Source organism: Sarcophilus harrisii, chromosome 4 (genome assembly GCF_902635505.1).
Source record: "Sarcophilus harrisii chromosome 4, mSarHar1.11, whole genome shotgun sequence".
NCBI lineage: Eukaryota > Metazoa > Chordata > Mammalia > Dasyuromorphia > Dasyuridae > Sarcophilus > Sarcophilus harrisii.
Window position 1 is genome coordinate 188,335,830 of NC_045429.1, and position 144,179 is coordinate 188,480,008.

The window sequence follows — 144,179 nt, forward strand, 5'->3', positions numbered from 1 at the left end:
GTATGATGTCTCATCATTGTCATTATCTTGAGTGAAATTATTAATTGTTTCTATAATTTGCTGCTTCACCCAATCATTCTTTAAGATGAGATTGTTTTAGTTTCTAATTACTTTTGGTCTATTTCCCATAATTTTTTTGTTGAATGTAGTTTTATTGCATCATGATCTGAAAAGAAAGCATTTACTATTTCTGCTTTCGTGCATTTAATTTTGAGGTCTTTATGTCCTAATATATGGTCAATTTTTGAATAGGTTCCATGAACTGCTGAGAAGAAAGTATATTCCTTTCTATCTCCATTCAATTTTCTCCAAAGATCCAACATACCTAATTTTTCTAATATTCTATTTACTCCTTTAATTTGTTTCTTATTTGTTTTGTGGTTTGATTTGTCTAATTCTGAGAGTGCAAGGTGGAGATCTCCTACTATTACAGTTTTGTTGTCTATTTCTTCTTGCAACTTTCTTAACTTCTCCTTTAGGAAGTTGGATGCCATACCACTTGGTGCATATATGTTTAATATTGATATTGCTTCGTTGTTTATGCTACCCTTTAGCAGGATGTAGTTTCCTTCCTTATCTCTTTTAATTAGATCAATTTTTGCTTTTGCTTGATCTGATATAAGGATGGCTACCCCTGCTTTTTTGACTTCACCTGAAGCATAATAGATTTTGCTCCAGCCTTTTACCTTTACTCTATATGTATCTCCCTGCTTTAAATGTGTTTCTTGTAAACAGCATATTGTAGGGTTCTGACTTTTGATCCAGTCTGCTATCTGCCTCCTCTTTATGGAAATTCATCCCATTCACATTTCACGGTTAGAATTACTAAATCTGTATTTCCTACCATCCTAAAAACCCCAGATTGTGCTTTACTTATTCTTGCCTCCCCAACCCTCTTTCCCCCTTTTAAACTTATGTACCCCTCTTGTAACACGATGCTTACCCTCTTTATAATCCCTCCCTCCCCTCCTTTGAGTCTTTTCCCTTCCTTCCTTATTACTCTATTTCTTTTCCTTTTCCTCTCCCCGTTTTTAATGAGGCGAGGAAATTTTCTCTAAAACAAATGTCAATTATTTTTTCTTTGAGCCAACTCTGATGAGAGTAAGATTCACACAATGTTCCTCCCCCTCTCTAAGTTCCCTCAGATATGATAAGTTTCCTTTGCCTCTTTGTGGGATGTGGTTTCCTTCCTTTTATCTCTCCTTCCCACCCTATTCTACCATCATCCCTTTTCCATATCTACTTCCCATTTTTATGTTATATCAGTACAATCAAATTATACATGTATTCTTTTTGTATATCCACAACAGAAATAACAATTCTCAAGAGTTATTTTTACCTTTTCTGCATCTCTTGAGTTCTATGGTTGGAGATCAAATTTTTTGTTTAGTTCTGGTTTTTTCTTCAGAAACAAATGGAATTCATTTGTTTCATTAAATGTCCATCTTCTTCCCTGGAAGAAAATGCTCAGCTAGCTGGGTAGTTTATTCTTGGCTGCATCCCAAGTTCTTGTGCCTTTCGGAATATCATATTCCAGGCCCTTCTTTCCTTTATTGTAGGGCAGCCAGATCTTGGGTGATCCTTATTGTGGCCCCTCGGTATTTAAATGTTTTTTTTTTTTTTTTTTTTTTTTTTTGCTGCTTGTAAATTTTTTCCTTAATCTGATAGTTCTGAAATTTGGCCACAATATTCCTTGGGTTTTTATTTTAGGGTTTCTTTCAGAAGGTGTTCGATGAATTCTTTCAATGCCTATTTTACCTTCTGATTCTATTACATCTGGGCAGTTCTTCTTTGATGATTTCTTGTAAAATTGTATCTAGGCTCTTTTTTTTCATCATAGTTTTCGGAAAGTCCAATAATCCTCAGATTATCTCTCCTAGATCTATTTTCCAAGTCTGTCGTTTGCAAGTAGATAATTCATGGTTTTTCCAGTTTGTCAATTTTTGGTTTTGCTTGACTGATTCTTGCTGTCTCAATGAATCATTAGTTTCTATTTGTTCAGTTCTAATTTTTAAAGAATTATTTTCTTCATTAGCTTTTTTACTTCTTTCTGTATATGTCCAATTGAGTTTTTAAATGTATTGTTTTGGTCTGTGGAATTTTTTTCCATTTCACTAATTTTTTTTTTTTTTTTTTTTTAGTGAATTATTTTCTTTTCCAATTTCACAGATCCTACTTTCTTGAGTGTTCTTTGTCTTTTCAATTCACAGATCCTACTTTCTAGTGAATTCTTTATTTTCAATTCATAATTCTTACTTTCCTGAGATTTTTTACTTTTCAATTCGTATTTCAGGAAGTTGTTGCTCTCTTGTAAGGCTTCTCTTTCCTTTCCCCATTTATCTTCTAACTCTCTTTTGAGACTTTTAATGGTCTCTTCTAGGAGAGCATCATGTAAAGGAGGACAGTCTGATGCATTTTTGCTGTTTGAGGTCTCTTCAGGTTTGATGACCTGCTTTTTCTGCATAGAAGCTGTTGATCGTTCTTTTCATCTTTTTATTCATGTTTTAAAGCCTTTAGGGTAGGTCTCCTAGGCAAGGGGGTTACCAGCTTCCTCTGCAGAGCAGGGAGAGATGTAAACCGATTTCGCTCTGAGGTATGGGAGTGCTCTGAGTGAGAGTTTTCCCTTCCCCCAACAGGAAGTGGATTCAGCACTGGCCGAGCTATCAAACTGCTTAGTAGGGCTGAGTGGGTTAGCCATTGCCTTCAGCTAGAGAGTAAGGGGTGAAAGTGTCACTGCCCCAGGCCTTAGCCTCTTGTGGGACTGTGAGTATTAGCAGCTGACCGCAGACTGCAGACAGCAGACCGCAGACAGCAGACCGCAGACTGCAGACCGCCCCGAACTCTGCCCCAGTGTCTCTGCCCAATGCAAATCGGCCCTGGAAAAGCTCTATGGCCCCAAGCTGAGCTCCCCACTGCGCAGATTGGAGGCTAACACGGGCTGTGTCCTCCTGCCGTGCAGGATCACAACTGCCCCTAGGAAAAGCCCCGTCCTGTGGGTTGGGGCTGCGTGCTTGTGCTGAGATCTGTGCTTTCACTTTCGGTTTGAGACTCTCCTCAGAACCTAATTTCTCTCCCCATCTGTGCTGATCTCCCCCCTGGCCCCGGAACCAACCTTTTTTGGGGAGACCAGATTTTCTTAGGCCGGTGAGTTGTTCTACTTCTTATCTTTACGAATTGTAGCAGTCAAGACTATTTTTGAGGCTCGATATAATATTGATAAAGAGGGTAAGAGAAGAGCTTAGAAAGTTGCGTGTGTCTTCTCCGCCATCTTGGCTCCGCCCCCTACAATTTATAATATCATTGCTCTCGCTTCTAAATCTGAAACAGCGAGATGGGACTCCACGTGTCCCGTAGAGGTCTCATTAGTAGACCAAAAAAGTGTACTTTTTTTTACCATCAAGGCAGTAAAATTTTGGAATATATATATACATGACAAGACCACAGAAAGTATTACCAAATCATATTGAAATGCTGGGAGAACTTGCCCTTGAGACAGTAAAAAGAACTTTTCATTTAACAGGAAAAGACCCCTATTGTATTTACTCTTTGAACTGGAAGCTAGAGAAGTCATGATGCAAACACTGGCCATGGGTGTATTGTGCTCAATGGGCTACACTAAGCCCCCATTCTACATGCTTACTCCTTCCCTTGCTGTCCCATATGGTACAGCCCCATTGTAAGCAACTGTTGATGAGCCTGTACAAGGCTCTAACGTTTTAGAGTCTCACTAAGAATCACAAGGTCTCAATTTATCATGAGCGCTCAAAAGAGATTCTGGTGTTAGAGACTCCTTCTAATTCCACCCAGAAAAATGAGCTTTCTACTATTCTCCAGGCCTGTAAAAGATACCCAAAGCCCATTAGCATCATATCAGATAACTGTCCAAGTGCTCAGAGGTACTGAGGATGCTGTGCTAACAACCTCAGAACTTGTCGTTTGCTGACCTTCTTGCTGAATTAAAGTTGATTTTACAGATTAGGAAACATCCCATTTACATCCTGCATGTTGATTATCACTAGTGCTGTGCAGGAGGTCTATTTGCTGGCAGACTGGGTGTTACAATGATCCCTTCTCATGGTCACCACACCCCCCTGAACATGCCCATGACTTTCTCCACTTACCACTAATTCTCTACATTGCCTTTATGGCCTCACCTGGGAACAAGTCGGACAGACAGGGAAGCAGTGTGTTCATTGTGTTCAGTTTCTCCCTCCTCCACCTAGCAAAGGAGTCAATGACAGGGGTTTATTCACAAATGAAGTAGACAGAACCCCTGATGGCCCACACAGGTGGATGTGGATAAGGCCTTATATACTTAAAATATTTTTGTGCCTGGATACCAGTCTCTCTCCAGGAATAATACATTTGGCACAATCTTATAGACAAGACAGAAACTAGGCCCCATGAAAATAGCACTTCAAGTGCTGGAGAATATTCAAAAGGTCCTTTGGAAGGACGAGGAAGGACATTGGCATCCTTAGTACTTTGGAGAGGGCCAAAATATTTATGTCTTGTAAGTCCTGATGGGGAAGGCCTTTGGATTCCAGAAAGAAAGAACAAGGAAAGTTGACCTTATTAAAACAGGGGCTGAAAAAGAAGAAAAGGAGATGACTCAAGAAGTCTTAGAAAAAATGCCATAGTGGAAAGATGACCACCCTTGCCTGACCAGCTTAGTGATTGGATCCAACATACGTCCTTTCCCATCTCCTTCTATTGTATCCCATGGGCTCTATGTAGCCATTTTTGTCTTGTTGCTTCTCTTGCTTTTGCCTACTTTGCTAGGATGCTTTATATGTATTCCTAAAAAATTCTATAGAGGTGCCTAAGGAAGAGCTTCTTATTTATCAACATGAGAACACTTGGTCTTATTAATAAAAGAGGGAGAGTTTTAAGTGTTAAAAAGCCTCTGGGAGCAAGGAATGCAGTTCAAGGCATGTGGGAGGACCTGAGGGATGAGAGGTACCGAGTATTAGATAGAGGTGGGTCAAAGCCCCACAGGAGGTGTCTGACCCCAGGTACCATGTCTGCCTACTTAGTGCTCTCAAAGCCTAGCACGCCTCCCTCCCTTTTCTCGGGCCAATCCCGTTATGAGCTGCCAGTACAGGTTCCCAGAGGACCTCCCCTCCCCCCAGATCCTCAGGGGAATATAAATATGTGCTACCTAAGAATAAATTTCTCTTTCACTTCACCCCTAAGACAGGTAAGTCTGGCCTAGCTGTGCCATTGATGGACCGGTATTAAGAGTAGCTTTAATGGGAGCTACAAGGTTAGAGTGACATTGAGGGACACTACAATTTCATCATCTATAGCAAAGCTTCTTATGTTGTGGGATCACATAACTGACTATGAGGCTTCCAAAAAATTGACAATAATAAAAGGTTTTGGAATGCAGGGACCAAAAATTAATTCCAAATCAAACAGTATAATGAATGTGAGGTACTTCTGATAGCACTTGCTCATGTAGCATCATGTGACATAACTATAACCTTCATTCTGAACACACAAATATAAGAGCTTTGTACTGCACATGCATGAATGCCAGAAATACCTCAGCTCAGATTTGAGATGGGCTCATATAAAATTTTCTCCAGTGAGAAGGGACCACAAGTGGAAAAAGTTTAAGAAGTCCTACTCTATGACACCATTTTAAAGCATAATTTAACTTCCTGTTTTATCCATTTAAATTATCCATTTAAATTTTGTTTATCTCTTTGTCAGAGATCACGTTTGCTTAATCTGCTTTTTTGTTATTGTATTAGATTATATATATATATATATATATATATATATATATATATATATATAATATAGATAGATTAAATTCTAACTTGGCCCTATATATTAAATCTGTATGTGTGTGTGTCTTTCTGTTTCAAATATGTCTCTTGTAAACAACATATTGTTGGATTCTGATTTATAATCCATTCTGCTATCTGCTTCTGTTTTATGAGTGAGCTAATTTCATTTACATTTACAGTTATGATTATTAACTGTGTATTTCCCTAAATCCTCTTTTCTTCTATTCATCTTTTTCTCTCTCATTTTTCCTGTCCATCATAAAAGTCCATTTTGTGTTTAATCAGTGCCTTTTTTAATCTACATTCCCTTTTATCACCCCACCACTCCTTTTCTTAACCCCTTTCCTTTCTATTTCCCAATTGGGTAAGTTCCATCTATTTTTGATCACATGTATATAGTGCAATTTAATTTTATCCACACAAGTAAAAAGTTAACAGGATGACAAAAATATCAGAGAACAACCTGAAAAATAAAATTTTAAAAAAGGAAGTATATCTAAAGCATGAAAATTCAACATTCATTACTGTTTTGGCTTGTATTTTGATTGACACTGAATAAAGAAAAATAAAAATTTTAAAACATGTTTTAAAATGATAATGACCCTTCTGAAAAGATGTCAGGATCAGCACTTAGATCTTTATATTCAGTTGGTTAGCAATTGATTGGTTAGTCCTTTGCCAAGTATTTAATATAAATTTGTCATGGATCAGATCACAGTGTTGAGAAAGTAGTGCCTTCCTAAATTAAACAGGATTCCTTAAACTGTATTCAATTTAAGACACTTGATTTACATAAGCATAAAAATTCTGGTTTTAAGGACTTTGGTTTTTCCCCCAAGGCTTTTAGATAAAGTTTTTGATAAACTAGATCTAGTAAGTGGTTAGTGTTTTAAGTAATATTTGAACTCAGTTCTTCCTGAATCCAGGGCAGGTGCTTTACCTACTGCATCATCTAGATGCTCCAAGGACATTAGTTTTGTTCATTTTTTTTTTTTTTTTTTTTTTTTGCTGAGTTAATTGGGGGTTAAGTCACACAGTTAGGAAGTATTAAGTGCCTGAGGACAGATTTGAACTCAGGTCCTCCTGAGCTCAAAACTAGTGCTCTATTCCCTGCACCATCTAGCTATACCAACATACATTAATTTTTGACAAAAGGAAAATAACAGCTTCTATTTCTCATTTTAATTACTGAAATCTCTTACAATGATATAACTGTCAATATGACAGCAAATGTTTACAGTAAACCTTCATTCAATCAAATTTCATTTAAAGAATTAATTCAATAATCTGGGATAACAGAAAATATAGATCAAAAGAAGCATGAATAAAGACCATTGTTTTTTTTTTTTTTCCTTTTTATACACAAACCATGTTATTTTTTTATGAAGACATAAAACATTTAGTGCATAGATCTGTTTCTTTCAGGATGTTCAGCATTTTAGTCTCTTGGACCATTTGTACCCAATATGCTATTCTACCAGGTAATTTAACTTTTTTTAACACAAGTAAGTTACATTTCTATGAGAGAGAGAGAAGTCTCTCTTTGATCAAATTCTGATGAGAGTGAGATTTAAGCATTGCTCATACCCTCCATCCCTATTTTGATCACCATTATAAACTATCTTCTTGCACACCTTTTTTATGGGAGAAAAATCTCACCATTTTGCCTCCTCTTTCTCCCTTGCATCCCTCTTTCTCTCTTCTTCATTTTTTTGAAGATCATTCCAAATAATTCTTCATACTCATGCCTTCTGTCCATGTAAAGTCCTTTTATCTTCCCTAAAAATGATAAAATTTTAATAATTTTATTATCATCTTCCCATATCAAAATGTTAACAGTTTAATTGTATTGAGACCCTTTTTCACGTTTAGTTATGGTTCTCTTGGGTTTTGTGTTTGAATGTCAATTTTTTTATTCAACTCTGGTATCTTCATCAGAAATTGCTTGAAAGTCTTCTAGTTAAATATCTATTTTTCCCTGAAGCATTATGCTCAGTTTTGCTGGGTAGATTCATTCTTGGATATAATTCCAATTCCTTTGCTTTTCAAAACATCATATTTTAACCCCTACTCTTCTTTAACACAAACTATTAAATTTTGTGTGATCCTGACAATAGCTCCATAATACTAGAATTGTTCCTTTCCAGATATTTGAAGTATTTTCTCTTTGACTTGAGAATTCAGGAATTTGCCTGAAATATTCCTGGGAGTCTTTGAGAAAGGGATCAGTGGATTCATTCAAATTCTATTTTACCCTCTGGTTCTAGGATATCAGGGCAGTTCTCCTTGATTGTTCCTTAAAATGGGATATCTGGGCTCTTTATTTCTTTATTTGATCATGTTCAATAATTCTTTTTTTTTTTTTTTTGAGGCAATTGAGCTTCAGTGACTTGCCCAGGGTCACACAGCTAAGAAGTGTTAAGCGTCTGAGATCTGATTTGAACTCAAGTCCTCCTGATTTCATGGCTGATGCTCTATTCCAGGGGTCCTCAAACTTTTTAAATAGGGGGCCAGTTTACTTTCCCTCAGACTGTTGGAGGGCCAGACTATACTAAAAACAAAAACTTTGTTTTGTGGGCCTTTAAATAAAGAAACTTCATGGCCCTGGGTGAGGGGGATAATTATCCTCAGCTGCCGCATCTGGCCTGTAGGCTTGTAATTTGAGGACCCCTGCTCTATTCACTGCACTATCTAGCTGCTTCTAATAAGTCTTAAATTATCTCTCTTCATTTCAATCAATTTTTCAGGTCAGTTGTTGTTCTAATGACATATTTCACATTTTTATATTTTTCATTCCTTTGAATTTGTTTTTTTATTTCTTGATATCTGTTCATTTGTCCAATTCTAATTTTTAAAGCATTATTTTTTTCAGTGGGATTTTCTGTTGCTTTTCCCATTTAGTCAATAGAGATCTGACTGCTACTCTAAGATCACATACTTCTGCTTACATCTTAATTTTTCTCAGGTGGAAAAAAAATGTCTCACCCAAATCTTTTGTTGATCCTGCCACTTCAAAATTTGATTTGAGCATTTTAAAAAATTTGTTCAGAAGGGAATATTGAGAGAATTCAGCTGGGTGGCTGCTCTTAATCTACAACTTGCTCTGTTTCCAAGTTCTTACTGTTTATCACAGGAATTGCTTTTCAACTGGAAAACTTGATGACAGGTTAGAATTTATAGAAAAAGTTTAATCAAAAACCTGGAAACATACCTTCAGATGAATAGATGTTTTTAATTTTACTTTACTTCCTTATTTTCCTGAGTTATCTTCAAACTTCCTTTCCTCTTATTCCCATGAAGACAATAATATATAAGACATATTTCAATAATTCTCAAATATTTTGGTCTCGAGATCTTTTTAATAGTCTAAGAAATTATTGAGGATGCCCCAAAGAGCTTTTATATTGGTCATATCTCTTGATATTTACCGTATCTTAACATTACTATAAAAAAAGTTTTGATTTCCTAAAAGGCTCTTGGATACACCCTAAAGTGTCTTCAGACTGTATTTGGAGCACTAATTTCATTTTTAAAGGAATACATATTCATAATGGAATGGATGTGCATTCTCTAATAATAAGTATTCCAATCTATCCTCTCTTATGCTAGGAAATTCTTGTTCTTTTCTTTCTATGTTGTTTTCAGCTCTCAAAGAGCCAAAGGCTTTCCTCTTTCCTCATCAACATCTTTGCACTATCCAGGATGTCACTATAGTAATCTTTGCTCTTGCTTTCCTTTTTCACTCATCCATTTACCCAGATCATCATCTATGATATGTTCCAACCCACATACAATTATTTTATGTCTATATATTGCTCTTTGGTTCACCTAAAGTTATTCTTTTAAGAATTATAGTCCATGAAGGTCTTTATGACCAAAGCAGAACTAGAGATCATTACTGATCACAAAATAGAAAATTTCGATTATACCAAACTGAAAAGTTTTTGTACAAACAAAACTAATGCAGACAAGATTAGAAGGTAAGCAATAAACTTGGAAAATATTTTTACAGTCAAAGGTTCTGATAAAGGCCTCATTTCCAAAATATATAGAGAATTAACTCTAATTTATAAAAAATCAAGCCATTCTCCAATTGAAAAATGGTCAAAGGATATGAACAGACAATTCTCAGATGAAGAAATTGAAACTATTTCTAGTCATATGAAAAGATGCTCCAAGTCATTATTAATCAGAGAAATGCAAATTAATACAACTCTAAGATACCACTACACACCTGTCAGATTGGCTAAGATGACAGGAAAAAATAATGATGATTGTTGGAGGGGATGCGGGAAAACTGGGACATTGATGCATTGTTGGTGGAGCTGTGAACGAATCCAACCAATTTGGAGAGTAGTTTGGAACTATGCTCAAAAAGTTATCAAACTGTGCATACCCTTTGATCCAGCAGTGTTACTACTGGGATTATATCCCAAAGAGATTATAAAGAAGGGAAAGGGACCTGTATGTGCACGAATTTTTGTGGCAGCCCTTTTTGTAGTGGCTAAAACCTGGAAACTGAATGGATGTCCATCGGTTGGAGAATGGCTGAATAAATTGTGGTATATGAATATTATGGAATATTACTGTTCTGTAAGAAATGACCAACAGGATGATTTCAGAAAGGCCTGGAGAGATTTACATGAACTGATGCTGAGTGAAATGAGCAGGACCAGGAGATCATTATATACTTCAACAACAATACTATATGATGACCAGTTCTGATGGACCAGGCCATCCTCAGCAACGAGATCAACCAAATCATTTCCAATGGAGCAGTAATGAACTGAACCAGCTATGCCCAGAAAAAGAACTCTGGGAGATGACTAAAAACCATTACATTGAATTCCCGATACCTATATTTATGCCCACCTGCATTTTTGATTTCCTTCACAAGCTAATTATACAATATTTCAGAGTCTGATTCTTTTTGTACAGTAAAATAACGTTTTGGCCATGTATACTTATTGTGTATCTAATTTATATTTTAATATATTTAACATCTCCTGGTCATCCTGCCATCTAGGGGGGGGTGGGGGGTAAGAGGTGAAAAATTGGAACAAGAGGTTTGGCAATTGTTAATGCTGTAAAGTTACCCATGCATATATCCTGTAAATAAAAGGCTATTAAATTAAAAAAAAAAAGAATTTTAGTCCATGATTCAAAGTCATAGAATATGATTTATTGAATATTGGTTCTGAAGAGATAACTTTCAATAACATCAAATAGTTTGTTAACTATTACAAATGCTAAGTAAGTCTCCAAATATGAATTACTCTAAAATGCTTATCTGTAAAAGTAGCAATTTGAACTAGTTTGCACTTAAGGTGCCTTGCAAATCTAATTCTCTTATCCTTTGATCCTCCTTTTTAGTTCTGGGTCCAAATGATTGTCCATCAATAGCACCTATATTGATCAAAAAAACCTAAATGGATTGGCCACCAAAATATGTCATAACATGCATTTTCTTAACTTTGTATGTGTATGTATATTTTAAGTGTAAATATTAGGAAATTTGAATGAATCAATTTTGCATTTGTCTTCCTTAGATATAATATGTCTCCTTAATCCAGTGTTAGGAAAGAGAAGGTTCTTGTGTCCCATCTTTTAGAAGACTGCACAGAATTGTCTACCTCAGCTCAGAGGCATTTAATGATAGTTGCATTTAAAACTGTAGTGAAAAAAAACCAAAAATCTCTTATTTTCCCTGTCAGAATTAGTTAAACTTTTTCTCCTCTTTCACTGAATCCTGAAGGATTTTGCCTGAGTTTAGTTCCTTATTCTGATGTCTACTAAGCAAATATTTTAACTTTTCAGGTATTTCCAAGTAATACCTTATAAGTGTGACCCATTAATCAGGTGTTTATCTGCATTGGCAGATAGGATATTCTCATGGTAAACACCGATGAAATGTGGAAAAGAAAGAGACAGAGACACACAGAGAGAGACAAAGAGGGAGAGACAGAGAGAGAAGCAGAAAGATAGACAAAGACAACTTACAATACATCAGCACATTAAAGAGTAGGATAGTTTGTGATAATTCTAGATTTTTATCAAACACTGATTTAACAGGACAATCAAAAAGCAAAAGATTCAAGATTTAAATCTCTCTTGTTAGTTTTCATTGTGAAACATCAGACTTGAATTTCCCATGGAGGTAGCTTTAGCCCGTAATACTATTTGTTTCCAGGCATTGTGTTTAACTTTTAAGTATTCCCTATTCATTTTATCCTTGTCCTGACAGATTCCTGCTGCTAAATGGATAATTACAGTTTGTACCAACCCAGTTTTAATGACAGCTAAGATTTGGGTAATATTTTTTGAAATAATGGAACTCTTTATTTGGCTGCTAAATTAAATCAGATGAGAACTCTTTAAAAGTTCCTATAGTGAGAAATAGTATCTTAAACCTATAGTCCTTAATAACTCAGTTTAACTTTTGTGGTTATAGGGAAATCCTTTTTTAAAAGTAAATAAAGGAGGAAAAAAAAGAATTAGCCATGGTTTCTTAGCTTTCAGAGGGTAGGATAATGGTTATGTGTTTGAGCCAGTGCCTTTGTAAAGAACAGAAATGTTTGATGTTAAAATGTCTTTGATATTAGGATCAAGCCAGATTTGGTCAATAAATAAAAATCATTGTGTCAAGTTTGCATAGATTTCAATAATCAAGAAATATTACAAAGGATAAAAGATACAAACAAATGATATTTAACATTGTAATTATAAACATAAAATAAAGGTAGTGAAAAAGGTAGTATTTTAGATTAAAGTGATGGGATAAGTAATTTTAATTCCCTCCCCCTTTAAACACAGCTATTTCCCTCTTCCTATCTGCCTCATTATTATCCAAGGTATGACTGTCCTCTCCAAACCCAAGTTTACAACCTAGGTGTTCCCCCAATTCCTCACTTTCTCAGCTCACCCCTCAATTCCAATCAGTTTTCAAGTCCTGTTGATTCTATTTTCATATCCTTTCTCATATATATGTGTTTCTTATTTCTTTTTATTGACATCTCCCCAGTGCAAATAAACATTCATCTACTTCATTTATACAGCTTCCCAGTTCAACCACAGATCTTTTCCCAAGCTAGTCTATTTTCTTCTCAGCTTACAAAATTATCTTAAAGTGAAGGTCTGAAAATGAAAATGCCCTTATCCTTAACAAAAAATAAAACCAAAACTAAATAACAAAAAACACCCCAAATTTAATGACTTTCTATTAACTATAGGATGAAAAGTGATACTTTCTTTTTGAGCTTTAAAGCCTTTCACAACTTGATGTTTCCCAATCTTTGTAGTCTTTGTAGTCTCCCCATGTCTTGGTCCCTCATACATATTCTATAATCCAGAATTATATGCCTCTTTGCTGTTACACACACACACACACGCACACACACACACACACACACACACACACACACATCATTCCATCTGATGACTCTGAAACTTGAAAATGTTCATTGACTATTCTCCCAGTCTGAAATTCTTTGTCTCCTCGGATCTACCTCTTCACTTCTTGATTTTCTTCTAGTCTCAGGCAAAATGCCACATTCTACCAGAAACCTTTCCCTTAAATAGTAATAATTTCACTGAGATTACCTTCAATTTTACTGTATATTTCTTGTTTGTACATAGTTGTTTCCATGTGGTCTCTTCCAGATTATCAGCTTTTTGATAGCAGTAACTGTCTTTATCATTCTTTTTATTCTTAGCACTCAGTATATAGTAGGTACTTGATAAATATTTTTTGGCATGAAAGGCATCTTACCATGTTCTCCAATTCAATCTTTCATTTTGCAAAGTGAAGAAACTGAAATCCAGAAAGGTTAGATGGCTTGTCCAAATTCCCATGGGTGCAAACTATTCTAACAAGGATTTGAATAGGTAATCCTGAGTAGGTCATACCTTACTTAGCTTATTAGGTCCTGGTATCTTCAGCGATACAGAGTAAAGATTAGACTCAATGAGGTCACTGAAAGATAGAAAATCATTTCATTTTGTTGTCTTCTTTATAAAAGGGGTTTTCAAATCCTTAAATTTTTATGGGAATAGTTTTTATTTCTTTTAACCCTAATCTGTGATTTCCCTATTATAGGGAACTATAAACTCCCTTTCTCAATGCTGATCAACATCTTCTTGGAAACTTGTCATCTTAGACAATTGTCTGGGACAATGAAAGGTTAAGTAGCATTCCTGGAATCATACAGGCATTGTGTGTCAGAAGAAAGATTTAAACCCCTAATTTTCAATAATCTGAATCTCCAATTTACAATATCTATTTCCCTATGGAATTTGTCTGAGGAATCTGTTGTACCTGGTCAAGCTCCTCATAAATGGACATGGGACCTACTCCCATAACCTTCATTTAAGGATGGCTTCCAGGTCAACCATCTCTTCATTGGGTAACCGGTTGTACTTTTTTTGGACTTCTCCACCATGCCCAACTCAGGTACCTTCCCTTTCTATACCCTTTAAGTTTCCTTATACATGTTGTCTTTCCCCATTAAATTTAAGCTTCTTGAGGGAGAGGACTGTATTTGTTTTACATATCCCATCTCCAAAGGTTAGTACAGTGCAGCCCGCATATAATTGGCACTTAAATGCTTATTGACTGACTGAGTGAATATATTGCCTTCCTATGGATTCAGTTTAAGGTTACACTATCAAGTGCTTCAGAAAAATAAAATAATTGTAATCCAAGGACCTAGGAAACACAATATCTAATGCCCTTCCCACTTCACATTGTGAGCTTCGAGTAACCAAAAATACGTGAAAAATATTTTGAAAAGAAGAAAGTGCTATAAGACTACAAGGTGTTATTATGGTATCAAGCATCACCCATTCATAGCAATTAGGCAATGTAGAAATAGGATCATGGCATCAATGGGATTTATTCTCTCTAGATTCCTTTTCAAATGAAAACGTTTTTCCAATGACAAAGCATTCCAAAATCAGTCTTAGTGTTTCAAGTAGACCAAATGTTTTAGTTTTTCCTCATTCAGTTTCACTTGTAAAGTATAGCCTAAGACTGTTGATGGGTCCTGCTCCCACGATATCACTTCCAGTTGCTAGAGTATTTAATACAGTTTGGCTTAATAAAGAAGAAAATTATTTCAAGTATTAACTGAGACAGAATCTTAATTTTATGTTATAATATTACTACCACCATTATTCCAAAATTTCATCTCTGACTTATGGACCATTTTTAAAAATCAAACTTACAAATATGGGGTAGGGGATAAACTCAAGTAATACTATATTATATAAAGGAAGCTTCCCTTTTTTCTATCAAAGGCATCATTATCATTCCAGTTTTCCAGGTTCCTATCCTTGACATGATCAACTCTTCACTGATTCTCAACCTAAATATCCACTTGCTACATCTTGTTATTTCTGCTTTCATTTCTCATGAATCTGTCTCCCTTTCTCTATTCTCATAGCTTGAGAACCCTCATCATCTCTTGCTCAAGTTATTGTAACACACTAATTTTTTCTCCTTCTCATCTTTTCTAATGCCAGTCTAAATTCTATACAATTGCCAAAGTGATTTTTCCTAAGCACAAATGTAACCATGTAACTTCCCTAATCAACAAAATACAATGAATCTCTGTTACCTCTGAAATAAAATGCAAACTCCTCTGTTATAGTTTTAAGGCCTCCCAATCTGAGTCCAACAACCCAGACTCATAATACATTATTATCCCTCTTCTATTCTGTGATCCTACAGGTATGGATAATAGAAACCAAATTATGAGAAACTGGAAGATAATGTTTATATATACATATGTGTGTGTTGCCATAGAACCAATTATATGCCATTGTTTTCATCTTCTGAACACAGATATAATTGTGTGCCCATAATTACATACGTATCAAAATACATGTGTGTATGTGTGTTAAGAAGTCATTTTGTCTAAACCCTATTTTGTACCAGTGTGATAAGTTTAAAAAAACCTCATTTAAAATAACATATAATTCTTTTTTTGAAATTAATTTCCCTTTCCACCCCTTCTAACTGAATAAGAATAATTAATAAAAATTCTTAAAACAAATAAGTATAGTTTCGCAAAACAAATACCTACACTAATAATATATATGTCACTACATTGATCAGGATTGTTGTCTTTCAACACAATTTTTATATAAATTTTGTGAAAATTGTTCTTCTAGTTCTACTTCACTTTGTATCAGTTCACACTATTCTTACCAGGTTTCTCTGAAAGCTTGTAATTTTTACTCTGAAACAAGCATGTTTCTGTTCTTTGACCCCATATCAATTGTGGAATGTCACAAATTCTTAGAAATTTAAATCTGTTTTCTATATATCTTAGAAATAGGACTTTTACCAGAGAAACTCATTTGACTCGTTTCCCCATGTATTTGAGAAATGAGGTCTTAATTAGAAAGACTTGATATAAAGATTTTGACATTACTCCATTATCTATGGTGACTTTTAGCAAAAGATGTTTTTTTTTTTTTCTGATTTCTTTTAATTAGATTTTTTTTCTTTTGCTTTGACTGAGATCTTGATTGCTGATCTTGCTATTTTTTTATTTCAGCTGAAATGTAACAGATCAGGGGCAGCCATCAAGCTGAACTCTCCCAGCATATTCCTCCAAACAACTTTAAAATAACTCCACAAATCAAATTTTAGAGTGGCAGAACCAACAAGAGGTTGGAATAAGACATTTTTCCAATCAAAGAAAACCTGAGGTCAGCAGGAAAAATCTGTGACATTAGAGTATATGCCTGTCTGGAGACTACACAGAAATTGCAGCAATAGAGGCTTCAGTAATAGTAACAATTTGAGGAGCTCTCAGCCCAAAGACTAAAACAGATTTGGAAAACTGATCAAAAAGAGAGTAAAGGAAACTGTTTGCTGGTACTAGGTAAAGCTGACAATTCTATTGCTACTATGCAATTATGGGAAAGAGAGTAATATTGTGGTCACTAACTAACCTGGGATCTGACCCAATTTCTAAAAAAAATAAAAAAAAATAAAACAAAAGCACCAGCACTTTTAGCTTCTGGAGATAACAGCATGTTCCTGGATAAAACATAGAGAACACACAAGAAAAGCAGCAACCACATTTCTCCCAGGACAATACCATCTTGATAGCACCAAAAAGTTGCAGACCTATAGAACTATCTCTGAAAAGAACAGTACAAAATATTCTTTCCTCAATTTTCAATAATCTTTGACTTATTCATCTGAAAACTGTCTGTTTATATTCTTTGACCATTTATCAATTGAGCAATGGCTTGTATTCATAGAAATGTGATCCACTCCACTATCTGATTGCCTTTTATGAGAGAATTCATCCAATTCACATTTATAGTTTTGATTATTGTGTCTTTCTTTCCATTCTACTTTTTCTCCTATTTGTCCTTTTACATTTTTTTACTTCTCTCCTCATCAGTGTTTCACTTTTGTCCATGATTTGCTCTCCTTACTGTTAAGTTCTATTGTTTATTTAATATCCTTCCCTCTACTTTTCTATAAGGCAAGATAGATTTCTATTTTCAAATGATTGTGCATATTCCATCTTTGAGCCACTACTGATCAGAATAAGGTTCAAGACACATTCACTGTGCATTCCCCCACCTTTTCCTCCATTGTAATAGATCTTTTTGCAGCTCTTCATGTGAAATAATTTACCCTATTCTAATTCATCCTTCTGCACCCAAAAAAAGTTCTCTTTTGCGTCCCTTAATTATTTTTTGTCATGCCCTCAAATTCACTGTATACCTGTATCCTCTATCCATGTCTATTTCTTTTAACTATACTATTAGTGGTATAATTTTTAGCAATTATAAGTATCATTTTCTCTTGTAAATATGTAATGAATTTAGCTCTATCAAATCCCTTATATGTTCTTTTTCCTTTTTATCTCTTTAATGTTCCTCTTGGGTATTGATATTGAAGATCAAATTTTTGTCTAAATTTTATCTTCTTTTAATTTTTCTATTTCATCAAATGACTATTTTCCCATGATATTTTGCTCAGTTTTTCTGGGTAAGTGATTCTTGGTTGTAGTCCTAGCTCCTTTGGCTTCTTGAATACCATGCTCCATGACGCCAATCTTTTAATGTTTTAAAATTAGCTTTCAACTTCTGTATAATGCTAATATTCCCAAAATTTGAAAAATTTCTTTCAAGCCAATGCCAACATTTTTTCTTAACCTGATCACTGTAATTTGACTATACTTTTCCTAAAAGTTTTTATTCTGGAATCTCTTTCCTGAGGTGATTGGTGAGATTTGTCAAAGCTTATTTGCTTTATCTTTCCAAAATAATAGGGCAGCATTCTTTGATAAATTTTTGAAAGATATTGTTCAGTTTCTCCTTTAGATTACGTCTTTCAGGTAATCTAATTATTCTGCTGATATTGTTTCTCTCCTGGATTTATTTGCTAGCAATTTTTTTTTTCTCCATAAGATAGTTTACAATTTTTTTTTTTTTTTTTTTTTTTTTTTTTTTTTTTTTTTTTTTTTTTGCTGAGTCAATTGGGATAAAGTGATTTGCCCAGAGCCACATAGCTAGGAAGTGTTAAGTGCCTTAGGACAGATTTGAACTCAGGTCCTTCTGATTTGAGGGCTGGTGCTCTATTCATTGTACCCCATTTTTTAATTCTTTTAATTTGTTTAATTATCAATGTCTCAGACATTAACTTCCACTTTCCCAATTATCTTTTAATTTGTTTGTATTTTAATACACATTGTTTTATGAATTATTTTGGGAGAGAAAAAATCAGAATAAAAAGGAAAAGCCATGTGAGAGAAAAAAGAAGTGAACATAGCATGTATTCATTTACATTCAATCTGCATAGTTCTTTTTCCGGATATAGATGGCATTTTCTGTCCAAAGTCTATTAGGATTGCTGTGGGTCACTGAACCACTGAGAAGAACCAAGTTTTTCATAGTTGATCATCACATATTCTTGCTGTTGTGTACAATGCATTCCTGGTTCTGCTTCTTACACTCAGCATCAATTCATGTAAATCTTTGCAAAACTTTCTACAAAGTGCTGATTTTAAAGAATTAGAGAAATGCAAATTTCTCTAAACACATGGGAGTTTATACTGAGTTTCTGACATTATTTTCTAATTTTCCCAGCAATTTTTGTCAAATAGTGAATTCTTATTCCAAAAGCTGAAGTTTGGGTGGCTTATCAAATACTAGATTACAATAGTATCAAATACTAGATTACTACTATATAAATATTGATTTTGTGCTATACGTATCTAATCAATTTCATTAATTCACCAGGCTATTTCTTAGCCAGTACCAAATGGTTTTGATAACTGCTGCTTTATAGGTTTGGTCCTAAGCCATCATCCTTTGCATTATTTTCATTAATCTCCTTGATATTCTTGATCTTTTTTTCCAGATGAATTTTGTTATTTCTAGTTCTCTAAAATAATTTTTTGATTTGTATGGCATTGAATAAATAGATCAGTTTAAACAGAATTGTCATTCTTATTATGTGGGCTCAACCTATCCATAAGTAATTGATATTTTTTCCAATTGTTTAGATCTGATGTTAATTGTGTGAAAAGTGTTTTGTAATTGTGTCTATAGAGTTTTTAGGTTTCTCTTGGCAGGTAGACACTCAGATATTTTATTTTGTCTACAGTAATTTTAATTTGTGTGAATTTATTTTAAATCCTACAACTTTTCTAAAGCTGTTATGTGATTCCAATAGGTTTTTAAATAATTTTCTAGGATTCTCTAAGTACATCATCATATCATCTAAAAAGATTAATAGTTTTATTTTCTCATTGCCTATTCTAATTCCTTTTATTTCTTTTTCTTTTCTCGTTGTTATAGCCAAGATTTCTAGTACAATGTTGATAGTGTGATAATGGGCAACCCTGATCTTATTGGGGATGCATCCAGCTTCTCTCCATTACAAATAATATATGCTGTTGGCGTTAAATAAATAGTGCTATTTAATTTAAGGAAAATCCCCTTCATTCCTATGTTATGTAGTGTTTTGAATGTTTTTGAAGTGCTTTTTTGTCAAAAACTTTTTTCTGCATCTTTTGAGATTGTCATGTGATTTCTGTTGGTCTTGTTATTGATAAGGTCGATTATGATAATAGTTTTTTTCAGATATTTAACCAGTCCTATATAATGTCGAGGCTAGCTCTCTGGAGGGTCTCTGGAGGGTCAGATTCAGGATCAAAGTCTTTGGTCTTTAGGTGGAGAAGTGAAGGAGGCAGGCAAGCTGCCACACAGCTTGTCAAAGATGGATCCTGGACTCTGGAGTCTGGAGCCTGAAGTCTGCTGAATGAGCTGTGGCAGACAGACACTGACTCTGTCCCTTAGCCCTCCAATCCTTCCCTACAATTACCTCACCACACCACATTCAGTAGTCTCCAATCATGAGGAGAGCCATCACATCACTATCTCATCTAAATAGAAATATATGAAGCCATGTATAGAGAGTCATATCATTATCTAGGTGATTAGCCTTAAGTACTCTATTCTGTCTTTAGATTCAAGTACACTTTTTCAGAGTTCCAGCCCTCTACATCTTTTGCTTTCTTTTGTTTTAGAACATAGGTGGTCATGCTCTCCCTGACTTCACAAGGAGATGATAACCCCAAAAAGGAAGTGATCACCTCCTCCTGACTTCTCAGGAAGGGAGATGAAAAGCACCAAAGGGAAGTGGGGGTTATTAGTGGGTTTCTGAGATGAAGGGTCTTATTAGAAACAGGTATGCGCAAACCCATCAGCATGGGAGGTACTACACAAGCACATAGAAATACCACACCGGCTATTAGTGATGACTCTCCCCACAGTTAGTGCAGGCTCGATGTGGTATAATAAACATGAATTGTACATGCAAGTTATGATATAACAAACAACGTGAATCAACATGGTGTTGTAAAAGATTTCCAGAAATCCCAGAAGGAAGGTATGTAAACAACAGATACATACTCCTTCTTCAGCAGCCAAGGGATAGTCCAAAACTAATCTATTGTCCATTGCTTCATGTGTCAGAGAATCCAATGATCCCTGCAAGTTTTTGAAGTCCTGCAACAGTCTTTTTATGTGTTAGGGAATCCAATGATTCCTGAGGATTTTGAAGTCCTAAGTCAGTCTCATTAACAATTTTTGATGTCCATGAGTCAATTGCCATAATTGCCATGCTCTTTCAGTGGTGGGCACAGTCAGTGATGGAACCCTCCAATGTTTCTTGGGTCTTCTTTGTTTCAAGGGTTTTCTCCATCTCTCTCTGATGGAAAAGGCAAATACAGCTTGTTGGCATCCATTTGATTCCTTTTCCATCTGTAGAGATACAAGCAAACACTCTCCCGCAAGCAATTAACCTATCCAGTCCCTTCCATTCACCACTTTCTGGATCCAACCCTCTGGTTCCAGCCCTCTACATCCCTGCATTCCTGATATAAATCCCACTTGGTCATAGTTATTATCCTGCTGATAAATTACTGTAATCTCTTAGTTTATATTTTATTTAAAAATTTTGCATCAATATTCATTAGGGAGATTGATCTATAATTTTCTTTCTTTACTTTAGCCTTTCTTGTTTTAGGTATGAGTATTATATTTGTGTCATAGAAGAAATTTGGCAGGCCTCTTTCTTAACCTATTTTTCCAAATAGTTTACATCTTATTGAAATCAATCATTCTTTAATGGTAGAATTCAGTTGTGAATCTATCTGGCTCTGGAGATTTTTTTTCTTAGGAAGTTCATTAATGGTTTGGTCAATTTCTTTTTTCTACAGTGGAACTGTTTAAATAATTTATTCCCTCTTTTGTTAATCTGGACAATGTATACTTTTGTAAATATTCATCTATTTCAGTTAGATTAGCAGACAATGCTATATAGTTGAGCAAAAGCTCCTAATTATTGCTTTAATTTCTTTTTTATTAGTGGAATGTTCATCCTTTTCATTTTTGATGCTCGTTATTTAGTGGTTTTTTTTTTTGTTTCCTTTTTCTAATTAAATTAACCAAGGGCTTAACTATTTTGTTTGTCTCATAAAACCAATTCTAGATTTTATTAATTAGTTCAATTGTTTCCTTAGCTTAAAAATTATTGCTCTCTCCTTTGAGTTTCAAAATTTTTAACTTGGTATTTAATTGGGGGTTTTAAAGATATTCTTTTTCCTAGTTTTTTTTTTTGAGTTCTTTGCCTAATTTATTGATCTCCTCTTTCTCTAGATTATTCATGTAGCTATTTAGAGATATTAAAAGTCCTCTAAGAACTACTTTGGCTGCATCCCAGAGACTTTGGGTTTGTTGTCTTATTATTGTCATTCTCTTGGATGAAATTTTGGATTGTTTCTGTGATTTGTTGTTTGATACACTCAATTTTAGAATTTGATTATTTAATTTCTAATTTGTTTTTTTAGCCTATCTTTCTCTAGCCCTTTATTGAATATATTTTTTATTGCATTGTGGTCTGAAAAGGACCATGTGTGGGTGCCATGCACTACCAAGAAAAGGTGTATCCTTTCTGTCTCTATTCAATTTTCTCCAGAGGTCTATCATATCTAGGTTTTCTAGGATCCTATTAATTTCCTTAGTTTCTTTCTTGTTTGTTTTGTGGTTAGATTTGTCTGATTCTGAGAGGGGAAGGTTGATATGTAATAAGGAATAATAACATATATATTATATATAATATATTTGATTATACAATAATAAAAATATATAATATAATTGATAATTGTTGCTATTTCTTCCTGTAATTGGCTTATTATATTTTCTAGGAATTTGTATGTTCTACCACTTGGTGCATATATATTCAACATTACTACTCCATTGGTTATAGTAACCTTTATCAAGATGTACTTTCTCTCCTTATCTCTTTTAATTAAATCTATTTTAACTTTTGTTTTGTCTGAGATAAGAATTGCTACCCTTGCTTTTTTTGCATAATAAATTCTGTTGCAGTCTTTTATCTTTGCTCTGTATGTATCTTGCTGTGTCAAATGTATTTCTTTGAAGAATATATTGTAGGATTCTGTTGTACACTTTACAAAGTGTAGGATTCCACTTTGGTATTTGCCTGTTTTATGGGAGAATTCATCTCATACACATGCATAGTTATGATTACAAACTCGGTATTTTCCTCCATACTATTTTATCTCCATATATACTTTTGTTCTCTCTTTGCACCCTGTCCTTACTAGTGGTTTTTTGATCCACCCTACCCACTATCATATCCTCCTCTCTTCTATTACCATTTTTTCCCTACTCTTTCTACCCTCCCTTCTATCCATCCCTTCCCTTTTCTTTCTTCCTTTTCCTCCTACTTCTTTATAGGGTTAAATAAATTTCTATACACAAGTGAATGATTAAATTAATCCCTCTTAGAGCCAAACCTGATGAGATCAAGCTTCAGATAATGCTCATCATTCTTCCTTCTTTCAGTCTATTGTAATAGGTATGCTGTGCCTCATCATGTGATCTAATTTTTACCATTATACCTTCTCTTCCCTTTTTCTTCCAGTAGAGACCTTCTTCCACCCATTAATGTCTTTTTCTTTGGTATCATCACATCAAAATCCATTCACAACTACATCCTCTATCCATGTAATTCTTCCTCCCTTCCCCCCCACCCCGTCTAGCCCAGTAACAATTCTCAAAAGTTACAGATATTGCTTTCCCAACTAGGGACGTAAACATTTTAACCTTTAAACATAATTTTCTCCCTCTTGATCATTCCATGCTTCTCTTGAGTCCTGTAGATTAAGTTTTCTGTTTAGTTCTGTTTTTTTTTTTTTTTTTTTTTTATAGAAATGAATAAAAGTCTTTACTTCACTGAAGTTTCATCACCTTCCCTGAAATATGATGCTCAGTCTCACTGGGTAGTTAATTCTTGGATGTAACCCCAGGTCCTTTGTCTTCCAGAAAATGGTATTGCAGGCCAGCTGCTTCTTTATTATAATGTACCTTGTGATTGTCTTTGTGGGATCTTTTTCTAAAGGAGATCAACGGATTCTTTCAATGAGTATTTCGCACCTTGTCTCTAGAATATCAGGGTAGTTTTCCTTGATGATCTCTTGAAGAATGCATTGGTCATGGCCCTCTGGCAGAGCAATAAATTTTAAATTGTTTCTTCTATATCTATTTTCCAAGTCAGCTGGTTTTCCAAGGAAGTATTTCGCACTTTTTTTTCATTTTTTCTTTCCTTTTAGTTTCATGTCTCATAGAGTCATTAGTTTCCACTTGAATCCATTCTAGTTTTTAATGTGTTAGCTTTTGTATCTTTTTTTTCCAATTGGTTAATTTTACTTTTGAAGGTGTTGTTTTCTTTAGTGAACTTTTTTGGACTTGGCCAATTGCATTTTTAAGGTTTTCCTATCTTTTTCCAAGCTGTTGACTCTCTCCTGTATGCCTTTCTTTTTTTTTTTTTTTTTTTCATTTTTTCTTCCACCTCTCTAACTTGCCTTTCAAAATCTTTTATGAGTACTTCCAAGAAGCTTCTTTGGACTTGAGAACAATTCAAATCACTCTTTAAGATTTGTCTCATTGGACATTTTGTCCTTGTCTAAGTTAGTGTTATGATTTTTCTTGTCACTATAATAGCTCTCCATGGTCAAGGTTATTTCTGTTTCTTGCTCCTTTTCTTTTCTTTCTTTTTTTTTTTGGTATTTCCTCTTTTTTTTTTAACTTTTGTGGTCAAGCTCTGCTCCTAGGGCAAAGGATGTACTGTCTCAAATTTCTTGTGCAGCTCTGCATCTTGGCTTTGAGCATAGGGTCCCCTTGTGTTTGCAGGGGGTTACTTGGCTGCTTTTTTCAGGAAAAACCTGGTTTCCCAGAATTTTTCTTCTAAGCATGGACTGGAGGCTGTTCCATTTTCCAGCTCCTCTACTGAGCCATGACTAAGGATCTTAACTGCTGATTTCTGTGATTAAGACCCTCTCACTGGCTTTCCTAGAGTCTGTCTGAGCTGGAATGAACACCATTTTGACTCCATTGAGACTGACATTTCTTAAAGTTTATCAAATTTATCTTGAATTGTAGAGTGCTTTCATTCCATCAGGCTTTGTTCAGAAACTTGGTTTCATGTGGTTGTGGAATGAAACTGGGAGAGCTCAAGAAGCTTCCCGGATTCACTCTGCCATCTTGGCTCCACCCTTCAAATTCTCAATTATAACTTTTAAGGCATTGTTTTACTCAGTGAGCTTTTGAAAGTTTTTTTCTACTTATTCAATTGCATTTTTAAAAATGTTATTATTATTATTATTATTTTGCTGAGGCAATCATACAGGTAGGGGGTATTAAGTGTATGAGGCCAGATTTGAACTCAAGTCTTCCTGACTTCAGGGCTGGTGCTCTATCCACTGTACCACCTAGCTGCCCCAACTGCATTTTTAAGGAGGTGTTTTCCTCAGCAGAATTTTTTATCTTTTTTTCCATTTGGCTAATTCCAAATTTTTAAGCAATTGCTTTCTTTTCCTTAGCTATTGACCCTTTTTTCCATAATTCTCTTACCTTGCTTTCATTTCATTTCCTAATTTTTCTTCTATTTCTCATATGATTTAAGAGCTCCTTTTTGAGCTCCTTCATGAGTCCTTTATGAGCTTACAGATACTTCCTCTTTTTTCTTTGGGATTTTGCCATTTTGCCAATGTTTTGACATCGTATTCTCTTCTGAGTTTGTTCTTGGTCTCTCACCATTATAACTTTTTATGGTCAGATTCTGGTGGTCATCCTTGTCATCATCATTGTGGCTGTTTTTCTCATTTTTATTAGACTTTTTTCTTTCTTTCTTTTAAATTTGAAATATGCTTTCATGGTGGAAGTGATAATGTGTGGATTTTTGTGTCAGGGGCTGCCTGCTTATGTCATTATCTGATGCTGCACTGATGTTGCTTTGAGACCCATGGGAACTCTCATGTCTGGTGATATGCTGAAGAGGTGGGTTGGGGAGTGGCTGATGGCTTATCTGGTGCTTAGATGGGATGGTAGTGCTGCTGTCTGGCATGTGCTAAGCTGACACATGTGGCTATCTGACCACTAGAAATTGCCTATTTGCTCAGGACTAATGAAGCATGGGGCAGATAGCAGATGGAGTCTGCCCATTCCTCTCACTGTGCTGAGCCACACAGGAAACCTTTTGTTTCCTGAAGTGTCATTTGCTTCTAGCTTCCTGGGATGCTTCTTTCCCTGCATTTTACTTCCCCTTTACAAGAGTGAGGCAGAACTCTCCCTCTAATCCTCCAGATCTCTTACAAGATCAAATATTCTTACATCCTATGTTCTTGTTGGTTCCTCAGCTCCAAAAATTTGCTTGAGGTGCTATTCTATGGCTATTTAGAGGTAAATATGGGGGAGTTATAGCAATTCATAACTTGCTCTGCTACCTTGGCTCTCAGAAATTCATTTCACCAATTTTTTGGGGGTTTATGAACAATTTCTTATACAGATCATAGCTATTTAAGGAAGCTATAAATAAGTGATCTTTTACTTTGCCAGTGAATCACAATCAGAAAATTGTTAAGCAACTTTTATAATTATAAAATACAATATTCTTTATTTAAAAACCATGTCCAATCAAAGATATTTAATGGCGCATCCATTTTGCCATTGTCTCCATAGTTAGATCTATAAGAAAAGTACAAAGATGTTCTTAAGTTGGTAAATTTGATGTGTAGTCAAACTGAATACCACAGAACAAGTTTCTAACACTATACTATGGCAGCTATACTTTTCTACTTGGTGTCTTCAAAGTTCATTTTTTCTCTTCATTATCACTTAATGAAGAAATTACTTTCACAAGAAGGACAGGAGGCGAACTATTTCAGTGTCTGAGATATGCCTTGATGTGTTAATATATGCTGAGAGAATTGTGAAATATTCTCCCTTTTCCACAAGAGAGCCCATTATCTCTCTATCAACTCTCTTTTGAGGTTTAATATAAATTATTCTCTTTCTGCACTATGCAAGACAGCTGAACTGGTCTTCTGTATATTTGTCACATATACGGTTGGCTGTCCACTATGCCTAGAAAGCAGGGCTTCCTCACAAATTTGCCTCTTAGATTTTCTGGTTTCTTTTATAACTCAGGTCAAAAATAACCCATTTTCTAGTCATCCTAATTGCTAGTGTATTCCTTCTAAGTTCCTGTTGCATTTAGTTTGTTTAAATTTGGCATGTGCCAATGTGCCAATATATGTGTATAGTGACCAAGAAGTCAGGTGCAGTATTCTCCCAATGCACTCTAACATGGATTTCAAAGAATATATATATATATATATATATATATATATATATATAGTCATTTTTTTCTAGTCTCCTTACCATGAGATGGAGAAATAGACCTCTGATTTGCTGCTGAAGCAGAGCTAGTTATGCAATCAAAGGCATTAACCAGGCAAAGTGATATTTGATCCTTTGCTTTCCTGCCTGACTATATATGTACTCTTTACATTTCCCTCCCCAAAATAATGCAAAGTCCTTAAAGGCAGGAACTATTTCTTTTTATCCCCACAGTTTTGCACAATGCCTGATAGGTTGAAGGCTTAAAAGAAATTCATGGTAATTAAAGTGATTAAAAAGTATTTTTTAACATGATTGCATATATGTAACCTATATCAGATTGCTTACAATGCAAGGAAAGAGGTAAGAGAGGGAGGGAGGAATAAAATTTAGAACTCAAAACATCAAAAATGTATATTAAAATTATTTTACACTGGGGAAAAGAAAATATTTACATAATAATTACTATAAAAATAAATATTATTAAAATAAAATGAATGTATGATAATTGATTGTTAATTGATTATTAATTACTTAGAACTTCCTGCTCTAAAATCTTTCCTATAGGGGAAAAAGCTAAAGTGTTGATTAGCAGTTGGGGAACACATACTTTAGGAAAGCATTTCCAAGAAAGGGTGAACAAAGGTAAAAAAAAAAAAAATAAAATCTAGTTATTCCAAAAAGTATAGTATTCAGGATCATTAGTGTTAAAATAAAAACGTGGAGGAGACCTCATAGAGCATCATGTTCAATGCTGCATCCATAAGAAACCCTTCTAAAATATACCCAATAAGTGACATATAATGAGGGGGAACCCACTATTTCCCAAGGCAACCCATTCCATTTTTAGGTAACAAGTTGTTAGGAAAATTTCCCCTTACATCAATACTAAGTTTACTCTTTCTGAAATCTGCCTCATTATTCTTTATTCTTCCTTTAGGGGACAAGAAGAACAAATCTGTTCCATCATCCAAGTCCTTCAAAGGCTTGAAGAGAATAATCACATTAATTATCCTAGGACAGAAAGCCCTAGGGATACACACAAACCTGAGGAAAACAATCAAATAACCAGATTTTCCAGGGCTCTCTGCCATTTCAGGTGCCCCTGGCTCTCTGTTGTATTCTAAAAGAAAGCTCTTTAGCCACAGCAAAGGAACAAGTTTAAGAACACAAACATAGAGTTCTGGGTTTTCTCTGCCTTTATTGGTGGCATAAAGGCAGCCACAAAGTAGCAAGATACTGGTTAGGGTTCTAAGCTGCCTTCTATGGTCTACACATGTTTTAACTATACAACTATATTGGTTGCCTGATGTTAATAATACTCTCTGGCTTTCCAAGTTCTTTCCAACCTTTTAAGCCCAACTTCAAAGGTTTATTGAGAGCAAAAAACTTGTAATTTGGGATCTATATTTTATTTGGGATTTTTCATATAGTGCTTTTCATTGTTATTTATAATTTTAGAGATCAAATCATTTTATTTCAAATCATTAGTTCTTGAAAAGGCATGCCATCTATGTAGATTCAACATCATTGTCCCTCCCTGGATCAAAACTCTTATTCCTGGCTTTCACACCCCTATATGTGTTGTCATTCCTTAGTAGAATATAAGTTCCTCAAAGGAAAGGGCTAAGTTCCTTTTAAAATTTGTATCTTCAACACTTAGCACTGTAAGAGTGGCTAACACATGATAATTGTTTAAATACATGTAATTCATTCATTTCATTCAGTGATGTCTATATATTTCATTTCCCTATTTATATTGTAAGTTTGTGAAAAGCATGGGCTATGTCCTATATTTATTAGTTTATATATATAGTAGGTGCTTAATAAATGTTACAAAAAACTTGAGTCTCAACAATGACACTATTTAAATCTGTTGTTTCAAATAACACATAGCCTTTACATTAAAAACAACAACAAAATTAAGCCTTGTGCATATCAAGTCAAATGGGGATAACTTTTCAATTAGAAAAAAATTAAAACAAATTCCTTAGTCATTATCTTCTGATTTAGCATATATTTCTGAATAGCATCTTGTATTTTAAATCCCACAATTTTCTCTTTAAGGAAATTCTTTCATTCTATTGATTTTGCTAGAAAATCAACAATTCCATGTCTATTCCTAGTCCCTTTGTTTGGAGTCAGGATGGCCTGGATTCACCACATAATTATTAGCTGAATGAACCTGGACAAATACTTTCAGCTTTATAGTTCTCAAATGTAAAATAGGGATCATAATAGCAATTGTCTCTCAGCATTGCTATAAGGATTATATCTGTAATTTTTTCCAAGCCTTAAAGTGCCATATTAATGCTAGATATTATTACTATTTAGAAGTTATGCCTTTGAAAAGGCATAACTTCTAAATAGTAATAATTTGAGGGGAGCACAGATTTCAGAAAGTGTCTGGATTTAACCATGAATGAAAGTGAAAATGATTTACAAATTTAGGAGAAATCTAGTAGTCGAAGATTGAGAAGATACAGCAGGCATGACAACATGCCTCCTTATAAGGGAATAAGTAAAGCTCTCTCCTGCCCCTATCAGTAGTGCATGGGTGAGCGCACTTACAAAAATGACTTTCTGCCATCTGAAGCAGAGCAATTGCACAGTGGGAATCCACAAACTCAAAGTGAAAAGTGTAAGCCTGGTCTATAAATTCTCCAAAATATCTTCCTTAGAATTTTCTGTGATGGGAATCACACAACAAATTTCAAATGGTAGGACAACCATAACGAGGTTTTGCTATCAGGAATTCAAGGCATGGATGCACCTTGAAGTTCTGGGACTCATTTGTGTCCTCATGTTCTTTAATCTTGAACTTCCATTCAAGCACATACCAGCACCTGGTCTTGGCAGGCAATTGGAAATCATATTCAAAGCAATCTCATCCCATCAGCACTGAGCACAAACAGCTTAGTGATGGATATTTTACTTAGGTTACTTGCAGTTTGAATTGCAAAAAGGATGAACAAATCACCCCAGCAACAAATGCACCAAAATCCTTCAAGATGACGAATTTGCTTTGACTTTTGCTTTGCAACAAAATTATCTTCCTGAAAGTGATGTACTCTGTTGGTGGAAGAAAATTCTCTCTAAGAACTTATCTCTAAAGCAATAACTCCTATTTGTAAGAATTTCAATACTAACACCAAATAAGATTTGAAAGAAAATGCTAAAATTTGGGGAGGAGAATGTATAATGAATAAATTCTCACATAATCCAGTTTTGGTTTTGTCTCAATTAGATTTTTTTTTCCAATAAAGTAATCCCTTTTATTTTTGTTAAAAAAAAAAAAAAACAGCATAGTGTAATGGAAAATACACTGAATAAAGTCACTCTTTCATCGATTACCAACCAAATTAGCATACTATCTGGTTTATAGCAGGCACTTCCAAATTTTCTGTCTCTATCTCCTCCCTTTTCCAATTGATAAGACAATGAATTTGACATAGGTTATACATGTGTAGGCATGCAAAACACATTTGCATGTAAGTCATTCTGTGGGGAAAACAGATTAAAAATTAAAAAGTTTAAAAAAAGAAAGTAAAGAAAATATATTTAATTTGCATTCAGATTCTATCATTTCTTTTCTGGAGATAGATATCATCTTTTGCAAGTCCTACAGATTTTTCTGGATCACTGTATTACTGAGAATAGTAAAGTTACTTATAGTAACTTAAAATTGTTAAAGTGGGTACAATGTCTCTTGTATCTGTTTACTCACCATCATTTCATGTAATTCTTTCCAAGTTTTTCTGAAAGCATTCTGCTCATAATTTCTTAAATTACAATAATATTCCATCACACGTATATACAACTTGTTCAATTATTCTCCAATTGATAGATAGTCCCTTAATTTCAAATTCTTTGCCACCACTAAAAGAGCTGCTATAAATATTTTTATATACAAAGAGTCTTTTCCTTTTAACTATCTCTTTGGGATACAGACCTACTAGTGGTATTGCTAGATCAATGGCATGTGTGGTTTTATAGCCCTTTGGGCATAGTTCCAGATTGCTCCCCAGAATGTTTGAATCAGGACATAACTTCACCGATAGTACATTAGTAATTTAGTTTTCCTACATCTCCTCTAATATTTGTCATTTTTCTCTTCTTTTATATTAGCCAATCTAATGTGAAGCAATAGTTCAGGGTTGTTTTAATTTGCTTTTTTCTCATCAATAGTGATTTAGAGGATTTTTTCCCATATGACTACATAAAGCTTTGATTGCTTTGTCTAAAAAAATGCTTGTTCATATCCTTTGACCATTTATTGAGGAAGGAAAGATTCTTATTTCTATAAATTTGACTCATTTTTACTTTTTGAGAAATGAAGTCTTTATCAGAGAAACGCACTGTATTTTTTACAATGATCATTATTAACTATGTATTCCCCCCTTTTATTCTACTCTCTTTCTCCTTTTACTGAGTCCAATGTCAAAATTGTTTTGCTTCTAATTTTTACCTGCTCTTAACTACTGTCCCTTCTATCAGTTCCCTCTCCTTTTATTCCCTTCCCTTGCTCCTTTCCTATAGAGTAAGATAGATTTTTACACCCAACTGAATGAATATATTAATTCCTTTTTGAGACAATTCTGATGAGAACAAGGTTCATATGCTCCCCTCTCCACTACCCCCAATTTCCATTCCATTATAAAAATATATTTCAGGACTCTTACATAAATAATATATCTCATTTTACCTTTTCCTTTTCCTCTATTCCAGTGCATTCTTCTTTCTTGACACAGTATTGTATTTTTAGATAATCATACTATCATTTTAAAATCAGAGTTGTGCTTTTTATATTATCCTTCTAAATTCCCTAAAAATGAGAAAGGCTTTAGGATTTATAATTATCATTTTCCCATGTAGTAATATAAACAGTTTAACTTTAGTCACTCCTTTATGATTTCTCTTCCCTGTTTAAATTTTTATGTTTCTTTTGCATCTTGTATTTGAAAGCCAATTTTTTTTTAATTCAGTTCTGGTCTTTTCATCATCAGTGCTTAAATGTCCTCTATTTCATTGATTATTCACTAATTTTTCTACTGAAGGATTATACTTATTTTTATTGGGTAGTGATTCGTGCTTGTAAGAATCACTTGACTTTTTTGTCTTCTTGTGAGGCTGAATTTTGATCTTCCTTCTCACCATAATAATTTTCTCTGATCACAATGTTTTTTTACTTATTTTTCTAGTCTGTTTCTTGACTTTTAACTATACTACAGTAGATCTCTGCACCCCAAGTGCACGGGGCATTGTCCCAAGCTTCAATGTTTTTGTACAGCTGTTTTCAGAGATAATTTTGGGGATCTGGAAGTTTTTGTGGTTGAATCTAAAGAGAGGTATTTACGACTCACCTGTATTGTGCATTGGTTTGTGAATAACCACAAGCACTCTTTTCAATCCTGGAACTGTGATCCAGGCTCCTGCTCCCTTGTGGCAGTAAACTTTACTGTGCTAGTGCTCCTCTAAGAACTGGGACCATTACCCAGGATTGTGATCTAGATCCAGAGCAGTGCAACAAATTCTCCCCTTCTTGTGGCTTAGCTGTACCAGATCTAAAATTATATTATAGAGCAGCAGTTGCCAAAACTATTCGGTATTGGCTAAGGAATAGATTAGTTGATCAGTGGAATAGATTAGGTTCAAGGGATAAAACAGTCAACAAATATAGCAACCTCGTCTTTGACAAACCCAAAGATCCCAGCTTTTGGGATAAGAACTTACTGTTTGATAAAAATTGCTGGGAAAATTGGAAACTAATATGGCAGAAACTAGGCATTGATCCATACTTAACGCCGTACACCAAGATAAGGTCAAAATGGGTTCATGACCTAGGCATAAAGAATGAAATTATTAATAAATTAGAGGAACACAGGATAGTTTACCTCTCAGACCTGTGGAAGGGGAAGGTCTTTATGACCAAAGCAGAACTAGAGATCATTACTGATCACAAAATAGAAAATTTCGATTATACCAAACTGAAAAGTTTTTGTACAAACAAAACTAATGCAGACAAGATTAGAAGGGAAGCAATAAACTGGGAAAATATTTTTACAGTCAAAGGTTCTGATAAAGGCCTCATTTCCAAAATATATAGAGAATTAACTCTAATTTATAAAAAATCAAGCCATTCTCCAATTGAAAAATGGTCAAAGGATATGAACAGACAATTCTCAGATGAAGAAATTGAAACTATTTCTAGTCATATGAAAAGATGCTCCAAGTCATTATTAATCAGAGAAATGCAAATTAAGACAACTCTAAGATACCACTACACACCTGTCAGATTGGCTAAGATGACAGGAAAAAATAATGATGATTGTTGGAGGGGATGCGGGAAAACTGGGACATTGATGCATTGTTGGTGGAGTTGTGAACGAATCCAACCATTTTGGAGAGTAGTTTGGAACTATGCTCAAAAAGTTATCAAACTGTGCATACCCTTTGATCCAGCAGTGTTACTACTGGGATTATATCCCAAAGAGATTATAAAGAAGGGAAAGGGACCTGTATGTGCACGAATGTTTGTGGCAGCCCTTTTTGTAGTGGCTAAAAACTGGAAACTGAATGGATGTCCATCGGTTGGAGAATGGCTGAATAAATTGTGGTATATGAAAATTATGGAATATTACTGTTCTGTAAGAAATGACCAACAGGATGATTTCAGAAAGGCCTGGAGAGACTTACACGAACTGATGCTGAGTGAAATGAGCAGGACCAGGAGATCATTATATACTTCAACAACAATACTATATGATGACCAGTTCTGATGGACCAGGCCATCCTCAGCAACGAGATCAACCAAATCATTTCCAATGGAGCAGTAATGAACTGAACCAGCTATGCCCAGAAAAAGAACTCTGGGAGGTGACTAAAAACCATTACATTGAATTCCCAATCCCTATATTTATGCCCACCTGCATTTTTGATTTCCTTCACAAGCTAATTGTACAATATTTCAGAGTCTGATTCTTTTTGTACAGCAAAATAACGTTTTGGTCATGTATACTTATTGTGTATCTAATTTATATTTTAATATATTTAACATCTACTGGTCATCCTGCCATCTAGGGGAGGGGGTGGGGGGGTAAGAGGTGAAAAATTGGAACAAGAGGTTTGGCAATTGTTAATGCTGTAAAGTTACCCATGCATATATCCTGTAAATAAAAGGCTATTAAATTAAAAAAAAATAATCAAATAGAAAAAAAATAAAAAAAAGAACAAAGGACAGACAACAACACTAAAAAACATTATTGACTTATCACCTACTTTTCAAGTTTCTGTGTTAGGCTTTATATAAATGAGGATAAGTATATTTTTCTTAATTATCAGGGGAGTCATGGACAGAGTTCTTTAAAAATCTTATTTTCTTTCTGCATTTAATATATGTATGCTGATTTCATAAATATATTTTAAAAAAAAATTCTCCCCTTCTTGACAGCAAAGGGTCCTTTGAAAACCTCCTGAAGCATTGTTAGATACCCTTACTGTCTGTGGGCTAAGAAGTCTAGTAACTGGCACTATTAACATTGATTCAGTTGCCCTGAAGCCTGATCCTGTTGCTAGTGTGGGCTGAGCTTTTCTCTCACCCTGGTACAAAAGACCTTTATTATCAACCTATTAAGTTGTATGAAGATAGAATGTTGTTTTGCTTTATCTTCTTGTGGGTTCTGCCAAAACAGAATTTGTTTAGAGCATATGACTTTAAAATATTTGGAGGGGCTTAGGAGAGAGCTCAGGTGAGTCTGTACCTCATTATGCATTCTTGGCTCCACCTCTCTTTGAATTTTCTTAGAATCAATGTTTAGTAGATCTCAGATTTAAATAATAAAGCTTCTTGTAAGTTTTATGATTCTCTAATCTACAAAAATGACATGCCTCTTAATCATGGGCTCCACAGAAAGGAGATACATGTAGAGAAATAAATGCTCTGAGGATGGAGTGAAGATGGCAGAATAAAATGAATATTTTTGCCAAGCTCTTGGATTATTTCCCTCTAATTCATTTTTGAAAGTGTGTCAAGTAGAGTTCTAAGCAGGATAACAAATAAAAAGTAACAATGAGCCATTTTTAAGACCAAGATACCTTCAGAGGAAAGAAAAAGGTCTTCAGATACTAGGAATTTGGAATGACTGGGAACATGATATGGCAGAAGTAACACCAAATGTCCTTGGAGGTGGTGGCAGTGGCAATAACAGCAGTGTATTAACAATTGTGTATTAACCCAAGAAAAAGGAGATTACAGAGGATCCCTGTGATTGCACAGGATGTAGGACAGGATTGTATTTGGCAAATCCATTGTTCATTATTCAGTTCTGGAACACAGTTTCAGGGAAGAGAGAAGTCCCTACTTGGTCTCTAGTTGGGAAAGAACCAGAGATGGACAAGGAAATCAGCATGTTGAAAGCAACAAAAACTCACAGGCTCCCTGACATAGCTATGAAAAGACCAGAAGATAAAACCTTGAAGCTCAAAATCGTCATCTTATCAAAACCATTCCCCAGAGGAAAGGAGAACTGAATTATAGTGTAAAATAATTCCAGAAAAATTAAGATTAGGCAAGTGAAAGCTAATAAGTATAATTACATAGGTCAAATAGAAGGTATTGATTCCTTGACATCAAGAAACTATAAAACAAAATTAAAACATAAATTAAAAATGTGAACTATTTCAATGGAAAGATCAAGGAGATAGATTCAGGCAAAATAATTTCAGAATTTTGGATCATCTGAAAGCTACAGCAAGAAAAGAAAGCCCATAAATAAAATTCTTAAAAATTATTTTCAAAAATTGCCTCACTAATTTTAAAGTAGAGGATAAAGTAGAAATTGAAAGAAAAAATGCTGCAATCACCTCCTGAAAAGATCCTCAAATCAATCTCCCAGAAATATTGTAGCCAAATTCTAGTGCTTCCAAGTCAAGGAGATAATACTGCAAATAGACACACACAAAAAATTCAAATTTCATGGAACCACAGTCAGAATAACAGAAGATTTAATAACTACCACTTTAAAGGAGAAAAAAAAAAGGTTTGGAATATGATTTTCCAGAAGGAAAAAGAAGTAGGATGACAACCAAGAAAAAGCCATCCAGCAAAACTAATTTCCCCAAGAATATATTTAATGAAATAGACTTCCAAGCACTCCTGAAGAAAACACCCAAGCTGAATAATAAAAAAAACAAGAGAATTATTAAAAAGGCAAAATTGAGTGAGAAATAAAGATTTCAATAAAGTTAAACCACTTATATTCCCAAATGTGAAGATTATACATGTATCACCCCAAAAATTTTTTCGTCATTACAGCAGTTAAAAGGAATCTACTTAGTTAGAGGGCATGAATGTGAGTCTATCATGTTAGAATTCTCTCAAAAGAAAAATGGAAGCCTGAAAATGAGTGATCTACTAGAAGAAAGAGGAAAGGAAAGTAATAATGGAGGAAACTGTATCACCTAAAAGGAAGAATTTTTACAATGAGAGGAAGGGAATAGGAAATGCTTGAACCTGACTCTAATGTAAATAGTTTCAAAGAGGGAAGAATAAACACAGATGAAGAAATAAACACACACATATACACACACACACTCACACATAATAGGTTCAGAGACAAAGAACTGTGGCTCTTATTAGCATAAAATAAAACTTGATAGAATTTTATCAAATCATTTCCATCAGGGGTCTATACAACAAACTTGTTTGGAATAGCCCCTTTTACCCAGAGATAAGGAATCCACCCATGGTGACTAGTGACTGTATAAACTAACTGTTTCTGGATAAAGCACTTTGGAAAATGATACAATGTCAGAGAGTAATAGCTATATTTTTGTTTTTTAATAAGAGTTCTTCTGGATGCATATGGAGGGAATGCTTGAGTTGATAAGTTGGTATTAGTGTAATAGGCTGTAAGATAGAATAACTTCTTCAGATTCCTGAATTCCACTCAATGAGAGAATCAGCTATAAAAAATGATCTTTTGTTTTATATCTCTCTGGCATTAATTACCATAGTTTCCTTAATTATCTAATACCATATGATAAAACATGTTAAAAACATTCATTTTGGAAATGGATCATTAACTCTAGTCTTTTAAAAAGGTGGAAAAGACATTAAAGGCAGTTCATTTAAAAATTACTTAAGTTTTAGAATAAAGCTAAAAATAGAATGATCTCTTGGACAAGTGCCCATTTTCCAATTATAGGAAATATGTTCAAAATGGTTTAATAAAAAGTAAGATAACAAACTTAGGAGGGAAGTAGTACACTGAAGAAAAAAACATTGCATCAAATATTTCAGAAAATGATCTGATGTATAAGGTATCATCAATAAACACATATCCATCAATCACTGGGAAAACAATGATGTATGAGATAATTACTATCTTCAAGGAACTTACATTCTACTCAGTAAACAAACTTATAGAATATTACTGTTAGAAACCACATCAGCAGATATCTAGTTTAAGTCATGGCTTAAACAAAAGCCTTACAATGTTGTATTAGTTTAATGTTCCTCATGCTACTATTTTAAAAATCCAAAAGGGAGGGTACTACTCCAAAATTAATCTATTCCATTTTTGTTTTGCTATATTTTCTGTGGAAAGATTTTATTTAATTCAATCAATTTTTCTCTGCACTTCCATTCCACTGTCCACTTTCTGCAATAAAAAAGAGCAAATTTAATTCCTGTCCAGCATGAATTGGGCAGGTAAGTGGTAAAGTAGAGTGCTGGATCTAGAGTCAGGAAGCCCTGAATTCAAATCTGCCCTTAGACTTCTACTATTTATGTGACCCTGGGCAAGTTACTTAACCCTATTTGCCTCAGTTTCCCCATATGCAATATGAGCTGAAAAAGGAAATGATAAAGTACTCCAGTATCTTTGCCAAGAAAACCCCAAACAGGGTCATGAAAAGTTGCGCACAGCTGAAACAACTGAACTGAAACAACCAGCATGAAAGCACTCCCACTACTTGCAGAGTGCTTATTTTAACTAAATCTGTACTTCTCTGGTTAGACATAAGTAGTTCTTTCAAATGACCATCATAAAATAAGTAATTAATGGCCCTTCACCATTCTGATTGTCCTATTCTGGCAGTTTCTATTTCATCAATTTATTTTTCTAACTGCAAATCCAGAACTAAATTCCAGATACAATCTAACCAGCATTTCAAGACATAGAGAATAACCACTGAAAATTCATAGTGTCTGGTTTGAGGAAGAACAAAGCTAGTGTCAATGGATCGTGGACTGTGTGAAAAATAAAGGATAAGACAGGAGGAGGCAGATGATAAAAGCCTTTGAAATTCCATTATGAACATTTCCTATTTGCTGTATCAAATTAAGCTTTTTTGACTGTTAGATTACACTATATTGACTTATTTTGAGTTTTCAGTTTACTGCAGCATATTTGTAAAAAAAGAAATTAAAACCTCTTCCATGTTGTAGTTATGAAGTAATTTTAAATGCTAATGTTTTATTATATATTACATATATACATGGATCACATATACACATATAATATATTTGTAAATGTTAAATACTAGTGGTTTGCATCCAACTTCTTAGATTTTCTTTTATTTTCTTAACTGTCAAGAACTTTTTGAAACTTTATTGGATTCGGGGCGGAGCCAAGATGGCGGAGAAGACACACCCGTCTTTCTAAGCTCTTCTCTTACCCTCTTTATCAATAATATATCAAGCCTCAAAAATAGTCTTGACTGCTACAATTCGTAAAGATAAGAAGTAGAACAACTCACCGGCCGAAAAAAATCTGCAGTCTCGCCAAAAAAGGTTGGTTCGAGGCCAGGGGGGAGATCGGCGCAGACTGGGAGCGAAATTAGGGTTCCGAGGAGAGTCTCAAACCGAGGGGGAAGGCACAGATCTCAGCACAAGCGCGCAGCCCCAACCCGCAGTAAGGGGCTTTTCCTTGGGCAGTTGTGATCCTGCACGGCAGGAGGACGAGCCGGTTAGCCTCCAATCTGGCAGGGGGAGCTCGGCTTGGGCCATAGAGCTTTTTCCAGGGCCGATTTGCATCAGGCAGAGACACTGGGCAGAGTTTGTGGCTGTCTGCGTTCTGCGGTCTGCGCTCAGCTGCTAATACTCACAGTCCCACAAGAGGCTCCGGCCTGGGCGGTGACACTTTCACCACTTAGTCTCTAGCGGAGGGCAATCGATAATCCACTCAGCCCTACTAAGCAGTTTGATAGCTCGGCCAGTGCTGAATCCACCTCCTGTTGGGGGAAGGGAAAACTCTCACCCAGAGCACTCCCATACCTCGGAGCCGGAAATCGGTTTACATCTCTACCTATTCTGCAGAGGAAGCTGGTAACCCCCTTGCCTAGGAGACCTACCCTAAAGGCTTTAAAACATGAATAAAAGATGAAAAGAACAATCGACAGCTTCTATGCAGAAAAAGAGCAGGTCACAAACCTGAAGAGACCTCAAACAGCAAAATGCATCAGACTGTCCTCCTTTACATAATGCTCATAGAAGAGGCCATTAAAAGTCTCAAAAGAGTTAGAAGATAAATGGGGAAAGGAAAGAAGCCTTACAAGAGAGCAACAACTTCCTGAAATAATTGAAAAAATAAAGAATTCACTACAAAGTAGGATTTGTGATTTGAAAAGACAAAGAACTCCAAGAAAGTAGGATCCATGAATTGAAAAGACAAAGAACACGTAAGAAAGTAGGATCTGTGAATTGAAAAGAAAATAATTCACTAAAAAAAAATTAGTGAAATGGAAAAATTCCACAGACCAAAACAATACATTCAAAAACTCAATTGACATATACAGAAAGAAGTAAAAAAGCTATTGAAGAAAAAATTTTTTAAAAATTAGAACTGAACAAATTGAAACTAATGATTCATTGAGACAAGCAAGAATCAGTCAAGCAAAAACAAAAAAATGACAAACTGGAAAAAACCACGAATTATCTACTTGCAAAAACGACAGACTTGGAAAATAGATCTAGGAGAATAATCTGAGGATTATTGACTATCTGAAAACTATGATGAAAAAAGAGCCTAGATACTATTTTACAAGAAATCATCAAAGAGAACTGCCCAGATGTAATAGAATCAGAAGGTAAAATAGGCATTGAAAGAATTCATCGAACACCTTCTGAAAGAAACCCTAAAATAAAAACCCAAGGAATATTGTGCAAAATTTCAGAACTATAAGATTAAGGAAAAAATTTTACAAGCAGCCAAAAAAACATTTAAATACCGAGGTGCCACAATAAGGATCACCCAAGATCTGGCTGCCTCTACATTAAAGGAAAGAAGGGCCTGAAATATGATATTCGAAAGGCACAAGAACTTGAGATGCAGCCAAGAATAAACTACCCACTAAGCTGAGCATTTTCTTCAGGGAAGAAGATGGACATTTAATGAAACAAATGAATTCCATTTGTTTCTGAAGAAAAACCAGAACTAAACAAAAATTTGATCTCCAAGAATAGAACTCAAGAGATGCAGAAAAGGTAAAAATAACTCTTGAGAATGTATTCTTTGTGGATATACAAAAGAATATATGTATAATTTGATTGTACTGATATAACATAAAAAGGGAAGTAGATATGGAAAAGGGATGATGGCAGAATAAGGTGGGAAGGAGGGATAAAAGAGAACCACATCCCACAAAGAGGCTAAGGAAACTTATCATATCTGAGGGAATTTAGAGAGGGAGGAACATTGTTGAATCTTACTCTCATCAGAGTTAGGCTCAAAAAAAAAATAATTGACATTTGTTTTAGAAAAATTCTCTCTCCCCATTAAAAACGGGGAGAGGAAAAGGAAAAGAAAAAGAGTAATAAGGAAGGAAGGGGAAAGAATCAAAGGGGAGGAGGATTATAAAGAGGATAAGTATCTGATACAAGAGGGTACATAAGTTTAAAAGGGGAAAGAGGGTTGGGGAGGCAAGAATAAGTAAAGCACAATCTGGGGTTATTAGGATGGCAGGAAATACAGATTTAGTAATTCTAACCGTAAATGTAAATGGGATGAACTCCCCATAAAGAGGAGGCAGATAGCAGACTGGATCAAAAGTCAGAACCCTACAATATGTTGTTTACAAGAAACACATTTAAAGCAGGGGATGCATATAGAGTAAAAAGTAAAAAGGCTGGAGCAAAATCTATTATGCTTCAGGTGAAGTCAAAAAGAGGTAGCCATCCTTATCTCAGATCAAGCAAAAGTAAAATTGATCTAATTAAAAGAGATAAGGAAGGTAACTACATCCTGCTAAAGGTAGCATAAACAACGAAGCAATATCAATATTAAACATATATGCACCAAGTGGTATGGCACTCAACTTCCTAAAGGAGAAGTTAAGAGAGTTGCAAGAAGAAATAGACAACAAAACTGTAATAGTAGGAGATCTCAACCTTGCACTCTCAGAATTAGACAAATCAAACCACAAAACAAATAAGAAAGAAATTAAAGAAGTAAATAGAATATTAGAAAAATTAGGTATGTTGAATCTTTGAGAAAATTGAATGGAGATAGAAGGAATATACTTTCTTCTCAGCAGTTCATGGAACCTATTCAAAATTGACCATATATTAGGACATAAAGACCTCAAAATTAAATGCAAGAAAGCAGAAATAGTAAATGCTTTCTTTTCAGATCATGATGCAATAAAACTACATTCAACAAAAAGTTAGGGGAAATAGACCAAAAGTAATTGAAACTAAACAATCTCATCTTAAAGAATGATTGGGTGAAGCAGCAAATTATAGATACAATTAATAATTTCACTCAAGATAATGACAATGATGAGACATCATACCAAAATTTGTGGGATGCAGCCAAAGCGGTAATAAGAGGTAATTTTATATCCTTAGAGGCTTACTTGAATAAAACAGAGAAAAACGATTAATGAATTGGGCTTGCAACTAAAAAACTAAAAAGACCAAATTAAAACCCAATCAAATACTAAATTGGAAATTCTAAAATTAAAGGAGAAATTAAAAATATTGAAAGTAAAAAACTATTGAACTAATTAATAAAACTAAGAGTTAGGTTCTATGAAAAAGCCAATAAAATAGATAAGCCTTTGGTAAATCTGATTAGAAAAGGAGGGAGGAAAATGAAATTAGTAGTCTTAAAAATGAAAAGGAGAACTTTCCACCAAGGAAGAGGAAATTAGAGAAATAATAAGAGTTATTTTGCTCAACTTTATGCCAATAAATTTGATAACCTAAGTGAAATGGATGACTACCTCCAAAAATACAGACTTCCCAGACTAACAGAGGAAGAAGTAAATTGCTTGAATAGTCCCATTTCAGAAAAAGAAATAGAACAGGCAATTAAACAACTCCCTAAGAAAAAATCCCCAGGACCAGATGGATTTACATGTGAATTTTACCAAACATTTAAAGAACAATTGGCCCCAATGCTATATAAATTATTTGATAAAATAGGGAATGAAGGAGTCCTACCAAATTCCTTCTATGACACAGACATGGTACTGATACCTAAACCAGGTAGGCTGAAAACAGAGAAAGAAAATTATAGACCAATCTCCCTAATGAATATTGATGCTAAAATCTTAAATAAGATATTAGCAAAAGACTAAGAAAATCATCTCCAAGATAATACACTATGATCAAGTAGGATTTATACCAGGAATGCACGCTGGTTCAATATTAGGAAAACTATCAATATAATTGGCCATGTCAATAACCAAATTAACAAAATCATATGATCATCTCAATAGATGCAGAAAAAGCATTTGATAAAATCCAACATCCATTCCTATTAAAAACACTTGAGAGTATAGGAATAAATGGACTTTCCTTAAAATAATCAGCAGCATCTATTTAAAACCATCAGTAAGCATCATATGTAATGGAGACAAACGCAACCATTCCCAATAAGATCTGAGGAAACAAGGTTGCCCACTATCACCATTACTTATTTAATATTGTATTAGAAACGCTAGCTATAGCAATAAGAGCTGAGAAAGAGATTAAAGCAATAAGAATAGGCAATGAGGAAGCCAAATTATCACTCTTTGCCGATGACATGATGGTATACTTAGAGAACCCCAGAGATTCTGCTAAAAAGTTATTAGAAATAATCCACAACTTTAGCAAAGTTGCTGGTTATAAAATAAACCCACATAAGTCATCAGCATTCTTATATATCACTAACAAAATCCAACAGTCAGAGTTACAAAGAGAAATTCCATTTAAAGTAACTACTGATAATATAAAATATTTAGGAATCTATCTGCCAAGGGAAAATCAGAAACTTTATGAGCAAAATTAAGACCACTTTTCACACAAATTAAGTCTGATCTAACCAATTGAAAAATATTAAATGCTCTTGGATAGGCGAGCAAATATAATAAAGATGACAATATTACCTAAACTAATCTATTTATTTAGCGCTATACCAATCAGACTCCCAAAAACTATTTTAATGACCTAGAAAAATAACAACAAAGTTCATATGGAAAAACAAAAGGTCAAGAATTTCAAGGAATTAATGAAAAAAAATCAAATGATGGTGGCTTAGCTGTACCAGATCTAAAACTATACTATAGAGCAGCAGTTACCAAAACTATTTGGTATTGGCTAAGAATAGATTAGTTGATCAGTGGAATAGATTAGGTTCAAGGGATAAAACAGTCAACAAATATAGCAACCTAGTCTTTGACAAACCCAAAGATCCCAGCTTTGGGATAAGAACTTACTGTTTGATAAAAATTGCTGGGAAAATTGGAAACTAATATGGCAGAAACTAGGCATTGATCCATACTTAACGCCAGTACACCAAGATAAGGTCAAAATGGGTTCATGACCTAGGCATAAAGAATGAAATTATTAATAAATTAGAGGAACATAGGATAGTTTACCTCTCAGACCTGTGGAAGGGGAAGGTTTTTATGACTAAAGCAGAACTAGAGATCATTACTGATCACAAAATAGAAAATTTCGATTATACCAAACTGAAAAGTTTTTGTACAAACAAAACTAATGCAGACAAGATTAGAAGGAAGCAATAAACTGGGAAAATATTTTTACAGTCAAAGGTTCTGATAAAGGCCTCATTTCCAAAATATATAGAGAATTAACTCTAATTTATAAAAATCAAGCCATTCTCAATTGAAAAATGGTCAAAGGATATGAACAGACAATTCTCAGATGAAGAAATTGAAACTATTTCTAGTCATATGAAAAGATGCTCCAAGTCATTATTAATCAGAGAAATGCAAATTAAGACAACTCTAAGATACCACTACACACCTGTCAGATTGGCTAAGATGACAGGAAAAATAATGATGATTGTTGGAGGGATGTGGGAAAACTGGGACATTGATTCATTGTTGGTGGAGTTGTGAACAATCCAACCATTTTGGAGAGTAGCTTGGAACTATGCTCAAAAAGTTATCAAACTGTGCATACCCTTTGATCCAGCAGTGTTACTACTGGGATTATATCCCAAAGAGATTATAAAGAAGGAAAGGACCTGTATGTGACAATGTTTGTGGCAGCCCTTTTGTAGTGGCTAGAAACTGAAACTGAATGGATGTCCATCAGTTGGAGAATGGCTGAATAAATTGTGGTATATGAAAATTATGGAATATTACTGTTCTGTAAGAAATGACCAACAGGATGATTTCAGAAAGGCCTGGAGAGACTTACACAACTGATGCTAAGTGAAATGAGCAGGACCAGGAGATCATTATATACTTCAACAACAATACTAGATGATGACTAGTCCTGATGGATCAGGCCATCCTCAGCAACAAGATCAACCAAATCATTTCTAATGGAGCAGTAATGAACTGAACTAACTATACCCAGAAAAAGAACTCTGGGAGATGACTAAAACCATTACATTGAATTCCAGTCCCTATATTTATGCACACCTGCATCTTTGATTTCCTTCAAGCTAATTGTACAATAATTCAGAGTCTGATTCTTTTGTACAGCAAAATAATGTTTTGGTCATGTATACTTATTGTGTATCTAAGTTATATTTTAATATATTTAACATCTACTGGTCATCCTGCCATTTAGGGAGGGTGGGGTAAGAGGTGAAAATTGAACAAGAGGTTTGGCAATTGTTAATGCTGTAAAGTTACCCATGTATATATCCTGTAAATTAAAGGCTATTAAATAAAAAAAAAAAAAAAAAAAAAAGAAACTTTATTGGATTCAAATGACCCCTTTCCAATTTGGGAAATCTGTAAATTTCATGAGAATACCATCTATATCTTTATCCAACTCACAAACTAAATACTGTTAAGTAGCAGAACAAAGATAGATTTTTGCACATTGTTGCCAGATTCCTTTTCTTGATTCATTGCTCAAGAATATTCAGTGACTCTCCATTGTCTAAGGAGAAAACTTAAAACTTCCTGGTCTAACTTTTCAAGTTCTGCACATTTTAGATTTAATCTGTTTTTTTAGACTTACCACCCTTGTACCCCTTGTACAATTTGCTTACTCACTATTTCTTGAATAAAGTTTGGAATTTCCTTCTTCCTCATCTTTGCTCATACCTTTTTTATTTCCCTGGAATATATTCTCTAATCTATTATGTACATTTGAATCCTACCCATCTTTTAAGCTCTACCCAAAGTTCTACCTTTTCTGAGAAGTCTTCATGAATTACAGGGAGCTCTTTCCCCTTTGATATCTTAGTATTAAAAAAATCACAGCTTTATAGCTGAATGAGAATTTAAAGGCAACTAAATTAAAAGACTAAGTGATGTCATAGGGTAACAGTAAATTTGGGAGGGGGGATTTGAGTCCATATTTTCCTCATGGCAAATCCAACTGATATCCATTTCATCATGCTGCCTATTCATTGTTTGTGCTAATAACTTGGCATTACACAGGATATTGAATTAGTCAAACAAGCTATTAAAGAGGCAGAGGTGAAGAGGAAGGGTCAGGTAATCAGGCAACAAAAATTTAATAAGTACCTAAGTATAATGCTAGATACTGGGCTAAGTAATGGCAACACAAAGAAAGGCAAAAGACTAATGCTTTACTTTCAAGAAACTGCCAGTCTAATGGAGGAGGAAACATACAAAGTATATAAGAAACAAACTATATACAGGATAATTTTGAAATAAATTATGGCGGGAAGGTGTTAGAATCAATAAGAATCAGGAAAACCTTTTTTAGATAATTGGATTATTCTGAGACTTGAAGAATTTAAGTAATCCAGGAGGTAAAAATGAGGAGAAAATTCAAGGTATAGGGAACAGTCAGAAACAATTCAGAGATGGAAGACAGTGTTTACTTCAAGGAAGACCAAAGAAGCCACCATCAATGGAGATAATTAGGTACAAGATAGGAAAGCATCAGATTATAAAGAAGGTTTATTTGTTAGACCAAAAATCAATACATAGAGGGTATTCCAAATATGGAGGATATGTAGTGCAAAAGCATAAAGGCAAGAGATAGAATAGTATATATAGGAAGAGAAGATACATCTAGTTTACATATCTGCTATAAGTAATAATTTCTATTTTGTATTTCAGGCATTAATGTTTCCTAACATACTGACAGATATCTTCGCAGTTTATTGCACTTACAAATGACTACATAAGAGCACCACTATAATCTCTAGGACTCTCTTGCTATTCTGAATGGGCTTATACCAGTCAAGTAGTTCTTAAGTAGACAGTTAATAAGGGAAGTACAAAGCTGGGGAAAACATCATTATAGCCAGTGTTTCTGATAAAGGTCTCATTTCTAAAATATATAAAGAACTGTGTCAAATTTATAGAATATTAGTCATTCCCCAATTGCTAAATAGTCACAGGATATGAACAGACAATTTTCAGATGATAAAATTAAAGTCATTTATAGTCATATAAAAAATGCTCTAAGTCACTATTGATTAGAAAAATGCAAATTAAAACAACTCTGAAGTACCATCTAACACCTCTCAGATTGGCTAAGATGACAGAAAAAGATAATTATAAATGTTGTAGGACAATGGTTCTCAAAGTATGGTCTAGAGAATCCTGGGGGATTTCTGAAAACCATTTAGAGGGTCTACAAATTCAAAAATAGTTTTTATTTCCAATATGGTAAATGTCTATAAATATAACCCAGATAAACAAAAACGCTTTGGAGAGATCCTCAATAATTTTTAATAGGATAAAGATATTGAAAACAAAAGTTTGAGAATCACTGTGTAGGAGATGTGGGAAAACTAATGCATTGTTGGAGTTGTGAAATGATCTAAATATTCTGGAGAGCAATCTGGAATTATGTCCAAAGAGCTATAAAACTGTTCATCCCTTTGACTCGAGTGTCATTACTGGGTTTGTATTCCAAGAAAATCATAAGGGAGGAAAAAGAACACAAGCAAAAATGTTTGTAGCAGCTCTTTTTGTGGTAGCAAAGAATTGGAAAATGAGTAGATGACCATAAATTGGAGAATGACTGAATAAATTGTGGTATATGAAGATAATGGAATATTATTGTCCTATAAAAATGATGAACAAGCTGATTTTATAAATGTCTGCAAAGATTTACATGAACTGGTGCTGAGCAAAATAAGCAGAACCAAGAACACATTGTACACAATAACAGCAAGAATGTATTATGATCAATTATGAAAAATCTGAGTCTTCTCAGTGGTTCAGTGATCCAAAGCAATCCCAATAGACTTTGGACAGAAAATTCCATCTGCATCCACAAAAAAGAATTCTGGAGACTGAATGTAAATCAACACATCTACTGTTCACTTCTTTTCTCTGTTTTTTTTTTTTTTTTTAAATCTCTACCATGTTTTTTTTTCCCTTTTTGGTTTGATTTTTCTCTGCCAACATGATTCATAAAGAAATGGATATTAAAAAGTTTTTAAAAGCTTACAGTAAAAGTATAAATTTAAATGTAGAATGGACTTTATATCTAGTGTCCTAGAGAATGCAAATGGTCTGTCTCCAAATCTTCTTGCTCTAGGTGTTTCCTAGAGTCCTGCATCTTCTGCCTCACTATTTTACAAAAACCTTACTTATATTTCACTCCTTATTCTAGGTAAATAGTTTATAAACATTTATTAAGGGCCTATTAAGTGCCAAGCACTTTGCTAAACACTGAGAATATAAATACAGAAACAAGATAGTCCTTGTCTTCAAGGATTACAATGTCATGAGGGAGGACAACACAGTAAATGAAGCTGGGTGGGAAAAAGAAAGAGAGCATAGTTGAGCATAACATTCCAATCAATAGTGGAGCAATCAGTCAGAAAAGTCCCAAAGTAATCCAGGTGAGAAATGAGAAATCTGAGCTTTTTTTGCTGCTATAGAATTATTTTAAGTCATGTCTACCTCTTTGTGAGACTAAATGGGGTTTTCTTGGCAAAAAATCTGGAGAGCCATAGTGTCTTGGAACTCTATCCACTGAACCACAGAACTGAGCTCTAAAATGGATATTTTCTCCTTTCTCAACAAGATATGACTATTGAATCAACTTTCATTTTCTTAATACGTTTCCAAATAATAGTGCTTTGTACATAATAAAGAAAATTTCATCATTTAATTAATTCATTTATCCTCAGGTCTATTCCAGTCTAACCCTAAGCCTTCCACTATAACCAAAAATATTAACAGCCCTGCATGTTAAGGAAATTCTAAGAGCATACAAATAATGCACATGACTGTTCTCAAGATTGCTGAATTTTGATAAACATACAGATATTGTTGCTATTGTCTAGACTTTGTAACTAAAAGTCAGTAGAAAGACCTGCACAGACAAGGGTTAATGTTTAAATGAGATTTTGAGTTTTTTTTTTTTTGTTTTGTTTTGTTTCGCTTTTTTTGGTTAAGGGCACTTTCTCAGAGGGATCTGAATGACAGCATATCTGGCCTACAGAATCAACCATTCAAGTCTTCCAGTTTTTTTCAGGGCATGGATTTGTACTTGCTAATTAACTTCAGCTGTTTTGTCTGTTCATTATTTGAACTACAAAAAAACAGCTGTTTTGGCAAGTGGTTGAGCCTTAAGTCCCATGGATGGTGATTTATGTGCTTCAGTGTATTAATGGGTACCTTGAAGAGTGTTGTTTTGTTGTTGGATTGTTACATAGCATCATTAATGAATCATAACTTTGTTTACCACACAGATTGACTATTCTAGTCTTGTTGAGTTGCTCTTATACTGGAGAAGTAAACGTAGAATTCTCTTTTTCAGATTTGTTCCATTTAATTCAGGGAAAGTGTCTAATGATGGTATTACCCCACAAGAAAATTAGAGAGAGGTGAAGACGTGTTCATATTTACAATTTTGTTGGAAGGATATCTGTTAAAAATGTGCTTGGAAAAATGTGCAGGGAAAGCAAAAATTGCAGGATGAGGGATGCTTTGATGAAGTGACTGGAGATGAGGAAAGTACTAATTCCAGGCACAGGATAACAGAGTGTACAAATCCAGAAGTAGGATGTGGAATTTGGGGATTAAGGAACCATTCTGTAACCCAGTTTAGCTGTAATACAAAATACATGACTAGAAGGATAAGGGAATGAGGCAGGAAAGGGAGGGTGGACAGATTGTGGAAAAATTTTAAATACTAATCTATAGTGTTTGCATTACATTCTAGAGACTTGACATAGGTAGTAATTGAAGGTTTGCTTTTTTTTTCTGAACAGGAAAATAGCATGTTCTTATCTGGTGTTTTTTAGAAGTTCATTTTAGCAACTATGTAGGAGATGGATTAAAGAAAGTAGATTCTGGATGTTGAGTTCAGAGCCCCGAGGAAATAGCATTCATTCTCCTGAAGCATTGGTGAAGGAATCTACTTAACAGTTCTAGAAAGTTAAGATCACTGGTTTGATTTTCTGTCACCGTGGTTCTGTATATGGCTGTTCTATTACATAGACATCTATTACATTACATACCTTAGAGTCATGTTTCTAAGAAGAAAGAGAAAGAACAATAGGAGTACAATTATACCCAAGCCTACTTTATGTTATTAATGCTATGTTTCCTAATCTTATGCTCCACTATCCAGAGGAAAAGGAAGGGGAAAAAAAGAAATTCTCCAAAATATTAAGGAGGTGTCTACCTGTATTTACATGGAATGGCTTCTCCTTTTGGGCAAATCTATTACATGCCAGTGTTCTCAGGGTACTATGAGGAATTTCTCTTGAACTATTCATTCATTGGAAGACAATATACTTCCATAAGTGCAGCAATTTACTCCCTTCTCAGAGGCTCAATCCAGCCCATTACATATCCTGACACTTTTCTGGATAATTAACATCAGTTTTTTATTGCGTCATTAATAATAATATGCTTAACTAGATCTTACTGGCTTTTATCAACTCTAAAATGAGTAAGAGATAGTTATGATAATAAATTATAAATAATTAGTGAGAAACTCAGGACTAAAAGCTGTTTTAAAGCTATCTTATCCATTCTCTTGTCTTTCAGCAGGAGTATTTTGCTTTCTAAATAAGTTTTAATTGATTTCTTTATATGGATATCACTTCTCAATAGCTTTCCCCTCCCAATAAAATGTTCTTATAAGAAAGCTGCATAGGTAAGTGAAGCAAACTAACACATAAACTATGCAAGAATATTTGTTTAAATCTGGCTATTTAGGAGAGAAATTTTCTTGCTTCTAAAAACTTGCAAGTAATAGACTATATACCCTCCCCAAGTCATGTATTCCAGTGTTTAATTTTGAATTTTTGGAAGTTAATCCTTAATTTTTTTATCTAAAAATTAAGTTCAATGTAAAAACATGAACTTAAAAGATGAATGAGAATGCTGAGATTTTATGGTTTAATTTCTTCATATTATAAAAATCAAACAGAATAAAACAGACTTGGAGAAATAATCTTCTTTGTTTTATTTCATACAGGCAGAATGAAGATTAGAGTCCATCATGATGACTCACAGGTCAAATGGTCTTTCCTCATATGACAAAGTTGGATTTTCAGGGGTCCAGCAACATCCTTTTGTCATTTTTTGTACTCAGTCTTCTGTATGTGCAACATATATAATCATGCCTCATTCTGCTTTGCTTTGGCTATCTTCTGAGGGAAAGGGTTATATTGTGTGTTAAAAAAAAAGTCCAATTCCATGCATATTCCCAATTTGTTTTAGTATACCTTGCATTTATACTGTGTGTATGTGTACTTAAATAACTATTCTTCTAAATAAAAAATCAACAGTGCCACTAAGAGAGACAACTTAGAAATAGAAAGTAAGCTGGCCTCAGAATAAGGAAGAACTTCATTCAGTTCCTGCCCCCAATAACTACTAGACAAATCATTTAGCTTTTCAGTGTGCCAAATAATATTTTGTAAGTGTTATTTATAGAGTCAGTGTTTATCTACATTGGTACAGGGCATTTTGTCAATGAGAAAACCTAAGACATAGAATTATTCAGGAAAGAAGAAAGGAAGAAAAGAAAGAAGTTGTTGTTTGTCTTCTCCATTGAGGACCATGACATCAGGGAGATAATGCTGGACATGCAAGTGAATTGGATTTAAGTGAGGGAGGGCTGTGCCAGGTCACCTGCCTTAGTTTCTCCCCCAGAGCCATCTGGGTCCAGGAGCCAGATGTAGATTAAGACCACTGGAGATGGCCCTGGACGCAAGGGGAGACTTTGGCCTTTTTAAGCAAAGGTCTTCCACAAGTCTCAGTCTGACTGAAACTGAATTCATTAAGGCTAGGTAGCAACTGAGACAAAGAAAAGGAAGAAAGGAAGGAAGGAAGGAAGGAAGGAAGGAAGGAAGGAAGGAAGGAAGGAAGGAGGAAAAAAGAAGGGAAGGAGGTAAGGAAAGAGGGAGAGAGGATGGAGGAAAGGGAAGAGGGAGGGAAGGAGGGAAGCATGAAAGGAAAAAAGGAAAGAGAAAAGGTAGGAGAGATACAAAGAGACAACTAGAGACAGAGATAGACACACAAATGGAGAGGAAGAGAGAGAGAAAGAGGGAGAGGCACACAGAGAGAGAAAGACAGAGAGGGAGGGAAGGAGGGAAAAGAGAGAGGGAGAGAGAGAAAAAAATGTCAGGAGGAAGGGAGGGAGGTAGAGAAGAAGTATGTATTGAATGCTTACTTTATGTCAGGCACTGTGCTAACTCAAGCAAGTTTTGAAGTCCACAGTATTAAAGAAAATAATGTCACTGTAAGGAGTGACCTCAATTATAGGAAAGACTTGTTTTACAAGAGTAAGACCAGCTTTGCTATCTAATGGCCATTTATAATAGAATGTTGAGATTTAGGAAATAACCTGAGAAAAATAGATATCATAAAGCCGACAAAATAAAACTCATGCACTTTTCTCATAGAACAACTTTTTATATCCTCACTTGGAGCTGAGGTATTTTTATTTAGACATGATTCTGACAAGCTTATTTGGTCAACTTTTTAATAGATTAGGGCTAGTGATTTGAAGTATCAGTGAATGATGGAGAATATTAGAAGCAAGCATATGAAAAGCAGTGAAATTGACATCTGTAAAAGATAGAAAATCTGTGAGGAATAATACATGAGAACTAAATTAATACATTTTTCAAACAATTTAGTTTAGAAGCCAAAAATCTTTTACACCATAACATTCCCCAAAGACATTTTATATATGAATAAAGTAAAATTGGTGGTCATAATAAAACTTGGTGTCGGTGAGGAAAGATCATATTAAAGTTAGATATGTTTTAGAAGACAGGGAAATTTGATTTGCCTTTAGAAAACTTTATATCCCAAGTGGTTAAAAAATTTTAAACAAGTGTTTTGGTGCTGAAAGGGATAAGCTTCAGTTAACAGAAAAACTAAAGCCTGTGCAGCATCTCAACTTATCACTTTGATCCTTTAATACTTCAGTAGTTAACTAAATCTATAACAATCCCTCCTCACATCTTTGTTTTTGGATAAGCTGTGTCTTTCATGCCTAGAATTCTCTCCCATCTCATTTTTGCCTTTTGGAACCACTATCATTTAGTGATTCAGTTGTGTCCAACTTTTCATGATCCCATTGACTATAATCCCCATGTCTTGGCAAAGATATGGGAATGGTTCCCCCCTTTTTTTTCAAGTAGATTAAGGCAAACAGAGCTAAGTAACTAAGATCACATTTGGGTTCAGGTCCAATGTTCTACCCAGTGGCTTCCTTTTTTAGAATCACTATCTGCTTTCAAAGCTCATATTAAGTATTATAACAAGCTGTTTCCTGATCCCCTCAAGTCCTCTCCAAAATTGTTTTTATTTAATATATATATATATATGGTATGTATATTTATATTTACATAAATACCTATATATATAGGTAAGTATATGTATATTTATATTCATATACATTACATTTACTTATATGCTTATATATGTATGGATTGTTTCTCATGATAGAATGTAAGGACTTTGAAAGAAGGGACTGTTTGATCTATACCCAATAGCTACTAGATTTAGCAGAAGGAAGGCACTTAATAAATGATTACTGATTGAGAGTTTGAGCTCGGATGTAATTATTTTGAAATGATGCAGACATTCATCCCTTCTCATTCTATATGACTCACTTACAGTATGGGATAGTATATAGGACTCTGAGTCAAGCAAGCATTGGTTCAAATACTATCTTTGATATTTATTAAATAACCCTGGCCTGGAGTAGAGTGGGGTTTGTACCTTGATCATAGTTGATCATTGGCACAGTTAATACATCACTGAGCTGGAGTCAAGAATACTCATCTTCATGAGTTCAAATCTAGTCTCAGCCACTGAGTAGGTGTGTAATCCTGAACAAGTCACTTTACCCTTATATTCTTTATCTGTAAAATGAGTTGGAGAAGGAAACTATCAATATCTTTACAAAGAAAACCTTAAAAAGGGTCATGAAAAGTCAGACAGATTGGAAATGATACAACAAAATGTCCACAGGAGAATCACTTCATCTTTGTGTGATTCAATTTCCTCCTCTAAAAAATAAAGGCTGAAATCAAAGGTCGCTAAGATTCCTTCATCTTTAAATGTGTGATCCTAAGATCCTCCACTAAAAGTCCATCTGATCAACTCAAGGGCCTCCTCTATTTCTCTTGGCATTGTATGGAGACTTGTTATGGGCCATAACTCTGAAATAAGAATTCTTACAAGGTATTAAGTCAGTAGAATTGATGATACAATGGTTTTCTAGTTTAGCATGGTGTTTAATAGTTCTCTAAATTCAGTATGGTTAATTTAACCTTACAACAAATAATGGTTTCCTAGTAATATAATGATTGGTTTATACTCATTGTGGAGCATGTAAGCTGGGAGCCTCAGCCCAAGATAGAGTCCAAGAAGACAAAGGACTGGAGTCAGGAGCTGAAGCTCTCAGAGCCAAGGGGAGAGATTCATTCCATCTTCAGTCAGGCTCCTGGTGGCTCTCCTGGGGGACTGAGAGACAGATTCATTCATCCCATCTTGCACCCTGTAGCGGCAGGTCTGTCCTCCTGAATTTTCTCCACTGAAACCAAGTCCTCTCTGAAGGCCACAAGAAAGTTAGCTGAGCACCAGGCGAAGGAGACAATATAGACTTTTGGACTTTAATACCTGGCTATTCTTGTGGTGATTACTCTCCTGGAAAGAAGGCTGCCCCAAGACCTCAAGAAAACTGAACAAAAACTTTAGAGACTAATGGAGTTCAAAAGATTTTCATTGGTCATCTCTTATTTTCTTCAATAACTACTTTTTTTAGTCACACATTTTTCATACAAATCATTCAATGCTTTCTGTATTGAGTAATAGGTTGTAACTTACTTATATCCCTCTCCATTGACTTTTAAGTAACTGTCAACTTTAATTTTTGAGGAAATCTGCTCATAGCTGGATAAGACAGATGTTACTGTATAACCTAGGTCTAACATATACCTATAAAAATTAACATTAGTCATCTCAACTCATATTAACAAATTTCTCTTTCAGAATATGATCTAGGAGTCTAGCATCCTCAGTTCTAAAATTTAAGTTTCATGGTATTCAGGATGACAGGTATGAGGATTTTCTTGTGAGAAGCCCCAGTGTGCCTCATAATCAGGCATTAAAAAGTCTTAAAAATATATGATCAACGCACTATGGGAAAAATATACCTATGTGATATGGATAACAATTTCAATGAACAATCAAAAACATACTCTGGTTTAAACATATAGATTCTTAGGGACAAATATAAATCCTAATAGTTTTTTAGCTTCTGACAGATTTTTTTCAAGGAGTGGTTTGTCATTTTCTTCTCTAGCTCATTTTACAGATGAGATGGGTTAAAATGATTTGCCCAGGGTTATACAGCTAGTAAGTATCTCAGGGAAGATGTGAACTCAGGTCTTCTTGACTTCAAGGCTTGTTCTTTTTCTACTGTGCCACCTACTTTTCCCTCAGGGATGTTAAGTAGAACTAAATAAACATTAGATAGATATCATTCAATGACAAATAAAGATATTATGTAGTAACATTAATAGCAAAAGGAAGAGAAAATATTCTCTGTTGAAATAGAGAGAATAAAATTGGAACTATTACTTCTGGGATTTCTCTTTAGGAGACTTCAATCATGATAATGAATAGATGAAAAGATTTTTATCAGAATAGACTAAAGAAATCTCTCCCAAAGAAGTAAAGTGCTGTGGATTTTTGATAGTGTTAGTTGAGTGGATAAATATAAACCTACTGGGAAGATTCAAATTTATTAACTCATAAGAAATAGAATACAGGAGCATTGGATTAGAACATATGATAGGTATGGAGGATTATTTGATTAAATGATCCCCTAATGTTTTGTTTTTGCATCTTTGTTCATTTTATTTTAGTATATTCTAATAGTGTTATTTCTTCCAATTACATGTAAAGATAATTTTTCAGATCCATTTTTTGAAAGATTTGAGTTACAAATTTTTCTCCCTCCTCCCTTCCCAAAATGGCAAGCAATCTGATTATAGGTTATATACATGCAATGATGTAAAACATATTTCCACATTTATCATGTTATAAAAAAGAAAAGAAAAAATAACATAAAAAATTGAAATACTATGCTTTGATCTGCATTCATTTTGGATAACATCTTCTATCATGAGTCTTGTAGCAGTGTCTTAGATCATTGCATTGTTTAGAAAACTACATTAATCATGTTGTTCAGTGGACAGCATTATCTTATTTTTTATTTTATTCTCCTGGTTCTGCTTATTTCATCAGCATCAATTCATGTAATTCTTTTCAGGTTTTTTTCTGAAATCCACCTGCTTATCATTTCTAAGGGCATAATAATATTCTGTTACAATCATACACCACAATTGTTCAGCCATTTCCCAATTTATGGGTATCCCATCAATTCCCAATTTTGTCACCACAAAAATGCTGCTTTAGATATTTTTATACATGTTGGTCCTTTTACCCCTTTTATGAATTTGTTGTGATATTGTCAGATTAAAGGATGCCCAATTTGGACATAGTTCTAAACTACTCCACAGAATGGTTGGAATTCACCAAGAATGTGCCCTGATGCTTTTGTAAATGTTATATGTAAAGCATAGATACAGGTATCACTTTTGAAATGGGACTGATGAAGTTGACCAAAAGGAATGAACAAAGTATTTGAAAACTACATGGATAAAAGAGGAAATATGATGATAACAAGAAGGAAAAGAAGTGCCATTCATAGAGAATTGAAATTAAACAGCAAAGTAGGGATGCAGTCACCAAAATACAGACCAGCCAGCGTTTTGTATCAGTTAAAAGAGACAAGAAAAAGAATTATTCTGAGAACCAGAGAGTCTACTGCAGAATATAAATTAAAGAGAAGTTACAGACAGAAAAAAGGACTTACTTAAACTATTCATAGCAACATTTTTATGGCATCCAAGAACTAGAAATATTAAGTAATGATTAATTGGCTAAATAAACTATATTCATAAAATTAAGCATATCCATAAAATATAAGTTAATATTATTGTATCAAAGGAAATCATAAGGAATTCAGAGAAATGGGGAGAATTTTAAGAATCACTACAACATAAACTAGCAGAATCAGGAGAACAGTACATACAATGAATATAATAATGTAAATCATGAAAATAATATAAACCAACAAATTAAGAAACTACTATTATAAGGCACTATGTAAGATACAAATATAAAGATTAAGAATCCCTTCCTTCAAGGAGCTTACATCCAAATGATGGAAAGGAGGAAAAAAAATTAAAGACCATAATCAGCCCCAATGAAGAGGTGAGAAAAAGGTACTTCCTTTTGAAATGATATAGCTTCAGGGGAAATATAGCAATGATCCTGAGGTCTCCTGACCTTAGAGTGCTATTGTTCTTACAATCTGTTTATCAATGATTCTAAAGTCTTCTGGCCTTAGGATAGTCCTACAAACATTGCTGACTGTCAGATAAGATGATCTGCTGGTCAGTGATAACCAAGTTCCTGAAACAATAGTGAATAGACTACTCCTCAGTTCTACTGCTGGGCCATAAAATTAGCATATCAGTGACATGAAGAGCCAGACCTATGTGTCTTTTCCTATAAATTCATCTTTTTGCTCCTGGTTCTTTGCTAAATACTTTTGGAACTTAAACTGCTTCAATTGATGCTACAATTACAGAAAATGTTGCCTTTTGACTAGAAGATGGGTTCAAGCCTACAAATTCTTTTGGGACACCTCATGACATTGATCTGTGATCTCAACCTTTTGGGGTCTCCCTTTGTACCTCAATACTTTCAGTTCTAATAAAATATGGGAGGCTATGGATATGGCATTTTATATACTATTTTGGATACGATAGCCTTGTTAGTTTTGCTTGACTTTTCTGTTTTATACAAAGAAAGATTATAGGATGATTCACAGCATAGACACAAAATATATTAATAAAAATTTAATTTAAAAAAGAGATAATGGCAGGGAGGAGCCAAGATGGAGAAGGCACACACAACTTTGTAAGCTCTTCTCTTACCCTCTTTATCAATATTATATTGAGCCTCAAAAATAGTCTTGACTGCTACAATTCATAAAGATAAAAAGTATAACAACTCACCAGCCAAAGAAAATCTGCAGTCTCGCCAAAAAAGTTTTGTTCCAGGATCAGGGGGGAGATCAGCATAGAGTGGGAGAGAAATTAGTTTCCAAGGAGAGCCTCAAACTGGGAAGTGAGAGCACAGATCTCAGCACAAGCTCACAGTACAGGGCTTTTCCTTGGGACAGTTGTGAACCTGCACGGCAGGAGGGCACAGCACAGGTTAACCTCTAATCTGCCCAGTGGGGAGCTTGGCTTGGGGCCATAGAGCTTTCGCATGGCCGATTTGTATCAGGCAGAGACTTGGGGCAGAGACTGCCAGCAGACTTCCGGTAGAATGGTCTATCTGTGGTCAGCTGCTAATACCCACAGCCCCACAAGAGGCTCTGGCCTGGGGCAGTGACACTTTCACCCCTTAGTCTATAGCCTGGGTCAATTGCTAACCCACACAGCCCAACTGGGCACTTCAATAGCTCAGTCAGTGTTGAATCCACCTCTGGTTGGGGGAAGGGAAAACTCTCACTCAGAGCACTCCCATACCTCGGAGATTTACATCTCTCCTGTTCTGCAGAGGAAGCTGGTAACCCCCTTGCCAAGGAGGCATACCCTAAAGGCTTTAAAACATGAATAAAAAGATGAAAAAAACAATTGACAGCTTCTATGCAGAAAAAGAGCAGGTCAGCAAACCTGAAGAGACTAATAGCAAACAGGCACCAGACAATACCCCAAAGGAAAATGTCACCTGTCCCCTTTTACATGATGCTCTCATACAAGAGACCATTAAAAGTCTCAAAAGAGAGTTAGAAGATAAATAGGGAAAGGAAAGAGAAGCCTTACAAGAGAGCAACAACTTGCTGAAATACAAATTAGAAAAGATAAAAAATTCCCAGGAAGTGCAGGGAAACAAAACTTGTGAATTGGAAAAAGTAAAAATATCTCAGGAAATTAAGAATTGTGAATTGGAAAAAATAAAGAATTCACTAGAAAGTAGGATTTGTGAATTAGAAAAGACAAAGAACTCACAAGAAAATAGGATCTGTGAATTGGAAAAAGAAAATAATTAACTAAAAAAAAAATTAGTGAAATGGAAAAAAATTCCAAAGAGTAAAACAATTCACTTAAAAACTCAATTGGACATATACAGAAAGAAGTAAATAAAGCTAATGAAGAAAATAATTCTTTAAAAATTAGAACTGAACAAATAGAAACTAATGATTCATTGAGACAGCAAGAATCACTCAAGCAAAACCAAAAAAAATGACAAACTGGAAAAAACCATGGATTATCAATTTGCAAAAATGACAGACTTGGAAAATAGATCTAGGAGAGATAATCTGAGGATTATTGGACTTTCCGAAAAGTATGATGAAAAAAAGAGCCTAGATACTATTTTACAAAAATCATCAAAAGAACTGCCCAGGATGTAATAGAATTAGAAGGTAAATAGGCATTGAAGATTCATCAAACACCTTCTTAAAGAGACCCTAAAATAAAAACCCCAAGGAATATTGTGGCCAAATTTCAGAACTATCAGATTAAGGAAAAAATTTTACAAGCAGCTAAAAAAAAAACCAAAACAATTTAAATACCGAGGTGCCACACTAAGGATCACCCAAGATCTGGCTGCATTCACAATAAAGGATCGAAGGGCCTGGAATTTGATATTCTGAAAGGCAAAACAACTTGGAATGAAGCCAAAAATAAACTACCCAGCTAAGCTAAGCATTTTCTTCCAGGGAAGAAGATGGACATTTAATGAAACAAATGAATTCTATTTGTTTCTAAGGAAAAAAACAGAATTAACCAAAAAATTAAATCTCCAACCATAGGACTCAAGAGATGCAGAAAAGGTTAAAAGAATTCTTGAGAATTGTATTTCTGTTGTGGATATACAAAGAATACATGTATAATTTGATTTTACTGATATAACATAAAAAGGAAGTAGATTGGAAAGGGATGATGGCAGAATAAGGTGGAAAGGAGGGATAAAAAGAGGAAACCACATCCTACAAAGAGGCAAAAACTTACATTCTGAGGGAATTTAGAGAGGAGGAACATTGTGTGAATCTTACTCCTCATCAGAGTTCTCAAAGAAAAATAATTGACATTTGTCTTAGAAAAATTCTCTGCCTCATTAAAAAGGGAGAGGAAAAGGAAAAAGAAAAGAGAATAAGGGAAGGAAGGGAAAGATTCAAGGGGAGGAGGGATTCTAAAGAGGGTAAGCATCATGGATACAAGTGTGGTACATAAGTTCAAAAAGGGAAGAGGTTGGGGAGGCAAGAAAAGAAAGCATAACTTGGGTTAAATGGCAAATTACAGAATTAGTAATTCTAACCGTACATGTGAATGGGATGAATTCCCCCATAAAGAGGAGGCAGATAGCAGACTGGATCAAAAGTCAGAACCCTACAATATGTTTACAAAAAACACATTTAAAGCAGGGAGATACATACAGAGTAAAGGTAAAAGGTTGGGGCAAAATCTATTATGCTTCAGGTGAAATCAAAAAAGCAGGCGTAGCCATCCTTATCTCAGATCAAGTAAAAGCAAAAGCTGATCTAATTAAAAGAGATAAGGAAGGAAACTACATCCTGCTAAAGGGTAGCATAAACAATGAAGCAATATCAATATTAAACATATATGCACCAAGTGGTATGGCATCAACTTCCTAAAGGAAGTTAAGAGAGTGCAAGAAGAAAGACAACAAAACTGTAATAGTGGGAGATTTCAACCTTGCACTCTCAGAATTAGACAAATCAAACCACAAAAAAAAAAAAAAAAGAAAGAAATTAAAGAAGTAAATAGAATATCAGAAAAATTAGGTATGTTAGATCTTTGGAGAAAAATTGAATGGAGATAGAAAGGAATATACCTTCTTCTCAGCAGTTCAAGGAACCTATTCAAAAATTGACCATTTATTAGGACATAAAGACTTCAAAATTAAATGGAAGAAAGCTGAAATAGTAAATGCTTTCTTTTCAGATCATGATGCAATAAAAACTACATTCAACAAAAAGTTAGGGGTAAATAGACCAAAAAGTAATTGGAAACTAAACAATCTCATCTTAAAGAATCATTGGGTGAAGCAGCAAATTATAGCTACAATTAATAATTTCACTCAAGATAATGACAATAATGAGACGTCATACCAAAATTTGTGGGATGCAGCCAAAGCGGTAATAAGAGGAAATTTTATATCTTTAGAGGCTTACTTGAATAAAACAGAGAAAGAAAAGATTAATGAATTTAAACTAAAAAACTAAAAAAGACCAAATTAAAATCACCAATCAAATACTAAATTTTGAAATTCTAAAATTAAAAGGAGAAATTAAAAATATTGAAAGTAAAAATCTATTGAACTAATTAATAAAACTAAGAGTTTTGTATGAAAAGCCAATAAAATAGATAAGCCTTTGGTAAATCTGATTAGAAAAAGGAGGGAGGAAATGAAATAGTAGTCTTAAAATGAAAAGGAGAACTTCAGAGGAAATTAGAAAAATAACAAGGAGTTATTTTGCTCAACTTTATGCCAATAAATTTGATAACCTAAGTGAAATAGATGACTACCTTCAAAAATATAGACTTCCTAGACTAACAGAGGAGGAAGTAAATTGCTTGAATAGTCCTATTTCAGAAAAAAAAAAATAGAACAGGCAATTAAACAACTCCCTAAGAAAAAATTCCCAGGACCAGATGGATTTACATGTGAATTCTACCAAACATTTAAAGAACAATTGGCCCCAATGCTATATAAATTATCTGATAAAATAGGGAATGAAGGAATCCTACCAAATTCCTTTTATGACACAGACATGGTACTGATACCTAAACCAGGTAGGTTGAAAACAGAGAAAGAAAATTATAGACCAATCTCCCTAATGAATATTGATGCTAAAATCTTAAATAAGATATTAGCAAAAAGACTACAGAAAATCATCCCCAGGATAATGCACTATGATCAAGTAAGATTTATGACAGGAATGCAGGGCTGCTTCAATATTAGGAAAACTACCAATATAATTGGCCATGTTAATAACCAAATTAACAAAAACCGTATGATCATCTCAATAGATGTAGAAAAAGCATTTGATAATATCCAACATCTATTCCTATTAAAAACACTTGAGAGTATAGGAATAAATGGACTTTCCTAAAATAATCAGCAGCATCTATTTAAACCATCAGTAAGCATCATATGTAATGGAGACAAACTGCAACCATTCCAATAAGATCTGCAGTGAAACAAGGTTGCCCACTATCACGTTACTATTTAGTATTGTATTAGAAACATAGCTTTGACAATAACAACAGAAAGAGATTAAAGGAATAAGAATAGGCAATGAGGAAAACCAAATTATCCCTTTGCCGATGACATGATTATACTTAGGAACCTCAGAGATTCACTAAAAGTTATTAGAAATAATCCACAACTTTAGCAAAGTTGCTGGTTATAAAATAAACCACATAAGTCATCAACATTCTTATATATCACTAAAAATCCAACCTCAGAGTTACAAAGAAAAATTCCATTTAAAGTAACTACTGATAATATAAAATATTTAGGAATCTATCTGCAAGGGAAAATCAGAAACTTTATGAGCAAAATTACAGACCACTTTTCACACAAATCAAGTCTTATCTAACCAATTGGAAAAATATTAAATGCTCTTGAATAGGGCGAGCAAATATAATAAAGATGACAATATTACCTAAACTAATCTATTTATTTAGTGCTATACCAATCAGACTCCCAAAAAACTATTTTAATGACCTAGAAATATAACAACAAAATTCATATGGAAAAACAAAAGGTCAAGAATTTCAAGGGAATTAATGAAAAAAAAAATCAAATGAAGGTAGCTTAGCTGTTCCAGATCTAAAATTATATTATAGAGCAGCAGTTTCCAAAACCATTTGGTATTGGCTAAGGAATAGATTAGTTGATCAGTGGAATATGTTAGGTTCAAGGGACAAAACAGTCAACAAATATAGCAGCCTAGTCTTTGACAAACCCAAAGACCCCAACTTTTGGGATAAGAACTTACTGTTTGACAAAAATTTCTGGGGAAATAGGAAACTAATATGGCAGAAACTAGGCATTGATCCACACTTAACACTGTACACCAAGATAAGGTCAAAATGGGTTCATGACCTAGGCATAAAGAATGAAATTATTAATAAATTAGAGGAACACAGGATAGTTTACCTCTCAGACCTGTGGAAGGGGAAGGACTTTATGACCAAAGCAGAACTAGAGATCATTACTGATCACAAAATAGAAAATTTCGATTATACCAAACTGAAAAGTTTTTGTACAAACAAAACTAACGCAGACAAGATTAGAAGGGAAGCAATAAACTGGGAAAATATTTTTATAGTCAAAGGTTCTGATAAAGGCCTCATTTCCAAAATATATAGAGAATTAACTCTAATTTATAAAAAATCCAGCCATTCTCCAATTGAAAAATGGTGAAAGGATATGAAAAGATAATGTTCAGATGAAGAAAATGAAATTATTTCTAGTCATATGAAAAGATGCTCCAAGTCATTATTAATCAGAGAAATGCAACTTAAGACAACTCTAAGATACTACTACACACCTGTCAGATTGGCTAAGATGACAGGAAAAATAATGATGATTGTTGGAGGGGATGTGGGAAAACTGGGACATTGATGCATTGTTGGTGGAGTTGTGAAAGAATCCAACCATTCTGGAAAGCAGTTTGGAACTATGCTCAAAAGTTATCAAACTGTGCATACCCTTTGATCCAGCAGTGTTATTACTGGGCTTATATCCCAATGAGATCATAAAGAAGGGAAAGGGACATGTATGTGCACACAAATGTTTGTGGCAGCCCTCTTTGTAGTGGCTGGAAACTGGAAACTGAGTGGATGCCCATCAGTTGGAGAATGGCTGAATAAATTGTGGTATATGAATATTATGGAATATTATTGTTTTGTAAGAAATGACCAACAGGATGATTTCAGAAAGGCCTGGAGAGACTTACACGAACTGATGCTGAGTGAAATGAGCAGGACCAGGAGATCATTATATACTTCAACAACAATACTATATGATGACCAGTTCTGATGGACCTGGCAATCCTCAGCAATGAGATCAACCAAATCATTTCCAATGGAGCAGCATGAACTGCCCAGAGAAAGAAATCTGGGAGATGACTAAAAACCATTACATTGAATTCCCAATCCCAATATTTTTGCCCACCTGCATTTTTGATTTCCTTCACAAGCTAATTGTACAATATTTCAGAGTCTGATTCTTTTTGTACAGCAAAATAACAGTTTGGTCATGTATATTTATTGTGTATCTGATTTATATTTTAATATATTTAACATCTACTGGTCATCCTGCCATCTAGGGGAGAGGGTGGGGGGTAAGACGTGAAAAATTGGAACAAGAGGTTTGGCAATTGTTAATGCTATAAAGTTACCCATACATATAACCTGTAAATAAAAGGCTATTAAATAAAAAAAGAGATAATCATTTTGAGGGGAAAAAGGCATGACAAAAGTTATAATTTAAGTAAATAAACAGGATGCCATGCTAAATCAAGTCAGAATTCACATAGGCTTTTACATGCTTAGTATGTATTTTTGCTTTTCCTGTGCAGCTAAACTGGTCTTGTTGCTGCTATTCCTCATCCATAATATTGCATATTCCATTTCTCATCTTCCTGTCTTTTCACAATTTGTCTCCCATAACTGAAATGCACTCCTCCCTCATTTCTACTTCTTAGAATCCCTAAGTTCCTTCAAAGATGAGCTTTACTATTCTATCTCTTAAATGAATACTTTTTGACACCCTCAAGTTCTCATGCCTCTCTGACAAGAATATCTTATATTTATTTTATACATACATACACACACACACACACACATATATATATATATATATATATATATATATACACATTCATCCTTCTCTCCCCAAGGCCTAGCACAGAGCCTAACAAATACTAGATTCATAATATGTTCTTATTAATTGATTAAATCTAAGGTCTTTGTGGGCCAGGAATGTTCTGTTGCTACTCTGGCCAAGCCATGGAAGATTTAAAAAAAAACAGCTAGATGGAACACTGGATAGAGCACAGGATCTGGAATCAGGAAGAGTTTAGCTTTTATTCTGCCTCAGATGTTGGGCAAGTATGTTGACCTTTCTAAGATTTGGTTTGTTCATTTGTACCATGGAGAAATAACAATTACTTCCAGAGTTGTCCTAAGGATCAACTGAATTAAAATATGCGAAGCCAATGATATATACAAATAACTACAATAAAGATAAAATCATTGAAAGAAATTTTTAGTAACTGAAAAACAAGCAAAGATTCCAAAGAACAGATAGTTAAACATCTCCCTTTTAGCAGAGTGATAGAGGTTACCTAGAACAAAATACTGTATATTTTGCCAAGTGCAACCATTATATTGCATGTTACTTACTATTTTTCTTCATCTCAAGGATAGGTTAAATCAGGGATGCAGTTGAAACTGGAACGACTGATGTAAAGACAATATATGTGTGTATATGTGTGTGTGATTTCAAAAAAAAATACAGGAACAGACATGTCAAACATTTCATAAAGAAATAATGATAATACATCATAGTGAACACAGATAATTTTAAGATATAACTTTATGGAATATTTTGGGCATTTTGGGATAGTTTGATTATCATTAGTAATCAATATTATTCCTTAGCAACTAAGTACAGAGCACAGTATTAAGTAAGAGTAAATACAAAGAATCATAAGACATGGCTCTTGTATTTTGGAGGCTAACAGACTAGAAGGGGAGACGGAACATACACAGAAAGAAGAAAAATAGCAGTACAGAGTAGAGTAAAATTCATCTTAAGTGCCATGTAAGAGGAAAAGAATATAATGCTATTATAGGAATTCAAAACAAAGAGTGATGACACAACCTGGGGAAATGAGAAAGTCTTCACTGAAGAGACAGGATTTAGGCTGAGCTTTCAAGGAATTAATAAATAAAGAAGAAAGAAGGCTTTCTTTGTTAGGAGAATAGATCAAGCAAATTTATGGATACAAATGTATGCCTTCACATGACAAATCTAATGAAGCATTTGGAAAACAGAGTAGACATATTGGGTTAAAGCAAAGTTCACATAGGGAAGTAGAGGGTCTGGGTTGGAAAAATAGCAATGAGATAAATGGAATGCCTTGAAAGTCACACTAAGGAATGTGAGTTTTTCTCAGCTTTAAAGGGAAAGCACCATAGTTGCTTATTTGTTTTGTTTTGCTTATTTGTCTGGTAAAAGGGAGATTTGATATTTGCAAAGTCATTTGGGTCGACTGAAAAACCAGCCTTCCCCATTGGGGAATACTGACTTCAAGAAATCAGAGTTATCTCCTTTCTACTAGGCAATATTGAAGGAGAATTTTAAGGCCCATGATATGAGAAAAATGGTATCATATAAACCTGAAAATCTCAATTTATCCACTATTTAAATTTCATTATTTGTTGTTGTTTTCAACCCCTCACTATGCAAGGTAGAACATGAATGTTAATACTCCCTGTTACTTTCATACTTTTATGATACACATGTTTAAAGTTACAAATCTAAGTAAACCTAACCCAAAATCTGGGAGGGCATTTTTGATTTCCTAACAAGATCTCGAAAAAGGTCAAAATATTTAAACTGTTGGCTCTCACCAATATTGATCAAGCATCTGTTTCTCAAATGAGTATTTGAAAAAGTATTCCTAGACCAAATATAATGCCAATTTTCTCCTTTTGAATTTTACCAATTCAAAGTTGATAAAGAAAACAATTATTAAATATAGCTCACCATCGATGCCTAATTATTGCTGTAGCAGGCTATTTTAAGTTTCATTTTCTTTTTATTTATATCAATAATGCCCCACAGGTAAGCACTTTAGGAATATGAGCATTCCCATATTGCAATGCTTTATATATGGGTCAGGGGAAGGCACAGCAAGAATGAAGATCTGTCCTGGGGTTTGGAGAAATAATTTCAAATGGTCACTCATTCTGATGTTTTTCCTTTCCTAACTAAAAACATATTCTACTTTCTTGTTTGTCTTTATTTCCAAAGCATGTACCTTTTTATTACAAGCAGTTTTCATTTGGTTGAACTGAACTCTGCCTTTGAGCATTGAATACCAAGAGTGAAGAAAAATGTCCATAGTGACTCCACTAAATGTTTTTGTTCACTCAGTTTTTAATTTACATTTTTTTCTCAGCTTAAACAATATGTGATGGGCAACTGAGTTGAATTTGTTGTTGTTGAGTACCTAAAGCACACGTAGAGATTATAAAAGTGCAATAGTCTGAAATAGCCACATAAAAATTAAACTTTTAACAACATATCTAATTAACATCTTTTTCCTTGTAACTAAGATCACTCCAGGAGCCATCTTCAGTCACTCTAATCTATATCTTGTCTTTGGTCCCACATGGCTTTTGAGGAAAAAGTGAAGCTGGTGACTTTGCATAGCCCTCCCTCACCTAAATCTAATCCATTTGGAGCTCATTTATGTCAGGGAGGTATCCCCTGACATCAGAATCTTTTTTGAGAACAAAACACAAAAGAACAAGATCATATTCCATGTAGAGAAGAGGAAACCTTCACTTATTCCATTGGTATTTAATTCCTAATGTAGTAAGTCAATACTTCTTAATAGGAAGTATGTAGAAACACATACCAAAAAAAAAAAAAAAAAAAAAGCCATACCCCTGAGAAAAATTTGGTTGTTTGTCAATTTGTCTATTGCTCTGAGTTAGGTATTTTGGTGTTTATTTTTGTAAAGTTGTTTCAGTCATTTTAATTATGTCAGATCCTTTATGAACCCATTTGGACTTTTCTGGCCAAAGACAGTAGCAAAAGTTGCCATTTCCTCCTCCAATATATATGAGGAACAAACTGGGTTCAGTGAGTTGCCCAGGATCACACATTGTGTGTCTGATTCCAAATTTGAGTTCAGAAATATTATTCTTTTTGATCTTGGGCCCAGCTCTCTGTGTACTGTACCACCTAGTTGTCCCTTATTATAAAGTATTACTGCATTATAATAAACATTGAATATGAAGAAGAGAGACTATGAGAAGGTAGATCTACTATGGAAAAGTGAAGAATTAGAAATATATGGGAGATAACAATATATGGAATATTATATTGAACATATTTGTATATTTATATATACATAGATTATACTTTCATACATATGTATATATATATATAACATGTATATATATGTATATATATATATATACAAAGAGAGAGAGAATATATAGAATATAACAATATAAATAGAACAACAATAAAACCATCAAAACTTAGTGTTGTGATACTATAATGATCAAATAATGACTCCAAAGAAGAGACATGAAAATTAATCCCAATTTTTTTATTACAGTGTGGAGACCTATGACTGTGATGATTATTCCATGTATTGTCAAACCCAATATGTATGATAATTCTGTTAAACTGTTTTTTCTCACTTCTCTATATCTGTCTGTCTCATTCTCTTTCTCTGATGCTATCTCTATCATGCTTCTTCTCTATAAGTTTCTGTCTCTCTGTATCTCTGTTTTTCTGACTCTATGTCTCTCCCTATTTCTCTATATCTGTTTCTTTCTTTTTTGTTGTTTTAAGGGATAGCTCCCCGGGAGGAGAATGGTGCATGAAGACAATATATGCCATAGCTGATGAAAAAAAAAGATGTCAATAATTTTTAATTTTTTCTTACAAGTGAATTTGGCTTCAGGATCATTTGGCCACATACTCTGCCAATATAATTTTGAAAAGATAGTTTTAAAATCTTGTGAAAAGTTATGCAACTAAGGTTTTTCAAGTCTTGAAAAAATACAGTGTATGTAAAAAATAATCAAATTATAACTGGCATGGATTCAAAAAAGTTGGTTAATTTTACTGAGTCCCAATGTAAAAGGAAAGGGTTGAAATAGTTGAACTATGAGGACTTTTTGAGTTCTAAGTTACTGCTGCTGCTGCTGATGATGATGATGATGATGATGATGATGATGATGACAGAAGAAATTACTTTTCAAGATTAGGGGAAAGTAATATTGAAGTCCCTTGAGTTTATATGGTCCTTGATTCAATAATGTATAAATCAGGTACACAAAGTAACCTTCAATTCCATTATTCAAAATGTATTATCATATAATTTACCCTTATTGGTTTAGTTTTCTTTGGGAGGAAAAATCAAATAAAAACAAAACAGAATAAAGGGAAATGAATAGTCATCTTTGGAGCTCAATTACATCAATTTGGATGCACAACAATTTCAAAATTAAGAGGAAGGTAGGAGATTAAAGCAGTTTCTGACAAGTGCCTACTGCAGTGAGTTGCTTCCCTGTTTCCTTCTGTGATATCATCAGTTCCTGTAGGTTAAATTATCATCTCTTATGTTGATAATTCTCATGTTTACTTATTCTTCTCTTGAATCTCTTGTAACTTTCAATCTCACAGAGATTTATTGAATATCTATAATTGGATGTCCATAGAAATCTTAAAAGTTAAAAAGCCTCAAACTAAGCTCCTTATCTATGTCCTCAAACCATCCTGTCTTTGTCACTTCTCTATTATTGTCAAAAAAACTATCATCCTCCCTGTCACCTAAGCTTATAAGGATAAGCCCCTCATCCTGGATTTTTTACTTTTCTCTCCATCCCCCATGTACAAAATTTTGCCAAGTCTATTGATCCTATCTTTGGAACACCTCTCATATACAATTCTGCTCTCCTTTAACATTATTCCACCCTGGTTTAAGTCCTCATCATTTCATGTCTATATGATCAAAATAACCTTCTGTTTGGTCTCTCTTCCTTATATTTCTTCCCATATCAATCCATCCTCTACTTAGCATTAAAATTGATTTTCCTAAAGCCCAGATCTGATCTTGTTGCTCTCCCTTCAATTCTATCCCCCTCACCACTTAAAAGACTTTTGTATTTCCCTTTTACCTCTAAAATCTTCTGGTTTTTAATGCCCTTCACAACTTCCTTTCCAGTTTTCTTACATCTTATTCTCATCCATGTTCTCTACTGATCTAGTGACTCACTCCTCCTCTAACTATTTTTAACACAAAACATAACATATTCTGATTCTGTATATTTACACTGAATATCTCCCAGCCTGGAATTTTCTCTCCCGTAATCTTTGCCTCCTGACTTCCTTCACATACTTAAAATCCCACCTTCTATAAGAAGACTTTTCTGGTCTTCTGAATGCTAGGGAGATTGTCTCTGAGACCATTCCCCAATTTATCCTATAAATATTTTATTTGTATGTGGTAGATTTCATGTTGTTTCCATCATTAGAATATATTCTCATTGAGAGCATGGTCTTACCTTTGAATTACCTGAGTTTAATGTACTTCATGGTACATACCAGGAATTTAATAAATACTAAATAATATTATAGAATGTCATATCTTTTGCAGCTGTTTTTGAGATTTAGCACCTCTCTGGTTAAAGGGCTCTTGAGCTCTTATTTTTTTGTTAGTTCTATCTCTTATGTTTGGTGTCATTGGGGTAGATAATGACCTTGAATAACCCACACAAAAATCTGTGAATTAAACCAACACATGTGGCAAAGTGACAATTACTTTTATGTTCCCTACAGCAGTGATTAGAATACAGTGTATGTCACCATTAACTAATAATTCTATTAATTAAAATGAAGAAGAGTCTACCTTGTTTCACATTATATCATGTCAAGTGTGCACCATGCCCTTTGCATTATCTAGTCTATAAATAAAGTGCAATGATGTTTATATTGATTTGTTTCCATAGTGATGAAAAAAAAAACCTTCTCTCAGGTTTCCAAGGCAATGTGCAATAGAGTATAAAATCAGGAAAGTTAGAGGAATGATTTGTCAAGTAATAGATTTAAGAGAAGCCATGGCTATCTAAAAAACAGACATATTAGCTATAAATAGTGCCTGAAATTTCAAGGTGTGACTATTTTACTTTTTTGGTGACCTATTAATATTTTTATGTGTGGACGATTTCTTAAGTAATGCCAATAATGTGTAGGAAATATTTAAATGTGAATCATTAAACAACATTTCTTACTAATGGTGAGATTTCTTTGTAGACCAACTGAGCTGAAAAACTGAATTACCAGACTTTTCCTTTTAATGCCTGGAAGAAATATGATTGTGGATTATATCATATAGAAGGAAAGATGATATAGCTCTCCATATCATGAACAAAGACACTCAATAGAGTCCCCTTAATAATTAATGAATATCTGAGTTTCTCATCTATGATATTTGACATAGAGGGATTTTGAGAAGAGCAAGAGTTGTTCAAGCCAAATGTCTTTTGAATGGTTCGATATGTTATGCCTACCTTTCATCCTCATTTATCAGTCTATTTGACCCTTTCTTTAGACTTCTGATTTAATATATATATATATATATATATATATATATATATATATAATAGGATTATAGATGTAAAATATTTTGAAAACTTTAAAGCAATATAAAATGCATTTTAATAATAATAAAATGCTTTACATTTGGATTTATAGTCCAACTACCTGTATTGTTAGTTTTTTTGAATAAATGATGGATTAACACAGAGCCAAAATCCACAAAAAGTATACAGATATACACATAATAGTGTGAGAAACTGAAATAAAACATTAAATATGCAGCACACTATTCATCATGGAAAACCAGAATTGTATAACTACTACTCTGGGTTATAGAAATAGGTACTGAATGGATCAAATTTATGAGGCAACATAGCACAATGCAAAGGGACTGGGAATGGAAGAACCTGGGTTCAAACTTTAGCTCTATCCCAAACTATGCATGTGAATTTGGCCAAATTCCACAATTTTCTCATCTATAAAATTACAAACTTTGTGGTCCCTTTCTGCTTTGAAACTGTGATTCTATAATAGGTACCAAAGTAAGGGAACCAAGAAGAAAAATCAAAAATCCTGAAGACCTTCAGCTCTTTAAAACAGCAACTGAAGTCATAAATTAAATAACCAGCATCTCATGAGCACAAAGACTATATATCTAGTTATTTCTGTCACACTCTGTTATTGGAAGGGTGAGGTCCAAGGAAAAATTAAATAAGTTGCCTTATATTAGATATATGATAGCAAAAGAAAAATATGACCTTTATTTTCTATTTATACAAATGACTAAAAGAAACACTGATGCTCATGTTCATTGAGATAATTTGTGGCTAAAAATGAAGCAGATATGAAAAATATTTATCAGGAAGAATAAAAATGTCTACCATATTTGTAATGCATATATAGCCTTGAAACTATGCTTATTTAATAAAAGTCTGATGAGTTATAATGAGTAATCATGTTCCTAAAGTACTGTTAAGAAAATATACATTTCTTCTCTCTTTATGGAATGTGAATGAGGAATGCCTTTATCATCAGACAGTTTATTTAGTCTAATGAAGAAATCATGGTGGAAATAATAGGTAAAGTGATATAGCTAAATGGAAATGATTGGTGTCAACACAAAAAGTAGCATAAAATATTAAGGATAATAATAATAATAATAGCATTTCTATTATGTTGACTATATAGCAGATATAAAGTTGGCCTTAGTCATCTTACACAGGTAAGTGATTCAAAATCTGTCACATTATATTGAGTATTCTGAGTAAAAACTGTGGTCTACAGAAAAATAGCAAAAAGATACTACCCCATATCATTTCATCATACAATACCTATTATTGAAAGTGTGGCTGTCAAGAGAATGGAAATTGGAAGAAATTATTGTTAATTTCTCTTCCTTGTGATGGGCAAGTATTCTGGAGAGCAAAAAGAAAAGGTATGAGAATAGCCTCTGGCTCCTTCTTTGTACTTACCAAATGCTAGTGACACTGTTAAAAGTCATTATATAAAGCAGCTCTTTGTTGTTCAGAAAAGAGTTTTATTTATTTTTGTATTTTTTATATTGAACAAATATAATTTGAGAAAAAAGGGAAAAACAGTATTGCCATGTACATAGCAGCCATAAGAGAGATTCAATATAAAATAATAAATTTCCATGTCAAGAAAAGCTATGTAATAAATAATGCACAGCCTTTTCAAAGCTGTCCAAGTTTTCTTTGCTTCTTTTTTGATTTTCTTTTTTCCTCCGTGTGTATTTTTTACTTTATATTTCCCCTCCCTCCTATTGTCACCCTGAATAAGGCTACAATTAAACATTCACACACACACACACACATATAAACATTATATATATATATATATATATATATATATATATATATAACTATACTATGTTTATTTCTTCCTGTCATATGTTTCTCTGAAGGTGGATAGCAGCTTTCTTCAGAAGTCCAAATTTTTTGATGTTTTTTCTAAATCAACCAGCTCATCATTTCCTGTGCCACAGCAATATTCCAATTCAATCAAATCTATCTGAGAGATTGTCTACTAAAGTATTTTACCAATTTTCCATAATCCTTTAATTATTGGCTACATAGGTTTTATTTATACAAGAACATTTTAATTAAAAAATTGAAATTATCCCTTTTGCACTCCAATAATGCTCTCAAAGTATAACATAGTTTAAGATCCAATACAGCTGAATCTATTTCCTGTGCAACCTCCACCCTACCCCCCCAGATTTCTTTGAAATTCCTCAACTTTTTTTTTAAATAAACGTTATTATTTTTCTAATTTGTTAAAATAAAATTTTAGTAATTTAATTGGGATGATAATGAATATTGAATAATAGGTAAAATGGTCATTTTGAATATTAATTTGGCTTTACCTACCCATGAAGAAAAAATATAACATCACTTTTTTATGTCTGAGTTTATTTGTTTTTTTTTTAATTTAATAGTCTTTTATTTACAGGTTATATGTATGGGTAACTTTACAGCATTAACAATTGCCAAACCTCTTGTTCCAATTTTTCACCTCTTACCCCCCACCCCCTCCCCCAGATGGCAGGATGACCAGTAGATGTTAAATATATTAAAATATAAATTAGATACACAATAAGTATACATGACCAAACCGTTATTTTGCTGTACAAAAAGAATCAGACTCTGAAATATTGTACAATTAGCTTGTGAAGGAAATCAGAAATGCAGGTAGGCATAAATATATGGATTGGGAATTCAATGTAATGGTTTTTAGTCATCTCCCAGAGTTCTTTCTCTGGGTGTAGCTGGTTCAGTTCATTACTGCTCCATTGGAAATGATTTGGTTGATCTCATTGCTGAGGATGGCCAGGTCCATCAGAACTGGTCATCATATAGTATTGTTGTTGAAGTATATAATGATCTCCTGGTCCTGCTCATTTTACTCATCTGAGTTTATTTGTATAAAATATGTTTTTTTATCTATAAAACTTTTGGTTAAATCTATTTTAGTTTTAGCTTTGTCTGAGATCATTATCACTATACCTGCTATTTTTTTACATAATATATCCTTTTATCTGTATATATCTCTCATTTTTATGAAGTTTCCTGAATACAACATATTGCTGGGTTACAAATTTTAATTTGCTAGTCATTTCCATTTTATGGGAAAATTTATACCATTCACATTATAACTTACTCCATCCTCTTAGAGTTCTTCCCATATCCTCTCTCCCTACTCTCTTCCCTTGATCTTCTTCTTTGTGAATTTATATTTTAAAACTATCTAGATATATATTTTTTGTTTTCTCTGTAATTCATTCTTGATGAGAATAAGGTTCCAGTATTCCCTGCCCTCCCCTCACTAGTTTTTTTTTTTTTTTTCTGTATTTTTTTTCCTTTTATGGTTCATTTTATCTTTTCTTAGACAGATTTTTTAATCACTCATCATACTCAGCTCAGCCCATACCACTCTTTCAAACTACCCAAATAATGACAGTTGTAGGAGAATTGCTAATATTTTCATATATATAAAGTAAACAATTTGACCTTATTAAATCCCTTATAATTGCACTTTAATAATTAACTGTATTTCTCCTGAATATTACATGTCAAATTGTCCCTTTATTTCTGGAGGTTTTATCACAAAAATTTTCAGTCTTTGAGTTCATTAAATATATATATATATATATATATATATATATATATATATATATATATATATATATTTTATTCAAGACTATGCTTAATTTTTTTTACCCCTGGTCATAACCCAACTCTTTTGCTTTATACAATAAGTTATTCCAACACCTATGGTCATTTAACATAGTAGATACTAGGTTTTGTGTAATCCTTAGTGTAATTCATGATATTTAAATTGTTTGTTCAGTTTTTGTAGCTTCCAAGGTTTTCTTTTTAACCAAGTAGCTTTGAAAATTGTCTGTGATATTTCTGGAACTTTTCCTTCTGGGATCTCTTTTTAGGTAGTGACCAGTAAATTTTTTCAATTTCTATTTTGCCTTGTTTTTCTAACACTTCATGGAAATTTTCCTTGATATTTTTTCTAATAGTATATCAACATTTTTATCATAATTTTTATAATCTATTATATCACCTCTATCTGTTCTCCAGATCAATTGTTTTTTTTTCCAATGAGATGTTTACTTTCTCTTCTATTTTTATATTCTTTTGATTTTGTTTTGTGATTTCTTGGTGTCTTGCAGCTGTATGCTCTTAAGAGAAAAAAAAATGTTTCTGAAAGCCTCTCACAATGACAAACATCTCTGAGTAAGCTTAGTTACAAATCTTCCCTATTTTCAGATTTGCTTTTTGATGATCTTTGGACAATTAATGTAGATTAGATTTACAGTCATAACTACCCAGAGAGGCAAACAAGCTGCTTTGCTTTTCATAGCACCTGGTTTTCATTGAATAGCTTTAAATTCCACTGAAAATTTGATTGGTTCTATTTTTCTCCTAAATTTTTGAAACTTTTTGGGTTTAGTCTAATTTAAACGGTCATAAGCTCAACTTTTTCTCCTTGCTAGTTGCCAGCCCTGGTTATGAATTCCATGGTAAATGGTATATATATATATATATATATATATATATATATAGTGAGAGAGAGAGAAGTTGTAGAACCATCCTCTTAACACATCATTCTTTCATACTATATTTATCTGTTATATGATATTGGGCAAATCAGTCAGTATCTTTGAGTCTCATTTTCTTTAGCTCTAAAATTTGTATTCTAATATATTACTTCATAAGATTTTTTATGATGAATCAATGAATTGATATATACTGTTTTGTATACTTTAAAAAGATACATATGAATGTTAGTAGTTGTTGTCCCACAGCAAATACCCAAATTATATAGTAAATGCCTTTGTAGAAGGCTACACCATTTTCTACACAGAGGAAAAAACTCTCTATAAGCTGCCCTTAAATTTTGTTCCACAGATTTCCTTTGAGTTTTACAGAAAGTTGTGGGATGAGTCAAGGGAAACTGATCTCTCAGATATCAAGAAACTCAGGCATTGAGTCCAAGACTAAATCATTCTAGAGCAAAAGTAAATAGAAGAAAATAAGAAAATATACTTATAATATGTTCAGAAGATTCAAGGCTGAACTAGAAAAATGTGAAAATAGATGACCAAATTGAGATTCATAATCATGTCAATGGTAAGAGAATCCCAGATAAAATTAAGGAAATAAACTAAAATAAATTTAAAATTTTATGTACATTTAGTACACAAGAATTCAATTGCCCAAGAACATAATACAAATGACCTTTTGAATTTCAATGTATTGATTTAAAAATTATGTGGCTGCTGAAAAATCTAAAATAATATGAAGCTATATCTTGCCACTCCATGGATTTATCCCTGGAAGTGACATTAGAGGTCATCTCATTGTATTTCTTATTTTTTATTTGGGAAAATGAAGTTAAATGTTTTCTTTTATGAGTCATTCAAAAAGTATTTGGCAGAAGTGGGGACTGAATACTGGTGCCTTCACTCCAAAATCATTATCTTTCCACTGTCCCATACTTTTAATACTTTGGGTAAATCACTTAATCTTACTGGGCCTTAGTTTTCAAATCTGTTAGATGGGAGAGTTAAATTAGATGTCTTCTAAATTCCTTTCCTGTTCTAACTCTTTGGATCTATGATCCCACAATCCTTGAAGTAATTAATTATCCATTGAAGTTATTCTCCAATATATATTTAAAAGCCTGTTGCTTGATTACAAAGTCCCCTGCTGAAAAGTTTCTGAACACAGGTCCAGAAATGAATTGTCCATTTGACACATGAAGACTTACTTTAGTTTGAGATGGAAATGACCATCCTCATAAGGTTTATAGCACTTTGTGAAAATACTGAAAGGGGCTCATTGAGGTTGGATTCTCCTTCAATGGAGTGAATGCTAACATTTGGTGATATAATGCCTCTTTTCAAGTAGTAAACTAATTGGTTTTGAGATAATGGCACTTAGTGGCAATATTGTTCTCTGCACTGATTATACCACAGAGGAAGAATTATTTTTTTCATATTTGTCATTTTTTGGTACATTATGACCAATCAGATGAGTACAGAGAAAGGAAATTTGGATAGTAAATAGTAGAGAGACTATGTATAATTTTTTTTTTTTGGAAAGATTGAGGATGTTTAACGGCTTTCCAAAATTTAAATGTCTAATGTGGAACATCTTGACTTTGGAAGGGACACTGAGAATAGAACGCCTTTTTAGTTCCAATACTTATTGACCTTCTGATTATGATTTACCCAGATTCTCTAAAGTATGAAATTCTCATTTATAAAATAAGCTCTATAGAGTACACTGTCCTAGAGAGTTATGGTAACAAAATATTTTATAAAACATTAAGTGCTACATGAATGAAAATTGTTAACATCTATCATCTTTCCACCCACCCTTCTATCTGTCTATCTACCCATCCATCCATTGCTCTCTGCTTCTGTCATTCACTCTTACACACTGTGTATCTCTCTGTCTGTTCCTTTATTTCTCTATTTTTCTTTTTCTCTTCCCCTTCCATATTTGTCTGCCTTTCTCCTTATCTACTAGAGCATTGCAGATTTGCCCTGTTTATTTCTGGCTGACTACATGTGCTAGTGCAATGCTGAGGCTCTTTTGGGATAACAAAGCCTCTGGCTGCTTCTGACCAGCCATGTGTGTCTCAATGTTAAGGGTTCAGGTGTTTTGGAAATGACAGAACAATCCACTTACAGGTCACTGAACAGAAAGAAATGACAATTCCATAGACCTTAAAAAGAGAGTGATTATCTCTTTTCATCCTTTGACTCTGGGTGACAAATAGTCTAAGAGGGAGTAGAAAGAGGGGACTGCCCTTTCCCACAGCCCAAAAGAAATATTGAACTATCATATATATTCAGGAATTTGATTTTTTGATTTTTTGATTTCGCAATGAGCAAGAAAACAGAAAGGACATATTAATTTAAAAATGCTTATTAAAAATGAAATGATAAGCTAAAAAACAAACCAAATTCCACACAAATGTCAGCTAAATTACATGTCCTACTTATGTAAAGTTAAGTCTGTGTTTATGACTGAATCTTTTTGATCTGATCTTTCTGGAGAACAGGCAACAAAAGAGAAATCCTAAGATGGGCATTTTTAACTTTAGAGGCAATATTTTATGCTTGTCAGTGTATAACAGTCAATTGTGTAAAAATTATGCATGAGATACTTTTTTTCCTTTTTTTTATTAAAACTTTTTTTTTATTTTTCAAAACATATGCATGGATAATTCTTCAACATTAACCCTTGCAAAACCTTGTGTTTCAATTTTATCTCCTCTCCCCCACTCCCTCCCCTGAATGGCCAGCAGTCCAATATATGTTAAACATGGTAAAAATATGTTAAATCCAATATATGCATACATATTTATACAGTTATCTTGCTGCACAAGAAAAATCAAATCAAAACAAGAAAAATGAGAAAGAAAATAAAATGCAAGCAAACAACAAAAAGAGTGAATATGTTATGCTGTGAACCACACTCAGTTCTTACAGTTCTCTCTCTGGGTGTAGATAGCTGTTTTCACTACAAGATCATTGGAACTGGTCTGAATCATCTCATTGTTGAAGAGAGCTATGTCCATCAGAATTGATCATCATATAATCTTGTTGCTGTATACAATGATCTTCTGATTCTATTCATTTCACTTAGCATCAGTTCATGTAAGTCGCATGAGATAATTTTTAAGTTTCATTTGTATTATTGTTATTTTCTGCATCCCTTTCTTTACTTTTTATAAGTAATAAAATAGTAAAACAAGCCTAGATTTGGAGTTTTTGCTGATTTCCAAGGGGCAAATGTTTACACTGAAAGTTTTAATAGGCAGTTCTCAAGAGTTGGTTTAACCTGGCTCTAGCTACCTCTGCTTAGAGTCCACTTAGTGTGTTTCATAAGTTCAGAGATCTTCAAACATTATCCAGTAAAGACAGTGATATGATATCCAATGGGGATTTTCTGCCATTTTGAGGAAGTGCTTTGGCTTAGACTTTCAAAGAGAAAAACCTGAATGAAATAGTTTAAACAGCCCAGAGATGAAATGAAAAATAATAATGACTACTCAACAGTTCCTGCAAACTGCATTCTGATTAAATGTTTTTCTCTACCTTCCAGTATAATCTAATTTACTACCTGAGTGTTCATTACGTTTCTTTCCATGTGCTTGAGGCAGTTGACAGTGAATAGAGATCCTGACTTGGAGTCATGAAACCCCTAGTTCACAACATGCCTCTGGCCCCAGCCATGTGACTCTAGGCAAGTCAATAAACAAATCTGCCTCAATTTCCTCAACTGTAAAATGAGGAAAATAATAGCATGTGTTTTGAAAATTAAAGAAGACAATATTTGTAAAGTGGTTAGCTATGGCTGGCATATAGTATATGCTTAATAAATGCTACTTCTCATTATCTAGAGCAACAACAGTATTATACAATGTTCAGCTATGAGAGACTTGGTTTTTCTCAGCAGTTCTTTGATCCAAGGCAATCTCAATAAACTTTGGATGTAAAATACCATCAGAAAGAGGACCATAGAGATTAAAAGTAAATCAAGAATGTGATTTTCACTTTTTGTGCATATGTTGTTTTTTCTTTTTGTCTGATTTTTCTCTCCCAACATGAATCACATGGAAATATGCAAAAAATGAATGCATATGAATAGCAAAAAATTTTTTAAATGTGATTAGGAAAGATGAAAATAATAATTAAAAATAAAATGCTGATTCCAGTTTTCCATTTTGTGTTTGTAATATATTTTGCATAAAGAGGAAATAAATATCTCTCATATTCACTTTACATTGCTCATTGCAAAACAGTCTAAGTTCCTTTTTTGTGGAGATTGTGGACATGGAACACACCATAGGGTTCCACATTTTCATCACATAATTCCTCTTTATTGTCTCAAACTGAACATGTATAAAACAAATTTTCTCTACTCCAATCCTCCATCTTTGGAATTTCACTATTACCATCCCACCATCCTCCTAGACTTCTAAGTTAATGAGCACAAAATGATGTTCACTATTTAGTCTCTCTTTTTTTTTTAATTTAATAGCCTTTTATTTACAGGATATATGCATGGGTAACTTTACAGCATTAACAATTGCCAAATCTCTTGTTCCAATTTTTCACCTCTTACTCCCCCACCCCCTACCCCAGATGACAGGATGACCAGTAGATGTTAAATACATTAAAATATAAATTAGATACACAATAAGTATACATGACCAAAACGTTATTTTGCTGTACAAAAAGAATCAGACTCTGAAATACTGTACAATTAAGCTATGAAGGAAATCAAACATGCAGGTGTGCATAAATATAGGGATTAGAATTCAATGTAAATGGTTTTAGTCATCTCCCAGGTTCTTTTCTGGGCATAGCTGGTTCAGTTCATTTACTGCTCCATTGGAAATGATTTGGTTGATCTCATTGCTGAGGATGGCCTGGACCATCAGAACTGGTCATCATATAGTATTGTTGTTGAAGTATATAATGATCTCCTGGTCCTGCTCATTTCACTCAGCATCAGTTCGTTAAAGTCTCTCAGGCCTTTCTGAAATCATCCTGTTGGTCATTTCTTACAGAACAGTAATATTCCATAATATTCATATACCACAATTTATTCAGCCATTCTCAACTGATGGACATCCATTCAGTTTCAGTTTTAACCACTACAAAAGGGCTGCCACAAACATTCGTGCACATACAGGTCCCTTTCCTTCTTTATAATCTCTTTGGGATATAATCCCAGTAGTAACACTTGGATCAAAGGGTATGCTGTTGATAACTTTTGAGCATAGTTCAAACTACTCTCAAAATGGTTGGATTCGTTCAGCTCCACCAACAATGCATCAATGTCCCAGTTTTCCCACATCCCCTCAACAATCATCATTATTTTTCCTGTCATCTTAGCCAATCTGACAGGTGTGTAGTGGTATCTTAGAGTTGTCTTAATTTGCATTTCTCTGATTAGTAATGACTTGGAGCATCTTTTCATATGATTAGAAATAGTTTCAATTTCTTCATCTGAGAATTGTCTGTTCATATCCTTTGACCATTTTTCAATTGGAGAATGGCTTGATTTTTATAAATTAGAGTTAATTCTCTATATATTTTGGAAATGAGACCTTTATCAGAACCTTTGACTGTAAAATATTTTCCCAGTTTATTGCTTCCCTTCTAATCTTGGCTGCATTAGTTTTGTTTGTACAAAAACTTTTCAGTTTGGTATAATCGAAATTATCTATTTTGTGATCAGTATTGATCTCTAGCTCTTCTTTGGTCATAAAGACCTTCCCCTTCCACAGGTCTGAGAGGTAAACTATCCTGTGTTCCTCTAATTTATTAATAATTTCATTCTTTATGCCTAGGTCATGAACCCATTTTGACCTTATCTTGGTGTACAGTGTTAAGTGTGGATCAATGTCTAGTTTCTGCCATATTAGTTTCCAATTTTCCTAGCAATTTTTACCAAACAGTAAGTTCTTATCCCAAAAGCTGGGACCTTTGAGTTTGTCAAAGACTAGGTTGCTATATTTTTTGACTGTTTTATCCCTTGAACCTAATCTATTCCACTCATCAACTAATCTATTCCTTAGCCGATACCAAATAGTTTTGGTAACTGCTGCTCTATAATATAATTTTAGATCTGGTACAGCTAAGCCACCTTCATTTGATTTTTTTTTCATTAATTCCTTTGAAATTCTTGACCTTTTGTTTTTCCATATGAATTTTGTTGTTATATTTCTAGGTCATTAAAATAGTTTTTTGGGAGTCTGATCAGTATAGCACTAAATAAATAGATTAGTTTAGGTAATATTGTCATCTTTATTATATTTGCTCGCCCTATCCAAGAGCATTTAATATTTTTCCAATTGGTTAGATCAGACTTGATTTGTGTGAAAAGTGGTCTGTAATTTTGCTCATAAAGTTTCTGATTTTCCCTTGGCAGATAGATTCCTAAATATTTTATATTATCAGTAGTTACTTTAAATGGAATTTCTCTTTGTAACTCTGACGGTTGGATTTTGTTAGTGATATATAAGAATGCTGATGACTTATGTGGGTTAATTTTATAACCAGCAACTTTGCTAAAGTTGTGGATTATTTCTAATAACTTTTTAGTAGAATCTCTGAGGTTCTCTAAAGTATACCATCATGTCATCGGCAAAGAGTGAATAATTTGGTTTCCTCATTGCCTATTCTTATTCCTTTAATCTCTTTCTCAGCTCTTATTGCTAAAGCTAGCATTTCTAATACAATATTAAATAGTATGAGTGATGAGTGGGCAACCTTGTTTCCTCCAGATCTTATTGGGAATGGTTGCAGTTTGTCTCCATTACATATGATGCTTACTGATGGTTTTAAATAGATGCTGCTGATTATTTTAAGGAAAAGTCCATTTATTCCTATACTCTCAAGTGTTTTTAATAGGAATAGATGTTGGATATTATCAAATGCTTTTTCTACATCTATTGAGATGATCATACGGTTTTTGTTAATTTGGTTATTAATATGGCCAATTATATTGAAAGTTTTCCTAATATTGAACCAGCCGTGCATTCCTGGTATAAATCCTACTTGATCATAGTGTATTAAATTGGAGATGATTTTCTGTAGTCTTTTTGCTAATATCTTATTTAAGATTTTAGCATCAATATTCATTAGGGAGATTGGTCTATAATTTTCTTTCTCTGTTTTCAGCCTACCTGGTTTAGGTATCAGTACCATGTCTGTGTCATAGAAGGAATTTGGTAGGACTCCTTCATTCCTTATTTTATCAAATAATTTATATAGCATTGGGGCCAATTGTTCTTTAAATGTTTTGTAAAATTCACATGTAAATCCATCTGGTTCTGGGGATTTTTTCTTAGGGAGTTGTTTAATTGCCTGTTCTATTTCTTTTTTTGAAATGAGACTATTGAAGCAATTTACTTCCTCCTCTGTTAGTCTGGGAAGTCTATATTTTTGGAGGTAGTCATGCATTTCACTTAGGTTATCAAATTTATTAGCATAAAGTTGAGCAAAATAACTCCTTATTTCTCTAATTTCCTCTTCATTGGTGGAAAGTTCTCCCTTTTCATTTTTAAGACTACTAATTTCATTTTCCACCCTCCTTTTTCTAATCAGATTTACCAAAGGCTTATCTAATTTATTGGCTTTTTCATAGAACCAACTCTTAGTTTTATTAATTAGTTCAATAGTTTTTTTACTTTCAATATTTTTAATTTCTCCTTTTAATTTTAGAATTTCCAATTTAGTATTTGATTGGGGTTTTTAATTTGGTCTTTTTTAGTTTTTTTAGTTTGCAAGCCCAATTCATTAATCTTTTCTTTCTCTGTTTATTCAAGTAAGCCTCTAAAGATATAAAATTCCCTCTTATTACTGCTTTGGCTGCATCCCACAAATTTTGGTATGACGTCTCATCATTGTCATTATCTTGAGTGAAATTATTAATTGTATCTATAATTTGCTGCTTCACCCAATCATTCTTTAAGATAGAGATTGTTTAGTTTCCAATTACTTTTGGTCTATTTCCCTAACTTTTTGCGGAATGTAGTTTTTATTGCGTCATGAGCTGAAAAGAAAGCATTTACTATTTCTGCTTTCTTGCATTTAATTTTGAGGTCTTTATATCCTAATATATGGTCAGTTTTTTAATAGGTTCCATGAACTGCTGAGAAGAAAGTATATTCATTTCTATCTCCATTCAATTTTCTCAAAGATCTAACATACCTAATTTTTCTAATATTCTATTTACTTCTTTAATTTCTTTCTTTTTTTTTTTTTTTGTGGTTTGATTTGTCTAATTCTGAGAGTGCAAGGTTGAGATCTCCCATTATGACAGTTTTGTTGTCTATTTCTTCTTGCAACTTTCTTAACTTCTCCTTTAGGAAGTTGGATGCCATACCACTTGGTGCATATATGTTTAATATTGATATTGCTTCGTTGTTTATGCTGCCCTTTAGCAGGATGTAGTTTCCTTCCTTATCTCTTTTAATTAGATCAATTTTTGCTTTTACTTGATCTGAGATAAGGATGGCTACCCCTGCTTTTTTGACTTCACTTGAAGCATAATAGATTTTGCTCCAGCTCTTTACGTTTACTCTATATGTATCTCCCTGCTTTAAATGTGTTTCTTGTAAACAACATATTGTAGGGTTCTGACTTTTGATCCAGTCTGCTATCTGCCTTCTCTTTATGGGGAGTTCATCCCATTCACATTTATGGTTAGAATTACTAAATCTGTTTTCCTGCCATCCTATAACCCCAGATTATTCTTTCTTATTCTTGCCTCCCCAACCCTCTTTCCCTTTTTGAACTTATGTACCCCCACTTGTATCGATCCTTACCCTCTTTAATCCCTCCCTCCCCCTTTGGAGTCTTTTCCCCTTCCTTCCCTTATTACTCTTTTTCTTTTCCCTTTTCTTCTCCCCTGGTTTTAATGAGGCGAGAAAGAATTTTCTCTAAAACAAATGTCAATTATTTTTAGTTTGAGCCAATTCTGATGAGAGTAAGATTCACACAATATTCCTCCCCCTCTCTAAATTCCCTCAGATATGATGTTTCCTTTGCCTCCTTGTGGGATGTGGTTTCCCTCTTTTTATCCCTCCTTCCCACCTTTTTCTGCCATCATCCCTTTTCCATATCTAATTCCCTTTTTTATGTTATATCAGTAAAATCAATTTATACATGTATTCTGTTTTTATATCCACAACAAAAATACAATTCTCAAGAGTTATTTTTACCTTTTCTGCATCTCTGGAGTTCTATGGTTGGAGATCATATTTTTTGTTTAGTTCTAGTTTTTTCTTCAGAAACAAATGGAATTCATTTGTTTCATTAAATGTCCATCTTCTTCCCTGGAAGAAAATGCTCAGCTTAGCTGGGTAGTTTTTTCTTGACTGCATCCCAAGTTCTTGTGCCTTTCGGAATATCATATTCAGGCCTTCGTTCCTTTAATGTGGAGGCAGCCAGATCTTGGGTGATCCTTATTGTGGCATCTCGGTATTTAAATGTTTTTTTTGGCTGCTTGAAGATTTTTTCCCTTAATCTGATAGTTCTGAAATTTGGCCACAATATTCCTTGGGGTTTTTTATTTTGGGGTTTCTTTCAGAAGGTGTTTGATGAATTTTTCAATGCCTATTTTACCTTCTGATTCTATTACATCTGGGCAGTTCCTTTGATGATTTCTTGTAAAATAGTATCTAGGCTCTTTTTTTCATCATAGTTTTGGAAATCCAATAATCCTCAGTTATCTCTCCTAGATCTATTTTTCCAAGTCTGTTGTTTTGCAAGTAGATTATTCATGGTTTTCAGTTTGTCATTTTTTGTTTTGCTTGACTGATTCTTGCTGTCTCAATGAATCATTAGTTTCTATTTGTTCAGCTCTAATTTTTAAAGAATTATTTTCTTCATTAGCTTTTTTTACTTCTTTTTGTATATGTCCAATTGAGTTTTTAAATGTATTGTTTTGGTCTATGGAATTTTTTTCCATTTCAGTAATTTTTTTTTAGTGAATTATTTTCTTTTTCCAATTCACAGATCCTACTTTATTGCGAGTTCTTTGTCTTTTCCAATTCGCAAATCCTACTTTCTAGTGAATTCTTTATTTTTTCCAATTCACCAATTTTGTTTCCCTGCACTTCTACTTTTCCAATTCGTATTTCAGGAAGTTGTTGCTCTCTTGTAAGGCTTCTCTTTCCTTTCCCCATTTATCTTCTAACTCTCTTTTGAGACTTTTAATGGTCTCTTCTATGACAGCATCATGTAAAGGAGGACAGTCTGATGCATTTTTGCTGTTTGAGGTCTCTTCAGGTTTGCTGACCTGCTCTTTTTCTGCATAGAAGCTGTCAATCATTCTTTTCATCTTTTTATTCATGTTTTAAAGCCCTTAGGGTATGACTACTAGGCAAGGGGGTTACCAGCTTCCTCTGCAGAGCAGGGAGAGATGTAAACCGATTTCTGGCTCCGAGGTTTGGGAGTGCTCTGAGTGAGAGTTTTCCCTTCCCCCAACAGGAGGTGTATTCAGCCCTGGCCTAGCTATCGAAGTGTCCAGTTGGGCTGTGTGGGTTAGTGATTGCCCTTGGCTAGAGACTAAGGGGTGAAAGTGTCACTGCCCCAAGCCAGAGCCTCTTGTGGGACTGTGAGTATTAGCAGCTGACCGCAGACTGCCGATTCTACCGAACTCTGCCCCAGCATCTCTGATGAAAATCGGCCCTGGGAAAGCTCTATGGCCCCAAGCCGAGCCCCCCACTGGGTAGATTGGAGGCTAACTCGGGCTGTGTCCTCCTGCCGTGCAGGATCACAACTGCCCCAAGGAAAAGCCCCGTACTGCAGGCTGGGGATGCGAGGTTGTGCTGAGATCTGTGCTTTCACTTTCGGTTTGAGGCTCTCCTGGGAACCTAATTTCTCTCCCAGTCTGCGCTGATCTCCCCCCTGGCCCCGGAACCAACCGTTTTTTGGCGAGACTGCAGATTTTCTTTGGCTGGTGAGTTGTTCTACTTCTTATCTTTACGAATTGTAGCAGTCAAGACTATTTTTGAGTCTTGATATAATATTGATAAAGAGGGTAAGAGAAGAGCTTAGAAAGTCGCGTGTGTCTTCTCCGCAATCTTGGCTCTGCCCACTATTTAGTCTCAATTTCCTCAAGTAATATGTTTCAACTGGCAAGTCTTGTTTCTACCCAGACAGTAGCTCTCATTTATTCATTTTTCTCTCTTCTGGCAAGGTTTATCACTTCAAATATGAGTTATTGCAATAGCCTTTTTGTTAATATCCCTATTTCAAGTGTCATCTCACTTCAGTCCATTCTCCACTCACCTGCCAGAGTGTTCCTTACTAAAGCAAAAGGGTTACTCTCCTACTCAATGAACTCAATTGGCTTCCTATTATCTCCAAGATCAAATATAAAATCTTCTGTTTAGTTTTTTCAAACTCTTTATAACTTGACCTTCTCCTAAGTTTCCAGTCTTTTTATATTCAACTTTTGTCCTCATAATCTCCCATCTATCTATACTGGTCTCCTTGTTGTTCCTTGCCAGGACATTCTATCTCTCTACTCTAAACCTTTTCATTTGTTGTCTCCCGTATTAGTCTCCCTCATCATCCTTATCATCTAGCTTCTCTGATTTCTTTCAAGAGTCATCTCATATCCTCACTACTTTAAGATACCATTCCTAATTTCTACACCCCTACTTTTCACTTTTCATTTAAATTACATATATATGTATATGTATATCTCTATATATATCTATATCTTGTATGTAGTGTTTTCATGTTGCTTCACCTATTAAAATGTGAGGTTCTTGAAAACTGAGAGGATGTTTTCTTTGTCCTTGTACCCCCAGTTCTTAGTATATCTCCTGATACATAGTAAATGCTAAATATTTTTAACTATAATCTAAACAGATTATTAATATTAGTATTGAATAGTATTGAACCAAAGTTCAACAAAAGGAGTCTGACCCTTTTTCAAGACTGTTAGGCTATGCCAACATATATGCACATCTATCTATCTGTCTCTCCTATATACCTTTGACAAATTAATAAATGATTTCCCTCCCCTAGTTCACATTAGAAGGCAAAAATAGAACTATCAATTACAACTTTCAATAAGGGAGATTCCAACTCAGAAAAATAGTGCATTTTCTTATTATTAGAAATATTTAGCAATGAATTAGGCTGCTTCCCATCTTTAGAGGTGTCCAAATCTAAGTATGGATGATCATTCTATAAAAATTATTTGTATTCAGGGCCACTCTAAAGCAGAGCTTCTTTTTAAAATTTTCAATAGTATTTAATTTTTCCAAACACAGATAAAGATAGATTTCAGCATTTATTCTTGTATGACTTTATGTTCCAAATTTTGCACTCTCTTTTCTTTATCTCCTGCCTCCCTAAAACAACAAATAATCTGATATAGGCTAAATATATACAATTCTTTTAAATATATTTCCATATTTGGCATGTTGTGGAAAAAAAATCAGACCAAAAGGGAAAAACCCAAGAAAAACAAAGAAACAAAAGTGAAAACACTATGCTTCAATCAATATTCATTCTTCATAGTTCTCTCTCTGGATGGAGATGGCATTTGCCATCCCAAGTCTATTGGAATTACCTTAAATCACTGCATTGTTGAGAAGAACCAAGTCCATCTAAGCTGATCATCTCATAATCTTTTTGTTACTGTTTATAATGTCCTCTTGGTAACAGAGGTTTTTTTAAACTTCGTAATGACATGAATATTTGGGGAATTTTGGTGAAGCCTATAGACTTTTTCTCAGAATAAAAATTTTAAGGGCATAGTAAATAAGATTACCAAGGAAAACAGTTATATTGAAAACTAGTTATGAAAATACATTTTAAAACAAGTTTATGGACAACAGGTTAAGAACACTTGCTCTAAACTGATAATAATTCTGACCTATTTTTAATATTGAATTTTCAGCCATCAAAAATTTGAATAAATAATCTGATACAGATGAGATAAACCATCTAAGCTCAACAATCTAATATGGTAAATATCTAGAATAACATAATCTGAGTCTCCTCACATAAATGGATATACCTCCTCTGACTTTGAAAATATTCTCAATTCTAGTTCATAGTGAATAAAAAATACTCTCTTTGGTTGTGGAAAAACAGAGAAGAAGAGCCAGTAATACTGACTATGATATATCTATCTCTATCTATCTATCTATCTATACACACACACACACACACACACACACACACACACACAATCAGCCAAAGGGGTTGGTCCCCTTACAATTTATAACTGGGAAGATATCAATAGATCATTGGATTGTCCTTCATTTTTGAAGAGGACCAAATTATTATATTAGAATTGAGTTATAGTGTGTCTGACTATAACTGATCATACCAATAAATATTCTGCCATAGAAAGGACACTAATAGTACCTATGAACATTTGTGATAGCTTTTCTAATTTTGGGTATTTCCCAGTTTCTTTGGGCTTATTCAATTCTGCATTTTTCATAAAGTACAGCACTTTTTTTGATGAGGGCATTCCATGTTGGTCCTGTGGTCCTGTGCCAATGTCTCCCAAGTCATAACAATTGATTCTAAAGTTCTTCAGAGTATATCTTGAGAGTATCTTTGTAATGCTTTTTATCTGACCACCTCATGAGCTCCTTTATGACTTCTCTATAAAATAATTTATTTTGGCAAATGTACATTTGGCATTTGAATAAAGTGGCCATCCCACAGAGTTGTGTTCTTTGTAATAAGTTGGAATGTTTGGCAGTTTAGTTCAAGAAAAGAACTTGGTGTCTAGTATCTTATACTTCCAGGTAATCTTCAGAATCATACTATGATAATTCAAATGGAAGAGATTCAGTTTCCTGGGATGGTATTTGTATAGTATCCAGGTTTCACAGGCACACAACAATGAGATCAGCACAATGGCTCTGTAGACCTTCAGTTTGGTAGTCAATGTAATATTTATCTCTCTCCCACACTTTCCTATAGTTACCCAACACTGAGCTAGCTCTGGCAAAGCACGTGTCCATCTAATTATCAATGTGGACATTCCTGGAAAGTATACTGCCAGTAGATCAGTAATATGTGTAAATGCAATGTGGTGAATGGAGAGAGGGAGAGAATGAATGAATTTGGTCTTAGGAACCTGAAGAATACAGAGATTGATTGGTTAATGAAATGAAGGTCAAGGTGCAAAGCAAAGAATCAGAAGGAGTAAGTCTCTAATCCTGGAAGAAAGCAAGAGATCATTGGGAGATCATACTGTGAATAATACACAATTACAGGTAACTGTCAAAGAAGAGATGGGTGCGAATTTAATATAAAATAAGCTCTTAGATTAAGGAAAATCAAGATCTCTGAGGAAGTAGTTAAATGAGTCTGGCAAAGAATTCATCCCGTAAGGACTTCATAAAAAACAAGGATGCCAGATGCTAGGATCTATATATTGTTGTTCTAACTATCCTGTTAGGTTTAATATTATCTGCCTAAAAATAGCTTTGAAAAAATGACTTTTTTTCTTTTTACAGAATTTGGAGTATCTGATCTTCCATAGACCTAGCTGGAGAAAATTCTTTATCTTGTAATTAGGAACATCTGGAAATTAATTTTGATAGAAATAAGAGCAATCCAGCAATTTTGAAGATGAACTCCATAGAGTGAGCCTTTTATAAATGTATTCTTTACTAATAACACATTAAGCCAAATTCTCATTCATCTTCCTGGAAAAATGCATATTTGTTATCTCTGTCATATATATGAGCATCCAGCAAGATGGTGCAGTGGTTAGAACATTGAACCTGGAGTCAGGAAATCCTAAATTCAAATCTAGCTTCAGACACATACTATTGGTGTCACCTGGAATGATTAATTGCAAGTTTTCTACCTCAGTTTCCCAATCTGATAATAAGGTAATAACAGCAATTTATCTTCCCAGGGTTGTTGTGAGGGTAAAATGATGCAAACTTCACAAAGTGTCCTGAGAACAGGGAGCCCTAAGAAAGGGGAAAACAATGAAGAAAAGCAGGTCAATGAAACAGTCAGAAGTTCATGGAACCCTTAAACAATTACAATAGTAACATTAAAGATCAATATGACAGATGTAAAAAAATTAAAAAAGATTATATTAGAGACACCATGCTATTGGAAACATGACACTGATAGACCGATTGTTTAATTTGGGCTCACCACAAACCTTCAATTTGCACCAAAAACACTAGCTACAAAATGTAATAAAGTGAAGCACAATAAAACAAGTGATGTTCTTATAAATGTTAGCTATCATTATAACTCGATTAATTTTAGAGTCATAGATACTATTTATTTAAGCAAAAGACATGTCCTGACTTTGGAGGGCCACAATGGACCAATTTATCATTCCCATAACTACACTTTGACCCAATCAGACTATTCTCATGTGCGCACTCACACACACACACACACACACACATATACACATGCACACACAAATGCACACATAAACATTATCTATACATTCCTGCAGCTACTCATTTATTCATGGTATTTTTTTCCCTCTAGAATGTCTACTTCACACCTTGCTACATATCTATGTTTTGCTTATCTTTCAAGTTCCAGTTCAATTGCTATCCACTGTAGTCTATAATGGTACCCTGGTATATTGGAAAGAGCTCTGAATTTGCAGTAGAAAACATAGATATGATGGTTCTGATCTTTCGTATATATAAACTTAGAAAAGTCAACTCACCTCTTTGCTTCTTAATTTTCTCATTTGTAAAATGTAGAGATTAAACCCAAAGACTTCCAAGGGGTTCAGTTTTAAATTCTGTGTTCTCCCTCCACTGAGTTCTTGCAATCTTTATCATTTGTTTCTTCTCCAATAATTCTAAACATGAGGGATTCATGCTGTATCCAAAGAGCCCTGTAAAAGAATGTTGATTTTGCATGACAAACAATGCCAGAATCAGGGATTCAAATAGAGACTGGCTTGGGATATAAATAAAGTAATTGAGGAAATAGTGCTTAAGTTTGTGATTTCCTATATGCCCTGCTATTTAATATCCCTGGCCAAACTATGATTTCCAGACACCTTATGGGTTTGGAAATCACAACTACATCTCAGGCTTATATGACATTAAAGGAATAAAGAAACAAGTAAATAAAAAATAAAAAAGGAAAACCAGTTCTGGCAGGAATGCAAAGGGAAGACTATAAAAAAAAAAAAACAAAGGAAAAACAAAATCAAATATTTTAAAGTATTTTTTGTTGTTCTGTCCTAGTAATGGTGGGAGTATAATAGAAATATAAATGCTTCTCCTAGCTTGGACTGCCCTTCATTCAAAACCTCATTGCCTCTTTAATGGAAAACAAGGAACAAGGAATTGTCAGGCATGCAGAAATGTTGAGCAATCATAGCAAGAAACTGCAAGAGAAAGAATCTGAGGCTGCTGACTGAATTAAAACTGTGAGCAAAAAAGGAATGCCAATGATAATTAATGGCCATGTTATCTAATCTCTACCACTGGTTTAACTGTGAGTCCATTGGGGGTCAAAAGAAGGAAAGCTAATGGAGAATTTTTTGGCTATATTTTGTGAAACTTTGGAGCTTTTCACTCAGTCCTATAAGTAGAACATTTATTTGGTCCCAATGAGAATGACTGGAAAGTCCCTAGAATTATGTCTCTTTATCTCCTGAAAATACAAATTGCATGTACATGTTCAAAATGTCCTGAGATTGGGAGAATCAATGGCTATTGCTATACTCTGAGATTTTAGATTGCACTGACATGAAGATGATCCACTTTGGCTTTCTTTAAGTGAAAATCCTAGGCAAAGACAATGTATTCTCACAACTGTAAAACAAAGGGGAATTAACTACCAAGTATGTGTCTTTCCTCCTTCTGATATAATTATTAGAAAGATTATGAGCTATAAATATACATACTAGATATCTAGATATTGATCTGTATAATTTATTTCTAATAAACTGATTAAAATGTTTATTTGATATATCCTTCTAAGCAGCCTGAGATGAAACACAAATAGGTAAAGAATTAATGGATTTGTACAGTGGGAAAGTGTGAAGGTTTTCTGGAGGCAGCCTTAGCCTCAGTTGAAATAAATAATTACTCCAAAATGCATCCAACTGGTAAAAATGCAAATGTTTATTTCTCCTTCCAAATTAGCCCGGTTAGTTCAGAGACCTATCTCTCTGCTTGAGCTCTTGCAGCTTTGTCCTTGGCTTCTGCCTCTGCTTTCTTCAGCCTCCAGCCAGCACCAAGGTAGAAGAGAGATGAATCTCTTTTGCCTTAAAGATAGGGCTTGTAGGCTTTCTTCCAGAGTGCTCTCTCCGACTCCAAGTAAAACTCCCTTGAGGTCCCAGAGTTTCTAGTAACTCCTCAAGTAACTAACTCAAGTCAGTCCAGTAACTAACTCAAGTCAGTCCCACAAGAAGAACTAACTCAAGCTCCAAGAGCTCCCTATATATGTGATCTCCCAAAGGTTAACTCCTTCTTCTGGAGGGAGAGGGATTCTGCGTTCTCTCCCAGAGTGCTCTCTGGCTCTAAGGGAGGTGTGAATTCAGACTAAGCCCTACTAAGCCCTGCATTCTAAGCCAAACGTGTGAACTCCATTGAGTTCTTAGATACTTATGAGCTCTCTAAAGGTGTGAACACAAGCATTGTTTCTATCAGTTCCACTTAGTACCTTGTTTCAAGTTCTGGCCCAAAATATCTCTTTCTAAGATCAAATCAACTCCATTGGCTTAACACTTTGTAAAGATTCCAACAGGAAGGAAGCATACAAACCATAAGATAAGAATAAAGAGCACAGATATAGCATTAGACTGATAAAAGAGCTTGACACTACTTGTAAACGGATGGGTCAAAGAATGAATATCAGTCAGCTTCTATAAGAGCTTGAGATCCAAATATATTTTGATGTATTGCAAAGAACCCTCTTTTGTTGGGTAGTTCATCTTACATGGGTATATATCTAAATTGTGGTTTCCTAGGCAAAGTCAGGAACCATTCTTGATATTCCCTATAGTCATAATCTATCTCTTTGCAGTCAGAATTCTAATAATACAATAAAAGATATGTACATCTCTTTGTCAGATGTGACAGATATTTTGATTAGCATTCATCTAAATATGTTAAATTAATTTAGCACACCCAATAGGTATTTATAATTTATAAAGTGAACTGAAAAACTGAAGACCAAGAATGAACAAGAATTTCTTACTCGACTAAGAAAATCCCATAATATATTTGAAATTTTTACGTAGCTATCAATAAAGAAAATGATTTTTATGCAAGATAATTCTTCTATGCCTTGTAAAAATATTTTATGTTCATTTTTTCCTAGGGAAAGGAAAAAGAAAAGCTAATTACATAGTGAATGAACTAAAACAATTCCCTCCCATCACTTTAATTCCAATGTAAGATGACTTAATTTTTAAGATAATCAAACTAAAATGATTATGTGAAATATTTGAAAGCTAGAAAACTATTAAGGAATCTCCCCGAATTATATCTTTCTACAGCCTCATTCATATCATTATATTAGGAACAAGAATCAGCACATATAGTAGTTTCGAGGGCATAATCATTTTTAATCATCTATTAATTAAAACCTGGCCTCATTGTCCTATTACAGCCTATAATTACTATGCCAATTCTGTACTCATAAAGAATAAAATCATAATTTTAAATGCCTCAAGACCAATGGAATATTTGTTCATCGCTGTTAATCATAATATTACAATGAAAAGAAATCCCTAAAGACACTTTCTTAAGATCTTACAATGACTCTTGAGTATGGGATGGAGGTGGAGACTGAAATACCTAGTTCCTTTTTTTTTTTTTAACATGATAAGTTTAAGATTAATTACTGAAGAGCTAGTACTTTAATTAGAAATAGACTAATTTAGATTTAATTAAGCAAGTATTTATGAAGTACAAGACCTTGTGCTAAGAATTAGGGATAAGAAGAAAAAACACATATTCCCTGTAACCCAGGAATTTAAATTCTATTGAAGAGATGCAACATCTACACATATAAGTAAACACATGGTGACTTGAAGAGAGAAATAAGTCACCACTCCTGTCTGTGTAAAGTTAAATAGGAAATATGATCCAGATAGTTTAGATTAAACCATTATTGGAATTAGGTGGAAACTATACAAAGATTAGCTCATTAATTTACTCAGAAAAAAAGTATCATGCCAAAAATCCTGATGGATAGTTTAAAGCAAAACAACTTAAGAAAAATTGCCTTTTGCAGATTCTTCTAGTAGCAAATAAACTTAATAGTTCAAATAATTTCACTAATAAATAAAGACAAATTGAAGCAATTCCAGAGTTCAACTTCGTGCTCATTAGATTAGATATGACAAATGTTTGTACAGTGGGAAGGTAGGTACATTGATATAGTGTCAGTATTCCTATGAATGTAGCCCTCCATTAAGTCTGAGAGAGAGAGCTTAGCATTAAATTGGGACCAATTCTCTACTCTCAAAAATCATTTAGGTTAGAGACCCAGGTAAGGAGCTCCTTAAAATGGGAAGAAACAGATATTTTGAGATCTAACCCCCAGGGACATCATAATCAAAAGGGCAGGAGTCAGAGAGAGATCAATAGGGTTAAATAAGGAAGTAGAATAAGGAAAGACTTAAATCATTGAAGATATCAGGAAGAAGAAAATTTATTATATTTTTTTAGAATTTTTTTATTATTATAGCTTTTTATTTACAAAATATATGCATAAGTAATTTTTCAGCATTGACAGTTGCAAATCCTTTTGTTCTAACTTTTTCCCTACCTTCCCCCACCTTTTCCCCCAGATGGTAGGTTGATTAATATATGCTAAATATATTAAAGTATAAGTTAAATACAATATATGTATACATGTCCAAACAGTTTTGTTGTATAAAAAGAGTTGGACTTTGAAATAGTGTACAATTAGCCTGTGAAGGAAATAAAAAATGCAAGAGGACAAAAATAGAGGGATTGGGAATTCTATGTAGTGGTTCATAGTAATCTCCCAGTTTTCTTTCCCTGGGTGTAGCTGGTTCAATTCATTACTGCTCTACTGATTTGGTTGATCTCATTGCTGAGGATGGCCAGGTCCATCAGAATTGATCATCATATAATATTGTTGTTGAAGTATATAATGATCTCCTTATCCTGCTCATTTCACTCAGCATCAGTTCATATAAGTCTCTCCTGGCCTTTCTGAAATCATCCTGTTGGTCATTTCTTACTGAACAATAATATTCCATAATATTCATATACCACTATTTATTCAGCCATTCTCTGGTTGATGGGCACCCACTCAGTTTCCTGTTTCTAGCCACTACAAATAGGGCTGCCACAAATATTTGTGCACATACAGGTCCCTTTCCCTTCTTTAAGATCTCTTTGGGATATAAGTCCAGTAGTAACACTGCTGGGTCAAAGGGTATGCACAGTTTGATAGCTTTTTGAGCCTAGTTCCAAAGTGCTCTCCAGAATGGCTGAATGTATTCACAATTCCACCAATAATGTATCAGTGTCTCTGTTTTCCTACCTCCCCTCCAAATTCCACATTATCTTTCCCTGTCATCCTAGTTAGTCTGACAGGAGTATAGTGGTATCTCAGACTTGTCTTAATTTGCATTTCTCTGATTAATAATGACTTGGAGCATCTTTTCATATGGCTAGAAATAGTTTCAATTTCTTCGTCTCAGAATTGTCTGTTCATATTCTTTGAGCATTTATCAATTGGAGAATGGCTTGATTTCTTATAAATTAGAGCCAATTCTCTATATATTTTGGAAATGAGGCCTTTATCAGAACCTTTGACTGTAAAAATGTTTTCCCATTTTATTGCTTCCTTTCCAATCTTGTCTGCATCAATTTTGTTTATACAAAAACTTTTCAATTTGATATAATCAAAATTTTCTATTTTGTGATCAATAATGATTTTCTTTGGTCATAAATTCCTTCCTCTTCACCAGGTCTGAGAGGTAAACTATTCTATGCTCTTCCATTTTATTTATAATCTCATTCTTTATGCCTAGGTCATGAACCCATTTTGACCTTATCTTGGTGTATCATGTTAAGTGTGGGTCAATGCCTAGTTTCTACCATACTAATTTCCAATTTTCCCAGGAATTTTTTTTCATACAGTAAGTAAAGAAGAAAATTTAAAGATTTTGAATAAAAGCAGATAAATAAAAAGGCAAAACAAGCAGCAGATTAAAATATGACCTCTAGAGCTTGTTAATAAGCTCAGGCATCTATGAATAAAAATGGAGAAAAGAAAATGATCCAACAATAGATGATTTAGAGAACATTGTGCTATTTGAGAACATGGAACTAACTATAAAGTACAGTATTTTACTGCTCAGTAAGAAATTAGGAAAGAAATGATTTCAAAAAGACATATAAAGACTCATATGAATGCAGAGTAAAATTAGCAATATCAAAAGAACAATTTATAATGTAACAAATATAATTTTTAATTAAAGCTTTTATAAACTGATAAAGAATGTAACGATCTGAAATAGAAAAAATGATTTCTGCAATAACAACACTCTAATGACAAACAATCCTGAGAGCTCCAAGAATATGATCAACATAATGACCATCTATGATTCAAGAAGCAACATACTACCTCTAATGAAGATGGTGGATTTAGGTACTTCATGAGACTAGATTGATAGGCAAACAGAGCAAGAGAGACAGAAATGGAGAAAGAGACAGAGACATAGCCAATAAAGAAATTTGTTTTGCTTGACTACATATACACATACACTATACATACTCGGGAATTTGTTTTTGTTTATGATTTTTTTTGGTTCCTAACCTCCCATCAGTTATGTGGGAGAAGAGAAAATACATTTCTATTAATTTTTTAAAATAATTTAAAAAGAAAGGAGTGATCAATTCAAAAAGAATAGACTCTGATTTCAAAGAAACCATAAAGTTTTGGATATATTTAATTTTTTGGCAAAATTATATTCAAATATATTCAAATTTACTGAAGAATTTAAAATATATTCCATTCAAATTCCATTGATAACTCTAGTCATTCTATATGGCCATGTAAATTTAAAGTAGCTATATCATAGGATGTAGAAGGGATAATTAAACCTCACAGGAACCTTCATAATTGTGTGTGAACATTTTGACTTTCCTAAGTGAGGGGCTTTTTAATGTGGTTCTCTGTCATTAAAGGATTTTTATGGTCAAATTCTTTTGTCATGTGCTCATTTTCCAACCTATTTCCTCAGCTTTGGATTATTAGAATTGAGCTCTGCTTACCTCTTGTGGTGGGCAAGGAAGTAAGGGTTTAGTGTCTCAAACTTCAGGCTTTTACATCCTTCTCTTTTTATAGTTAATTCTAGGGGCTTGTAAGTTTTTAATGTTTTTAAGTTGATGTGATCTGGTGATACATGTAGTCACTACTCTCCTGGTCTCTGTTATGATCCAGTTAAGAGGCTTGTTCCTTTCTGACAGAAAGTGCTTCTCCTCTTCCTCAAACTACTACCTGGAACTGGGCAATAAGTAAAGGAATTGCCAAATGGAGACTAGTCTTGTTTCCAATGCTTTCATAGAGTTCCTCTGTAATCTTTTTTACTGAGCAGATATTTAATTTCCTTACAATCTTAGATTGCTGAGTACTTGCAGTACTCTGGATCTGCTGTTGCAGGGAATATTTTTAAGATCATACATTTGGAGCAGGACCAGGAGATCATTATATACTTCAACAACAATACTATATGATGACCAGTTCTGATGGACCTGGCCATCCTCAGCAACGAGATCAACCAAATCATTTCCAATGGAGCAGTAATGAACTGAACCAGCTATGCCCAGAAAAAGAACTCTGGGTGATGACTAAAAACCATTACATTGAATTCCCAATCCATATATTTATGCTCACCTGCATTTTTGATTTCCTTCACAAGCTAATTGTACAATATTTCAGAGTCTGATTCTTTTTGTACAGCAAAATAACGGTTTGGTCATGTATACTTATTGTGTATCTAATTTATATTTTAATATGTTTAACATCTACTGGTCATCCTGCCATCTGGGGGAGGGGGTGGGGGGTAAGAGGTGAAAAATTGGAACAAGAGGTTTGGCAATTGTTAATGCTGTAAAGTTACCCATGCATATAACCTGTAAATAAAAGGCTATTAAATAAAAAAAAAAGGAAGTATAAGGCAGAATAAAAAAAAAAAAGATCATACATTTGTGGGTAGAAGAGACATTAAGAGATAATCTAATCTAAACCTTCAATTTTATAAATGGGAAAACTGAAGCCAGAAAAGAACAAATGACTTGTTTGGAGTCATGCAAATTGTAAATTACTAAAGCCAAAATGGGAATGAAAGCCTTTTGACTCAAAAAATTCCACTTTTTCAAAAAGTATTATTTTTCATTAACTTTTTCATATTAGTCTTCCAGTCTTTCTGCTGTGTGTCTATATATCCACACTATGTTAATATATGTGTCTAAATTCAAAAGTCTTACCCAATAACTCTACTGCCAAAGCAACAACTGCCTTAGCTACCTTTCTATTAATCATAATCAAAGGCTTTCATATTTGGATATTTCTGAAAACTATCTTACCTTTGCCCTGAGCGATTTCTTAATGCAGCAATAATATCCACTACCCCCTCTTGCCCTCTCATCCTGAAGTATTGGTTGTTATAGTATCCATCTCATTTCCCACGTCATCCTTGATATGCCATAATTAAATTGTTCCTCTGTTATTTTAATTAAGACTTGCCCTGTTTGACTGCCTACCTCATAACTGCCTACTCACATGTTTCTATTCAGTTGTTTTTCCCTAGTTTCTCTTCAGCCATAAGTCCTACCACATCAATTGCTGATTTTTTTTCTCAGTCCAATTCAAGTAAATTTAATAAATGTTTGTTGCCTACTGGATGCAAGGCTTTGAACAGAATTTTAAGAATATCAAGTGAATTAATAAAAAAAAATGTGAAATAAAATGGTTTAATTGTCCCAGATCTCAAACTGTTTTATAAAAGGGTAATTATCAAACACAATCTGGTATTAATAGAATGGAACACTGAAATACATTAGGGACACAATACATTATAATAAATTATCCTAGATATCTAATGTAATATTATGTAATGCAATATAATTGTGCTGTAAAATAGGACAAGCAGGATGATTTCAGAACAACCTACACTTACATACAGATACAAAGTGAAGTGAACAGAAGTAGGAAAAACATTTTTAACCATAACAACAATATTGCATGGTGAAGAATATTCTCAGTAATACAACAACACAATCCCAAAGGAGGTATGATGAAAAATGCTTTTCACATCCAGAGAAAGAATTGATGATGTCTGAATTCACTCTATAATATACTGCTTCTTCCTTCCTTCTTTCTTTCTTTTTTTATTTTTTTCTTGCACAAAATGACTACTATGCTTTACATGATAACACATGTAATACCTATATTAGATTGTTTACTGTCTCAGTGAGAGGAAAGAGGTGAAAGGGAAGAATGGAATTTGGTATAAAAATTAAAAATAATACAATGAATGTTAAAAATTGTTTTACATGTAACTGGGGAAAGATAAAATATTATTTTTTAAAGAGAGATTAATAATTCCTTTTCTTTTTAAACAAAAAGCAATGGGAGACTATGGGTGTAGAATGTTGCATATGCCTTCAAATTAGATCACTGTATAAAATGGATTTGCTGAGTTTTATTATTAATATTATTACAAGGAAGGGGTTGTGAAGACAGCGTATTTTAAAATCAGCCAGAGTCAGGAATTCAGGTTAGGGGAAAATCGTCAATCTTTATTCTCGGTGAAGAAAGATCGGAGATGGAAGAGAATTGGCAATAGCAATGTGTGCAGCTGAGTCAAGAAGCTAGCTAGACCAGCAGCCACATGACCAGCAGCTCCCAACATAGAACCCAGGCCCAATCTCTCCCCACCTCTCTTCCTGTCTCTCTGCCTCCACCCACCAAAATTGTCATTTCCTATACAACACATCAGGACTTGCACAGAGAGTGGGTGGGGGGTATTCTTTATCCAAGCATGTATATTAATAGAGTATAGTCTAATTGCTATTTAGCCTCACGTGCTTGGGACCTCTGTGCATCAACTCAAGCCTCAGCCCATTACAAGGGGTCATTTGGTACTAAGCAGAGGAAGACTTACCGATATATTTTGATAAAAACTTTATATCATAAAACTTTAACAATCTATAATAAAATAAAATTCCACTTTCTAAAAAAGCTTTTTTTTCCCCTGAACTGCCTAAATACTAGTGCCTACCCTCTTGATTATATCAATCTTATTCTATTTATATCTTGTTTATACATAGTTTCTATGTTGTTTCCCCTATTGGACTGTTACTGTCTTTCTATTATCTCCAGAGCTTACTACAATACTTGACAACTACTAGGCACATAATAAATATGTATTTAGCTTATTTGACTTGAATTGATAAAATAAAACAAAACAAAACAAACAAACCTTGCATCACCTACTACTAAGAAAATGATATATAAAGAGTAATAGATAAACACACTTAAAAATAAGAAGTTAATTTATACTGGAGCTGAATGCATTTTTCAAAGTACTCTGGTAAACATTATGGAAGAGAAAATATTTACAATAAAAGATTAATCAAAAAGCAAGAATTTACTCAACACCTACTATTTGCCAGATTCTAGACTTGGTTCTGGAAATACAAAAACAATGATAAAATGCTTCCTGCCACCAAGAAAAGAATGTGTGTGTAGGGAGTCAGGGGAGGAGGTACATAAAAAAAATAAAATAATTTTCTTAGGGAGACATTAGTCCCTAGGCTTTAAAGAAAACCAGGAATTCTGGGAATTTGGGGGGCAAGGGTATAGAATTGTTATATGAAAACAAGGATAGAAATTCTATATATGATAGTTATTCCAGGAAGACTTGGTCTGGAAACCTTAACAGGTTTCCTATACTGTTAAAAACCTTGAAAGTTGTTTGTCAGGGCAGTGACCAGATGGTGGAGAGTAGATAGGTGTTTGAACTTTTCCCAGCTTCCCTCAGATCAACACCAGATCAAGCCTCCAAATGAGTTTTGGAATGACAGACCCCACAAATTGGGATGTAACAAATTTCCAGCAGAAGATAATTTGGAAGAACTTCAGGAAAGGTCTGTCTCAATAGGGAAAGAGTGGGGTTGCAGCCCAGCAACACAGTATGGGGAGACCCAGGATGGAGCATATTCCTTGCACAGCCGGGATCTAGTGGGAGGCTGTTAGCAAATTACAGCAGTGTTTACTGCTTTTTTTTCTGGTTCAGCATCCAGTGGATCAGCAGAGTAGCTATGAGACTTCCGACACAACTCAAAAAGACAAATAATGCATCACTGAACCCCAACATAATAAGCAGAACTTGGCCATGCCTATCCAACCAAGAAGGAAGATGGCATCACTGGTGCCAGTGCAATATGAAGGGGCTATTTCCTGTGGAGGAAGTTTGGGAGTATCTCTCTCTTGTCCTAAGAGCAGATCTCAATCTTTAAAAATGAGCAAAACCCCAAAAAGAGCTTTGATCAGAGATAGTTTTTATGGATACAGGAAAGGACAGACCTCAAACCCTGAGGACACCAAAGACTTTTAAAACATTTCCATATAAAGTCTTAAAGTTTGAAATATGTTGGTTTACATTTCACAAATCTCTCTTAGAAGAATAGTTATAAGAAAAATGAGGAAAGAAAATGAGAGCTCTGGAAAGGGCAACAGAAATTATCTGACAAAAAGCACTCCTTAAAAATAATTTTGATGAAATGGAAAAGCCAACTCATTGGAAAACAGAATTTCTGAAATGGAAAAGAAATCCAATGAATAAAACATCACATTCAAAAGTTCAATTGGGCAAATGCAAAATAAATTAAAAACAATCAACTGGAGAAAATAATCCACTAAAAATTAGAATTGAATAAATGGGAATAAATTAATCAATAAGACAACATGAATCCATCAAGCAAAACCAAAAAAAAAGAGAAAAAAAATATAGAAGAAAGTGCAAAATCCCTTATTGGGAAAAAAAACTGACCTAGAAAATAGATACAGGAAGGACAGGCTAAGAATTATTGAACTACCTGAAAATCAAAACAAAAAAAGAGCCTAGACAATACTTTTCAAGAAATCATCAAGGAAAATGGCCCTAATGTCCTACAATCAAAGGATAAAATGATCACTGAAAGAATCCCTGGATTACCTATGGAAAGAGACCCCAAAATGAAAACTCCAAGAAATATTGTAGTTAAATTCCAGAAATATCAGATCAAAGAGAAAATACTGCAAAGAGCCAGAAAGAAATAATGTAAATATTAAGGAGCCACAATCAGGATTATCCAGAATTTAGGAGATTCTGCTTTAAAGAATAGAAGTACCTGGAATATGATATTCTGTAGGGCAAAGGAACTTGGACTGAAGCCAAGAATTAACTATCCAGCAAAATTAAGCATTATTTTTCAGGATGGACTTTCAATGAAATGAGAGTTTCCATTTATTTTTAATGAAAAGACCAGAGCTAAATAGAAAGTTTAATTTTCAAATCCAGAATTCGAGAGAAGCATAAAAAAAAAAGGGAAGGGGAAAAAAAAAAACATTTTTTTTCCCTTAATGATAAAATGTTTACATCCCTATATGAGAAGTGTTGTAAGGTAGTAGCCACCTGACAAGTGACTGCTAAAGATTTAACTCAGACCCGCAGAATGGTTCTCCTCGTATGAAAGAATGACACAAGGAGACTGAGAGGCAGTTACTCTTATCTGACCAAGTGGTATAGAATCCAAGTTCCTAGAGGAAAATTGAAGGAAGTGACAAGAAGACAAAGATAACAAAACTACACTAGTGGAAGATTTCAACTTTGCTCTATCAGAATGAAATTAATTGAATCACAAAATAAATAAGAAAGAAGTTCATGAGGTAAATAGAATTATGAAACAGATATAATAAACCTTTGGAAGGGACAGAAAATAATATTTTTTTCCTCAGCAGTACATGGAACCTACACAAAAATTGAGCATGTATTAGGGCATAAAAACCCCAAAATCAAATGCAGAAAGGTAGACATAATAAATGCATCTTTTCCAGATCATGATGCAATAAAAATAACATATATAAATAGTAAGGGAAAAATAGACCAAGATTTAATTGGAAATGAAGTAATCTGGTCCTAAAGAAAAAGTGTGTAAAATAAAAAAGCATAGGAACAATTGACAACTTCATCCAAGAGAATGACAAAAATGAAACAATATAACAAAATTTATGGGATGTAACCAAAGCAGTTTTTAGGGGAAATTTTATATCTCTACAGTCTTAGTTGAATGAAATTGAGAAAGAGAAGATCAATGAATTGGGCATGAAACTAACAAAGCTGCAAAAAGAACAAATTAAAAACCCCCAATTGAATACCAAATTTGATATTCTGAAAACAAAAGGGGATAAAATTGAAAGAAAACCATTGAACTAATAAACAAAATTAATAATTGCTTTTATGAAAAAACCAACAAAATAGATTAATCTTTAGTTAATATGATTAGAAAAGGAAAAGAAGAAAATCAAATTTTCTATATCAAAAATGAAAAGGGGTGAATTTTCCACCAATGAAATTAGACTATTTATTAGGAGCTATTTTGCCCAAATATATGCAAATAATTCTGATAATCTAAGTGAAATGACAAAAGTATAGATTGCCCAGATCAACAAAGAAGGAAATAAATTACTTAAATAATTTAAATTTTTAAAAAGAAATTGAACAAGTTATTAATCAATACCTTAAGAAAAAAAATCTCCAGGATAAGATAGATTTACAAGTGAATTGTATCAAACATTTTATGAACAATTAATTCCAATACTATGCAAACTATTTGGAAAAAATTAGGGAAAGAAAGAATCCTACCAAATTCCTTTCATGACATTAATATTATGCTCATACCTAAACCAGCTAGGGTCAAAACAAAGAAAGAAAACTATAGACTAATTACCCTAATGAATATTGATGCAACCATCTTAAATCAAATATTAGCAAAGAGATTACAACAAGTTATGACTAGGATAATATACCATGACCAAGTAGGATTTATTTCAGGAATGCAAGGCTGGTTCAACATTAAGAAAACTATTGGCACAATTGACTATATCAGTAACCAAACTAATAGAAATCATATGATTATCTCAATAGATGCAGAAAAAGCTTCTGACAAAATCCAAAAGCCATTCCAATTAAACTCCTTTTAAATATACTTGAGAGCATAGGAATAAATAGTTTTCCTTAAAACAATCAGTAGTATCTATCTAAAACCATCAGCAAGCATCATGTGTAATGTGGATAAACTACAAGCATTTCCAATAAGATTAGGGATGAAACAAGATTGCCCACTAACACAATTATTATTCAATATTGAATTAGAAATGTTATCTTTAGCCATGAGAAGAAAAAAAATAAAAGAATTAGAATAGCTAATGAGGAAACCAAATTATCACTCTTTGCAGATATGATAGTGTACTTAGAGAACCCTAGAGAATAAACTAAAAAAACTACTAGAAAAAATTCACAACTTTAGCAAAGTTGCAGGATAGAAAATAAATACACATAAGCCATCAACATTTCTATATGTTACCAGTGTTCATCAGAAAAAGATAATTTAAAATATTTGGGTGTATATCTGCCAAGACAAAGTCAGGAACTATATGAACACAATTAGAAAACACTTTCTGCACAAATAATGTTAGATCTAAAAAGTTGGTAAAAAATGCCAAATGCTCATGTGTAGGCTGAACTAATTCAATGAAAGTGACAGTTCTATCTAAATTAATCTACTTATTTAATTCCATACTAATCAAACTTCTAAAAAACTATTTTACAGAGTTGGGGGTAGGAGGGAAGCAACAAAGTTCATCTGGAAGAACAAATGGTCAAGAATTTCAATGGAATTAAGGAAAAATGCAAATGAAGATGATATAGCTGCACCAGACATAAAAGTATATTGTAAAAGGAATATCAAAACATTTGGACTGGTTATTAAAGAAGGGTCAACGGGAATAGGGTTCACAAGAAATTATTCAATAACAAAACTAGTAGATGCCCCAAATCCCAGTTTTGGGATAAGAACCACTTTTGACAAAAAAAAATTGGAAAAATCCGAAGATAAGAAACCAAAATAATATTTAACCCAAATGAGGTTTGAAATGGTTCATGATTTAAAAAAATATATATTTTGAAAAATTAGAAGAAAAAGGTTTTCTCGACAGAAAGAAAGAATATATTTCCAAAGAAGAACTCGAGTACAATATGAAATGCAAAATGGGTACTATTGATCATATTAAAATAAAAAAGGTAAAAAATGCAGACAAGGAAAGGGAAGGGAAACTGTCTTTATATTCAAATTTATAAGGGTAATTTTTAAAATATATAGAAATTTGACCAAATTTATAAGAATACAAGCATTCTCCAATTCATAAGGGTCAATGATATGAAAGAATTTTAGATGAAGAAACTGTGCCATTTTTTTTTTATTTTTTTTTATTATTTTAATAGCCTTTTATTTAAGGTTATATGTGGTAACTTTTACAATTAAAATTGCCAAACCCTTGTTCCAATTTTTCACCCTTCCCCCACCCTCCCCAGATGACAGGAGACCAGAATGTTAAAACATTAAAATAAATTGATACACAATAAGTATATTGACCAAAACGTTATTTTGCTGTACAAAAAGAATCAGACTTGAAATATTGTAAATTAGCTTGTAAGGAAATCAAAAATGGGTGGGTAAAATATAGGGATTGGGAATTCAATGTAATGGTTTTTAGTCATCTCCCAGAATTTTTCCGAGCGTAGTGGCCCAGTTCATTACTGCTCCATTGGAAATGAGGTTATCCCTCTTGGAGGATGGCCAGGTCCATGAACCGGGTCATCATAGAGTATTGTTGTTAAGTATTAAGATCTCCTGGTCCGTATTTCACTAGCATCAGTTCGGAAAGTCTCCGGCCTTTTCTGAAATCATCCTGTTTATTTCACAGAACAGTAATATTCCATAATATTCATATACCACAATTTATTCAGCATTCTACAAACTGATGGACATCCATTCAGTTTCCAATTTCTAGCCACCAAAAGGGATGCCAAAACATTCGCAATACAAGTCCCTTTCCTTCTTTATAACTTTTGGGATAAAAGCCCAGTAGAACACTACTGGACAAAGGGATGCAAGTTGAAACTTTTAATTTCCAAACTACTTCCAAAATGGGGATTCATTCACAACTCCACCAACAATGCATCAATGTCCCAGTTTTCCCCGATCCCTCAAAACAATCAATATTTTTTCCTGTCATTTAGCCAATCTGACAGGTGTGTGGAATTCAGAGCTGTCTTAATTTGATTTCTCTGATTAATAATGACTTAGGTTTTCAATGACTAAAATAGTTTCACCCTTCATCTGAGAACTGTCTGTTCATTCCTTTGACCATTTTTCAACTGAGAATTGCTTGATTTTTAAATTGAGTTAATTCCATATTTTTGGAAATGAGGCCTTTATGAACCTTTGACTGTAAAAATATTTTCCCAGTTTAGTTCCTTCTAATCTTGTCTCTTAGTTTTTGTTTGTACAAAAACTTTTCAGTTTGGAAACGAAATTTTCATTTTGTGACAGTAATGATCCAGTTCGCTTTTGGTCAAAAGTCCTTCCTTTCCACAAGTCTGAGAGGTAAACCATCCGTGTTCCTCTAATTATTAATAATTTTTTTTATGTAGGTCATGAATCCATTTTGACCTTATCTTGGTGAGGGGTTTGGATCAACCAGTTTCGCCATAAGTTTCCATTTTCCCATGAATTTTTATCAAACAGTAAATTCTTATCCGGGTTGGGTCTTGGGTTTGCAAAGACAGGGTTGCTATTTGGACGTTTTATCTCTTCAACCTAACCTATTCCACTGATCAACTAATTTTTCCAGCCAATACCAAATGGTTTTGGTAACTGCTGTTCATAAATAATTTTAGATCGGTACAGTAAGCCACCTTCATTTGATTTTTTTTTTCATTAATTCCTTTGAAATTTTGACCTTTTGTTTTTCCATATGAATTTTAATTTTTTTTCTAGTTCATTAAAATAGTTTTTAGTCTGATTTATAGCACTAAATAAATAGATTAGTTTAGGTAATATTGTCATTTTATTATTTTTTGCCCCTATCCAAGAGTTTTAATTTTTCCAATTGGTTGATCAGACTAATTTTGGTGAAAAGTGGTCTGTAATTTTGCTCATAACATTCTGATTTTCCTTGGCAGATAGATTCCCAAATTTTTATATTATCAGTAGTTACTTAAATGGAATTTTTTGTAACCTGGGTTGGATTTTTTAGTGATATATAAGAATGTGATGATTTGGGGGTTTATTTTATAACCAGCAACTTTCAAAGTTGTGGATTATTTCTAATAACTTTTTAGTAGAATTTGGGGTTCTTAAATATATATCGTCGTCGGCAAAGAGTGATAATTTGGTTTCATTGCCATTCTTATTGTTTAATTCTTTCACCTCTTATTGCCAAAGCTAATTTCTTAATAAATATTAAATAGTAAGGTGATAGTGGGAACCTTGTTTCACCAGATCTTATTGGGAATGGGCGTTTTTCCCATTACAAGGATGCTTTATTGATGGTTTTAAATAGATTGCTGATTATTTTTAAAGGTCCATTTATTCCATACCAAGTGTTTTTAATAGGAATGGGTGTTGGATTTTATCAAATGCTTTTTTCACTATTGAGATGATCATATGGTTTTTGTTAATTTTTTAATATGGCCAATTATATTGATAGTTTTCCTTATTGAACCAGCCCTGCATTCCTGGTGTAAACCTACTTGATCATAGTGTATTATCCGAGATGATTTTTAGTCTTTTCTATTCAAAGATTTTAGATTTTATTATTAGGGAGATTGGTCTATAATTTTTTTCTCTGTTTTCAACCCCTGTTTAGGTACAGACCAGTTCTGGTCATAAAAATTTGGTAGGACCTTCATTCCCTATTTTATCAAATAATTTATATAATTAGCCAATTATTCAAATTTTGAAAATTACATGAACATCTGGTCCGGGGATTTTTTTCCTTAGGGAGTTGTTTAATTGCCTGTTTATTTCTTTTTCTGAAATGGGACTATTCACAATTTACTCCTCCTGTGTTAGTTGGGAAGTTATTTTTTGGAGGAGTATCCATTTCACTTAGGTGATCAAATTTATTGGCATAAAGTTGAAAAAAACCCTTTTTTATTTTTAATTTCCCTTTCAATGGTGGAGTTCTCCTCATTTTTAAGACTACTAATTTCATTTTCTCCTCCTTTTCTAATCAGATTTACGAAGGCTTTCTATTTTTATTGGCTTTTTCAAAACCAATTTAGTTTTATTAATTGTTCAAATTATTTTTACTATTAATTTCTCCTTTTTAATTTTGAATTTCAAATTTAGTATTTGATTGGGGGTTTTTAATTTGGTCTGTTTTGTTTTTAGTTAAGCCCAAATTAATCTTTTTTTTTTCTGTTTTATTTAATAAGCCTCTAAATAAAATTTCTCTTATTACCGCTTTTGCATCCCACAAATTTTGGTATGACGCCCTCATTTCATTATCTTGAGGAAATTAAATTTCTATAATTTTGCCACCCAATCATTTTTAAGATGGATTGTTTAGTTTCCAATTTTTGGTCTATTTATAACTTTTGTTGAATGTAGTTTTATTGCATCATGAGCTGAAAAAAAAAAGCATTTACTATTTCGCTTTCTTGCATTTAATTTTGAGGGTTATGTCCTAATATATGGTCAATTTTAAATATTCCAGAACGCTGAGAAGAAAGGATCTTCCTTTCTATCTCCATTCAATTTTCTCCAAAGATCTAACATACCTAATTTTTCTAATATTCTATTTATTTCTTTCATTTCTTTCTTTGTTTTATGGTTTGATTTGTCTAATTCTGAGAGTGCAAGGTTGAGATCTCCCACTTTTACAGTTTTGTTGTCTATTTCTTCTTGCAACTCTTTTAACTTCTCCTTTAGGAAGTTGGATGCCATACCATTTTGTGCATATATGTTTAATACTGATATTGCTTCATTGTTTATGCTGCCCTTCAGCAGGATGTATTACCTTCCTTATCTCTTTTAATTAGATCAATTTTTGCTTTTGCTTGATCTGAGATAAGGATGGCTACCCCTGCTTTTTTTACTTCACCTGAAGCATAATAGATTTTGCTCCAGCCTTTACCTTTACTCTATATGTATTTCCCAGCTTTAAATGTGTTTTGCAAACAAATATTGTAGGGTTCTGACTTTGATCCAGTCTGCTATCTGCCTACCTTTATGGGGAGTTCATCCCATTCACATTTTACGTTAGAATTACTAAATCTGTATTTCCTGCCATCCTAATAACCCCAGATTATGCTTTCCTTTTTCTTGCCTCCCAACCCTCTTTCCTTTTGAACTTATGTACCCCACTTGTATCACGATCCTTACCCTTTAGAATCACCCCTCCCCTTTGAATCTTTTCCCTTCCTTCCTTATTACTCTTTATTTTCCCTTTCCTCTTCCCCATTTTTAATGAGGCGAGAGAATTTTCTAAAACAAATGTCAATTATTTTTTTTTGAGCTAACTCTGATGAGAGTAAGATTCACACAATGTTCCTCCCTCCAAATTCCTCAGATATGATAAGTTTCCTTTGCCCTTCATGGATGCGGTTTCCTTTATTCCTCCTTCCCACCTTTATTCTGCCCTCATCCCTTTTCTATATCTACTTCCCTTTTTATATTATATCAGTACAATCAAATTATATATGTATTCTTTGTATATCCACAACAGAAATACAATTCTCAAGAGTTATTTTTACCTTTTCTGATTTCGAGTTCTATGGTTGGAGATCAATTTTTTGTTTAGTTCTGGTTTTTTCTTCAGAAACAAATTGAATTCATTTGTTTCATTAAATGTCCATCTTCTTCCCTGGAAGAAAATGCTCAGCTTAACTGGATAGTTTATTCTTGGCTGCATCCCAAGTTCTTGAGTCTTTCGGAACATCAGATTCCAGGCCTTTCGCTCCTTTAATGTGGAGGGGGCCAGATCTTGGGTGATCCTTATTGTGGTACCTCTATATTTAAATTGTTTTTTTTTTTGGCTGCTTGTAAAATTTTTTCCTTAATCTGATAGTTCTGAAATTTGGCCACAATATTCCTTGGGGTTTTTATTTTAGGGTTTCTTTCAGAAGGTGTTTGATGAATTCTTTCAATGCCTCTTTACCTTCTGATTCTATTACATCTGGCAGTTCTCTTTGATGATTTCGAAAATAGTATCTAGGCTCTTTTTTTCATCATAGTTTTCGGAAAGTCCAATAATCCCTCGATTATCTCTCCTAGATCTATTTTCCAAGTCTGTCATTTTTGCAAGTAGACAATTCATGGTTTTTTTCCAGTTTGTCATTTTTTTTTGTTTTTTGCTTGACTGATTTTGCTGTCTCAATGTCACTAGTTTCTATTTTTTCGTTCTAATTTTTAAAGAATTATTTTCTTCATTAGCTTTTTTTACTTCTTCTGTATATGTCCAATTGAGTTTTAAATTGTAGTTTTGGTCGGTGGAATTTTTTTCCATGTCACTAATTTTTTTTTTTAGTGAATTATTTTCTTTTCCAACAGATCCTACTTTCGTGAGTTTCTTTGTCTTTTCCAATTCACAGATCCTACTTTCTGTGAGTTCTTTGTCTTTCCAATTCACAAATCCTACTTTCTAGTGAATTCTTTATTTTTTCCAATTCACAATTTTACTTTCCTGAGATTTTTTATTTTTTCCAATTCAAAATTTTGTTTCCCAGCACTTCCTGGGAATTTTTATCTTTTCCAATTGTATTTCAGGAAGTTGTTGTCTCCTGTAAGGTTTCCTTCCTTTCCCATTTATCTTCTAACTCTTTTGAGACTTTTTAATGGTCTCTTCTATGAGAGCATCATGTAAAGGAGGACAGTCTGTATTTTTGCTATTTGTTGTCTTTTCAGGTTTGTGACCTGCTCTTTTTCTGCATAGAAGCTTGTCATCATTCTTTTCATCTTTTTTCATGTTTTAAAGCCCTTAGGTATGTCTCCCTAGGCAAGGGGTTACCAGCTTCTCTGCAGAGCAGGGAGAGATGTAAACCGATTCGCCCGAGGTATGGGAGTGTTGAGTGAGAGTTTTCCCTTCCCCAACAGGAGGTGGATTCAGCACTGGCCGAGCCATTGAAGTGCCCAGTTTGGCTGTGTGGCTAGCATTGCCCTAGGCAGAGACTAGGTAAGTGTCACTGCCCCAGGCCAGAGCCTCTTGTGGGACTGTGAATATTAGCAGCTGACTGCAGACCGCTTATTCTACAGGAACTCTGCCAGGAACTCTGCCCAGAACGCTGCCCGGAACTCTGCCCCAGTGTCTCTGCCCGACAAATCAACCCTGAGAAAGCTCTATGGCCCCAAGCAGAGCCTCCCATCGAGATTGAGGCTAACTGGCTGTGTCCTCTGCCTGCAGGATCAAACCCCAAGGAAAAGCCCTGTACTGTGGGTTGGGGCTGTGAGCTTGTCCTGAGATCTGTGCTTTCACTTTCGGTTTGAGGCTCTGCTTGAAACCTAATTTCTCTCCCAGTTTATGCTGATCTCCCACCTGGCCCCAGAACAAACCTTTTTTGGCGAGACTGCAGATTTTCTTCAGCTGATGAATTGTTATACTTCTTATGTTTACGAATTGTAGCAGTCAGGACTATTTTTGAGGCTCAATATAACATTGATAGAGAGGGTAAGAGAAGAGCTTAGAAAGTCTTCTCTGCCATCTTGGCTCTGCCCCCCAGCCATTTCTTATAGTATGAAAAAAAAAATATCTAAATCACTATTGATCAAATAAATGTAAATTAAGACAATTCTGAGTTACTACTACACACCTCTCATTAACTTAAGGTGGCAAGAAAAGATAAAGATAAATGTTGGAGGGGATGTGGGAAAACTGGAACACTAATACATTATTGATGGAATTATGAACTGATTCAACAATTCTGGAGAGCAATGTGGAACTATGCCTATAGGGCTATCAAACTGTGCATATCTTTTGATCTAGCAGTGTCTCTAATAGGCCTGTATTCAAAAGAGATTATAAAAAAGTTAAAAGGAAGCACATGTGCAAAAATATTTGTAGCAGCCCTTTTTGTATGGGGAGGAATTGGAAATTGAATGCTCATCTGTTTGGGAATGGCTGAATAAGTTATGGTGTATGAATGTTATGGAATATCATTGTTCTATAAGAAATGATCAACAGGTTTCAGAAAGGCCTGGAGAAACTTACATGAACTAGTGCTAAATGAAGTGAGTAGAAGCAAGAGAACATTATATAGAGCAACAACAGGATTTCATGATGATCAGTTCTGATGGATGTGACTCTTTTTGACATTGAGGTGTTTCAGGCCAATTCCAATAGATTTGTGATGGACAGAACTATCTGGACCTATAAAAAGGGTTCTCAGGACTGAATATGTATCATGACATAGTTTTTTTTCCACCTTTTTATTGTTTGCTTGCTTTTTTTTTCTTTATCATTTTTTTTTCATTTTTAAACTGACTTTTCTTGTTCAGCATGATAAATGTGGAAATAGGTACAGAAGACTTGTAGATATTTAACATATATTGGTTTACTTGATTCTTGGGAAGGGTGGGGGAAAAGAAAAGAGAAATATTTGGAACACAAGGTTTTACAAGGGTGAATGTCAAAAAACTATCTTTGTCTATACTTTAAAAATAAAAATCTACTACAAAAAATGCTCCTCTAAGGAAAAAAAAAGAAAAGCAAGTTGTTTGTCTTCCCATATTAGGAAGAAAGAAAATAAAGGGATGATCAAAACTTAGAAGGACAAGTTTTTCCATACAGCAGGAGTTTCAAGGCTCTCTTAAAAGTGTGAAGAAAAATCAGACAGGAAAAAGGAAGCCATGATCCCCTAGAGAGGGGGTAGCAGCATAATTTTGGCAGCAGTAATAAGGTAGTAGAATAATTAGTAACAGTGGTGACATCAAAGGTTTTCATATTTAAATGAAAACCAAATGTGACAAGTAACAAGGACACTTGCTTATGTAGCTGAAGTATTGAGAAAGATGTAGAAGAACCAATTGCCAAAAACCCTTTACCCATTTACTTTAATTAAGTCCACGTGGCACACATTTCTAAGAATTCCCTATATTTTTTCTGATAAAGTCTGTATCAGACTAATATAATCTTATTAAAAAAAAAACTTGTGATTGATCCTATCCTTTGAAATTCCTTGTTTTCTTTAATGTAAATGATAAGGGCACAGAAAAGTTCTGGGGAGAGACCTTTCCTAGTAAGAGTTACATCTAATCTCAACTCTCTCACCAACCAGTCCATGGTGTGAGAGTTTTAGTTTTCAGTCTGGGAGTATTATCATACATCATTTATATGTTTCATACCTGTACTTTTAAGGACAAAATTAATATGATTTCAAGTCTTTGAAAACTATTTCATTAGATCTTGGACCTAACTTGACAATCCCCAGAATTATAGATCATAAGGTCAGTCTATGAAAATACAGAGAAATAGAATGACAAAACCTGAAGAGTTGGAAAAGGTATTAGAGGGTATCTAAAAGGCCATCTTAGAGGTCACCTATGATTTTATAATGCTCCAGATCATTATAAATCTTGATAATTAAGAATTCCTTCTACAACTTACCTAATGCTTTCATCTAGCCTTTGCCTCAAGATTTCTAGTGAGGATGAATCTAATCTCTTTCAGATCAATTCAATTTTTAGAGAGCTATGATTTTTAGAAAAATCCCTCATCCTTTATACAGAAACATAAGTAAGTGAAATGAATCTTGGGTAAAATATTTTTACAGAAATACAAGAGGAAAAGAAATTATTAAATAAGTTAAGAAGTTATCAGTGTCCCAGACAATACTCCAAGACTGCAAGTTTCAGGACTACAGCAGATCTGTATTGGTAGAGAAAGTTTCTTTAATAGGGATTTCCCATGACAATGAAATCATAAATAAGATGAAGGAAAAATAAAAAGAAAAAAAAAGGAAAGAAAAATAAAGAAGGCTAGTAGGAACAAGTTTGACTCAAGTTAGTACTCTACTAAGTCAAGTTTGGAATTGATGTTCTTGTAAATCATTTAAAGATTAAGAAAAAAAGATTTATTTAACAATGAAATAGAAAAGATATATAATGAGTATACTTTACCACTTAACTTGAATAGACAGTCATCTCTCAATTAGATAAGCCAAGGAAAGGTATAGTCTGAAAGCTACAGACTCCATGTAGTGGGTGTGTTAATGATTTCAGGTGATGAAGAAGCCACATCAGGAAGGTTAAAGATACCAGGCAGTTACATCAAGAGAGACACAATTTGAATCTTTGCCCTCTGAGCCAATCACGTCCCAATGAAAGCTTTGTCTCTTTTCAGAAAAAAAAAAAATCAATCTAATTTCCGTGAGGAAAGAGGTTTAAGGATGTTGCTCCTACCATAGAAACATTACATGTCTTAAATATTGCTCATACCTTTTAAAAAATATTCATCTTGAAAACACTAAGATGGATATTCTAAAATATTGTGAAAGAGCAGATTGAGTTCATTTTAATTCAGCAAATATTTCTTAGGCACAAATTGTGCTAAGTACAGGGAATACAACAAAGACAAGACATATACTTCTCTCAAAGAATGTACAAATTAGTAAAGGAAAAGGGGTGTGTGAGTATGTGTGTGGTGTGTGTGTACACGTGTGTGTATGTGTGTGTGTGTAAGCACTGAAATTCAGAGTTAGGAATTAAGCATCCATTCAAGAGGAACTAATTCAGAAATAGAAAATTCATAGTGACAGTGGGAGCTAAGTAATAACTTGACTTAGAGGTATCTAAAATAGAATTGAGATGGAAATCATGAGAGTTGAGGATTTTGATGAACTATGAAGAGTGTTCAAAGAGCCACTAATTTAAATATCAAAGTCATCAATAATAAGGATAGGGATAGAGATGGAGAGCCACATGTTGAATTTATTTAAATTTTACCTTCACTCTTTTTTCCCCATTCCTAGGTTATTATGATGGCTCCCACTCCCAATTTGTGGATAGTTCACACTCAAAGCACTAGCTCAGGGATGTCCCATCCCTTATCAGATTACTGCTATTGTCCATCCTAATTCTAACTAGTGGATCAAGATAATAACAAGGAGAAAAATACTTTAAATCACACGTTTCTAGTCGTGAAATATATTACCCAACTCCTGAGAAAGAACTGATATACTCAACGAAAAGACTGAAATATATTTTTTATTTTGGTATTTTGGACAAAATCAATTTGGGAACTTGTTTAAATTAAATATAAACATTTGTAATGTCTCCCCCTTTCTCAATTAAATGGAATATGGAAAAGTGCTAGAAGCAGAGAAAGAAGGAATGTTTTTGTTGATTCAAAAAATAAAATTTACTTTGAAAAAAAATTAAATATAACCTTGTATAATTCAATGTTTAAATGCTCACATACACAGTACAGAGAATATTTACAAGACTCAAGATAAGTGAAAAGATAAGGCAATTATATGGAGTTTCTCTCTCCTTTAATTTATCTTCCATATGGCTTTCCAGTGTGATTTTCCCAAACCCTAAGTCTCTCTATACTATCTCTTACCTACTCAATTTATTACACCCTTCTGTTACTTTTAGAATAAAATCTTAAATTTCTCCATTTGACATTAAAAACCCTTTACATCCTGGCCTTTACCTACTATTCCAATAGATATTACTCCCATTTACATATTACATATTGTTCCCATCCACAATATAAGCAAACTTACCTTTTTTATTCTTCCTTATATGTCACCCTTTATCTACTATCTCCAGGTCTTTGCACAGGCACTCTAAGCCTCACAAGCACTCCTCACTTTTCTACTTGCTAAAATCATGAGTTTTCTTCAAGGCTTAGTTTATGTGCTATTGCCTACCAGACCCTTTTCCTGACTTCCTCAGATACTAGTAATTTTCTTTTCACACTATCTTGTACCTGATTTGTATATAATTATGCATTTACATGTTGTTTGATGTAATATACTGTAAATTTAGGGGAAGATACTTTTACTTTTGTCTTTTAACCCCAGTACTTATCACTCTGCTTTGCATATAATGGGTGTTTAATAAATGCTCATTGATGGCTGATAAAGCATCTATGACTTTGTGTGGTTATTTCCTCTACCCATGTATATTCCAACCCATCCATGATTTAGTCTGTTTTTTTTCTTTGAGAGCTGCTGTAGATAAAAACCGATAACAGAATCTCTGTAACTAATATAGTCTTCAAAGGACAGAGCATTCAATAGATAGCACAGGATAGATGGTAGATAAGTAGAAGATTGTATAGATAGACAGATGAAAAATAAACAATAGAAAAATAGGTTGATAGATAACATTTATGTGGCACTTTCAGATATGCAAAAAGCTCTACAAATATTATCTTATTTTAACCTTACAAAATGATGGGTGAAGCCATTTGTCCCAGCTTTATACAACTAATACATGTCTAATTATCCCCATATCATTTATGTAAAATAGTAAACTGATTAATATTGATTGGATTAGAGTAAGGGTGCAAATGAATCATTTCTCATCAGGACTCAGGTTCACCACCACACCACAATGGCACATTAGAGTGAAAATAATGACAATAAGGGACACGTCTACAGCAATCTAAAGTTTATAAAATATTTCACACACATTATCTCATTTAAGTAGAACTTTACAGGTTCATCCAGATGATTAATTCACTTCAGTTCCCTGATTAGTTATAATCTCGACCTTCCATTTAATTTCCTCTAAGATCATATTCATCTAGGGAATTGAGAAACATAAAGAATATGTTCACCATTCTAGAGAAAATAATAAAAATATGTAATTATCATTAATTTCAATAAGAATTGGGCAATAATTATTCATACTTAAATAGCTTTTAAATTCTTAAGTGCTTCTGTCTAATGACCCAGAAAGATAGGTGACAAATATTATTGACCCCATTTTATAGATAAGGAAATAAATTGAAAAATTTTGAGTGATATCCTGATATCAATAATGTAGGATATGGAATTTGAAACTGGTTCTCTGACTTCAAGTTCATTATGTTTTACATCACACCAAGCTTCTTCTCAATTGCATTGGAATGAGGCAATGATAAGGAGAGAAAAAGCATGATAGGGCTGTCTGTGTAGAATGGTATAATCAATGCCATTTGTCTGAACTGCTTACTATTTATGTCTAATGATCATATGCATAGTAAAAATCATTCAAATAAAAATAGCATCCAGACTCTCTTTGGCATATACTTTATTTGATTTTAGCATCAAACTGCTTGTGTATGCTTGCACACATGTGTATATGGAGCACGGACATCTGTTCCCAATTGAAAAAATAAAAATAAAAACCAGAGTGAATCTTGGCTGGGGGCTGGTTCACTATTGGGAAAAACTAAATTTGAAATCAAATTGCCGCCTTTCCATTGTAAAGTACATATTGCTGATCCACCAAGAGCAAAAACCTTTAAAATGGATTAGCACTGACTCATAGCTTACCCAGATTCATTTGTGACTCTCTGTTTTTAAGATATTTGCCCAGATGGGGAGAGCAGCCCATGGCAATGAAAAAGAGTAATACAAAACAGACAACAGACATTAACTATGGAGTCACTGTGCCATATACAGTGATTTGGAATATGCTATAGAGTTAAGATGATTTATTCTAATAATATTCATCTGTAAAAATGAAATTATAAGAATAAGTAAGCAAGAATCAATATTTTCTCTCTGTTTGCTATAATGTTTCCCTGTAATGAGATAACCCAGTTGAATCCAGATTCTCAAAAAGGCAAAGTTATCATTATGTTCTTATATTATGTATAATGTGCATTAATTATATAAGGAAAAACATGACTTTTTCCACCTAATTTAATAAACTATAGAAAAGTACTTTATTTATTCATAGAAACATATTATCTAGCTTTCTTGATAATGCTATTATTGAAAATGAGAAAAACCTTACTGGATCAATTAATTTAATATTTAAAATATAGAACTTACATTTTTCAGATAATAATCTTCAATGTCACCAGTATAATACATTTATGTAAATGCAAAATATCTCACAAACATTTTAATCAACTTTCATATGGCCATGAGATCAGTCTATATAAAGGGTTCCAGGAGATTTCCCATCATTGTTTGAGGAATAAACTTGCGCTGAAGTAAGGGTAAATGATACAATAAATAGAATGCTGCACTTGAAGTAAGCAAGACTTTAATTCAAATTATGTCTCAGTAACTAATAATGAGTCATAAACTCTCTTAATTTCAGGGTGTTTTTTTTTCATTTATAAAATGGGAATAATTATAACAACTACAGGTTTGTTTTGAAAACCAAATGAGATGTGCAAAATATTTTGCAAACCTTAAAGTTCTACATAAAGCTATTTCTATAATTATATAACAAGCTACTAATTAGAAGATACAAAAATAGAGACATCAAACATATATTCATGTAGAGGGATATAAAGGAAAATATTATACAGGATAGGAATGGAAGGAGACCAGCCCTTCTAGATCTCAAACTATATTGTAAATCAATGATCACTGTAACTATTTTGCACCATTTAAAAAAGAGTTAAGTAGATCATTGGAATAGACCAGAGAGGGCAGTAACAGAAAAAAAAAAAAAAAAAAAAGCTCAATAACATATGATTTGATGAACTCCCACATATCAATTACTTTAGGAAGAACTACCTATTTCACAAAAAAATTGGTAAGCAATTTGAAAGAAATTAAGTTTAGGCTAACATCATTAACTATACCATAATAAGTTCAAAGTAAATATAGCCTGAATTTGAAAGATCATAAAATTAAAAAAATAATAATAATAAAGGAGAGGCATTCTAAGCTTTTCAAAAATATATTTAAGGGATGATAAGGATTTCACAAGGAAAAAAAGATAACTTTTGATTGCTTTAAATCATAAAACACAGAGATGAGAAAAGTTAAGACAACCTGGATAATAAGAGAAGTGGGTAAGTAGGGAAAATCATATTTTGAAAAGGATTTTACAAGAAAGCTACATAGACAACTAATCAAAAGCCAGTAACCAATAAATACATGGCCAAAGGGAAAAACTGAACAATTCTCCAAAAAATTGCAAACTATTACTACTCATAAAGAAGAATGATAAAAAGACATTATTAATAAATTAATGCAAATAAGTTTTCTGAATGAAAACACTTTTCTATAGTTCATGACAATAGGTGAAGTTTATTTGAGAAAAAAGTCATGTTTTTCTTTATATAATTAATGTACATTATACATAATACAAAAATATAATCATGTCAAGCAATTTGGCAGAATTAATTGGAAATAGGAGTAGTAGTATGTTGGAAAGATTGTAGAAAGATGGTATGATAAAAATGTTTTTGTTAGAATTGTTAATTGGTTCAACTACTATAGAAAATGATTTGTAATCATGGGAAGAAAGTGACTTAAATGTCTTTCCTTTGAGGCACAGATTTCACTAGTGACAATATCCTCCTAGAAAGTTAGTAGAAGGAAGAAAAACATCATATATACTAAAATATTTATTGAAACAAATTTTATTTCATCAAAGAGCTAGAAAAAAGAGCAATGGATAAAAAAATTGAGGTCAAACGTAATTATTACCCTACTAAAATTAATGATAAAAGTAACTCATACAGAAAAGCATGGAAAGACAAATTAAATAATAGAGTGAAGTAGAAAAATATAAACAATTGCTGTGGCAATATACATGGAACTAACAAGAAAAAATATGATCAAAACTGTAAACTGTGAAATTATAATGATTAACCTCTTATTCAAAAAAGAGATATGAAAAGACAGCACCATCTTTGTGAAGTAGAATGGTGTAGAATATTGCACAAACTATTGGATTTGTTCAACATGGTTAACTTCATGGATATCTTTTCTTCCTTCTTTTAAAATTATTATCATTATTAATTGTTAGTATAAAAAATGGCCATTTAATGACAATAGTGGGAAATATAGGTATTAATAAAATAGTTTTAAATTGTATCAGTAAGCATATCAATAAAATTTTATTTAAAAATAAGACAAATGCTATGAAAAGTATAATGAACCTATTTGACCTCAAAGAAAAGATATAAAAAGGCACCTATCTCTACTATTTTGAAAAAGTGGGAATTGCATGTTTGTATACTATATATGTTAGACTTTTTCATATTACTAGTTTTTTCTGAATCTTTTCCTGTTTTAATTTCTTTATAAGATATGGCTCTCTGAGGTGAAGTGAGGGAGATATATTGGAAATGTAAGTGACAAAAATACTAATATGCATGCATTTAAAATGAATAAGCAGCTATTACATATGTATTTTATTCTAGACACTATGTTAGACCCTGGAAATACAAAGACAAAGGTGAAGCATTCTTTTTCCTCCAGGAGTATACACACATCAAAACTTCTAATTTGCTATGTCTGTTTGTTATCTTATCCTCTAAGCCAAGTGCACGCAATGAAATATGTCTGCTTTAAATCTGTTTTGACTGCTCTATGTCAACTCAGTAGTAATTATTGAATATATTGAACTTTCCAGTACACATAGTTATTAGCCTGAACTCTTTTGGGTAATTGTGGAACTCATTTAGAAATGTTTGCAATGTTCTAGGGCCTTGATGCAATTAGTATTATGTCATTTCCAAAGACAAGTATTCATATGGAAGCAAGAAGAAGTGGTACAGGGAAACTCTCAAGGTCTCTGTCAAAAACGTTGGAATCTGTGGTATGACATGGGACACACTGGCAAAGGATTGCCAACATGCTGTGTCTGCACCAAAAAAGATTTTATATTTTATGAATGAGACAATTTCAGTAGTTCAAAAGAAATATGAAATGTCCAAATTTAGGGACAACTTGACTCCAAATTTTCATGTGCACTATTACTGTTGACCGAAGAGTCTTTCAGGCTCTTATTGGTCTAATCAATCATACTTGGATCCAACATAGGTATATTGTTTTGGTTCTCTTGGAGAACAAAAGCCAATAACATTTTAAAATTCTTGTATCTCTAGGATTTTAGCATTAATAAAGAATTTGTCTTTTATTTGGACTCTCTACCCAGAATAGTGGTGGATACTGAATATATGTCAATTTGTCTTAAAATTACTTGATGATAGTAAATAGAGAATTGGTCAAAGAATGTCAAGATAATAGCATATTTATGAGAGACAGCTTGCTGGATGGAGGGAAGCATATAACATAATATTTTGCTCCATAGAATTAATTTTTTCTGTACTAAAATAAAAATCAAATGGAGTTTCGTGTAGATATAATTTGTAAAACTTGCCTGTTCCTATATTTTCACTAAATAAAATCTTGATATGCATTGATATGTGTATGGAACATTTTCATAATGATTTTGTACAGTTGAAAAAGTAAACATTTGGTTCAGGAGGTATTAATGTTTTCTTAATTGAATATTTAGTCAAAATGACAGCTTCACTTTTTCCATTTGTTTTGTAGCTTTCTTTTGTTGTCTATCATGAAAAATTACTCCTCAGTATCCTGGAAATTATATAACTTTTTACCTTGAATCTCTTCTAAATATAGTTGTTGTCTGTATCTTCTTGTATGTCGTTTCAGGACATCAAGACTCATATTTCGGATCTTTTGACTTTTCTATAGCTTCCTTATTCCTTTCATAACAATTAGGCAAAATTTCATAGAAAATGAAAATTACCCATTTCAAATTCTGTTCCTTTATCCATTTCCCATTTTTAGCATTAAGAGCTCACTTGAGTAGGTCAGGTTGGAAATGTTAAAATTCTTAATGTACTTCCTTTTCTTTATCTTTTCTTTGCTTAATGTTAATTTTCTTAAAATCATAGATTTAGAAATATAAAAGATCTTAGTGAGCATCATAAACAGATAAGGAAAATGCAACTCATAGAGGTTGTCATTTGTCTAAGGTCACCTATCTAGTAATATCAGAGGTAGGATTTTAGCTTAAATTTTTATGATGCCAAGCACAGGGACATATTCTCTATACCGCAGTAACTCTGACAAGTCAATATTCTAACCAGTCTTTGATCTGACTATTTATATTAAGCTTATTCAAAAATGATTGATTTACAGGTAAATCAATATTTCCTTTTTGTTGAGAAACAATTTAAAATTTTATGATGTTATTCAGAGATCATTATATATAGCATTTTCTGCCCCTAGCAGATATATAATACAGACATGAAGTTTCTGATTAGTCTTTCAGCCTTTGATCACATTAATTATTAGGTTATAAAACTCTTGAGGACAAGAATTGAACCACATTCATATTTGTATCCTAACAACTTCCACAGTCTTGTGCATAGTAGTCAGTAATCATGTTGTTAAATTGAGGCAGAACATATGCCATCAAATAATTCAAATTATTGGAAAACAAAATAACATTGTTTTATCTAAATACAATGAATTAATTCTGGATTGAACATAAAATTAATTTCTATGATCTTAAAATTGAATTAAAAGCATTTGGGGTGTGTGTGTGTGTGTGTGTGTGTGTGTGTATGTGTGTATTATATCATACCTTTATAGAACCTCCTTGGAAAAAAGGAACTTTATACTTGCTTTCTTACATGTAAATATTTGATTTCCAGAGAGCTCATTGGAAATTAGTTGAATTTTTGTTCTGTAGCTGAACACCTCACTTAAACAATGATCTGCATGAGGAGATGCTATGCCCTCTGTAATTTACCTCACTAAGGGATTTATAATGAAGCCATGTTTAGCAAGATAAAGGGCCCTAAAAATCCCAGAAAAGCTTACCTAGTGGAACAAGAGCTAAGCTGTCACTTGCTTTATTGATTTCTTTTATCTTAAATGCATGATTCATGAAGGAGGTGATTTGACCACACATTTTATGGATTCTCTTTAAAGCTGAAATGACTGTATTAACTACCATTCCATTAAGGATAAACACACACACACACACATACACACACATAAACACACATGCACACATGCAAGACAATTGTTCATAAAATATAGAATAACCAATTAAATAGACTCATTCATCATAATGAATTTATTAACTAAAGATATTTGCCTATATTGCTAAAATCACATCTAAATTCAGTAGGTCATAGTCCTACAATTCAGAATTATTGGTGGTAAACTTGAAATACCTAGCTTAGAGGGCAAATACCAGATATATAGAAGTCCCAAAGATCTCTATCAGAGATGTACATCATAAGGAAGAAAGGTAAAAATCTAGGTTTTTCACTTCACATAGTAATAAGAAGGCATCAAGCTACTTTTTGGTTCTAACATAAAACTAAGAGGAAATTTTTTCTCTTCAACCTTTCATATAGAATCTGTGTTGGAACGGATTGCAGAAGTCATTGAGTCCATCTTGGAGCTGGCCAGTAATCAATCTCCTACCAGATCAACAAGTCTTTGTCAGCCACTGATTAAGCACACCTAATAATTGATTATGGAGTTATTGTATGGGATTATTTTACTTGTATTCTATTTTTATGGCTCTAATTTTTAGGAAGTTCTTTTTATAGATGTAACTTGAGCGTGGGCCCATGAAATATAGATGTATTAAGCTATCTATATATAAAGAACTGTGGTTAGAGGAATCAAGACCCAAAGCAATTTGGTATTTGATTCCCCCCCCCCCAAATTTCAGCTTCTGGAATAAGAACTCACCATTTGACAAAAATTGCTGGAATACTGGAAAATAATGTCAGAAACTCAGTATAGACCTATATCTCACTCCCCATACAAAAATAAGGTCAAAGGGGACACATGATTTGGGCATAAAGGATGATACTATAAAAAATTAGGAGATAAAGGGATAAATTTATCTATCAGATCATTGAAGAAAGAATGAGTTTATGACCAAAGAAGAAATAGAGAACATTAAGAAAGGCAACATGGAGAATTTTGATTACATAAAATTAAAAAGGTTTTGCACAAAGAAAACCAATAAAAAAAAAAAAAAAGATTAAAAGGGAAATTCAAAGCTGGGAAAAAAATCTTTACAGACAATATTTCTGATAAAGGTCTAATTTCTAAAATATGTAAATAACTATCACCTAATGCAAATTTATAAGAATACAAGTCATTCTCCAATTGATAAATGGTCAAAAGATATGAAAAGAAAATTTTCAATGACGAAATTAAAGCTATTTATGGCTTTATGAAAGCCATATGGAAAGCACATGAAAAATGCTCTAAATCACTATTGGTTAGAGAAATGCAAATTAAAATAACTCTGCAGTATTACCTCACACCTTTCAGACTGGCTAAGATGACAGGAAAAAATAATGATAAATGTTGGTGGGGATATGGGAAAACTAGAACCCTAATGCATTGCACACACAATATTTGTATATATGGCTAGATTGCTTGCCACTAGTTAATCAAATTGCAAGCAAACCCATTCATTCAAGGAAAGCTAAAAATAAAATGGAGTTTAGAACACACCAGGATATTTAGAAAAGTGAATGAGTTGCTCAGATGAAATTAAAATAAAATCTAAATAAAACAAGAACTCAATCTCACCTAAGAGGAAATTCTCAGAATTTTTTTTGAGAACATGCTGGAAATTAAGAACATATTGAGGTACAAATTTCCCCTCTATCTCTGCAGTTTTCAGTCTTTTAATATGTCACTCCTGAAAAATTTCTAAAACAACATATCCCTCCCCAAAGAATTGTAGCACTATTATCTTAGAAGTTTTTTTTTTAATCTTTTTTTCCCTTCCATTTAACCTTCTATTCTATCCATTCATAAACAAGGAAAATGCCAGTCCCATTACTCTGCCCTGGTCATACCATGTCAAAGGTAATATATTCAGTTCTGTGCAGAACATTTTTCGGTATTGCTGTCTTCACCCTACTCATATTCTACATCCTTGTCTCTTTGGTATCCCAAAACTTGTACTCTATTTCAAGGAGCTGGAGGTATTTACAACTTGAAAAGGACTTTAAAAGAAGAACTTTTATGTGCATACTTTAAGAATCTGAAGTCATGCACATTTTTTTTCCCTGCAGGTTCATTATTTTTTAAACATGTTCTTCCTTTCTTCCTCATCTAGATTGTGTGTGTTATGTGTTTTGGTTCTGATCAGTGATTTTATCATTTAGAGGATTCTAAATGAGGAAATTCTTTCTACCAATGTAGATTAGCAAATGAGTTTCACTTTCTAGCAGAGAGTTGTCTGGTGTCACAAATAGATTGAGCAATTAATAAATTTATAGAAATGTCAGAGTTGGGATTTGAAACTGCCTCTCTACAATGAGGCAAAAGTGCCCCTCTGTGATTATCACCCGTATTTCTTTTTTGAGAGCCTGAAAGCCCTCTAGAGATGACTTTCCTCCAAAAATCTCAAATCATGGCATTCTAAAACATAGTTGATTAGGATCAAAAACATTTATTGACCTATTACTTTCCCCACTATCCTGCTTCTTCTTATACATAATGGAGAGTTTGGGGAATTAGAAATGGAAGAGTTTTCATTAATTCTAATTTCCTCATTTTACACATGACAAAATTGAACATAAAAGATTAAAACTGCCCATTAAATGAAGGCTAAAAATGGCAAATGTAGAATGTGAAACCTAGTTTTGAATCTGAATAGAATTAACTTTCCACTACAACATACTACCTGCATTGCTTTATTTTTGTGCTTACTCTTCGGGGATTTGTCTTTGTTACCAAATACTCACCAGAAAATAAGAAACAGATCTGTAACTTGCTATTTGTAACATAGAGATGCTTATTATACTTTTTGTGCTGTCCCTCCACTGGTGGGGGGGGGGGGAGGTGATGCCTTGAGGAGCAGGGTAGAGTTGATAAAAAGTAACTAATGCATATCAGCACCTACTCTGTACTTTGAAGTCTTCGAAATGTGCTTCAGAGTATTGGAGAGGTTAAATGACTTGCCTAGTCAAACAGCAAGTATTTGAAAAAGCCAGGATTTGAACTCAGGTTTTCTTGATTAAAAAAAATATTTTTTAATCTTTTCTTTTTAAATTTTTAATTCCAAATCTAGTTCCCTCCCTTCTACTCTTCTACCAATCAGACAGAAGTTAAGTAAAATGATATCAATTACGTGTATGAAATCACAAAAAAGTTTTCCATATTAACCATATCACCAAAAAAGGGCAAAATAATTAACGAAGTCATAGCAAACTCATTTGCAAATAGAGTTCATCAGTTATTTCTCTGGAGGTCAATAGCATTTATTCATCATGAGTGATATATAATTTTATTGGATCACTCTATTAATCAGAGTTGTCAAGTCTTTCACAGTTGATTATCATTATAAAATTGTTGCTATCTCTAATAATCCCCAGGTCTTTTCACTTCACTTTGCATCAGTTCATAACTATTTTACATTGTTTTATTTTTTTATGAAATCACTTCTCCTCATTTCCTATGATATCTTATACCACAATAGTACATTATCAGAAGATTAGTGAAATGGCATAATGGATAGATAAGAGTGCTCTTCCTGGAAACAAGAAGACTCATCTTCAAATTTGGCTTTTTACATTTACTAGTTGTATGACTATAGGCACTGAATCTCATTTCCTCAGTTTCCCCATTTGTAAAATAATATGGAAAAAGAATTTCAAATCACTTGAAGTATCTTTATCAAGAAAATTTCAAATAAGATCAAGAAGAGTCAGACACAAATGGAGAAACAAGAACACTCCATCAAAATCATATGGCATAAGCTGTTCAACAATTCCCAAGTAGTTGAACATCCCTTTCGTTATTCCATGTCTTTTATCTCCTTCCCTTCGATTGGCTAAGATAGACTTCTGTATTCACCTTTTGTTTCTTCTTTAAACTAATTTTAATGATAGGTTCAAGTATTGCCCAATTCATTACCCCATCTTATATTTCCTTTCACTATAAAAGTTTTTTTTCTTTTAAATATTTTATGTGAGAAATTTTTCTGTTCTATTTCTTCCTTACCCTTTTTCTTAGTGCATTTTTCATCTTTCAAACCTTTTTTTAATTTTTTTTGATATCTAACATAATTGATTCACTCTGTATGCGCAAACTCCCTCTAACTTCCCTAATAATGATAGAGTTCTTAATAGTTACATTTATCATCTTTCTATAGAGGAAGGCAAGACTCTGAGGTATCACTTCACACCTCTTAGATTGGCTAAAATGAACAGAAAAAGATAAATATAAATTTTGGAGGGGATGTGAAAAAACTGAGACACTAATACATTGTTAGTGGAGTTGTGAACTGACCCAACTATTCTGGAGAGCAATTTTGAACTATGAACCCTATTAATAAAGGGTTATCAAACTGTTTTTACCCTTTGATCCAACAGTATTTCTACTGGATTTGTATCCCAAAGAAATTATAAAAGAGGGGAAAGGACCCACATTGCAAAAATGCCTGTAGCGGTCTTTTTGTTGTGACAAGTAATTGAAAATTGAGTGGATCCTATTAGTTAGGGAATGGTTGAATAAGTTATGAAATATAAATATAATGAAATATTATTGTTCTATAAGAATCAGAAGTATGATTTCAGAAAGGCCCAGCGAGACTCTCATGAACTGATGCTAAGTAAAGTGAGTAGAGCCAAAAGAATATTGTACATAGCAAGAAAAATGTTATGTGATGATCAGCTGTGGTGCCCTTACTCTTTTCAGCAATGAAGTAATTCAGGACAGTTCCAATAAATTTGTCATCAAGGGAGCCATCTTCACCCAGAAAGAGGACCATGGGAACTGAATGTAGATCACAACATGGTAGTTCTACCTTTTTTGTTCTTGTGTGCTTTATTGTTTTTTTTTCTATTTATTTTTTCTTTTTGATCTGATATTTCTTGTGCAACATGACAGATGTGTACACAGTGGTCTAGAAAAATTGCACGTTTAACCTATATTATATTATTTGCTGTCCAAGGGAGGGTCTTAAGTAGGGAGGAAGGGAGAAAAATTTGGAGCATAGGGTTTTGAAGGGGGGAATATTGAAAACTCTTTGCATATATTTTGAAAAATAAAAAGCTGTTATAAAAATACAATAAAAGAACTAGATTAAATTATAAATAAAAAGTAAAAAAGTAATATAAGAAGTTTAAGCTATTGAGTCTTTATGATTTCTCTTTCATGTTTACTTCTTTATGTTTTATTTAAGTGTTCTGTTGGAATGTCAAATTTTACGTTCCTCTCTGGTTTTTCTTCAGTAAAAGTCATTACTTTCATTAAATATCCATTTCCTCCCTGAAGGGTTACAATCAATTATGCTGGGGAGACTATTGTTTGTTATAATTATAACTCTTTTGCCTTCAGAAATATTATGTTCTAAGACCTCTGCTCCTTTGAGGTGCAGACTGCTAAATCCTCTGTGTTACTGACTGTGGCTTCATGTTATTTAAATGGTTTCCTTCTGTCTGCTTGCAATATATTTCCTTTAACCAGGTAAGTTTGAAATTTGGCCACACAGCCCTTTTTGTAGTGGCTAGAAACTGGAAGCTGAATGGATGTCCATCAGTTGGAGAATGGCTGAATAAATTGTGGTATTATGAATATTATGGAATATTACTGTTCTGTAAGAAATGACCAACAGGATGATTTCAGAAAGGCCTGGAGAGACTTACATGAACTGATGCTGAGTGAAATGAGCAGGACCAGGAGATCATTATATACTTCAACAACAATATTATATGATGACCAGTTCTGATGGACCTGGCCATCCTCAGCAATGAGATCAACCAAATCATTTCCAATGGAGCAGTAATGAACTGAACCAGCTACGCCCAGAGAAAGAACGCTGGGAGATGACTAAAAACCATTACATTGAATTCCCAATCCCTATATTTATGCCCACCTGCATTTTTGTTTTCCTTCACAAGCTAATTGTACAATATTTCAAAGTCTGATTCTTTTTGTACAGCAAAATAACGTTTTGGTCATGTATACTTATTGTGTATCTAATTTATATTTTAATGTATTTAACATCTACTGGTCATCCTGCCATCTAGGGGAGGGGGTGGGGGGGTAAGGGGTGAAAAATTGGAACAAGAGGTTTGGTAATTGTTAATGCTGTAAAGTTACCCATGCATATAACCTGTAAATAAAAGGCTATTAAATTAAAAAAAAAAAAAGAAAGAAAGAAATTTGGCCACAATACTTCTGGGAGTTTTCAAATTGGGAATTCTTTCAGGAGATGATAAACTGGTTCTTTCAATTTCTATTTACTCTCTAAATCTAAGATATCAACATAGTTTCCCTTTAATTTCTTGAAGTATTATTTCTACTTTCTTTTTATGATAATGGCTTTCAGGTAGTGCAATAACTCTTAAATTGGCTTTTCTGGATCCATTTTCCAGGTCTGCTGTTTTTCAGATTAGCTTTTTCACACTTTCCTCTATTATTTTTTCATTCTTTTGACTTTATTATTATTGTCCATGCAATCATTAACATCCACTTGTCCAATTTTGATTTTTAAGGAATTATCTTTTTCAGTGAGTTTCATACTTCTTTGTCCATTTGGTCATTATAGATTTTTTAAAGATTTTTTTCTTGACATTTAAAAAATAATTAAACCATTTTAAGGTGTTATTTTCTTCAGTATTTCATACATTTTTAACAAATTATTATTTCTCTATTTATAATTTTCTTTTCTCCCTCTCCTGATTTTTTTCTTCTACCATTCTCTCTATCTTTCTAGGAATTCTTGTTTGGCTTAAGTTGAATTAACTTTCAGGTTTTGCTTATAGCTGCTTTCATATTGTTGTCTTCATCTGAGTTTATGCTTCAGCTTCACTGCCACCAAAGTGGCTTTTTATTAGTCCAGTTTATGCTGCTGTTGTCATCATTTACTCATTTTTCCAGGTTATTTCTTGGCTTTGAAGTTTATATTAAAGTTGGACTCTGCTCCCCTGAGAGTAGGGAGGCAATGTCCTGAATTTCAGCCTTTTGTGTGTGTGTGTTCTGATGTTTTCAGAGCTAATTCAGGAGACACTTTTTTTTTCAATTTTTCCAAGATGCTGTTACCTGGAGAAAGGTATGGTCACTATTTTCCTGGTTTTTACTCTATCCTTTTCCCCCTTCAATGGCATTTTACTTTTTTCCAAATGAACATAAGGTTAAATTTTAATATTCATTTTTGTAAGACTTTGTATTAAAATTTTTCTCCCCCTTCTCTGCTATCTCCTTCCTTTCTCAAAAAAAAAAAAAAAAGCAATCTAATATAGGTTAAAAATGCTTCACTCTAGTTTTTACCCAGGAGAGCTCCTGCTCTCTTGTAATCACAAGTTCTAGCATTTCTCTCTGCTTTAGTCCTATGACCCAGAGCTGATTACAGGCAATAAAGTTGCCAATCAGTACTAGCTATGCCAATGTCAGTAAAGGGACCTTTGTAATCTCTTTCTAACCAGTTGTAAGACACATTTACTATCTCTGGATTGAAAATTTTGGAAGTCACTAATGCCATTGCCAGGTCTATTGCTATTACTGTTGCTGTGCTCTGAGCTGGTTCCCAAGCTGGTATCACAGAGTTATCTGGGTGACTTTCAATGCATATTTCATTCTGGCCTTTAATAGGCTTTGCTGGCTCCAGTTTGACTTATGGTACTATTTAAAAGTTGTTTAGAAGGGTTGTTGATGGATTTCAGCTGTTGCTATCTGTACTCCACTATCTTGGCCATGCCCCCCACTTTTGAGTGAAATCTTAAGTCAAAATGTCATACTGCTCCATGGATGATTATGATAATGGAATAACAATAAGCAGGTATAGGAGGAATATAGTCCTAAAATAATTCCTTGTACACAAAAGCTTTTCAAGTCCTATTCTATTGAGAATATCAACTTTGAACTCCAAAATTATAATCTCAAGTAAAATATATTGCAAGCTGTCAGACAAAAATAATTCAAAAGTCATGGAACAACAGTCAGGATTATCCAAGATCTGGCAGTTTCTACAATAAATAATCAGAGAGCCTAGAATATCATATTCTGGAAAGCAAAGGACCAAATTAACTATCTAGCCAGATTTAGCATCATCTTTCAGGGGAGGAAATGGACTTCAATGAAGTAAGAGACTTTTAATCATTTCTACTGAAAAAACAGAACTAAACAGAAAATTTAATCTACAATTACAAGACTCTAAACCATAGAAAAGTAAAGAGGGTAAATATATATTTAAAGATTAAATTGTTTACATTCCTATATGGAAAAATGATATCTATAATTCTTGAGAACTGTATCTAACACAGGGAAAGACAGAGTGGGGCACCACATGAATTGAGGGTGTGGTTGTGAGTGTACTATGATATGATGACAACAAAGAAAAATACATTAAGGGGTTGGATAAGGTCTGCACTGAAAGAAGAGGAAAGGCAAGGTATAATGGGACAAATTAAATCACATGAAGAGAATTATTACAATAGAGGGAGGAAAAGGGAAGGGATGGAACATTGTCTGGAGCTTGATCTCATCAGTTTTTGCTCTACAAGGTTATAACTTAATCCAGTGGTTCTCAAACTTTTGTTTTCAGTATCTTTATCCTATTAAAAATTATTGAGAATCTCTCCAAAAGGTTTTTGTTTATCTGGATTATATTTATAGATATTTACCATATTGGAAATAAAAAATATTTTTGAATTTGTAGACCCTTTAAAAGGATTTCAGAGATCCCCAGGATTCTCTAGACCATACCTTGAGAACCACTGACTTAATCATTCAGTTGGATATAGCAATTTATGTAAAGAAGTAGGAGGAGAAAGAGGAAAAGAAGAGAGGGACAGGGTAGAAGGGGCAGAAACATTAGGGAAAAGGGAAGAGAAGGAAGGAGTGATAGGAAATAAGGTAATAAGTTGTATGCATAAAAAAACAGTACTATGAAAAGGGTGGAAATCAAAAAAAAGTATATACAAGGGAGAAAATAGCATGGAGGGAAATACAAAAATTGTAATCATAACTGTGAATGTGAATAGGATGAATTCTTCCCATAAAACAGAAGCAAATAGCAGAGTAGATTCAAAAAATGTAATCCTACAATATGTTGTTTACAAAAAACACATTTGACAAAGACACATACAGAGTAAAGGTAAAAGGCTGGAACAGAATTTATTAGGCTTCAATTGAAGTTAAAAGAAAAAGGCGCAGGTAGAAATTCTGATCTCAGATAAAACAAAAGTAAAAATAAATCTAATTAAAAGAGATAAGGAGGGAAAATACATGTTGATAAAGAATACAGTAAATAATGATGCAGCAACAATACTAAATATGTATGTACCAAGTGGTAGAACAGGCAGATTACTAGAGAAGATCTTAAGTCAGTTACAGGAAGAAATAGACAGCAAAATTATTCCAGTGGGGCAATCTTAAACTTTCCCTCTCAGAATCAGACAAATCTAACCACAAAATAAACAAGAAACTAAAAAGTATAATAGGATCCTAGATATGAATATGATAGACCTCTGGAGAAAAGTGAATAGGAAAAGCAAGGAATACACCTTGTTCTCGATACTTCATGCCACCTACACAAAAATTAACCACGTATTAGGGCATAAAAACCTCACAATCAAATGTAAAAAGGAAGAAATTGTAAATATTTTCTTTTTTAGACAGCAATGCAATGAAAATTATATTCAGTAAAGGGCCAGGAAAAGACAGACTAAAAACCAATTTTAAATTAAATAATCTAATTCTAAAAAATGAGTGGGTCAAGCAACAAATCACAGAAATAATTCATAATTTCATTCAAGAAAAAGTCAAAAATGAGACACCTATGGGATGCAGCTAAAATATTTCTCAGAGGAAATTTTATATCCCTAAATCGCTACATAAATTTAAAAAAGAAAAAGAGGAAATCAGTGACTTGGGCATGCAAATATAAAAGCTAAAAAAAAGAACAAGTTAAAAACCTGCAATTAAATACAAAATTAGAAATTTTGAAACTCAAATGAGAGATTAATAAAATAGAGGCTAAGAAAATTATTGAACTCATACAAAACTAAAAATTGGTTTCATGAAAAAACTGTTAAAATAGATAAACCATTGGTTAATTTGGTCAAAAAAAGAAAAGGAAAAAAGCAAATCACCAGTGTCAAAAAATGAAACGCATGGACTCACTACCAATGAAAAACAAATTAAAGCAAAAATTATGAGCTATTTAGCCCAACTCTATGACAAGTCTGAGAATCTGATCAAAATAGATTGATATTTACAAAAATATAATTTTCCCAGGTTAACAGAAGTAGACATAAAATACTTAGTCCTATTTTAGAAAAAAAAAATAATTCATTAATGAGCATGCTAAGAAAAAATATTCAGGCCCTGATGGATTCACAAATGAATTGTAAAAACATTTAAATAACAAGTAATCCTGATACTATGTAAACTGTTTGCAAAAATACGTAAAAAAGCAGTGCTTCCAAATTCCTTCTATGACACAAATATGGTACAGATGCCTAAACATGGAAAGACTAAAACAGAGAAAGAAAAATACAGACCAATCTCCCTAATGAATTTTGATGCAAAAAAATTTAAATAAAATATTAGCAAAAGATTACAGCAATATATCAGCATGATAATATACTATGACCAAGTAGGATTTGTACTAGGAATCTAGGGCTGGTTCAATATCAGGAAAACTATTATCATAATTGATCATATCAAAAACAATATCAACAGAAATCATGTGATAATCTCAATTAATGCAGAAAAAGCTTTTGACAAAAAGCAGTACCCGTTCCTACTAAAAACACTAGAGAACATAGAGATAAAGGGAACTTTCCTTATAATAATAAACAATATCTATCTAAATTCTTCAGCAAACATTATTTATAATGGAGAGATGCTGAACAAATACCCAATATGATCAAGGGTGAAATAAGAATGCCCATTATCTTGACTGTTATTCAACACTGTACTAGAAATGTTGGCTTTAGCAATAAGAAAAGAAAAAGGAAGAAAGAAATTGGAATAGGCAAGGAAGAAATAAAACTATTACTCTTTGCAGATGATATGATGATATACTTAAAGAATCCTAGAAAATTAGTCAAAAGCCTACTGGAAACAATTCACAACTTTTAGGAAAATTGCAGGATAAAATGAACCCACACAAATCATCAGCATTTCTATATATTACTGATCAGTAAGAGATAGAAAGAGAAATTCTCCAAAATCCAGCTGGAATAACAACTCACTATTTGACAAAAATTGCTGGAAAACTAGAAAATGATAAGTCAGAAAATTAGTATAGACCTACATCTCATACCTATATCAAAATAAGGTGAAAGTGGGCATAAAGAATAACACCATAAACCAATTATAGGAACAAAGGATAATTTACTTATCCAGATCTTTAGAGAAGGGAGAAATTTATGACCAAAGAAAAAATAGAGAACATTATGAAAAACAGAATGAACAACTTTGATTACTTTAAATTAGAAAAGTTTTGCCAAACAAATCCAACAGAAACAAAGATTAAAAGGGAAGTACAAAGCTGGGAAAAATCTTTACAGACATAATTTCTCTAAAAACTCTGTCAAATTTACAAGAATACAAGTCATTCCCCACTTGTTAAATGGCGAAAGGATAGGAACAATTTTCAGATGATGAAATTAAAGCCATTTATAATTACGTCACCCAACTCTAAGATACCACTACACACCTCGCAGAATGGTGAAGATGACAGGAAAAGATAATGATAAATGTTGAAGGGAGTGTGGGAAAACTGGGGCATTAATGGATTGTTGGTGGAGTTGTGAAATGATCCAACCATTCTGGAGAACCATCTGGAACTATGTCCAAAGGGCTATAAAACTGTATTCGTCTTTTGTCCCAGCAGTGTCATTATTGGGTCTGTATCCCAAGTAAATCATAAAGGAAAAGGACCCACATGTGTGAAAATGTTTGTAGTATCTCTTTTTGTGGTAGCAAAGAATGGGAAAAGAAGTGGATGCTTTCAATTGGGAAATGGCTGAACAAGTTGTGGGACATGAAAGTAAAGGAATATTATTGTTCTATGCAAATGCTGAACAATCTGATTATAGAAAGGCCTTGAAATAATTACATGAATTAATGATGAGCAAAACAAGCAGAACCAGGAATACATTGTAAACAATAAGCACAAGAATATGCAATAATCAACTATGAAAGATTTGGATCTTCTCAGTGGTTCAGTGATCTGAAGCAATCCCAATAGACGTTGGAAAGAAAATTCCATCTGCACGCAGAAAAAGATTTAAAAAACAATGTAAATCAACACATGCTAGGTTCCCATCATTTTCTGTTTTTTTTTTAATCTCTAACATGATTTTTCCCTTTTGCTCTGATTTTTTCTTTCCTAAAATGTTTCATAAAGCAATGTGTATCAATAATAAGCTTACTACAAAAAAGACAATACCAAATTTGTCTCAATTTCTGAATTCAGAAAAGAGTTAATATTTTTTGACTGTGGGTCAATTTGATAATATTCAACCTACCTGATATGTCAAAACACAGTAATCAAATGAATTGAATCTTCAATTCCAATATAGCAATGGAATGTCATAATAAGTCTGAAAAATAAAAATGGTTGAAGAAACAGAATTTCTTCAAATATTAGCTGCTCAGATTTGGCAGGTACCCGAAGGTCATCTTATTCAGTGTATGCATAAGCAAGAACTCATCTTTAGTACCTTTCACACGTTCTTTTTTTTTTTTTAATTTAATAGCCTTTTATTTACAGGATATGTACATGGGTAACTTTACAGCATTAACAATTGCCAAACCTCTTGTTCCAATTTTTCACCTCTTACCCCCCCACCCCCTCCGCTAGATGGCAGGATGACCAGTAGATGTTAAATATATTAAAATGTAACTTAGATACACAATAAGTATACATGACCAAAACGTTATTTTGCTGTACAAAAAGAAACAGACTCTGAAATATTGTACAATTAGCTTGTGAAGGAAATCAAAATGCAGGTGTGCATAAATATAAGGGATTGGGAATTCAATGTAATGGTTTTAGTCATCCCAGAGTTCTTTTCTGGCATAGCTAGTTCAGTTCATTACTGCTCCATTAGAAATGATTTGTTTGATCCGTTGTTGAGGATGGCCTGATCCATCAGAACTGTCATCATATAGTATTGTTGTTGAAGTATATAATGATCTCCTGGTCCTGCTCATTTCACTAGCATCAGTTCGTTAAGTCTCTCCAGGCCTTTCTGAAATCATCCTGCTGGCTTCTACAGAACAGTAATATTCCATAATATTCATATACCACAATTTATTCAGCCATTCTCCAACTGATGGACATCCATTCAGTTTCCAGTTTTAGCCACTACAAAAGGGCTGCCACAAACATTCGTGCACATACAGGTCCATTTCCTTCTTCATAATTTGGGACATAATCCCAGTAGTAACACTGTTGGATCAAAGGGTATGCAAGTTTGATAACTTTTGAGCATAGTTCCAAACTACTCTCCAAAATGGTTGGATTCGCTCACAGCTCCACCAACAATGCATCAATGTCCCAGTTTTCCCAGCATCCCTCCAACAATCATCTTATTTTTTCCTGTCATCTTAGCCAATCTGACAGGTGTGTAGGTATCTAGAGTTGTCTTAATTTGCATTTCTGATTAATAATGACTTGAGCATCTTTTCATAGACTAGAAATAGTTTCAATTTCTTTCATCTGAGAATTGTCTGTTCATATCCTTTGACCTTTTCAATTGGAGAATGGCTTGATTTTTATAAATTAGAGTTAATTCTTATATATTTGGAAATGAGGCCTTTATCAGAACCTTTGACTGTAAAAAATATTTCCCAATTTATTGCTTCCTCTAATCTTGTCTGCATTAGTTTTGTTTGTACAAAAACTTTTCAGTTTGCATAATCAAATTTTCTATTTTGTGATCAGTAATGATCTCTAGTTCTTTCTTTGGTCATAAAGACCTTCCCTTCCACAGGTCTGGAGAGGTAAACTATCCTGTGTTCCTCTAATTTATTAATAATTTCATTCTTTATGCCTAGGTCATGAACCCATTTTGACCTTATCTTGGTTACGTGTTAATGTGGATCAATGTTCAGTTTCGCCATATTAGTTTCCAATTTTCCCAGCAATTTTTAAACAGTAAGTTCTTATCCCAAAAGTTGGGGTCTTTGGGTTTGTCAAAGACTAGGTTGCTATATTTGTTGACTGTTTTATCCCTTGAACCTAATCTATTCCACTGATCAACTAATCTATTCCTTAGCCAATACCAAATAGTTTTGGTAACTGCTGCCTATAATATAATTTTAGATCTGGTACATAAGCCACCTTCATTTGATTTTTTTCATTAATTCCTTGAAATTTTGACCTTTTGTTTTTCCATATGAACTTTGTTGTTATTTTTCTAGGTCATTAAAATAGTTTTTGGGAGTCTGATTGGTATAGCGCTAAATAAATAGATTAGTTTAGGTAATATTGTCATCTTTATTATATTTGTCGCTTCATCCAAGAGCATTTAATATTTTCCAATCGGTTGATCAGACTTAATTTGTGGAAAAGTGTCTGTAATTTTGCTCATAAAGTTTTTGATTTTCCCTTGCAGATAGATTCCAAATATTTTATATTATCAGTAGTTACTTTAAATGGAATTCTCTTGTAACTCTGACTGTTGGATTTTGTTAGTGATATATAAGAAGTTGATGACTTATGTGGGTTTATTTTATAACCAGCAACTTTCTAAAGTTGTGATTATTTCAATAACTTTTGGCAGAATCTCTGGGGTTCTCTAATACCATCATATCAATGCAAAGAGGATAATTTGGTTTCCTCATTGCCTATTCTTATTCCTTTAATCTCTTCCAGCTCTTATTGCTATAGCTAGCGTTTCTAATACAATATTAAATAGTAAAGTGGATAGTGGGCAACCTTGTTTCACCCAGATCTTATTGGGAATGGGTTGCAGTTTGTCTCCATTACATATGATGCTTATGATGGTTTTAAATAGATGCTGTGATTATTTTAAGGAAAATCCATTTATTCCTATACTCAAGTGTTTTTAAAGGAATGGATGTTGGATTTATCAAATGCTTTTTGCATCTATTGAGATGATCATATGGTTTTTGTTAATTCGGTTATTAACATGGGCCAATTATATTGATAGTTTTCCAATATTGAACCAGCCGATTCCTGGTATAAATCCTACTGGATCATAGTGTATTATCTTGGAGATGATTTTCTGTAGTCTTTTTGCTAATATCTTTTAAGATTTTAGCATCAGTATTCATTAGGAGATTGGTCTATACTTTTCTCTGTTTTCAGCCTACCTGGTTTAGGTATCAGTACCATGTCTGTGTCATAGAAGGAATTTGGTAGGACTCCTTCATTCCCTATTTTATCAAATAATTTATATAGCATTGGGGCCAATTGTTCTTTAAATGTCTGGTAAAATTCACATGTAAATCCATTTGGTCCTGGGGATTTTTTCTTAGGGAGTTGTTTAATTGCCTGTTCTATTTCTTTTTCTGAAATGGGACTATTCAACCTTACTTTCCTCTGTGAGTCTGGAAGTCTAATTTTTGGAGGTAGTCATCCATTTCACTTAGGTTATCAAATTTAATGCAAAGTTGAGCAAAATAACTCCTTATTATTTCCTAATTTCCTTCATTGGTGGAAAGTTCTCCTTTCATTTTTAAGACTACTAATTTCATTTTCTCTCCTTTTTCTAATCAGATTTACCAAAGGCTTATCTTTTATTGCTTTTTCAGAACCAACTCTTAGTTTATTAATTAGTTCAAAGTTTTACTTCAATATTTTTAATTTCTCCTTTAATTTTAGAATTCCAATTTAGTATTTGATTGGGGGTTTTAATTTGGTCTTTTTTAGTTTTTTTTAGTTGCAAGGAATTCATTAATTTTTTCTTTTCTGTTTTATTCAAGTAAGCTCAAGGATATAAAATTCCTCTTATTACCCTTTCGGCATCCCACAAATTTTGGTATGACGCCTCATCATTGTCATTATCTTGAGTGAAATTATTAATTGTATCTATAATTTGGCTGCTTCACCCAATCATTCTTTAAGATGAGATTGTTTAGTTTCCAATTAGTTTTTGTCATTTCCAACTTTATGTTGAATGTAGTTTTATTGCATCATGATTGAAAAGAAAGCATTTACTATTTCTGCTTCTTGCATTTAATTTTTGAGGTCTTTATGTCCTAATATATGGTCAATTTTGAATAGGTTCCATGAACTGCTGAGAAGAAAGTATATTCTTTCTATCTCCATTCAATTTTCTCCAAAGATCCAACATACCTAATTTTTCTAATATTCTATTTACTTTAATTTCTTCTTTGTGAAGATCGTGATTTTAAGATCAGCACAAGACAGGAATTCAGGTTAGGGAAAACGCCAGTCTTTATTCTCAGTGAAGAAGCATCGAGGTGGAAGAGAATCGGCGATAGAAATGTGTAACTGAGTCAAGAAGCTAGCTCTGACCAGCAGCCACATGACCAGCAGCCGAGTCTCAACCCAGCCCAATCTCTCCCAGCTTCTCTCCCTGTCTCTCTCTTGCCTCCACCCACCAAAATCGCTATTTCCATACAACACATCAGGACTTTGTAAGGAGAGTGGGCAGGGAGCATTCTTTATCCAATCATGTATATTAATAGAGTATAGCCCAATTATCTAGCCTCATGTACTTGGGACCTCAGTGCATCAGCTCAAACCTCAGCCCATTACATTTCTTATTTGTTTTTTTGGTTTGAATTGTCTAATTCTGAGAGTGCAAGGTTGAGATCTCCTACTATTACAGTTTTGTTGTCTATTTCTTCTTGTAACTCTCTTAACTTCTCCTTTAGGAAGTTGGATGCCATACCACTTGGTGCCTATATGTTTAATATTGATATTGCTTCGTTGTTTATGTTACCTTTAGCAGGATGTAGTTTCCTTCCTTATCTCTTTAATTAGATCAATTTTACTTTTGCTTGATCTGAGATAAGGATGGCTACCTCTTTTTGACTTCACCTGAAGCATAATAGATTTTGTCCAGCCTATTACCTTTACTCTATATGTATCTCCTGTTTTAAATGTGTTTCTTGTAAACAACATATGGTAGGGTTCTGACTTTGATCCAGTCTGCTATCTGCCTCCCTTTATGGGGAGTTCATCCATTCACATTTATGGTTAGGAATTACTAAATCTGTATTTCCTGCCATCCTAAAACCCCAGATTGTGCTTTTACTTATTCTTGCCTCCCAACCTCTTTCCCTTTTAAACTTATGTACCTCTTGTATCACAATGCTTATCCTCTTTATAATCCCTCCTCCCTTTGAGTCTTTCCCTTCCTTCCCTTATTACTCTTTTTCTTTTTCCCTTTTCTCCCCTGTTTTTAATGAGGCGAGAGAATTTTCTAAAACAAATGTCAATTATTTTTTCTTGAGCTAATCTGATGAGAGTAAGATTCACACAATGTTCCTCCCCTCTCTAAATTCCCCAGATATGATAAGTTTCCTTTTGCCCTTTGTGGATGGGTTTCCTCTTCCCACCTTATTCTGCCATCATCCCTTTTTCATATCTACTTCCTTTTTTTATGTTATATCAGTACAATCAAATTATACATGTATTCTTTTTGTATATCCACAACAGAAATACAATTCTCAAGAGTTATTTTTACCTTTTCTGCATCTTTTGAGTTCTATGGTTGGAGATCAAATTTTTTATTTAGTTCTGGTTTTTTCTTCAGAAACAAATGGAATTCATTTGTTTCATTAAATGTCCATCTTCTTCCCTGGAAGAAAATGCTCAGCTTAGCTGGGTAGTTTATTCCTTGGCTGCATCCCGCTTGTGCCTTTCGAATATCATATTCCAGGCCCTTCTTTCCTTTAATGTAGAGGCAGCCAGATCTTGGGTGATCCTTATTGTGGCACCTCGGTATTTAAATGGGTTTTTTTGGCTGCTTGTAAAATTTTTTCCTTAATCTGATAGTTCTGAAATTTGCAATTATTCCTTGGCGGTTTTTATTTTAGGTTTCTTTCAGAAGGTGTCGATGAATTCTTTCAATACCTATTTTACCTTCTGATTCTATTACATCTGGGCAGTTCTTTGATGCTTTCAAAATAATATCTAGGCCTTTTTTTCATCATAGTTTTCGGAAAATCCAATAATCCCTCAGATTATCTCTCCTAGATCTATTTTCCAAGTCTGTCATTTTTGCAAGTAGATAATTCATGGTTTTTTCCAGTTTGTCATTTTTGTTTTTGCTTGACTGATTCTTGCTGTCTCAATGAATCATTAGTTTTATTTGTTCAGTTCTAATTTTTAAAGAATTATTTTCTTCATTAGCTTTTTTTTTACTTCTTTCTGTATATGTCCAATTGAGTTTTTAAATGTATTGTTTTGGTCTGTGGAATTTTTTTCCATTTCACAATTTTTTTTCTTTAGTGAATTATTTTCTTTTTCCAATTCATAGATCCTACTTTCTTGAGTGTTCTTTGTCTTTTCCAATTCACAAATCCTACTTTCTAGTGAATTTTTTTATTTTTTCCAATTCACAATTTACTTTCCTGAGATTTTTTTATTTTTCCATTCCACCAATTTTGTTTCTGCACTTCCTGGAATTTTTAACTTTTCCAATTCATATTTCAGGGTTGTTGCCTTTTTGGTTCTTCCTTTCCATTTATCTTCTAACTTCTTTGAGACTTTTTAATGGTCTCTTCTATGAGAGCATTGTAAAGAGGAAGTCTGATGCATTTTTGTGTTTGAGGTCTCTTCAGGTTTCTAACCTGCTCTTATTCTGCATAGAAGCTGTCGATGGTTCTTTTCATCTTTTATTCATGTTTTAAAGCCTTTAGGGTTGTCTCTAGGCAAGGGGTTCCCAGCCTCTGCAGAGCAGGGAGAGATGAAACCATTTTTGGCCCGAGGTTTGGGAGTGCTCTGAGGAGAGTCTCCCTTCCCCAACAGGAAGGGATTCAGCACTGGCCTATTATCCAAGTGCCCAGTTGGCTGGGAGTGATTGCCCCAGGCTAGAGACTATAAGAAAGTGTCACTGCCCCAGGCCGGAGCCCTCTTGTGGGACTGTGAGTATTAGCAGCTGACAGCAGACCGCAGACTGCCGCAAACTCTGCCCAGCTGCCTCTGCCTGATGCAAACGGCCCTGGAAAGCCTCATGGCCCGCGAGCCCCCACTGCGAGATTGAGGCTAACCCGGCTGCGCCTCCCTGCCTGCAGGATCACAGCTGCCCCAAGGAAAAGCCCCACTGATTGGCTGTGAGCTTGTGCTGAGATCTGTGCTTCACTTTGCTGAGACCTCCTCCGAACCTAATTTCTTCCCATCTGCGCTGATCTCCTCCCCTGGCCCCGGAACCAACCTTTTTTGGCAGACTGCAGATTTTCTTTTGGCCGTGAGTTGTTCTACTTTTTTACGAATGTAGCAGTCAAGACTATTTTTGAGGCTCGATATAATATTGATAAAGAGGGTAAGAGAAGAGCTTAGAAAGTCGCGTGTGTCTTCTCCGCCATCTTGGCTCCGCCCCCCCACACGTTCTTTAATATGGTGAAGATGTCTTGAAGAAATATGGCAAGACTGAAGCATATACATTGAATGACATTTTTGTAGAATCCTAAGGGAAATACAAGAAGACATGGAAGATAATTCTCTTTTTGTTTTTAAAGCTAGATTTTTTTTCCTAGCTTCCTTCAGGAGACAGCTCAAGTCATATCTTCTGGAGGAGATAGTTCTTCCACTATGGTTACCTATCTCAATACTTAGCATATATCTCTTATTTGTGTACTTAATCATATATTATCTCCCCTAATAGAAAATGAATTTCTGGAAACCAGAGATTGATTTTTTTTTCCTTTTTCTTTCTATCTTCAGCACTTAATATGGTACCTTGCACATATTAAATTCTTAATAAATTATTTTAACTGCTTGTTGGCAGAAGACAAAATCTACATTACCTTTGAGGTGAAAATATTTCAATCGATTTCTTTTCATCCCAAATCTTAGTATAATATTGTGTTCTTGGCATTAGGCAACTAACAAGAGATTTGCCAATAATAAACACCAATTTATCTTGCTTGTATAAAGATCTGGACTGACAGTAGCTAATCTAAAATAGATTTAGATAAGATAATAAAAAGCAAGAAATGAGTTTGAAATAGGTCCATAGATCTTGCATCTTCTAGAATTGTTTAAAATGAATTT